The sequence below is a fragment of the Erpetoichthys calabaricus genome, chromosome 13 (genome assembly GCF_900747795.2).
Source record: "Erpetoichthys calabaricus chromosome 13, fErpCal1.3, whole genome shotgun sequence".
NCBI classification, from domain to species: Eukaryota; Metazoa; Chordata; class Cladistia; order Polypteriformes; family Polypteridae; genus Erpetoichthys; species Erpetoichthys calabaricus.
In genome coordinates this window covers 44,226,007-44,328,605 of record NC_041406.2, presented here as the reverse complement: position 1 = coordinate 44,328,605, position 102,599 = coordinate 44,226,007, and the positions used below count along the sequence as shown (strand labels likewise).

At 35.7% G+C, this 102,599-nt stretch overlaps 3 protein-coding genes across 4 annotated transcripts; 1 reads left to right on the top strand and 2 right to left on the bottom strand.

Moving 5' to 3' along the window:
- Positions 1 to 4,128: 4,128 nt before the first annotated feature.
- On the bottom strand, positions 4,129 to 32,167 carry efhb (EF-hand domain family, member B). Its single transcript, XM_028817667.2, has 13 exons — positions 31,912 to 32,167; positions 29,783 to 29,845; positions 28,457 to 28,600; positions 26,950 to 27,130; positions 19,955 to 20,062; positions 17,422 to 17,551; positions 16,748 to 16,831; positions 15,766 to 15,833; positions 14,872 to 15,026; positions 11,052 to 11,259; positions 7,851 to 8,036; positions 5,728 to 5,909; positions 4,129 to 4,449 (listed from the first exon to the last, which is right to left on the bottom strand). Exons 1-13 carry the CDS (start codon positions 32,050 to 32,052, stop codon positions 4,285 to 4,287), a joined length of 1,815 nt encoding a protein of 604 aa, XP_028673500.2. The 5' UTR covers positions 32,053 to 32,167; the 3' UTR covers positions 4,129 to 4,284.
- Positions 32,168 to 40,674: 8,507 nt separating this feature from the next.
- rab5aa (RAB5A, member RAS oncogene family, a) lies at positions 40,675 to 82,095 on the top strand. The gene is made up of 6 exons (XM_028818182.2): positions 40,675 to 40,856; positions 46,318 to 46,544; positions 62,411 to 62,562; positions 71,492 to 71,614; positions 73,652 to 73,745; positions 80,827 to 82,095. The coding sequence occupies exons 2-6, from the start codon at positions 46,379 to 46,381 to the stop codon at positions 80,940 to 80,942; spliced, it is 651 nt and encodes a 216-aa protein (XP_028674015.1). The 5' UTR covers positions 40,675 to 40,856; positions 46,318 to 46,378; the 3' UTR covers positions 80,943 to 82,095.
- Positions 82,096 to 82,576: 481 nt separating this feature from the next.
- LOC114664122 (protein phosphatase 2C-like domain-containing protein 1) lies at positions 82,577 to 90,452 on the bottom strand. Of its 2 annotated transcripts, none has more exons than XM_028818094.2 (2): positions 89,361 to 90,431; positions 82,577 to 83,280 (listed from the first exon to the last, which is right to left on the bottom strand). In XM_028818094.2, the coding sequence occupies exons 1-2, from the start codon at positions 90,196 to 90,198 to the stop codon at positions 82,607 to 82,609; spliced, it is 1,512 nt and encodes a 503-aa protein (XP_028673927.1). In that variant the 5' UTR covers positions 90,199 to 90,431; the 3' UTR covers positions 82,577 to 82,606. The 2 variants fall into 2 exon arrangements, with proteins under 2 accessions (XP_028673927.1, XP_051791998.1); XM_051936038.1 differs by lacking the exon at positions 82,577 to 83,280 and adding an exon at positions 84,264 to 84,460 and having other exon boundaries at positions 89,361 to 90,452.
- Between the last annotated feature and the right edge of the window lie 12,147 nt (positions 90,453 to 102,599).

The window sequence follows — 102,599 nt, the reverse complement described above, 5'->3', positions numbered from 1 at the left end:
GCAGTGATACTTGTCTTAGTATGGTTGTTCTGGTAATTATTTAACTTCTCCATCCAGTGAGGCAGAGTGAAAGACACTTTATACAGTAAGGTCAAGCTAGAGAGAAATCTAGCTTTCAAAATTTTTATTTATGAATCACACTCCTGAAAGGGATGTGAAGCTCAGAATGTCACACAACATTTTGAAGATAGGGAACTCATCAGACTCAACTTCAAACAGTAAAAAGAAGAGTGATGGTTCAAAGGGGACTGACAGATCTAAGAGAAAATGGTAAAAGTAAAATTCTAGAAATGGAACACTGGGTGAAAGAGGCACATCAGTGTTCAGCTGGAGATACAGGATATATTTTTATATATTTCATTTTAAAGGTAACTGCCATACATATTATTAAATTATACATGATTTTGATAAAAAAGAAATCTACGTCTGTGAATCATTTATGATTTTCAGAATTTCCATTTGATACTTGATGAAAAAAAGGACTTTTAAAATAATTTCAGTATATGTTTGGTAGACAGAGAAAATAAAGAAGAAAAAAATGAATCAAGGATATTTCCAGCTAACAAGTGTGTGGTAATGGAGGGCTGATATAAGGCCAGTATATTCCCATCAAACTGGTAGGGGGCTGCATAAGGAACCCAGTTCTTTAGATAGATAGATAGATAGATAGATAGATAGATAGATAGATAGATAGATAGATAGATAGATAGATAGATAGATAGATAGATAGATAGATAGATAGATAGATAGATAGATAGATAGATACTTCATTAATCCATCTATCTATCTATCTATCTATCTATCTATCTATCTATCTATCTATCTATCTATCTATCTATCTATCTATCTATCTATCTATCTATCTATCTATCTATCTATCCGAAGAACTGGGTTCCTTGTGCAGCCCCCTACCAGTTTGATGGGAATGTACTGGCCTTATATCAGCCCTCCATTGCCAAACACGTGTAAGCTGGAAATATCCTTGATTCATTTAAAAGTCATTGAAGGTTCAGAAGTGCATGGGTACCATAAACTGCCAAGAGGAGTTCTAGTCTTCTATTTTTGCAGCCAAAGTTAAGTCCACCCCAGCCCTGGAAGTGATTCAGCAACTCTAGGAGGGGATTTAAAGCCTCCTCATGGCAGAATGCTTAATGGGTCTAGCTTCTGAATAAACGTTTGTGGTAAATATGGGGTTTCACCGTTATTGGCATTAGCTGAGTGTTTCATTTATTTTTATTGATTTTATTGAATTGATTGTTAATTACTAAATGCTGCTGGCACTATCCTGATGCCGCCCATGTTTGATTGCATCACTTTAGTGGTTGTGAAATTTGAACCTTTATAGAGTTTGGTGTTGCTCTATGGTGTTTGCTGTTAATGCTGTGTGTGACATAACAGCAGGTGACTACTTATCGTTGTCATCATGACATTCTTTGCTCTGTGTTTCTGAACATTATTTTTGGTCTTTGTCTCCTGCTTGGCTTTTTTATGCTCTTTGGAGCCACAGTAGGATAATTTTGTAGGACTTTTGTTAGCTTTTCCTTGCTAGTATTATGTAATAGTCTGAATTAATGTATATTTAATGTTTTATTTAAATTTTTGAAGTATTACTTTTAACAGTTTTTTAATAGTTTTAATACACACACACATATGCTTACACATTCAGGGCATACTTAGAGGTACTTGTTAAGATAACAGTAATCTCGCTCAGAGACGGGAAGAAACTAGAGTATTCAGAGTAAAAGAAAGTGAAAACTTCATATAGACAGTGTCTAGGCAGGAGTTAAACTCATAGCTCAGAAACAAACGTCTATGCCACCAGCAGCGACAGAATATGTAAGCATAAAAAAAACAATATATTATATTCTAGCCTAGTTCAGAATCATGGTTGCACCCTGGCAGCATCAAGTGCAAACTAGAAGCTAGTAGTGGTTGAGGTGCCAGTCCATCACAGTGTCCACTTACACACACAAGGTCAGCTTGCAGCGACCCATAAATTCAACATGCATGACTTTAGGGGGAGAACTGGAGTATTCAGGCAAAAGCTCATACAAAGCATGGGATAGGGAGAATGTACAAACTCCTCAGAAATGGTGATTAGACATGGTATGCTAATGCAGGATGCTGGATCTGTAATACATACTGTATGTAGCACTCACTAAACTACTATGCAACCAAAAATAAGCACAATAATAAAAAATATGATTTTGAAAATGTGTTAAATATTAATAAAAAGTTTTCACAACCAGACTTTATTTGTTGTGAACTTTAATATTTTAAGAATGTTTCGAGATTTCAGCTCATTACTCAGAATATGGTGTTCATTGTCACACATGTGCATTATGGGAGTGTGCTTGGGGTTCTGCACAAGTGGTAAAATAGGGGAAGCCTTTAAATGAGACAGTCACTAACCTCTATTTCTTCTTCAACTCCAGAGATGATGATGATCCCACAAATGACCTTACTTTCGACATGCTTCTGATGTTCCTGCTTTCTCAGTCCAAATCAGAATAGAACAGACCCAGTCAGAAGCTGGCGTTCACTTTGGACCCACCTTTGTAGGAGACACTCTAGCCCACTTGAAGCCTTTGTTTTGCAAAAGGAACTTAACACTCTTTGCTCTTTCGCATTGCTGCTAATAAACAGGAGCTCTGAGAAGACCCCAGCGCTTTCACATTGCTCTTTACTATTCTGTTTCAACATCATATATTTAAAAGTATTTCATATTAGCATAGCTCATTATTGATACTAATGCCATTTTGGAAACCACTGGATACGTTGCACATGTGTAGGTCCCTATAAATCTTCTAAAGATACCTTGATTATTCTACTTTTCCAGAAGATTTCAATGACGACATATATGAACTAGACAACAGCCATGTAAACATTCTGCTTAAGAATCAAACTTGTAAAAACTGAATTTCAAAGCATATTATCCTAGTATCTAGGACTCAATTTAATATACTAAAAAGCATTAATATACAAAATAGTTTATATATGGCCTTAGGTCAGGTCATAAAATGATCTGAATATTAGACAATCACGGCCTGGACGGTTTCAGATCCAAACATTTTTAACTTAAATAATGCTGAATATTTGTGCACAAAGTGTTACTAAAACATGGAAACCATGATTCCAATATCCTCAAACTTGATATACACAGATACATGTTTGCATAAAAAAAGATATTTGCTTCCAAAAAAACTTTTAATTTCAGTTAACTCAAATATATTAACCAATAATTAGCTTGGAAAATCAGCTTGATTTTAAAAGAGAAGAAAAAAAAGGTGAAAATATAATACAATTGTAGGTATATTTTTACATTAAATGGATATTATTTATAGCTGTGTTTCAGGTGTATTTGTGCCGCCAGTATTTTAAACATTTCATCTAATCAATATATTGTGAGCAAAATATACAAAGCAAAATATTAAACTGTAAACATGTACTATATACAACATCAGTCAAAAGTTTTAGAACACATCAGTTTTTCCAGTTTTTCTTCAAATTTAATCAGTTGAAATGCAATGAATGACCAAAAATGGTGAAAAGGTAAGCAGTGAACTGCCAGAGGCTTAGATGTAAAGTTTAGGTTAGCAAAAACTGAAAAAGTAAATTTCAAAATATTACAAATGGGCCTTCTTCAGGGAACAACTAATAGGTTACAACCCACAAATGTTCTGAAGCAATTAAAATAAATTAAGCCTTGTAAGCTGAAGCAAACAATTTGCACAGGTGTCCCGATTTCCATTGATTACTTAAAGCCCTCTGTCTCGGTTAAAGCAGAGTTGGAACAGACTGTGTTACTACACCCTCTGTAGTACTACTTGGACAATATTTCAATGATAATGTCAAGAAAATAACAATTAAAAATGAAATTAGTCAGAGCATTATTTCCTCTAGAAGTGTAGGTGTTTCATTTAGAGAAATTGCAAAAAAAGCATTTCAAATGATTAAATTTGAAGAAAAACTGACATGCTCTAAATCTTTTGACCAGTAGTATATTGTTGACTGCATTGACCTTTTTTAAACATTTAAAATTAAAAATATGAATTTATGAAGTAATAATATTTCTTTCAAGAATCATTAACATTGTATTGTATAGTTTCAATTTTTTATTGTTTTTCTTGTTTCATTAAGATTTCATATTATCTTTTTGGTTTTTGATTGACACAAATAATGCATAATATAATACCATCTAGGTTAAAATGACTAAAAGTTAATAATGTAAAATTTAAACATAAATTTTAATACAAAGGGCACCTCTTAAAAGAAATGTGAAGTTCACTGCATATAAAGAATCTTACATTTCTGAATTTCATTCAGAGCATTTTTAAATGTTTCTATACAGACAAGTCCTTTGGGATGTTGCTTAGAAGCTAAATTCCAGACTTGCTGAAAAGTATCTTCAGGAATATCCATGCCAATATTATGAAATACGGTAGCAATCTGTAGAAGAAAATATACATATATGAATTTGAAACACTTTGTAATTCCGCACATTTCATGATGAATCAACCTTAAAAAGCTACTGGTTAGGTTCTTTTAAAGCAGTATTGGCTGCAAGGATTTTTATAACATAACAAAATGCCAAATTCTCTCTTTGCTTACATTTCACACTTTTTGGACTAAACAGTCCATGCCATATAAATACTTGACTAAACTCTATAAAAAAGAAGATATTAAGATATATAAAACCATATTAAGAAAATGGTCTAATGTACATTTTAAAACATTGGGGGACTGGAAAAGAAATGGCTAAACTGGAGTAAATGGTGATCTGGACACACCTCTGATTTGTAGAGCTGGCCCTTGCTAAAAGTACAGCATGTACTGCATGTAGATGAAGTCAGTGACTCATTAAGTTCATGAAGGCCTTGGACATACAGTAACTTATTGCACTGCAGAACTGATATCTATACATTTTTTTCTTGTGCAAAGTCTTCTGGCAACACAGCAAGAACTAATAAAAAGGATGCTGTGAACGCCATATGGTTGCTTTGCATTCTTTTTCAAAAGGCAATCAGATGTCTGCCACAAAGGACATATCCCAGAAGAAAAGCTGGTAGTCCAGATTAGTCAGCCAAGGCCAAACCAAGAAGTTCACCAAGTAGCAAGAAGGTTGCTCTTCCATTTACAACCTCTGGATTGGGAGAGTGTTAAGAGGAGGCGAGCTGAAAAGTATGGAAGTTTGGAAAAAGACTGAATTCTGCTCCAATGGCAGTTTTAGGCATATCAGTGGAAAAGTATATGAAATATGATTTCTAGGAACTGCAGGTATCTCAGATGTACAGTATTTTTACAGTATATGATTTACTCTTTAAATACAAATCAAGGGCACCAGTGCCAGGGTGGCTATGACCACTATGATCCAGTACTTTATGGCAAACTAATATTTTTTAATAATAGACCCTAGGTGGAATAGTAAAATGGATCTATGCAACGCATAGCTACTAAGATACCATATAACTTAAAACTGCAGACAGTGGTATTGACACAAGTAGAAAGGCGACAGATACAACAAAAGAATACAATTGGAAGTAAAAAAGGATCCATACCAGCTCCTGTAACCACAGTATACTACCAAAGATAAATATGAACAGCCATAGACAGGAGTATGGACTAACATAGATGAATAATAATTCACAAGACTCAAGCTTTCACACATTAGGTTTGCAAGGTAACATCATTGGATATATAAGGTAGAAGAAAAAAAAATGAGAATACCTCAGACTTAGATCTTGACATGAAGAGGTGTTTTTCAGTTACTCCTTTTAAGGTGTACAGTGAAGGGTTAACCAAACCTCTGACATCAGATTCATCCCCATAATTGGTGCGGTCACTGACTCTCTTAATGCATGGTGCTGCCAAGTCAGTTCGAACTGAAGGAATTCCACATGTTCGGTAGCCTGGAAGAAAATACAGAACTGGTATCTTTCTTTCTATTTAATTGTGTTTTACTTGGTAATTAGCTATAAAACCTGTAGCAGTAAAAAAATATGTCTTAAAAAGTGCAGCACCATTTAATTTTCATTATCAGTGGCTGGTCTCATTTAATGATGTTCTCCAGTGTATTTATGAGTGCAAACTTTATCATTTTCAGAGTTTATGAGGGGGACCTAACCGTTTTTGCCTCTTTTATTAAGAGAAACCTTTTACAGAGGTTTATTCCTACCACTCAAAAAATTATATTATTTGTTATTTTGCAAAGATATTGCTTTTAGCTATTAGTATCGTTGAGCATACACGTGCTTCGGTCATCTAGTGATGGATAGTTAGGGACAGATTATGCATGTGCATAGCGTGTAATCAAGTGACAAGAACTGAACAAAGCTTTTAGATATACTTTTAGTTTTAATCAGGTTGAAGTTTAGCAAATTTAGCACAGGTGATTCAATATATAGAAAGAATGTTACTGAAGGTACCATGGAATTTGCCTGTTCTACTCATGTATTTTGGATTGATTGGTATCGGTCAGTGTGGTTAACTGCAGATTATTACCCCTTTTAATAATGAACACTGGAAGTATCAGTTTTACTTCTCAGTTACTAAAAATGCTTAGTCCATCATATGATGTGAAGTAAAGAACATCCATTCTCTTTTTCCCTCTCCAACCTGAGGGCCGCAGATTCAAGGTATGAGTACTAGCTGCAGTGCCAGCAGATCACACTGTTTCAAAATATTTATAGCAAAAAAACTGGATTAAAACTGAACTGATATTGTATTTATAGGCTTCTGTTGGTGGATTGCATGCAGCACACTCTTTTCTGCTTGGGTGTGCGATTGAGCCCTGCAAAGGGACTAGGGTACAGTCTATCACAGTTGATTCTTGACTTACACCCAGTGCTGCTGGGATAATAACTTGGCTATCTGTGACCCTAAACTGGGCAGAATAAATGTACCCCTCAGCATATGTAGGATTAAATGTACAGTATATTCCTATAATTTCTGTTCAATTCTTGTCACTTGACTGCACCCTAAAACTGTACTTAATCTCTCCCTCACTAGCTGTTACTAGACAACCACTATGTGCATGGACATGATGAGACTGATAGCATCATGCAGTATCTTTATGAAGTTATGCAATAATAGTTGAAAAATAACACAATCATTATTGTGAAATGACACAATTCTTTTGCTAAATAACACCATTTTTAGAGGGACAAAATCTTCCATAGAAACTCTAACAAGATCAGACAAAATTGATTTTTCGACATAATTAACATTAATACATTTGGTATAATGTGCACAGAGCTTTTCTATGCTACTCAAATTAAACATTTTATCTTGTTTATACAACCTCTCTTCTGTACCTGGCTTATATTTTAATCATAATGCTTTCATGGAGGTAGGCCTCCAGAATGGGAAACAGTTAGCAGTTGTAAGGGGGCAGGTCTGGAGATAATGTCCACCATTTTGCAGAGCAGCTTTTGCAATACATGCAGTGTAAGAGGAAGAACTGTTATGAATAAAAAGACGGTTGTCAAACGCTCAAGTTGGTGCTTTATTTTCATTTACTCCTGCAAACACCAAAGCGAATCTACATAAAATTGACCGACTAGGGGTGCCTTTTGATGCATGAAAGCAGTATGGACTACACCCTCAACATCATGAAAAATCGAGCACATAATTTTACAAAAACTGGTTTGAATGTTGAATTTATTTAGTGTTTGTGAATTAGCATGCTTTCTTTGTATCAAGAGAAGGCTTATTACTCACCTTTCACTTTTCCCCATAAGCTGAATTTTGTTTTGTTTATTCATGAACAGTACACTGTATATGCTATTTGCTAAGATTTTTAAATTTAAATGCATTTTAAAGAGACTGTGATGATCCATGGGTTTGCTTACCTTCAGCTGACGGGCCTCCAACCACTGCATTAATCATTGAAGATGAGGTACAAAAATTGTGTGGAACAGAGTTAGGTTGTGTAAGGGTTTTCAGAGCCTTTCCGACAACATATCCCTCACATTGTAAATCATCAGGTGTAACAAGGCCTTCATTGGTCACACCTTCCTCCACCATTCTCTTCTTTCCTGGAAAAAACAAATAAAAAAATTTAGAATAGCCATTAAAACTTTTGCTGGCTTATCACATTTATGTTGAGCTGAAAAGACGGTTCCAGCTGCTAGCTTTTACAGTGTTTCTATTAGCCTAATTAAGGGTGCAGAACAGTGTTTTGCTTAATAAACAATACATAATGAAATCAGTTTAAATGAATTTGTAGAGGAGAACAACTTCTTTGTTAAACAAAGTGTGCCTATTCAAGCAGTGTTTGCTTAAAAGAATCAAACACTACACTTCAGTTAATCAGCTATGGATGACAGCCCAGGCGTTTCTTATTACAGGATCAGTGACAACTGTTATCTGCAAAAGAAGCATAATATAAGACATTTCATGTAGTAAAAGAACCATGGAATAATTAGCATGCAGAAGTGCCTTCTTTATACAGTTATCAATAGAGTCAGTGTAAGGCAAAAAAACATTACAGGTATTTGCATATAGTAAAGTACTTAATATAAATACAGTGAACATGCAACATTTGATAAAACATGATATCTCTTTTCTTTAATGACAACAATTAGTTTTTTGATGTAATAAGGTCACATACAACAAGCTTCCCAGTTTACCAATTATGAATTAATGTACTAGAGCTGTGTAGAAGCAAATTCAAAATATTAGTCAAAAAAGAATCACAGTTGAATAAACTGAGACACACTTATGAATCTTACACTATATTTCAAACTGGAAAAATGGAAATCTTATGTCCAAGATATAAGGTTTTCTCTGTTCTTATTTTGTAATTACAGTGTATTCAGCAAGGTTTTCATTTCTGCTTGTCATTTTTATGTAAGCCTCCGAAATTTTATATATTGCTCCTTTATTCATGTCACTGGTTTAGAGGAAAAGAACTGATTTATCTATAAAAGACTTCATTATCTATTGAATTACTGCAGGTCTCTCTTTAATGGAATTTCTGAATGAAATGTCAAGAAATTACAAAAGATTCACAATACTGATCCAAGAGCCCTTGCACCAATCAAGCTGAATGAGTACATCACCCTTCAAATGGCTATATTATGAAACAGACATCATCAATATGATATAGTATCACCCTTAAAAATCTGCTGTTAAATTAAAAAGCTATTTAATTCAACATCAATTAATATTTATATTTGCTGCCCATAATAAGAATAAGAAAAATAATCTGGAATAGACATCTGTAGTCTTCTCATGCCAGCCATCTCAATATCAGATAACTCAGCTATGCAAATCCCTACAAACAGTCATTTAGCTTAGAGGCGCCTGGAACTCCCTTAGATCTGTCTGTGAGGCTTTGTTGATTTGTATTTTCAGTTCTAATGTGAAACCCCTCTTGAATTTGCATCTGCTTTGCCTGCATGTAATTACTTTAAAACTGACACTATGTTGATGTCAACTTTTGAAGGCTTATATATTTCATTTAGGCAGTTTCTCAGGTAGTGTTCCATTGTATTTTAGCTAAGATTAATATAAAGCAGGTTCCAAGAAAAATGCTGTCTGTCAAATTTAAAATGGTTTGGAGCAGAATGTTGACTTTCGCAGCCCCGTTTTCTGTGTGTTTCATTCAGAACTTTGGTCAAAATGCTTTGTCTGCCATAATAATGAAAAACATTTTTTAAAGTAAATCTGCTCATTTTAGACAAGTTTCTGAGCCACACTGAGGCATACACTGCCAATACAGATTTTGTCATGGCAGCAATTTCCAGATTCCTCATACTATGGAGAATCTCACCAAATTAATTGAAATGGCACCAGCAAGTTGCATCAGCCTGTGACTGTATCACTGATGAGTCACCAACAGTATGAGTGGGCATTCAAATGAGCAACTTCAGAGCTAGCTGCAAGGAAGTCTATAAAAACAATAAGCCTGACAAAGTTGTATACTATTGCAACTTGCGTTGCAACAGCAAGTCATCTTTCTAAGGACAGGGAGTGACATAAAAGATTAATATAAAGGGCAAGAATCCATTGGATTGGTGTTGATGAGCACCAGTACTGAACAACAATATCTATACGTATATTTTGACTGTGTTATGTGATTCAATTGATTTATGTTTTTTTTGTTTCATAGGATATGATCATCCCTATATCAAATTTTAGCAATTTATTTTCTCTGAAGGTGGTGTGGTGGTAGTGTGGTTAAAGTTAGCATATCACAGTTCCAAGAGACTGTGGTTAAATCACACTCAGTTTTCTCCAGGTATACTGGTTTCCTTCTTACATGCCAAGAATATGCAGTTTAGATCAGTTGACCTGGTGGAGTATGAGTGAGTGTCAATATGTGTATGAGTATGATGTGTGAGGGTCCAGCACCTCATTCAAATGTTGGCTTATGCCTTGAGCCCAGTACTACTAGGATTAGCTTGGGCTCTTCATAGCCTTGAAAAAGTGGATGTGAGTTTAGTAAATAGGGAGATAATAATGAAAATGTTTAACCTTCATCACTCCTCTAATTGGGGAATAAGGTCTCCAAATTTATGTGGCCCAATCCAATTATTACTTTCAATCTACTCATGTGTCCACTTTTTTAATTTTGTTAAATGAATATTGTAGGATTTACTTAGAGTTTCAGTTTTGGTCTGTGATTTAACTTGAATTATACTGAATCTACTTGTGAATAAATGTTGTGTCACAATGTATTCTGTGTTTCCATTTTAATGTTTATTAGTGTTTTTTTACTGATAATTTGCTTTTAATTTTTGTCATTTTTGACAGCTAGTATTTGCAAAAACCAGGGATAAAGCCAAATAATTCTAATGTCACTGGAAAATATACAAACAGCAAATATTCAATTGATAAACAACTTCATTACTCAGTCATTTGTCTATGCATTTTCTCATCAAGTTCTGTTTAAAAATATTTATTTTTAAATACACAACATACAGTATGAAAGTCATGTTAATTGAATATTCATTATATGTTTAATATAGTTGTGTTTTTGTTTTTTACTTAAGTTACAAAAATCAGAAAATGCACAATGATAATAATAAATAAATTATAAAACAAACCCCTTGTGAGTATGTTTTCCTCCAGCTTAGAGAGAGGCATTTTGTCTTTCCAATTCAAAAAGTTAGCAAACTCCAAAAAGTTGATTTGTCCATCTTTATCAACATCACAGCACTCAATTAAAGCATTCAGAAGCTCTGGGTTTAAGTCCAGATTAAACTGTCTGCACACAGCTTTCAGGTCATCTTGGTTAATGGTCCTGTTGCCTTTCTGCATAAAGAAAAATAAATATATTCCAGTGATGTCAAAGTAAAAGAAGAAGACCAGAAACTGGACACTAGGAAATGAAACCAATATGACCCAGAGATGCCATAATTGACCTGAAAATATTTTACTCTTTAATTGAATTTTTGCAATAAATCTTTTCATCTTTCAAGTTTAAACAAGTAAACATTTATTTTTTACAGAACTTTCTAATCGCAAAGAAATTGACTTAGACTTATTATAATAATTCATTACATTTATATAGCGCTCTTCTAAGTACTCAAAGCGCTATCCACACAGGGAGGAACCAGGAAGCGAACCCACAATCTTCCACAGTCTCCTTACTGCAAAGCAGCAGCACTACCACTGCGCCACCTGTATTATAACTTCTATCTTGTATGGTTTACTTCGTTCATCCACACACCCATTCATCTATCCGATTGCTAAAAGCAGCCCATGTTTGCAATTAAACGGTTTCAAGGACAGGAGCATTGGATACTTAGCAGAAGAAAACCCTGCATGAGACACTTGTCCATCAAAGGACGTTCTCATGCACACACACGCACACCAGGCCAATTTAAAGTTCCTAGTTTTTAAGGTTATACTGTATATCCTACTCATGTTTGAACAGGTTTTTTCTCAGTATTTTAGTTTTATAATATTAATTGTTTAGTGTGTTTTATAAGAGCCAAAAAAATTGTCTACAGCATATGAATATAGTTTGTGAGTTATTGCATGGAAATATTGTGCATCTTCCAACTTGAAACTTTTTCTGAACTGAATGTGTAACCAGTGTACTAGTGTCAGGAGTATTAAAAGCGTCTTTAATATATAGAGATTGTTAGTAATAATAATAAATAAAAGCAGAGAAGATCAGATTTAAACAAATTGAACAAAATAGTAAAAAACAGATAAAAGATTGACATAAATGACTGATTTAACTTAAGTGGGTTAGAGAATGTTATGTTATGAAACTGGTACGGAAATACTGGTTAAACAAATGAATAAGATATAAAAATATTTTACCAAAAAATTACAAAAAGCAACAACATTGACTAAATTTAGAACTTAACATAAATAAACATAAATTAATTATTAAATGTTAGAGGGAACCTGAGTATAAATTAAACTAATGGATAATACTAAAAAAAATTGAGTTGTAGTATAAGACTATAATAGATTGACAAAGGAGCACACACCAAACTACTCAATTCTTGATGCCTTTAAAACCAGTCATCTGAAATCATGGCTAACATATTAAAATGCACTAAATGGCACCCACTGTGTTTATTACCAAAGCCTTTTAAACATGACACAAAACAAAGATAAAACAGAGCCACATTATGCCCTGGAATTCTCATCCTCCCAACAACCATGCACAAGATGGGGCTTGCACCTTGTTTCATGCCTCCATGAAGTAACTGTTTATCTGTTCAATTGCCCCATGACAATAATACAGCACTTAAAATAAAAATCAACTGTTTTCCAAACACTTTCATGAGAAGTAAAGAACACAGTGACTGCAATTTTTCAAGTATAATTTCAATCTTATAAAATGAATCCAAGAAGTTTGAGCCGTGAAACATTACAGAAGTGATAAGCAAAAAGAAAAATCTTGTTCGAGAAGTTTATTAGTCACAACGTTTGGGGGTGTTTCTTCAGAACTGTTTTCTATGTTGGCTGAACATTGAATCCAGGACTAGTGCCTGTCCGTTGATATTGCTGCCTGGAATTCTCTAGCTGCTTGCAACCCGGATGTAGACAAACAAGTAACAAAATGACAGGATGTTGATACAATGTTTTCAGCTCTGTACTATAATGAATAAACATTGAAAACTCTAACACAATATAACAATATATGAAACTGGTATAAATTAGAATACAAAGTAAGGGAGGTTCTGGTTTTCCTTTATAACACACTACTATAACCACATTTCTTCTGTTGTCTATTCGCCAGAGCATAAAAACAATTTGGCTAATCTACATTAAAAGCAAAACATCCAGCGCCAGGTACAGGCCTAGACTATGTGGCATGCTTTAGCTAATCATGTTAAAGGTCAACAGCAGAACATATAACTACAATTGTAATTTTAAGTCAAACACAGAGAATTTCTATTTAAAATAGACCAGGTATTCTGAAAGGTCTCCACTTATCAGTAAACTTTCTGATATTACCAAAAAAGTAAAATTTCTTAAAAATGTCTATAGATGCAATCGCAAAAGGCATCTGTGAAGAGTGTGACCATGTAACAAACATATTAGACTCTTGAGTGGATTAGACACTTTTGTTAATATAGCATCTGCTTTCTGCCCTTAAAATTTAATCATTTTCTAGTCAGTCATTTTCTAAACCACTTTGTCCCGAACATGGTCACGGGGGTTGCTGGAGCATATCCCAGCTACCAAAGGGCTCAAGGCAGGAACAAATCTTGGACAGGGCACCAGTCCGTTACAGGGTTAAAGTTTAATACTTTGTTCTGCAAGTAAATTAAAAAGAATTAAATATGTAATTGTATTAAATGTATTGACTGAATAATAATAATAATCATCTTTACTGCAGGCAAGTCTTCACTTTAATCTTCTCATTATACTTAGTGCTCTTGCCGGTCTAATGTTTCATTAAGTGAGAAAGGAAATAATGCATAAAAGGTGCACCATTAATGTGCAAATATTTTCATTACAAATCTTCATAAAAGATTAATATACACCTATATGTGAGCTGTAACATACCCTGAATACCACCTTGTATATTAAAATAAAACTGTTTTCTGCTGTATTTAATAAGAAAGTGTATAATATATCCAAAGTATGTGGTGGATACAGAAAACTAATTCAGTATCCATTTGGAGAAGATATGTATATTATATAGTCTAACTGAATACTATGCCTTGAAAATATCAGTTTCTTTGTATTATGAGTTTAATATCAAGACATTAATATTTGACATAAGACATAAGAAACAGAATGTACCGTTCACTATACCTCCGGCATATAAAGATGTTATTTGAATGAAATTGTCACATTTTACGGGTAGCACCTAATCAGCTATGTATAACACAGGCAAGTCATAAGACAAAGTTAAAGGATATAAAGTGAATATTTTGCAGCTATTTTATCATATAGTTTTGAGTCTTGTTGTTAAAAGGACCTGTATTTATGAAAATTCCCCTATCATGTATACCTTCTATGTTACCTTCTAAAGAGGTAATTAATTTCTTAATAACATTTCCACTCATTTGCTCATCTGTTTTCTGAACCAGTTTTCCTTTTTTTGACTATTGTGATCTGCAGGTTAGCCCAACAGCAACAGGCACATTCATATACAGACCTCATCACATTCATATGCAAGTTTATGGTTTCTTGTTAACCTAAAAAAATACATGTAAGTAAAAAAAGTAAAAAATAAAAGTTTCCAGACAAAACTGAAATAGACACAAGGATAGATTTACTGAGAGTGTCCATGCCAGAAATCAAACACAGGTACCCGGAGCTTTGAGGCAAGACTGCAAAACACTGCACCACGCAGAAGTAATTTTATATAAACAATAAAAGGACTGGGTAAACCTAACAAACAACTACTATTAAAATTGTTCTTTTTCACTAAAAAAGTGACATCACCTTGTCATAGTGTCGGAATGCTTCCAGCAACGTACTGAAATTGTGGAAATTCACTTTTTTTAGATGTTGCCTGATAGCAGCTAAGACTGCACGTTGTCTATCCTTCCCCCGCAGAAATTGGAAGGCAGGTGTATAGTGCAAGAGATCACCAACTCCTGAAATTAAAAACAAACACACGTTTATGTTATGTAATTTAAATCTAAGATGGACAACTAGGAAACACACATGCTTACAGATATTCAACATACAGGCTGTATTAGTTTTAATTCAGAAATAATTATCCACTACTAAAGTAAACTCCTAGAAAATCAACTGAATCTAGGCGTAATAGTGAAACGCCTATTGACATTAGGAGGAACCAACTCATTCTACAGATGGGATTTGTAGTATAGAATTAAACAAAACAAGCTGTACAAGTTGCCTTGACATCTTTAAAAAGGCTGAATAAGGTTTGTTTGTTAGATCATGTAGTACTAGAGTTTTGTACTATTTTAGCCATTATGGATGTAATGAGAAGTCAAGCATAATGACACCTTTTATTGGCTAACTAAAAAAAATTACAATATACAAGCTTTCGAGGCAACTTAGGCCCCTTCTTCAGGCAAGATGTTTTACTAAGCAGAGTTTAACAACTTAGATAGCTTCAGCCACTGTAACATATCACCATTAAGAAAGAACACAATGTGTCCATTACTGTGATGGTAACTTTAACTGAACTGTTTTTTACTGTTTGTGTTTTGTTCTCTTAATAATAAAAATATATATTATATTATATGCTCTATATTAGTAATATATTAAAATATATTATTGATATTGGCCAATAATACACTTTTTGTACAATATTGCATGCTAATTTATTAATTTTTATAACTGTTCAACAATGTAGTGACCCACCATATTCATCAGGACGCAGCAAAATTCCAAATGTGTGGTCAGGAGAGACATTCATGGTATCCGCAATACTTTTAAAAATAAAAGTATAAAACCATTAAATAATTGAACAAATAAAGTGAATGTAACAGCCTATGTCATGTTATTAAGTCTAAATAAACACACAGTATATTGCACTATTAATTTAATTAATGTAGTCATTTAATATGCTGCAATTACACTTGTTGACCTGTTGATATTATATACTGTAAGTTTAACTAATAATAATCATCAGTTTTGGCTACAAATATCTTTCAACTAGAATCAGTAGATTATGTTTCCATGTTAAATTACAGTAGTCATTATAGTTATGTTTCTGACTCTTATCTAATTTAAACCTGTATACTTTCATTTAGAAGCTGCTTTGGCATAATTAGCTATGAGTAATTCATGGGTTATGAACAAACTGGATAAGCTAAAGAAAATCCAAAAACAACCTTGCATTTAAAAACAGAATCACCTTAAATGCAAAACTTTTAGCTTTATCTGTACATTGACAGAAACATTATTGCACAACATTACTCATATGGCTGTAGAAAATAAACTGCTTTCTACATTTTAGAATCTATACTTTTAGAAAAGTAAAAATTAAAATGGCTATTCACATAGCCATTATTCAACTTTTTCAGCTACAGAGAATATCTGACTAACAAACCCAAAAATAACACACATACCCTCACACTTGTCTATACCAGGAAATTTTACAGTCATTAGTCGACCTAATGGCATGTTTTTAGAATGTGGCAGGAAACCCAAATTAACATCGGGAGAACATAAATATTAAACACAGTTAAATGAGCTTTTAAGGTTACCTACTAACAAGCATTTAAAAAAATATTACAATTTTAAAAATATTAAAATCATAAAAATTATTAAAATTATTAAAATGTTGCTACTATGTTGCTGATGTTTGAACTCAAATGCTAAAGTATTATCCTCAGCTTACGGATCTAGTCCTTTCCCAAGTTCATGCTGAGTTCTCTCCCTGAAATCTTCGTTACGTTTCAGGACTATTTTTGCAGCTTTTTTCCTATTCAAAGAAAAAAAAAACATACAGTATACTTACATATCATTAGTGACTTTAAAAGACAGATTTACTATAATAAGGAACATTACATAGCCTCTTGCTAACGTAGTGCATTTATGATATTACTATATACTGTCATTGATTTTATTATAGCTGTTCAATTTTACTAGAGAAAATGGCTGAATAAAATTAAATAAATATTTTCCCTGAGTTTTACATTTTATTACAACATATTTTTAAAACTTGCTAACTCACTTTGTATTAAGAGAAAAAAAATGTAGAGATACAAATATGATAAACTCAAATGCCAGAGTTTTGTATTTCCTGTAAATCTCCTATTTGTGCCCATTTCTCAATCCAATATTATTTCCATTAGTTTCAGCATCATGCCTGCTATTTATTTTTTATCCCTCTTCTTGTTGCACAGTATAACAATCCTATTAGTTCAAAATAAGCCACGCTGACACACTAGCCGATCTAAAACTCTGGCCAACTGCTAAATTGTAATTTCAACTGAAATAAATCCTACTTCTCTTAAAAGATGTATTATTATTAAGTGTAAAGAAAACCATAATATTATCAATGAAACTAACATTTGCAAGTCATTTAACCACTGCAGGGATTTTGCCACATGTCTTCCATCATTATAATGAGGAGTTGCTTTTCCAAATTTGCTGTCCTTGTTGTACTTTGTCCAGTCATAATTTCTATTCATCTGCTCACCTGAAAAATAATATAACATAAGTCAGCCTGTACAACACAAAGAATTAAAACTAATGAACATGCACCTTACTAGTAATTATTTTATTTACTTTATCATTTTTTACATTAACTTCAGCACAGTATGATATTACAATGTTTAGTTCTGCTGTATCACAAGTCATCCAAGCTGGATTTGATTTCTAGTTCTATCATTGTTTATGCAAAGGCTACACATTATACCCATTTCCATGAGTATATGTTATGGGTACGGTGAAATCTTCCCACATACTGAAATGTACCTGTTAGGTTAATTGTTGATTCTATAATGGATTCTTTTTAGTCATTGTTGGTGTTGTTCAGGTGTGGCATACAACAGGCTGGCATTCTTTCCAGAGCTGATCCCAAAGCTAACATGATAGGTAGCAGCTCCTTACAGTCTTGTAATAATAAAATGTGTTCATGAAATTAACAAGTGAATAGGAGTTTACTTTACATTTGAATAAAAGGCTATAAAAATGTTCTTGTGCAATAAATATTGTTGTATTGTTTTTTTCAGATGTTACAGCTTACTATTATACTTATCCCATGAACAGACCACTAACCTCTTAATTTTACAAAGACATCACCAGAATAAAAATATCCCATACTGAGACTGTCAGGCCTGGGGGACCTTCCTATTTTAATTTTACAAAATTGATATAAAAACTGAGGTAATTTGAATTTAGCATTCCCCAAACAAAACCTCTCTACTTATGTTCACTGACATCATAAGAAATCTTAAGTATCTCCTACATACTCAAGGCTGACCAGATGTTCCATTTTTTTCTGGGAAGGTTCTGTTTTTATGTATTGTATCCCCCACCCACTTAATAACTTGTTATAAAGTTGTGCCTTGTTTTTGGAGTATGAAAATCTAGTTAGCCTACTCCTATAAGAAAACATTATATCATCTTGTGTTCTTGTTAGGAGGCAAAATTCCTTCCTTGGGTTAAATGAATGAAGCTACTGTGTTTTACAAACCTAAATGCATGGATAAATATGAGTGACCTGTAAAGAACATACTGTATGTCCTGTCCATGGCTGGTCCTTGACCTGTGCCCATTGTTACTGGTAAAAGCTCCAACTTCATGGAACCATAAATTGTGAAAAAAATGGAAAATGGTTGGCTAGAATGGTTGTGATTTTTTTTTCTCTCTTATGTGTTGTTGTATTAAATTCTAACCAACTGCACTGTTGGAAAGCATACTTATATATACATTCATTAGTTCATGTGTTCATTTATTTTTTAAAATATTTTTTTCCAAAGTAGAATTGCAGGGAGACCAATTCTGTATCAGCAGCATAGGGTCAAATATGAAACTATACAGAGACAGGACACCAATCCATAATAGGGCACAACAGCACACAAACACAAACATAGTCATACTGGGCTAATTTAAAGTTGCAGGTTAACTTAATCTACTTATCTTTGTCTAGTGGGAAGAAACTGAAGTACATGGTGAAAACCTACTTGAGACACTACGATAAGGAATAAACTTCACAAAATCAGAAACCAGAAATGAATATACATTATGTATAATGGATAAATATATAATTTCACACATGTGTGTCTGTGAATCACTTTATTGGCTCTGATAAGGTATGTGATACCACTCCGGGATAAGAGGGGGTGCTGTCGCTAACAATCTTGCCTTTTTACTCTACAACTCTGCCTTCATTTTTAAAACATATCCCACCCCTTCTGGTCCAAACCATATAAAAACAGTCTTTCCCGGAAGGAGCCTTATCAGTGTTGATCCAAGCCTACTACAGGACGAAGCTCCAAGGACTGAACCTAAGCATTGAGCCATCAGAGGCTAAAGTTCTTTTGCTTGCTTTTTCCTTGCTTACACCATTGAGCACCTGTTTATTTTATTACTAAATCTTTTTTTTTTTATTTAAATGGAATTGCTTAGTTGGCACCTCAGTTTTTCTTTGCATTATATCTGTCACTCATACTGAACAATACACACACACTGATCAGCCACAACATTAAACCCATTGACAGTTGAAGTGAATAACATTGACTAACTCATTACTATGGCACTAGTCAAGGAGTAGGATATTATAGGCAGCAAGTGAACAATCACTTAATGAAAATTTTAAAAAATGTTACTGATGGCAATTATTAATTTCATTTTAGACTTTAATTTTGTTATCTGATTGTAGTTTCTAAAATATTTAGCAGACCATTTTAATGCATGAATACAAATAAGGTTCCAAGGTAAGGACATAGATTAGTATAATCTTAACATTATTATCATGAAAGAAGCTCCAATTATTACTCAAACAATGCGAATTTTGTAATTTCATTTTAAATTACTGCTTGAAAAACTCACAATGTAAAAAGCTGATTGAATGAATAATTGATTGAACTTGTCTTACCAACATAGTAAGCACTGTGGGATCTTGTATACAGATGGTGTCCTGCTTCATACTCTTTATCAACCTGTTCTCTATTTTTTGTTGGGTTAATGATATCCCCACCATAGTCTAAAACAGGAAAAATGCATATAATAAATACTTACTGTAGTGAGTCAGAAACAATAAGAACATAAAGGAAAACTCTAAATACTTGTATTATGAAATAAATAAAACAGAATGAAAGTGTATTTCTTTCTGATGTATTTTAATACTTGTAATACAAGCATAACTAAACATGACAGGAAATAAAATGCATCCACGGGACAGACAAATACAATATAGAGATATAAAAGAAAGCTTTTACAAATAATTAAAAAGAAGAACAAATCCAAGGCAATACTTCATGGGTATAGTAATTAGTATCTATTAACCCAGGGCAAGCACCTAGAACTACGAGTTTAAGCATCACTGTTTACTTACAAATACAGTACTCTGCTTTCTTTAGAACTTGTCCAAGTTACAAATCACAGTAAACACAAATGTACCTGTTGTGTTGGTTTTAAACTCTAAGTGTGTGTCCATGAGGCTTAATGAGGCACAAGCTTCAAATTGTTTCTGAAACCTCATTTCTTCTACATTGCATTGTAGATCTAATAATCCAGTATATATTTTTTTATCTTATATTAACTCTTCCTAAAGTACTGGTACCTAATTCACTGCAGTATTTATAGTATTAATTCTTACTCTCAAAATACTTTGATGTGCATTTAGTTATTATTTCATTATGACTTGTCAATGTGTCACTAGCAAGTCAACATCTGAATATTTAGTTCAACATCAAATTTTGATAATTTGTCATTGATAACAAGTAACTTTGAATTTCTATTTGCACTTTCTTAAAGAGATAAGGATAAACAAAACAACCTTATATACATAAAACAGCATAAGTAGTTCAATTATACAATTTACAATGTACTACACAATGTGTAGTATAGTCAACAATATACTACAGTATGCAGTTCAAAATGCAATGTTAATCAGACACATTGATAATAGATAGCATCTGCTATCTTCCAAGGCCTGAAATATTGATTGATTAATTGATGTTAACTTAGAAAAGGTCTCAATAAATTCTATTACATATTACTGAAAATATTGTTTATGATCACAAAACAAAAATAAGCATCAAAAAACAATGTTCTCAATATCCAAGATAACACTAGTTGTCTGCTAATTTGCTATATGATAAACCTAAAAGTATACTGACAAACCAGAACAGACTTTTTAGATTTTTGCAATGTTGTTTTACTGAAATTTATCTTTGAGCGTCATGTTATTTAACTTCTTCTGTAATGTACTTATCTGGAACAAATAACGATTATTTAAAAAAAAAAAAAGAAATGTATACTTATTTACATTAACCCACTCATTTGGGTTCAGTTTTAATGTGATCTATATAAGACTATCACATTAAGTCATTAAGCAGTCTTTAAGAAATTATTCAGCCCTAAACAGGCAGCTTTCTTACAGTCTTATTAAAAGCTCCAGTATCTAAATACTAGGGAAGTTGAAGTAAAACCAAATGTCTATTAATTATCTGCACATATGTTGTTCAATTAAGAGGTCTTGGTAACTGTAAAATATCCCAGAATGTCAGGCAAAACTCACGAAGCAATTATTGATGCATGTCTATATCAGGACACACTCAAACATACACCCACGTTTACTGACAATTTGGGAAGTAGGAGAAAAATCAAAACTCCTGAAGGACACCCCACACAGATACTGGGAAAACATGCAAACTTAACAGAGACAGTGACCAGGCCAATGACTTTAACAAATATGCACCACCTTGCCACCAGAAAAACACTACTCAAAAACTGTTAATCAGTTATTAAAATATTATTTTTTTAATTCATATTCCCAGCAAATCTATACCTTTTGCTGTCATTTAGGTAACTTCATCATATATCTTCCAGTGTTGATTAATGGTTGTGTTTTCAGTTTTCACAGCAGAAAATAGCTACTATACTTGTCATCTCTAAATCTTTTGTCTCTGAAGGTTTCCTTGAAAAAGGTGTAAATTGTTTTTGTGGCTGTAAATATAAACTTAAACTAGTTACCAACACTTAATCATGAACTTGCTCCAAAATAAACAAATATTCAGTACTAGCATTATTGAACAGTGGCATCTGTTTAAAAAAATGAGTGGGAGTGGGCATTACATGGAATTCAATAAGATTCAAATAATAAACTGCAATAATTGTTTGTTGTTCTGTTAGCTTTTCCATAAAAATGTTTCATCACCCAGCTTTGCACCTGAATATGAGAACAGTTTCAGTATATTTTACTTTTTTGTGATCAAAATTTTAAAAGTAATACAATATGTACACATTTCTTTTACTTCTAAAATAGATATTATATAATATACATATACAGGGAAGGGGGTATATACTGAAGAAAAGTGCTCCAGTAATGAAAGCTGATAAAATAGGAGAGCAGCAGAAAAGTGTGAAATGTACTGAGATAAAAAAAGGAATGGAAATGAGGTCATTTTGAGTGAGGAACATGGGAATGACAGTCAGGACAGTATTTCAGGCTGAAGACAAGTGTTATGTTTTTAGTTCTTACAGTGTGCCTACCATCCTGACATTGAGCAGATGATCTGAAAGAGAGGGTGCAATAAGAAACATGCCCCTGCATTAGCAGAAACCTATGTGTTCCTACAACTTATATTAATATTAAGCTAGTCTACATGATTTAGGACTTCACAGAAAACCCTAAACTAAAGTATATTAAGCATCCAAAATTCAATGTGCCAGGAATATATTTCATGTTAGAATGGGATAGTACATGAATCATAATTCTGTCAATGGTCAATCAGTTGCAATTGGCATAAAATATATTTTAGGGACGTTCAATCCCTAAATCACCCCACATGCCTACTGGTGGTTGATCTACCACTTTTTACCTTAAAAGTAATGTAAAAAAATGTAACTGTGTTTTATTTTATTTATTTTTACTTAGTGCTGGGTGGCAAGCTGGTGCAATTTTTAGTGTCACTTCACAAATTCAGTGTCTTGGGTTGAATCCTGCACTCAGTAACTGCCTCTGCAGTATGCACATTATGGGTGTATACATGAATGAATAAGCCCAGTTGTGGACTGGTACCCATTCAGGGTTGGCTCCTGCCTTGCAGCTAATGCTTTTAAAGTTTTGGTCCCCCGTTATCCCAAATTGGAGTAAACAGATTGGAGAATGTTAAACAGAATAGTAAATGGTGACAGTAAGTACTGTGACTAAATAAGGATAATAATTAACTTAATAGAAATGACTAACTGAACACATCTATATATATTAAAATGGTTTTTAAATATAATAACTTGAAAATGCACAATTATTCTCAAAACAAAATACAGGTAAAATTCTGTTACAACAAACTGCCAGGGACCTAAAAAATATTTTGTTGTAATGAAAATTTCATTGTAATGAGAGTCTGTATTTGTCACTATAGTGCTTTCTTTACCTTGCATCCAGGCGTTTGCAATCATTTCAATAGCTTCTTTTCTGCTAATTTTCATCTCCTCTTGTCTACAAGTTATGCTGATGAGAATTTTTCTCAGCATTTCCTTGTCATAATACACTTTCAGGGTGTGAATGATGCCCAAATCCAATGGCTGAAGCACTGCTGTGCAATTGGGTGGGAGGAATTCAATGCGAACATTATCTAAATGTGGAAGCATGTTGTGGGCAGCACAGTTATCAATCAGAAACCGAATCATTCATTTGTTCTTCTTCATATTGTGAGGTTTCTGAACTCTTTTGGGATTCCCCCCACCCAACTACCCAACAGGACAACACGCTGAAGTGCGTCCCAAAGCATGATTGCTGCATCTGTGGAAGAATGTCTGTTGCCGGGGCAGGGCAACAGCAGGCACATAGCACTGCAGCGAAGCGCCACAGAAGCAAATCATAAAAGATCGTGGTCGCGCTATAAGTCCCTGTCTTGCATCCTAAAACATGAGGCTGAGTCTCAGTACTTTAGCAAAATCAGCTTTATTCAGCTTGAAACAGGAACAGCAGGGTTATTTATTGTAGCGTGATCTACCACTCTCCTATACTCTCCTGGACACAGCAGTCAGGCAGGGTCGTGGACAGGTTAGTGGCCAAGTAATACTGCTCCCTGCATTTACAATATTCCGTGCATCACCCATCGATATCTTTTCTGTTTGCTTTGGCAATGAGCCACCTCAGAGCTATGAGCCTGCTCGGTTAGTTGGGATTGGCTCCAGCAGACCCCAGTGACCCTGTAGTTAGGATATAGCGGGTTGGATAATGGATGGATGGATATTTTTATTATCCCAAACAAACTCAAGGAAGATGTAGTTACAGGAAAATCACAAACTACCATATCAAGCAGAAAGTCTACACTAACTGCTCCTAGGATCTAGTCTCCAAGTGCCATGTAAAATGGCTCAATCACTTGACTGTGTTCAAGTATCATACACTCAGTTTCCACTTCTTCTCGATCTTTACACTCTTACCCCCTATTTTAAGGCCAGGCACTCTTGGAGGCACCCAAGCAGTGTACTCTACCTTTGATAACAGGGTTCTACCTAAAGAAGGTTCGAGAGAAGTTATGATGGCACTTCTGTCAGCCCTCATGACTTCTGTCATGTCCTGTGATGATCAGGTACCGTTCATTCAAATAAGGTGTTTATACTACCTTCTATGAGGCACCGTTTACTCACATTGGATGAGCTTTCCAATCAAATGTTCAACTGCCCATTTTTAAATACTCTATGTACCCTATTGTGTCAATCTACCATCATACGCCACTCTTCTGACCATGCAACCCATTGACAGCTCTTCAATTTGTTACAACATGACCGTACAATAGAAGAGCTAAATGTTTGAAAGTAGTGAAATAGAATTTTCAAATTAGATTATTATGTTTCTCTTAAAGTTAATAACAAATATAGGAACTAAACTGTTTGATTTAAAATTCATTGTTTTAATTCACAAAATGAATTACATTTTTATCAAGTAAAATACTAGTCACATATACAGTCATATGAAAAAGTTTGGGAACCTGTCTGCATAATAATTTAGTCTACTTTCAACAAAAAAGATAACAGTGGTATGTCTTTCATTTCCTAGGAACATCTGAGTACTGGGGTGTTTTCCGAACAAAGATTTTTAGTGAAGCAGTATTCAGTTGTATGAAATTTAATCAAATGTGAAAAACTGGATGTGCAAAAATTTGGGTCCCCTTGTAATTTTACTGATTTGGATGCATGTAACTGCTCAATACTGATTACTTGCAACACCAAATTGGTTGGATTAGCTCATTAAGCCTTGAACTTCATAGACAGGTGTGTCCAATCATGAGAAAAGGTATTTAAGGTGGTCAATTGCAAGGTGTGCTTCCCTTTGACTCTCCTCTGAAGAGTGACAGCATGCGATCCTCAAAGCAACTCTCAAAAGATCTGAAAACAAAGATTGTTCAGTATCATGGTTTAGGGGAAGACTACAAAAAGCTATCTTAGAGGTTTAATCTGTCAGTTTCAACTGTAAGGAATGTAATCAGGAAATGGAAGGCCACAGGCACAGTTGCTGTTAAACCCAGGTCTGGCAGGCCAAGAAAAATACAGGAGCGGCATATGCACAGGATTGTGAGAATGGTTACAGACAACCCACAGATCACCTCCAAAGACATGCAAGAACATCTTGCTGCAGATGGTGTATCTGTACATCGTTCTACAATTCAGCGCAATTTGCACAAAGAACATCTGTATGGCAGGGTGATGAGAAAGAAGCCCTTTCTGCACTCACACGCTTGTTGTATGCAAATGCTCATTTAGACAAGCCAGATTCATTTTGGAACAAAGTGCTTTGGACTGATGAGACAAAAATTGAGTTATTTGGTCATAACAAAAAGCACTTTGCATGGCGGAAGAAGAACACCGCATTCCAAGAAAACCACCTGCTACCTACTGTCAAATTTGATGGAGGTTCTATCATGCTGTGGGCTGTGTGGCTAGTTCAGAGACTGGGGGCCCTTGTTAAAGTTGAGGGTCGGATTAATTCAACCCAATATCAACAAATTCTTCAGGATAATGTTCAAGCATCAGTCACAAAGTTAAATCTACGCAGGGGTTGGATATTCCGACAAGACAATGACCCAAAACACAGTTCGAAATCTACAAAGGCATTCATGCAGAGGGAGAAGTACAATGTTCTGAAATAGCCGTCACAGTCCCCTGACTTGAATATCATCAAAAATCTATGGGATGATTTGAAGCAGGCTGTCCATGCTCGGCAGCCATCAAATTTAACTGAACTGGAGAGATTTTGTACGGAAGAATGGTCAAAAATACCTCCATCCAGAATCCAGACACTCATCAAAGGCTATAGGAGGCGTCAACAGGCTGTTATATTTGCAAAAGGAGGCTCAACTAAGTATTGATGTAATATCTCTGTTGGGGTGCCCAAATTTATGTACCTGTCTAATTTTGTTATGATGCATATTGCATATTTTCTGTTAATCCAATAAACTTAATGTCCCTGCTGAAATACTACTGTTTCCATAAGGCATATCATATATTAAAAGGAAGTTGCTACTTTGAAAGCTCAGCCAATGATAAACAAAAATCCAAAGAATTAAGAGGGGTTCCCATACTTTTTCATATGACTGTACATGCATTAACATATAGCAATATTTAAATAATTTAATGTGACATTCTCAAACCCATTTTATCTAATTCAAGATGACTAGGAGTTGGAATGCATCCCAGCAGCACTGAGCAGGAGACAGAAATCAGCCCTGGTCAAGGCGCCAGTGCATCACAGGTTCTACCAATGCACATACTATATCTATGTCATACTCAGAGGGCCAGTTTTTGAATTACTAACATATACATGCATATATTAAATTCATAAACTGACCAAATTAAAAAAACAAAACAAAAAAAAAAACATAGACTGGTAAAAAATATACCACTGCATAATCTCACCTCTTTGTGTTTTAATTCCAAAAGTCATTTTAGATACATCTAATCCATCTGGAATCCCAGGCCTTTGATCATATGATCTTCCAAGAGGAGCTTTTTGGTGGCTGAGGTATTTAGCTTCCCTCTGTTCAAGCCATCTTTGCTGAAATAATGTTCTTGGAGATGGAGTAACTAGCAATTTTGCCTAAACAAACCATAGTTACAAAAAATGCTGTTATTTGGTGCACCAATAACAAACATTTTTTGTAATGACAATCAGAATCAGAATTCACTTTATTGGACAGGTACACTAATGTGTACTAGGAATTTGTCTTGATAGTATTGGTGCACATACAAGGACAAGACAGAATACAAAAGATAAATATAAGAAGATAACATTATAAAATGATACAATATGATGCAACATACAAGGGCAATGCAAAAACAAAATAAAGAGACAGTAGGATTAAAATTTCCAGGCAATCTAGGATGCAGGTATACATTGATACTAAGTAGAAGCTCAGTCCCGATTAGTAAGAATAACTGCACAAGGAAAAAAAATTATTTAGGCAATGGGTTGTTTTAGTATTCAGTGCATGAAGACATTTGCCGGAAAGGAAGTCTTTGGAACAGGTAATGCTCTGGGTAAGTTAAATCAGCAATGATCTTTGTGGCCCTCTTCCTTACCCTGGATTCATATAGAACTTCAGTGTACTTTAAATTATAGCCTATGATCCTTTCAGAAGCTTTGATGATGCGTTGCAGATTGGCCTTAGCCTGAACAGAGGCAGCACCAAACCAGACAGTTATAGATGAGGTCAGAAAGGACTCGATGATGGCTGTGTAGAAATAGATTGATATTGCTTGAGGGATATTGAATTTCCCCAGCTGACACAAAAAGAACATTTTCTGATGGGCTTTCTTAATAATGCATGTGATGTTATTGTCCCACTTAAGTAGTTGTGACAGCACAGTGCCCAGACACTTAAATGAGCCATTTATAGCAAGTGATAGGTGCAAAGGTGACTGTTTCCTGAAATCTATGATCATCTTGCGAGTTTTTTGAATGTTAAGGTCAAATTATAATGGTTGCACCCCAATGTCAGATTTTCCACCTCTTCTCTGTATTATGGACTCATTATTAAAATAGCATTATTAACAGAGGGCTGACTCAAAGTCCAGCTAATACAAATCCAACAGTTAAAATCAAATAGATAATGAGTATATAGGAAGAAGCATACAGTAGTGAACTTGTGAAAGGCTCAGCTAAAACTGAAAAGATATATAAATATACTACTTGCAGTACATATACAAAAAATATATATTTACAAAAAAAATTTTATATAAACATTTCAATGCAAACAGTGTAGACTGTACATGACAGGGTATTCACTTAATTGGGCACCGAAGAGCATAAGTGTCACTTTCACTTCCTAGCATAAAAAGCCACATGAGGAAGCAGTATGTGTCTTACTTTTACTCTTTTGCCAGCTTTCCTAAGTTTGACAAATATTACACATGACATACTTACACTTAGAGATGATCTAGAACTGATACCATGTACAATGTTGTGAGCTTCAGTTGAATCATTAGCTTTTCCATAAAACACTCTAATGACACCGGCATCAGGACGTCTTGTGTTCAAAAATTTTCTTATCACAGGTGGAGTGTGAGGCTCCAAAAAAAGAGTACAGAAATAAAGTTTGGTTGTTTAGAAACAAGAAAGCATTTTATGCAAAAGAAATAATGTAACTTTAAACATATAACCCTATAATCATTTTTCAATTACATATTTTATTCCTGTAGAACTTGAAAAGCTTTTTCAACCTGAACTCAAGCAATTGTTCTAATGGTCAGGTATCCCGAATGTTAATTGCTGTACATCATATTTTAATGATTGTGCTCCATTTACAATTATAAATATATTATCCATATAAATACATAGTCCATATACATCCAAATTCATAATAAACATAAATGCCTAATCCAGTGGTTAAATCGTGTTTTGTTTTTTTCCCTTAAATTCTGTTTTTCTTTTGTTTTCTCTGCATTGGTTTTGTAGTAAATTGTAATGTTCTGTTTTTTGAAAATTAAATAAAAATTAAATTTAAAAATACATAATTCAAAATTAAAGGTTAATTCTTGTAATATTAACTGTTTTGTAGTTTTTACATTCAACTCTCCAACCTCAATCCAAAATACTGTTTTCTTTTTAATTAATCTGGCATTCAGCACCCTTTTACGGACACTCCATATTTCTATTTATTTAAAGAACTTCTGTAAAAAGCCAAATTGCACCCTGGAGACAAAGAAAGATCTATCTATCTATCTATCTATCTATCTATCTATCTATCTATCTATCTATCTATCTATCTATCTATCTACCACATTAGGTTGATTTTAAGGTTGTCAGTCCTGCTTCACTTTTTTCCGTTGGCAGCTGCTTGTCTTCTTTTCAACAGGTTTATCCATCAGAGGCTCCTCGGATTTAGCACTCATGCTAAAGAGGATGTATATTTTACCTTCTTGTGCAAATATCTCTTTCAGTATTTTATATTATATGTTCTCATATAAATATTTTTTCCTGTCACATTTATTATGTATAGGTAAATTAGACCGAGTATATCAAATTGTGTGACCCCAATTCAAAGTTGCTTATCGCTTTCTGGTCGATCATTTAATTTTTTAGGCAGTATAAAGCTTACTTTAATGTAACTGTGGGTGTATGCCTGAGTGGGCCCTGTCCAGGGCTGTTTTACTGCCTTTTGAGCCCTGCTGCCCCTTATAGGCTCTAGCCATCCCAACCCTGAATTTCACTAAGTGTGTCTGAAATTGTTACAGTATTTGTAAAACTTACCCTAGGTATGGGTTCTTTCATGCATATTTCCACACTTTCACTAGTTGGTATTAATTTTCCTGCCTAAGGAGAAATTAAACATTATGAACACAAATACAAACAGAGATCTGTAAATCACATTAGGTTAATAAGTATTAATATTAGGGCGCTTCGCTTCCCGGGTCCTCCCTGCGTGGAGTTTGCATGTTCTCCCTGTGTCTGTGTGGGTTTCCTCTGGGTGCTCCGGTTTCCTCCCACAGTCCAAAGACATGCAGGTTAGGTGCATTGGCGATCCTAAATTGTCCCTTGTGTGATTGGTGTGTGTGTATGTATGTGTGTGCCCTGAGGTGGGCTGGTGCCCTCCCCGGGGTTTGTTCCTGCCTTGTGCCCTGTGCTGGCTGGGATTGGCTCCAGCAGAACCCCGTGACCCTGTGTTAGGTTATAGTGGGCTGGACTAGGACTGACTGACTGACTGACTGATTAATATTAATATTTGCTTTGATGAAATACTTTTAGCATAATATGCAATTTATTTCCTTCAAATCAACAGCTGTAATTGCTCTGTCTGTATCCTTCACATTTGTCTGATGTGTTTACCCAAAATGACTTAATCCTTTTAATTACTTATTTCTGTAACTGGATCACAAGTCACAGAGAAAGTAAGCAGTTGGATTTTAATAAGAACTGTGTAATTTAAAGGTCAGTGCCAAGGCCCTGCCAGGCTCACACATGCATTCACACATACATACACTCAGAGCTAGTGGGCCAATATAGAGTAACCAGATAACAACATACTGGGCAGTAACTAAGCTGACAATGAAACCTAAGCCTCTTAGAGCTGTATATTAGGAACACTAAGTACTGCACCACCTTGCTAACAGTCAAAAACTACATGAATATTTTTTTATTTGCCTTGAACTGGATTAAGTCGGTTCAGTATTGTAGTATTGTAGTATTCCATCCAAGTACTGTACTGCACCTGCTTAATCCAGTATTAGAGTCAAGGGGAGTCAGGGCCCATGCCAGAAGCATTTGGAGTTGCAATTTAAAATTTAAATAAATTAAATTTCAGTAAAAATGATTTGTCTTTTCTTCAGACCATGCCATTGCAGTCCACACTCGCCTACACTTATAAGCATTTCAAGTTTGAGTTGTCAAATAACAACGCAGACATATTTGGGACTGGGTAGGGTATCAACGTAATTAATCAATAACCAATGCGCTGAAGAGTTAAAGGTGAAAAATCCACCCTGAGATAGACAATGAGTAACAAATCGTTTGTCAACTGCCCATCCATCCTGCCATTTTTGTATCAGAGCCATGTCTTAAGTAGGGGTCGAGGGGCCGAAAAAAAGTCACAGAAGCATTGGACACAGGAAAGAGCCTGAGATGAAGCGCAAGACCATCGAGGGCTCTCACATTGTACCAAGTCGTTCAGCTTATTTTGCACGTCATTCAGATGTAGAAGGAAAATCGCAGTGTCAGAGAGAAAAACCAACGCTGACTCAACCATACAAACTTCACCCAGTTATGCGAAATTGTACATAAAATAGGTGAAATAAAACGTAAGTTCAGAAAGAGGTGAAAACTTGATGAAGCTGAGATCTTCTAACTTCTTTGCGTTTACAAATCAACATCCGTACGTTGGCGATCATTGTCGTTATTACGAAGACATCAGTTTCCCGTGGAATGCAGAGAGAAACTGTTATATTCGCAACTATCCCACTAAATAAATTTCCTAAACTACGTTTCCAGTATGGACTTGTAGGGAAGCATAATATATACTATATGCTATGACAGGTGGAACACATTAGTGGCTGAAGAACTGCAATTTAAACTAAAACTAGCGTTCAGTTGTATGTAAACGGTTGCATTTTACCCTAAAATTGTAATAAGTCTTAGAATTGATTATAATGACATCGAAATACACCATAAACAACACTAGGTGTCGCAGTTGCGCTGATTAGCGTCAACACAATAGTTTAAAAAGCATAACAATTCCATACTTAAGCTGAACACTTCAAACCTGGTTAAATGTTTTTTAGCATAACTTGAATACTACCTTTAGTCTCATTGTAGGACAGAAACATGCAGCATAGCATTTCCTACTACCAGCGAATGGAAAAGATTACATCAAATCGTGCACGTACCGTCGGAATACCAGGGTTCCTGTCAATGAACTTTCCAGCGTACAATGGACTAGGATTCAACATATTTTCTCCCCAGCGAATGTCACTAAATGAATTTGACCTGCAAATTTCCTTTTGTGTATAGTAGGCAGAATGTGGCATTTAAACGTAGAACTTTCATTGCAAAGCAGTCATTTCCGAACGAACATGTAAAGTTCCGTAAGTGATGGAATCCCGCTGGTCATCCACGAGTGTTTACTGTGCGTATCCTGGCGACTGCAACTTGGCAACAGTTGTCTTTCGCATAGACTGTGACCGCTATGAACTAAATGAATAGGGGCATGGCGATAGTAGACGTGATTGCTTAAATATTTTCATACGAAAGGGCATTACGGCATGAAAAATGAAGGGTCTGTTAGCAAAGAATCACACTTAACGTTATTACTAAAAAATCAACTTTGAGATCAAAGAAGTTAAAAGTGATTTTATAACTAAAACATGGCTATAGTGTTAAGCCTGTAACATTCTAATAAAAGAATGTTTATGAATGCCTTGCTATCTAAGATAAGAGTAAATTAAGAGTGTTAATTGTTATTTTAGAATTTAGCAAGCATTAATGTTGTCTTCAAGTAAGCATGCTGATTACTTTTATGACTCTTCAGACTACAAGGAAATGTTGTTCATTTGAATTACTTATTACGTTCTTAATCGTTTTGTATAATAAATATTTTAATGTAATATTATAAAGCCTATGAAGAGAAAATACCTATGGGGTGATAATTGTATGAATTATGTCATTCTCTTGTTTAAACTAGGATTTTTATGACCTTTATAATACTAATGACCTTTTTAATTTGTGCACATAAAATTAAAACAAACTAACTTGGACATAATTTAGAATTAAGGCAGTTCAAAAAGGCCGACAAGCCTAATAAGAATACAGGGGTGAATATATAACTTATACAAAATCTATATTTGTCCAAGATATCTGAAGTTAGACTTGGTCATCCAAATCTTAAGCAGTAAAGCATTGATCTGCATTAATGCCAAGACTGGCAAAGAAATACATTTCTTCTCCTAAGGTTTTAAATCTTTTAAAAATATGTATTACAATTAAAAAACATTTAATCAAATAACATTACATGGTTATTTTCCCATAGCCTACTTTATCTGTTTATAGAGGTTTTCAAATTATGTCCTAGATTATCAGTGTGGCTATTGGCTACTGTTCAAAGCAATTTTAATTTAAGTCTATTCTTAATCAGATGACCTATTTTTGAGACATCATTCAGTCTGTTACCATTCTAGGAAATTACTTTTTAGATACCATGGCCAGTCAAGGACTGATTCCAGCCTTATTCTCAGCCCTTCACACAACAGTCATTTTTATAAGATATGAGTTTAGCTGATGGTATCATAAAAAAACTATTTTACATTAAATACAATCAGATCATTAAAAAAATAATTAAACACAAAACGTTTTACAATGAAATTCTCTCAAAATTAACACAACATTGCTTTCAAGAATATGGTCCTACATTACCTGGGAGGTAGACCCACTATGTGATATTATATCATTCAGAGGAACTAGTGTTGACTGTATTGTTCGAGATGTATTCTGCCTGGGAACACTTAAATTCCAAGAAAGGATTTCACAGCCCCACATACCATGTCATTTTCTGTTCACTAAGTATCCCAGGTGCCAGTTTTATCAATTATAAAATTTATCTGCCTGTGCCCTGCATGAACAGGTATTTTTGTGAAAAAAATCTTTCTAGCATTTGATTGGAATTTAACCTTTACCAGCTTCTTTTTGTTCCTAAATGTTCCTGATTAAGAATGTGTTGTAAAGTAACAGCTGGTATCCACTTTACTTAGCCACTTTATACTTTGGAAAACATTTATTATTTCTTAACCTTCACTTCCATAAATTTAACAGATACAACTAATATCTCAAACACTGCAGTGTGCAGGAAAGTCTGGCTCTTTGCAAGACTTTCTATTGAGCCATTATGTTAAATATTTGCTCTCTAAAATATTAAACTACTCACTGTTGGGCTTTGTCCAGCTTATCTGCCACATTTAACTAAATATAACCAAATCTTTACTATATAGGAGTGGTCAGCTCTGATCTTGGAGAGCAGCAGTTGGCTGTAAGTTTTACTTTTTGTCACTTAATCAGTGACCAACATCTTCTATTGATTGAAAATTTTTCCACTCATTTCAATTGCATTGTTTTTTAAGACTCATTCTTCTGATTTCTTTTTTTCCAAGAAAAAATTAGTTGTGAAATGAGACAACAGATGTCCAGCTAAGTCAGGGCCTCAAACTTCAACCAATTTCACTCCTATCAGTTTCTAAATTATAAGATTATTCTTGTTGTTAATTAAACCTGCTATTTAATTCCATGGCTTTTTGGTGTTCTCATTCTGTCACAGAAACTGCTGATTTTCTTTTTCTCCTAAGAGCACCATCAAAATCAGCAAATCAGCTTTATGCAGACCTTCATCTTTTTTATGTTCAGGTATTGTATGATGGCCACAGGTTAGCTGGTGTCACGCATGGGTGCATAGGGGACAGTTCAAGGGCTCTGGTGATCATGATTCTCTGCCGCTCCAGGCGATGGCACTCTATGATAATGCCTTCTCTTTCTCTCTCTCTCTGCAGACTGGAAGAATGACAGGTTTTCCACTGCTCATGTCACTTCTGGTGTCTGTCCACCTGGACCCACCTCTGTCTGCAGGAAACAGTCTTAACCGGAAGAACTGCTATCTTTGGCAGTCATATCCAGACTCCAATCTGAAAAGACATAATGTAATACTTTAACCTGCATTTTGTTTCTCATTTTGAGACAACAGTTATACAGGGTTTGCCTACAGATGCCCCAAAATTTGTCACTGACTTTTTTGCTATTGCACTGGTCATGTGTTGGCTAGTTTTCTGTTTCATTATTGTTTGGCTGCTAATTAAGGAAAAAAGAAATAATTAGGTGCTCTGAGTCTTAAACAGCAAATCAATTAAAATGAAAGGAAAAGAAGCTAGATGAGAGCAAAAATGGATCACTAATTAAAAAAATGTTTAGAATGAAAACCTGCAGCCACTGCAGTTCTCCAGGATTGGAGTTGACCAGCCCAGTTATAAAAGTTTATGTTCCACCACATGTGAATGGTGCAGCTACAGCAGAATCAATTTATGAAATAACATAAAACCTGGAAAGTAAATCACCTGACTTACTCAAACATGTAATGGGTGATTTCAGTTTTTGTGAGCTGTTATCAATGTTGCCACACTTCTATCAATATGCTAATATAGATGTGAGAGCAGGCAACACACTTGGCAAATGTTATAAAATAACATCTGGGCAGCTTTTGGTACATCTAACTGTAAAGTAATTGACTCAATAATAACAAAACAAAGAAAAGGAAAAATAAGGGAATGGCAGATATACTGTACATTAGTGCTTCTCCTGCACTGATGTGCTGACATCCACACCGACATTGGATGATGCTGCATACACTGTGACCAAGTACATAGATTTCTGTGGGTCAGTGATCATTGAAGAGAAAACCAACAAAATGTATCCAAATAGAAAAGTATGGAGTTACCAAAGTAAAGCATGCTTTTGGTAAAACATCACTCTCTTTGGAAAATGAGGCAGAACATTTTGCAGAGGAGGATAAAGAATTTCACTAAACAAAGTAAAATGACTTAAAGAGCAAAATTTAAGGGGTAGTTTAAAGAAAGAAATCCATAGCAGGTGAAGAAGGTCTGTAAGATATCACAAAAGTTAGTGCTAAAATATCATAACCTAACAGACAAGGGCTACGAGTTCTTTGCAAATTAACTAAATGTCTTTCATTTAAAATTAGAAATGAGTGCCTTCAGTAACCAAAATGAACAAATAAAGAAGACACTTTAAGGATAATACCAGACGTTTTCGACTCCACTCCCTAAATAGCTTAAAAGAAATAACATGTAGTAAATGCATAAGAGCTCTCATGCATGTGAGGCATTGAAAGGGCTTGTGTGTTGACGATAATACCACTGTTGGTTGAGAAGAAGCACTGTTGTTTACATTCTTTCTGTTCTTTTCCATCTACAGACCAGACACTCCAAATGTCAAGGATCTGTGAGGTCAGTTCCGGTTCTGCTTCTTAGCCCTGTCTCGCTTGTTTCTCTGAGACCATATAAACTCCATCCCTGCCATAATGGAGTCAGTCAACTTATGGACTCACATCTGCAAAGACATCTTTGTTTTTTTCAATTTTCTAAAAACATGTTGATTTTCCTACAATTATATTTAGATTTCTGGTTTCATGCTCCAAATCCTTTTCTGACTCTTGTTTGCTCTTTTACAGAGCAAAAAGACTGTTTTCATAAGGTGAATATGTCTAGGTAATACTCTTTGTGTTTTATGTGAACTTTTAATATGTTATTGTTATATGCTTTTTGTTCTTCTGTATGTGGGATGCAACTGAGAGACAAATTTAACATTTTCCAGTGTAATCATGACTAAATAAAAACAAGGAAATGAAATGCAGCCTTAAATCAGTCTCTGCCATCATATTACTTAATTCCAGTTAAGGGTTGAGGAGACCTTAGCTTTAACCTAACAGCACTGGGCAGAAAGCCTGAACCCGCCCTGAAACAGACGTCAGTCCATTTTAATACAGAGTAATAGAGGACCAATTCAGAGTTACCAATTACATTTTTGTGGAATATGGGTGAAAACAAGAGCACTCATGTAAAAGTCATTGTGAAAATATGGGGAAAATGCAAACATCATAAACTATGGAAAATGCCACAGTTAGGATTTAAACCCTGATTTCAGAGCTGTGATTCAACAACATTAAACACTGGATCAGTTTGCTAGTTCTTTATTTATTCAGTAGACTAAGTACATACAAGCTGATTTTAAAAGTTTAACTACAGTCATATACCATCTTAGAGGAATGTGACAATGTCTATGACAAGCAGAAGTAAAAGTGCCCTACAATAAATGAGGTCCTTTTAAGACTATTAAAATGCATTTAACATTTTAACTGAATATTTTCAGTTCCATATTTTTATCATCAGATTTCACCATTTCTGCTGTCCTCGTAAGAGATGAATAACCATCATCTTAAGGCCAGCTTCTCTAAGTTCTATATCTGCTTCTCCTTCTGCAGCTTTTGTGCTCAGCATTTTTAAAAAGTTTACCACACATCCTCATCTGCTTTCAGAAACCTTGGCATGACTTTCTCCATTTTGTTCAACAAATAAATTTGTTTACTAACCCAATCCAATTGTTTTTTAACAACATTCATGAAATGTGTATTTTCTTTAACATCTGTGCTGTGCAAATTCTTCTTCATGTTCTTCTTCTATTTAGGGTGCAATGGCAGTACTCCTAGTGAGGATTCCTGTATCCACTATCTGACCTGTCCAGCTCATCCAGAATGATGCTTCCAGATGGACATTTTTTCCCATTGCTAAGTGCACATCATTCCTTTTCTTTACTTTCTTCACTAGATTCATATTGCTGCTGTGATCCCGATCCAAATACTTGCCCCCCGTCTTACAGTTTCTCTACAAGTCTGCTCTGGATTCTTTGAATGTTGCTCCATGATGTCTCTGTTCTAATTCAATCTGTCTATTAACTATGCTTCATCTCTCCAGATATACTAAAAATGTATCCTGTTTTACATTTCTTGCTCCAAAGCCCTAACTAACCCAATTATTCCTAATCCATTGACATTCAAGTATCTCTTGGTCATCTTTGCTTTGTAGCATCCAAAGACTGTTTAAGGTTTATAATTTTTAAATCATACTTAGAATATCTTTAGCTTTCTCTGACTGCATTAGTCATTGATTTACTGTAGCTGTATGGAGCAGGTTGATCAGCACATCAACCCCACATAAAAGTGGGAAAAGAAAAAGAAGCTAGCTAATATGTAATCTATACTGTACCTGGTACTAGACCCATAATTTTGTTTTTGTTTAAAAAATATTAATAATAAAACAATCAAAAAAGTTACACATTTTCAGACAATTAAATGAATTAAGCACGTCTAAGAATGTTATCTTATTTACAGTAAACATTTATGTTGTGCATTAGCACATGGTTATATAGAAAAAATAATTAAATAATATTTAGATAATATTTAGATGGCTAAGATGTTTTGATGCTTAAGCTTAGTGATATCAGAATTAAGATTTCTTTCACTCTTCAATTCACTGGCTGCATGCCAGTGTGGAGTGCACACCCTTGCAACCCTCATGCTGTTTTACGGTTTTATGAGAAAATACTACCTGTTAAAAACAAACATTGTACAAGTTAAACATTGCCAAAGTTAAGCAGTAAAATCTACACTAACTGACCAAATTATTAGGAACACTTTTACACCTGCTTATCTGTGCAATTCTCTAATCTGACAATCATGTAGCAGCAGTGCAGTGCATAAAATTGTACAGACACAGGTCAGGAGCTAAAGTTAATGTTCGCATCAAACAGCAGAAAGGTGAAAAAATGTGATCTCAATGATTTCAACTATTTCATGATTGCTGGTGGCAGAACTACTAGCCTGTGTATTTCTGTAACTGCAGATCTCCTGGGATTTTCATGCACAACAGTCTCTAGAGTTTACTCAAAATTATACAAAAAACAAAATACATCCAGTGAGCAGCAGTTCTGCGAATGGAAATGCCTTGTTAATGAAAGGGGTCAGAGGAGAATGGCCAGGCTGATCTTGGGTGACAGAAAGGCTATGATAACTCAGATAACCATTCTGTGCAACTGTGGTAAACAGAAAAGCTGAATGCATAACACGTCAAACCTTGAGGTGGCTAGACTACAACAGCAGAAGACCACATCAGATTCCAATGCTGTCAGCCATGAACACAAAGCTGAGGCTGCAGTGGGCACAGCCGCACTAAAACTGGACAGTTGAAGACTGGAAAAACATACCTTGATATGATAGAATCTCAATTCCTGCTGAGGCACACAGATGGTAGGGTCAAAATTTGGTGCCAGCAGCATGTTTATGGACTCAATTTGCTTAGTGTAAACAGTCCAGGCTGTTGGAGAGGGTGTACTGGTGTGGGGAATGTTTTCTTGACACATTTTAGGCATATTAATAGCAATCAATCATTGCTTGAATGCAACAATCTATTTGAGTATTGCTGCTGACCACGTGCGTTTCATGGCCACAGTTTGCCCATCTTCTAATAGCTGCTTCAGGCATGATAGTGCACCATGTCACAAAGCAAAGATTAGCTTAAACTAGTTTTATGAACATGGAAATGAGTTCAGTGTTCTTCAGCGGCCTTCCCAATCACAGGATATGAATCCAATTGAACATCTTTGGGATGTGGCAGAATAGGAGATTCACAGCATGAATGTGCACCTGACAACTCTGCAGAAATCGTGTGATGCAATCATGTCAACATGGACCAGAATCACATGGGAATGTTTCCAGCATCTTGTGGAATCCATGCCACGAAGAAATTAAGCTGTTTTAAGAGCAAGAGGAGAACTTGCATTAATATAGTGGTCCTAATAATTTGTTGAGTATCTGTAAAAAGTTGGCATGTCATTGCATTGCTGCTTGCTCCAAGACAGATGTTAATAACTGTATTGTTTGATTTAACACCTTTTGTCTTTTATAACTACCTTCAATATTTCTATTTTCTTTGGTTTGCTGGAGATGATCGTGGAACAGGCAATGTATGCTGAGCAGAGCTACTGTAAATGCAGCTGCTACTACTTTTTTAAATGAGAACCTTGACCCACGTAAGGACTGTTAGCAATGTAAAATAAAAAGGAACTAAAAGAAACAAAAAAAAAAAAAAACAACTAAAAAATGCAGTGCTCCTCTCTGTTTAGTGCTGTAACTAAATTGACTCTCCTTTATTGTTAAAAGTAGCAGTGAGAATGCTTGTAGTGCCTGCATCCAACTCATGGAAGGGTGATAATAAAGCCACATTGTTCACAAATAAATGATAAAGTCCTGTCAAACTTTAATTTTCTGCAAGTACAATGCATCATACATTATGATGGATTGTTAAAATATATTGTTCATTTCTAAATATACAAAATTAAGTAAAGAAGTTATTTTAAAATGGGAGTAGATTATGTAGCTGCATTACTCTGAAGGGGCATAGTCTTTCAAAATGTATTTTCTTTAAATAGTGTGTTTCAGACACAGTGCCCTTATGAGGAAACTGTTTAAAATCCATCCATCCATCCATTTTCCAACCCGCTGAATCCGAACACACGGTCACGGGGGTCTGCTGGAGCCAATCCCAGCCAACACAGGGCACAAAGCAGGAACCAATCCCGGGCAGGGTGCCAACCCACCGCAGCTGTTTAAAATCGATAGCACAAATGCCAATTACTTTATAAAGTAGGCAGATTATTATTATTAAGAATAGTTTTATCTAACAAAATCTATTCTCAGATTATAATTAGATGAACTGCTGATAGTGGTGAAAGTAAGTACTTTTTTTACTGAGATCTTCTCAACTGTGATTTGACGTGACTTGCTTGAACGTAATCATCATAACTTAAGTCTTGCCTTGAAACTTGAACGCCTGGACTTGAAGCTTACTAATTGCATATGTAAGACTTTGTCCGATCTCTGCTAAAATGTTTTGTAAATGTTATCAGGCGTCTGGTTATATTCATATTTTGTCACATTGCCTAGTTAGTACTTTCACCAGCAGCGTCCGACGTTTTTCAATTTTTCGGAAGTTAACGCCCTTACACTTGCGGGGCGGAAGTACTTCTTTGTGACGTCTTCAGAGGGGCGGAAGTTGTTCCGAGTCTGTGTTTTGGTTCTAAAGAGGGAAGTTGCGAGAAGAAAAAGGAGACGACGTGAATGTGTATGGCTATTTTTCTGTAACTGTGCAAAAGTTAGGATCTGCCCTATTTTCGCCAAGTCTCCCAGCAGAAAACAGGCCGGTATAATTCTCTTCTTGAACACAAGGTAAAGTAATAAAGTTGTTGAATCATCCAGCGTATTTGTTGGTAGTGGCGAAACAGGGCCTCGGAAAGGGATGAGCCTTTTTATCAGTTTTGACAAATGTTAAGAATGAGCGATTAGTTTGCTTCGCATAAAACCTACACACTTTGATGAAAATATAAGCATTCGGTCCTTATAATCAAGGAATGAAGATAGTTATTCAGAAGCCAGTGGCTGTGATTTGAAAACAAGTATTTTTATTTTTTTTCCTAAAGTAGTGTTCTCCAAAATGGCGTCTTCCTTTTATTTACGAAATATGACTGAATAGAATGATATAGATCACTGTTAAAGAACGCAAACATATAATTAAACCAAATAACATTACATATATAAATTGAACAAATAAAGCGTTGTTCTGCTGTTCGTGCAACTTAAGTCATGTCCGGCATTTTGGTCTTGTAACATAAACGAAAATCAACGAAACACTTCCCTAAAACTGTTTTGTCAAGGCTTGGAAAAAAAATAATCGTTTTAACTGATTTGGTTCAGAACTGAATTTAAATTGACTCATTGTTTATAAACGAGTCGTATGCAGTGCTGTTAAATCATTTGTGCCAATGAGTTCCACAAATGTAACGTGTGGATTTGCTTAAGATGCAACAATGAGTTGAAGGAGTAGTCCTGAATGAATGTAGGTACTGTAATTTGTTAGTAACCCTTGCACCAGCTCGAAACAGGTTAAGAATGCGTCGTCAAACAAGCTTTTATAGATCACGTCCGTGAAAAATCGATTCAGTGCACTTTGCGTGATTGTATTTGTGCTTGTATAAATACTTGTACAATAATCTGTACTTTGCAGTTTTTTGACACAATGAAACTTTCCCCCGCCAGTTTAGACGTTCATATTACAACTCTTGTAATAAACATTATTTAGAGTTGGCGAAGGTGGATGAGTTTAAATACTTGGGATCAACAGTACAGAGTAATGGGGATTGTGGAAGAGAGGTGAAAAAGAGTGCTGGTAGGGTGGAGAAGAGTGTCAGGAGTAATTTGTGACAGACGGTTATCTGTAAGAGTGAAGGGAAGGTCTACAGGCCGGTAGTGAGACCAGCAATGTTATATGGGCTGGAGATGGTGCTACTGACCAGAAAGCAGGAGACAGAGCTGGAGGTGGCAGAGTTAAAGATGCTAAAATATGCATTCGGTGTGATGAGAATGGACAGGATTAGAAATGAGTACAGTAGAGGGTCTGCTCAAGTTGGATGGTTTGCAGACAAAGTAGATAGGCGAGATTGCGTTGGTTTGGACGTGCAGAGGAGAGATGCTGGGTATATTGGGAAAAGGATGCTAAGGATAGAGCTGCCAGGCAAGATGAAAAGAGGAAGGCCTAACAGAACTCCCGAAAGGAGAAGAAGAATAAGACTATTGTATCTCTGTGTGTTGGGTGTTAGATTGATTTTGCTACATATGTTCAACATGTATATTGGAATTGTGTGTGGATTAAGATTTTCGTTTTTCCTGATAACTGTCTCCACAAAACTGTTGTGCTAGTGAAAGTAGTCCAGTAAATAAAGGTATTTAGTAGTAAGTTTGTGGACTGTTCATTTTTTTTTGTTTCATGTGGCTGGTTACAGTTAGTTGTGATGTTCACTATACATCACAGAATGCTGGAAAATTATTTTGTTCAGTTTATAGTTTTTTTTTCTGTTGACCTTATTAAAGTTTGTAAATGGTTGTCTGTTGCAGTAATGAATTAAAGTTTTGCATAGTCTATACATTCTTATTGGTTTTTGATTTGTGCATCAATGGATTTGTCCCACAACTGGCATCACTAGATTTGCCCATTATGAAGCAGTCTGACCTGTGTTGGACTGATATGTCATCCAGGATTAGTTTACATTATGCACAGTGCTTCCAGGATTGCTTTAGCATTAATGTGGAGAACTGGAATAACGTTAACATTGGAAGTACAGTATTTCTAAATCTTTGAAAAGAAATGTACTGAAATAAAATCTATATAGTCTTTGAAAAATTGGCTACCATGTGATGATGTAGATGGTCTGGTAATATTTTACAATGATGAATACATTTTTTTGTATTTATTGAATTGAAAAGTCAATAATATTTAGTATTTTTGCATTATCCTGTGTTGCAGGATCTTCTGGAATAATGCAGTGTTGAGCATCAGTGCCTTGTGAATTTCCCATTGGGATTAATAAAGTATCTATCTATCTATCTATCTATCTATCTATCTATCTATCTATCTATCTATCTATCTATCTATCTATTAACAGCTTGCAATTTTCGTGACTAGTCCCTTATATTAGGACTAACTCCTTTTTTTGAGTTTGAGTAATGTACCTAAACCTGTTAGTTTGAGGCCAAGTTGAGTTTTTTGGAGAAAGTTATAAGGAAAAAACACAAGTCTTAATCCACACACAATTCCTAATTACAGATTGAGTCCTGTTTTATAAAATCTAAAGCCACGGTTAACATTTAATGAGCAGTATCCTGTCATTATCAGTCACTTAACTTTTAGTTCTCAAGAGAAATTTGTATGATTTTTTTTAAATCTACACAACCTAAAACATTGGTAATCAATAAAACAATAATAAATGCAGAATACTTACAAGCATTGATGCTTTAAACAGTTCCAACACAGAGTTCAAAAGAATGTGATTCTCGGGTGAAGATTAATGTCATGTTGGTCTGTAGTCATGTACTTTGCAAGTCGTAGGAGAAGTTTCATGTGTAAGTACCATTCGCTTCCATTTGATTTACTGCAATGTTGAAAACGGTTTGAAATTCTTGGTTTAAAAATAGTATAGTTTGAAAACAGCAATGTTTTTATTTTAGAAAATATTAATAGTTTTGACGGCAAGAATTTACATTCTCCCTCTTGTTCTACAGTCTTGGCATTTCACTGTTGTTGGACCATACAATAAACCACAAAGTGTGTTTGTGTGTGTTTTTGGTATCTTTATAAATCAATTTAAATTATGAGAAAGAAATTTGATAAGTCACTTAATCTTTTACTGCTAGAGAAATGCAAATGGCCTCATTGCTTCTGTAAAACAAGTATGTACTTATTTTAAATACTAATCTTCTCAATGAGGCAATTGAGTAAGCACACAGGCCTTTCCAAATTAAGCTGTTGTAAATCTGAGGTTTTCAGAATTTAATTAATTTTTCTGTTCTGATACTGGTTCTGGATTTTAGGATGCCCACATCTAAGCCTTCATCTTTACATGGTGCTTCCTTACAGATTGAAGTTTCTGAGCTCCATTGAACATTGTCAATATGTGCTTGCATGTCATAAATGTATCAGTACATTTGTTAGTCCATTTTCTATTAAAGCAAACATTGAAAGGAAAAAAAAATCAATCCAAGGAATGAATGAAATCATTTGAAAATGGTATGCAGAGAAATAAAGCTTGTGCGTATTAAATTGTCATCTGCACAACAACTCGGGTATTAACTGATGAGTCACTCTGGCTTCTTTGAGGTATTGCTCAGGTATGACAAAATCCACTGATTAAACAAAATCCCAATTATGCTGAGAATTTTTTTTAGAACGAAACAAACATACTAATAAAATTAGAACTAGGCCCAACCTGGTTCATGGTTGCTAGTACTGTAAACATTAATAATCAATTGTTTATATTGGAAATGTAATACATTTAATAAGAACACTTTTAATAACTAATAACACTAATAAGAAACACTTTTTACAGCAAAATATCAAATTTCTGTTAATACATTGTTTTACTTACAAATTTGTTGTTTAGGTGGTTTTTCTGTTAAGCATTACTGTTGTTGTGGAGTTATTCCAGTTAACATTATAGTAAGTTTGTTGTTGAGATAGACTAGGAACTGAAATCCTACATTGCTCTGTTTTTAACCTGGATATGCTTTGTTACCATGTAGCCTTCCAGGTAGTCTGAGTAGACATTTCAAACCGTGTAATATACTACTGCAACTGTAGGTATCTTTGTCTGGTTATTTAACAAAATAACAAACAACAAAAAAAAAATTTGAATTTTAGTCCTGAATGATTTGTGATTGCTGTAAGTTGTGCACAATTTGCCCCTATGTTATTGTACACACACTCTTGCTAGAATTAAAACAGTTTAATCCTCAGTTATATCACTTCTGTCATGTGCCAGTTAGCTGGAAAGATAATTTTCTTAATCCATGTATGCACCCTCTGAAACATTGTTTCAAGTGAAAAATAGTCTTCAGACCAAGAACAAGCAGCCAGCCACCTCTAGCTATGAAGGAACATTTAAAAAAATTGTGTTTGTAAATTATAACCACATCTGTCAGTATTACTTTTAACTTGGTTTCATATCTGTAAACCATTAAGATTTTTGAGTATGTGGACTTTTTAAAACTATGTTCAGTAGAATGCGAGGGTCTTGTTTTGTGGAATTCTTGTACATTCCAGCCAGTGTTGACATGATAGTTATGTGTATCATAATACAGGCACTTCAGTGTATACTGTATATGGAATTATCTTTGAGCTTTGGTTTTTAAGGAATTTTGTATCCCTATAGTAGAACAGGAGTAACTGGGTTTAGATGATGAATCCTTGGGTATCGTATTGTTTTCGTGTGTTGGTAGTGATCATCAGTGGCTATCAATGTCTTTTTTTGTTAAAATCAAAATACAAACTTACATATTAACACTTCTCTTGCTAATTTTTTAATCCGTGAAGTAATAAAGTAAGTCAAACCTATTCTAATGCATTCATTTGCATTTTGTGATAAATCTTAATTTTATGTGCAACCTAGAATTTTTATATTCTCAAGTATTCATCTGATAATTCATACATAAAGTTTAAAGAATGATTTCAATATGAGGCTTTGTATCAGAATTAGTCTTTCCTTATTGCTTGTATGTTTTGGTTCAAATTTAAAAGCTGTACAGTTTATGAAAAATAAAAAAGTGGAAATGTGTTTCTCTGATTTGCTAATGATATATTTTAAACTCTATCAAAGGCTATTACCTATTTTGCATGATAGTTAACAAAATATCCTATTTTTTATGGCTTTATTTACTTTCAATGGTGCTACTTTTTTAATCTTTCCAACATTATATGGTCTACAGGAATAAATTGTTAGTATATTGTCTGCAAAGAATGAGGAGCTGTGTTGAACACACTAAAAAAATCAAATTGGTAGACTTGGTCCATCAGAGACCATCTATCTTGATGTATTTGGTTTTGGCATTTAGTTTGCTATTTAGGCTCTTCTCTTGACCGACTGGGCATAAGTTGCACAAAGAGAGTTCCCAACAGGCCAGCAACCCATTTTTTAAGGAGATTTAAAGACTTTATCATCTGTTAAGCAAACATTAATGTACTTGTTACTGGTATGTATTCATTCAGGACTTGGGAATATACTTTACATATTTTAATTTTATTGTATTATTATTATTATTATTATTTTGTCTATCTTAAAATATTTGTTAATTTCCTTTACAGTTTTTAATAGTAGAAGAAACAGTGACTTGGAAGATCAGTATAGAAGACAATTGTATTGGTCATGGCAAGTCGGGGAGGAGCTACAAGACCCAATGGACCAAATGCTGGCAATAAAATTTGTCAGTTTAAACTAGTACTACTTGGGGAATCTGCCGTGGGAAAATCTAGTTTAGTGCTCCGTTTTGTGAAAGGCCAGTTCCATGAGTTTCAAGAAAGTACAATAGGAGGTAAGTAAATATTTTTTTTATTGTAAAATTTCCTTACAGGCTTTGATTTGACAAAACAAGTCAGTTTTTTTTTATTATGAAATCTATCCTTATTTATAGGAATAATTATATTTCTCTAATTCCTTCCATTATAGCCCATTAAAAGTGGTTACAAACTCCTCTTACAGAGGGCTCTGATGTATTTATTCAAAAATCTTAAAGTGACTGTGCTAACAATTTTGCAGTGTCATCAAGTTCTATTAGAATTGTATTCATTTATTTATTACATTTGTATAGATTTATGTTCACTGTCTGGATAGTCAGTACTTGAACAGTAAGTAAGAAATAGATCAAACAGAAACTTACACACAGGTCTTTCTGAGTTCAATAGATTTTATGGTCATGTAATGTATTACAGTACATTATAAATGTTGAAAAAATGGCTGGGGGGATAAAGGGGGGAGAGAAAGAGAACAAGGTATATCTAATCTATTCTTTTAATCCTTATAATTACCAAAGTAACAATAGGGTGCATGGCAATAACTCCTGGGGAAAATTGGAAATTAAGGTCAAAGCTGTCTCACTTTCAGTTTAAGACTACAAAATTACATCAAAAATTCTAAATCAGTGTCTCCATGATGGGACAGTTAACTTTGTGAGCTGGAATGCTAAAGGCCTGAATCAGAAATTAGAAAGTATTCTGTCACCAAACAGGTCTAAATGCTAAAATAGTATTTTTACACTAGACCCACTTATTAAGCAAGGATCAGTTCCGGCTGCAGAAGACTGGATTGGCCAAATGTTTCATTCCAGCTTTACAAAGAAAACTAGAGGTGTGGGAATTCTTGTACATAGAACAGTCTCATTTGTGGTATCAGATGTAGTATCTGATCCTGAAGGGAGATATGTGATTGTCATAGGCAATTTATTTAACTGTAAAGTAATTTTGATAAATGTTTATGCACAAAGTGTGGATAATAGAGAATTCATGCAAAATGTATTTACATCCATTCCCAATGTGAACACTTATAAAAATTATAATGGCTGGGGACTTTGTGTTTTAAATCCAGACATAGATAGACATCATCACCCCTGTGACAGGAGGCCTAACACTGCAAAGACAATTACACTGTTTGTAACTGACCACAACTTGTCAGACCCCTGGAGGTTTCTAAACCTAAACTCAACAACATATTCCTTCTACTCCCCAGTGCATCATTGCTACTCAAGAATTGATTATTTCTTTATAGATAACAATTTCTTGCCTACGATTAAATCTTGCAAGTACGACACTATTGTTATTTCCGACCATGCCCCTCTGATCTTGGAGCTAAAATCATTATGCCCCACATGCACATCTCGCAGATGGCGTCTTAACCCACTTTTATTAGCAGACAAGAACTGTACAGAATTTGTATCAAAACAAATCAGTTTTTTTTCTAGAGAAAAATACATCCTCCGGGGTCTCTGCAGGAATACTCTGGGAAACCCTGAAGGCCTTCTAAAGAGGACAGATTATCTCATATCTTTCCCACAGAAATAAATTAGAAACCAAGAAGGTATCAGAGCTAATCAGCAAAATTACTAGACTAGATCAAGAACATGCCAGGTGTCCAAGTGAGGCTCTTCATAGGAAAAAGGTAGGCTCTGCATTCAGAGCTCAACCTCTTAACAACTAAAGAAACAACAGCTCATTTTTAAATCAAGACATCATTACTGTAAACATGGAGAAAAAGCCAATAAGCTCTTAGCTCAACAAATCCACAAGCAAGAAGTTCGCAATGCAATCCCAGCAATCACCAACACAAACGGAGACAAAATCATTGACCATAAAAATATAATGTACACATTTATTTCTGGATGCATTACAGTTACCATAAATAGATACTCTTAGTGCCAAAGGTTTATCCAATTTCTCTGCACTATCAGAATTACTAGATGCTATAAAGTCACTTAAGAGTGGGAAAGCAGCAGGCCCTGATGGTTACCCTGTCGAAATTTATAAGAAATTTTCCACTCGGCTAGCTCCCCTTTTATTAGCAACATTCACAGAAGCTAGAGGCAATCAAATTCTACCTCAAACTTTTCGCCAAGCATTAATCACCGTCTTTCCTAAACTAAATAAGGACTAATTACAATTTGCATCATACAGACCAATTTCACTTCTAAATAATGATGTTAAGATACTCTCCAACATCCTAGCTAGAAGGATGGAGAAAGTGCTGCCTTCGGTAATATTACAAGATCAAAATGGATTGATTAAAGGCCGACACTTCACTTCCAATCTTCGACGCCTGTTTAATGTAATTTATTCACCCGCAAAGTCAAACACCCCAGAGATATTATTGTTAGATGCAGAAAAAGCATTTTGATATGATTGAATGGAACTACCTTTTCACTACATTAGAGAAATTTGGGTTTAGCCCGAACATTTGTGCATGGATCAAACTACTGTATACCAATCCAGAAGCTTCAGTTTGTATTAACAACATGAATTCAGACTACTTTAAACTAGAACGTGGTACCAGACAAGGATGCCCCTTGTCACCACTACTTTTTGCAATCGCCATTGAGACACTGGCAGTTCACTGTCGAAATGCTTATCAGATAAAGGGGATTATCAGAGAAGGACTTGAACAAAAAATTTCTCTATATACAAGCAATATGGCACTGTATATATCAGACCCACAAAACACTGTGCCTACAGTCCTAACAGCACTTACAGAATTTTCAAAGATTTCTGGTCTCAGAATTAATTGAATAAAAGTGTGCTCTTCCCAGTGAATCCTCAAGCGTACAATATTAGATTGGACACCTTCCCTTTTATCATTTCAGATCAGTTTAAATACCTAGGGGTAAACCTCACATGTAAACATAAAGCTCTATTATCAACAACATTTCGCTGTTTGTATGGAAAAAATTAAGCAAGACTTGCATAGATGATCAACCCTTCATCTTACTCTAGCTGGTAGAATTAACGTTGTTAAGATGAATATCCTTCCTAAGCTTCTCTTTTTATTTCAAAACATTCCAATATATATCAATAAATCATTTTATAAAGCAATTAGATTCAACCATAACTTCATTTATTTGGAATTTAAAACATCCACGTATCCAAAGAACAACCCTATAAAGACCTAAAGCAGAAGGTGGCATGGCTCTACCTAACTTTCAGTTTTATTACTGGGCAGCAAACATACAAGCTATAAAAACCTGGACATGGACACTACTAGATGAACATACACAGGCTTGGTCCGCAAAAGAAATAAAATCCAGCAGTACTTCTTTATATTCTCTGCTTTGTGCCCCTACAAATGCAAGTTATCGCCAATATACTAACAACCCAATTGTGCTTCACTCACTCAGAATATGGAACCAATGTAGGAAGCATTTTAAGATAGAGGAGCTTTTATCTGTGACACCTCTGCATGAGAACCACCTTTTTCAACCCTCGCAAACATATGCAGTTTTTAACATCTGGAAAACAGTTGGGATTAAATCACTTAGAGATCTGTACATAGACGACGTCTTTGCATCCTACGAACAATTACATTCCAAATTTAACTTTCCAGCAACACATTTCTTTCACTATCGTCAAATTAGAAACTTTGTTAAACAGAACCTGCCAGATTTTCCTCATCTCCCACCTTCCTCTATGCTGGAAAAAATAGTGCTCAGTTTCGAGGACTCAGCATTTCTGCAATATATAAAACCATTTTACAGTCCCTCCCTTTCAAAGATCCAAGAGGACAGTGGGAAAAGGATCTCTCACTCAACATATCAGAAAAGGAGTGGAAGGTAGCAATGCAGAGAACACACTCGAGCTCCATATGCGCAGAGCATACAATTATTCAACTCAAAATTATATATCAAGCACATCTGTCTCGTTTAAAATTGTCCAAAATGTTTCCAAGGCAATATCCAACCTGTAAACGCTGCAATCAAGTTCCAGCCTCACTGTGTGACATGTTTTGGGCCTGCACCAAATTAACATAATTCTGGACCAAAATCTTTAAATGCCTTTCAGACAGCCTTGGTGTCACAATCCCTCCTAACCCGTTAACAGCTGTGTTTGGTGTACTTCCAGATGGGCTTAAAGTGGAGAAGGACAAACAAACTGTAGTTGCCTTTACTACACTATTGGCACGTAGACTTATCTTGCTCAACTGGAAGAATCCTAACTCTCCTCTTTTAAGTCAGTGGGTAACTGATGTTTTATACTATTTGAAATTGGAAAAAATCTAATTCTCACTTAGAGGGTCTGTGCAGAACTTTTTCAAAACCTGGCAGGACATAATCAATAACATTTTAGATAAAGCTCTTAAAGCACAGAGGAACCAGATTCTCTTCCATTTCTTTTTCTTCTCCATTTATCTTTATCCGCGTATTAAATTTATCAATTTACTTATTTTTATTAGCTTCAAGTTTTACTCTGTTGGCCATGCATGCTCTCTTTCTCGGGGCTGGGGGTTGATTTGTTTTCAATCCTGTTTTTGTAAAAATTGATCTATTTATATGGAATGATTACAATAAAATTTAAAAAAAGAAAAAATGGCAGTTGAAAAGTAGTATTAAAAAAAGAAAAATGACATTTTAGGAATAAAAAATGTAACATTGGTCTTATGCTTTACAGTTTACTACATATTACTTGATAGTATGGAGACATGCTAGTAAGAACATTTTGTCATAATAAAGTGATACTCTCACAAACACTGCCACATAATGCAGGAGATGTAGAGAGCAGACTCTCTTTTCCAGCATAAACGGTGTCAAAATGTGATGCCAATTCCACTGTTTCTACAGCTCACATATTTAAATCTTACCAATGTAATATTTATTTGGAATGCACCAATATTACTCAAGTTCATGTGTGATGCATGCACCTTCTGATACTGTCCCCTAGGTACCTGGACTCGTTATTGACTTCAACTTGCGGCTTTTTCCGAATACCAATCTCCAAAGCTTGGTGACAGAAAATTTAAAGAGGGACTGAGCCTAAAATACTTCTACCTGATAGTTTTGAATCTTTTCGTTAGTCAGCAAGTAACTGGAATCTTCTTCTCATATTAAAATTGAAAAGGAGTATGTAGCAGTGGAAAAACTTGCGGTAAGATAAGACTGAGGATACCAGCAGAATAAAATAATCCAGATTAAACACATGCAGCTAAAGTACCAGTTATATTCTCTTATGTATTTGATATGTGTTTTTGTAGGGTTATTCCTGCTGCAAAGTTTATTTCTATCTATATATATATATATATATATATATATATATATATATATATATATATATATATATATATATATATATATATATATATATATATATATATCTAAATCTAAATATCTGATATATAATATAAATTTATTTTACACACTACTTTTAATAGCTGAAATAAAATTCAACATCAAATCTCTCCACTGAACTTCGTGCTATTGCAGTAGACATTGTCATTTGTTGAAGAACCTAACTGTACAACAAGATGCATGATGATGTTTAGTCTGAAACCAAATTTTACATTGAGAAGCCACTAATGATGCAGTAACCATTACATACATATATGTAATAATAACATAAATTAACAAAGTTTTGGAGGATTAATTCAGTTAATCACAGCATTCTTCTGTAGCGATTCAAAATTGTTAAGGGACTGATAATCTGTGCATTTCATGCATATAAAAACTGGGAGGTGGCGAGTAACTAGGTTCAGGCAGAAACCTGGTTTCTTCAAAACCAGCATTTACATGTACAAGTCCACCTGTGGAGTTCATACTTGGGAAAACTATGTCAATAAACTGTGCAAAAAACAGTTAAACATCTTCATCTGCTGCTGAGAATTTGAAAACAAGAATGGAACCTGTATCCCTCAAGCAGTGTGGGGAACATTACTTAGTTACATTACGCATTACTTTCAACAAAATAACTAACATATACCAACTATAAAATGTAATGCAGAAACTGTGTGTGGGGGGGTATGTGTGTGTGGCTTTTTTTTTTTTTTTTTTTCCCCAATATTTGAAAAACTGCATATTTTGACTTGCCATCTTTTGTTGCTAAATCATAAGCCTCATATATCAGGGCTGTTCACGTACAAATTCACTTGGGCCAGATTTTCAAACCAAGAATTTTATCTGGGCCAGACAATTTCAGTGGTTGGTAACCAGCAGGCAATGACACATTTTAAACCAACACAAATGAATGTATTGAAAAATGAGTAATGTTTATTCATTGACTCCATTTTAAATTTGGTCACATCTGACACAGGCACATCAAAAACTGCTTAAAAAGGAATAAAAAGCTGTAACTGAACAGAAAATCAGAAGTAGTAGTATTACTTTTTTCCCACTTGTGAAACCCGAAAACCTCATTTTGGTCATATCTAACCTAGGCACATCTCAAAGTGCATAAAAGCAAAATAGCACTCTTTGCTAGTAATAACATTTGCTTCCATTTTGAAATAAAATTCTTGGGTCTCATATGACCCAGGCACACCACAAAGTGTATTTAACAGAATAAAAAATAATGATCAATTATATCAAAGCTGTCCATGCACAAACCCATTCTAAGCGATAACAGTAACTAACACACACAAATATAATGTCTGTTGTACACTGAGGGAATATAGGTTCATTTTAAATCACTACATGTATGAATAGGTATGGCTGTGTTACACAACCCACATTATGTTGATTTTTGTGACATGTCTCGTTACTGCATGGACTGTGAAGAATGGAAGCAAAGTTAGGGGTGTAGTTTTGGGGGGAAGAACTTTGTGAGGGCTCAGAGCACCTCCCTAGAGAGCTGTGTGACAGGATCAGGGTGAGAGGGAAGGGAATGGTAAAAGAGCAGGAAGAGGCAGAAGCATGGAAGGCTACCTTTTTTTGTTTTGAAGGTGTCCTTGTGAACAAGATGAGGACCGGTAGGGAACCATTTACTGTATGTCATGGCACACGAAATAAAAAGCCATTTGGCATTTTGAAGATTCCCCTGGAGAAGTGACTCCTGTGTGTCTTATTCAGCAGGTCATCAGAGTGTTAGACTGCTATCACCACTTCTAGGCACACAGCATTGCGCTTTATTGTGGGTTGAAGATTGTAAGGCTACATGGAGTGTTGCATTCATGGTCTGTACTACTCTAGGACTTTATGTAGAGAATTCTGAAGGCCCACAAATTTTTTTTTTTCCCTCTGCGTTTCTGGTGGGACCACGAACTGGAGCACTCAGAGGTTGGTTCCTTGGGGCATGTGGCCCACGGGCCGCCATTTGAATAGGCCAACCATATATGAACCTTGATGAAACTGACCAGGAAAACTGCCAAATGCGATTGTCTTTTGTTTTAAAAATATAATTTTTACCTTTGTGTTCTTTGAAGTAAATCACATTCATCCCCTTTTTTACATCTTCCACCTGAGCCCCTAAAGATGGGAGATATGAACACTGGCCACAGCGTCACCCAGTCCCACTGTTTCAACATATCTATAGCAAATAGCTGGATGAAAACTAAACTGACAACTATTGAAACTATACTTCTATTACCAGATTACACACAACACACTCTTTTCTGCTTGGCTGTTCAACTGTGTCCTGCAAAGGAGCCGTATTCTGGTATATATACTTGCCTTACACCCAGTTCTGCTTGAATAATAATCATGCTAATATATTTATTTAAAAAGTGTGTTTGGTTTCTCATTACTTTAAAAAAATAAAGTACTTAATGCACATTACTTTTAATGTGTTACTGCAAACAGCTCCTAAAACTGTAATGCTGAACTTCTGAAACACTGAGACAGTTTCAACCTGGAGAATTAATAATGCGGTCACCTGAGCATATTTTAGGAAACTTATCTTTTGGACTTTTTTTTACCTGTGACTGCTGAAAACATATGCAAATCTAAGCAGATGAACAGAGTGCAGTGGACATGCAATGACTATGAAATAGGTTTACAGGAACAAATAAGGTTACTCGTGGAGAAATCTGTCTGTTTAATCTGGTTTCTCCAACAAGAATAAAGATTTATATGGCATTTTAGAAACCAGTTTATTAAAGCTCATGTAAATGCATTAAATGATTGATCTCCTTTTTATTTTACTTCTAAAATATGTATGTACAAATTGGCAACTGCCCTGAGTTTTGCTTGTTATCCCTTGATGCTTCAAACACTTGGTTACATTTTCCTTGCTCCACCATTAATTCTCAGCTGGTTGCATATCACACAATATGTATTATATCTGAAAATCTAAAATGAAAAACAAAATTAGGGCTTGATTAAAAATATCACAAATGTACAGAATTGATCACATCTAACATTAAAACTTGAAATCATAAAATAAATACATAAATCATGAAGTAAACATACACTGAATCACAAAATTAATTTAGAGTCAACACAAGGGAATTTTTAAAAATTTAATGGAATAGTTTAAACTTAAACAATGACCAGAAACCTGACCTTTTAACAAAATTGAACAAGTACATCTTGAATTTGAATGCCTTCCTAAAAGGCAAGTTGAAAAGAAGACGGTAAGAAACCAAGGCCAGTGTATTGATTGTCAGATTGGCATGTAAGAAGAAGACTTGTCAAAGTAATATTATGTAATTGAAACAACCGTAGACTTTGAATGCACTGCTAAAGACTGACTTAATTGAAATAAAAATCTCATAAATGGGCATACATTAAATCTTGTGTTAAAACTCCATCCTCAATTGTTCATAACCATCAACAACTTTATAGTTATACTCTAAACAAGTGTTTTTCAAATGGTTATCAATGAGAGCTACCCAGGTGTGACTTATAGGATAACCTGTGTGAGCAGGCAAAGGGATGAAGCAGCTGGGAAAATGCATCCAAAGTGCCCACTAACTGTGTCTGCGAATGCCAACCTGCAAGCTTTTTTTTTTGCCGGTGTCTTTGAAAGTTTAGCAAGTCTATAGGTTTAATGCTGTTGTGGTTGGTAGAATCGTGGTGTGCCTTGGGATTTTTTTTTGGGGGTTACAAAAAGTGAGCCACCTCTGAAAAGCGGTTGGAAAACGCTGCTGTACCTAAACCTTTGCTCCTGGCACGCTAAAAAAGATCTCTCTAGCAGCTGTCGCACTTAAAACTTGACATTGTACATTACTTGGGTGGTTATGTTGCATTCTTTGCATGAATTAGCAAAGATACTGCAGACTGCAATAATGGGTAGGGATAATCATTACACTTCTGTTCTGTAGAATTTTGTCATTAGATTGGAGCAGTAAGCACTGTAAGCCACCTGGCAAACTGGAAAGTTAAATACAGAAGTACCTAGAGACTTATTTTGGTTTAGTGCCACTGAAAGAAAACATATTTTGCACATATGTGATATGACATTGATTCAGTCTTCTTACAGAAACACGAAATGGAAAAAAGAGGGCATCATTTTTACATTCGCTGCTTTTCTTTAGTATTGCTCCAGGAATACCATAAACCCCTGTTCCTCCCACTCCCCTGCAACTATGTTGGTATGTGTGAATCAAGGAAATGAATACCAGTACCTTGTACTGACATGTGGTGAGGTGTTGTGAAACTTGTAATTTGAAACTATTAACACTGTCCCAGAGTCCATGAAGCCTGCAAAAAAAGTTGTAATGCTGGGCCACCTTAAATTCCTTTACACCTTCTCATCAGTGTCTTTGTTTTGCAAATGTGTCGATCAGCACAAGCAGCAAGCAGACTGCTATCCCATCCATCACTGACGCAGCTTTAGTCAGACTAAAAGTTCTCCTAGCTCAAATCTGTTCTGGGTGTGAGGTGTCTGATTGTATATGGCAAGTAATATATAGTTATTTGGAACACATACATTTCATGTGTATTCTGTGTCTACAATGATCTGTAAATGTAGAATGGCAGGAATGCAAGGCAAGAAACGTTGAACAGATAACTAAAACAGAAACCGGTTCACTGGCAAGATGACACCAAACCCCTTGCTGCATCCAAACGATGTCCACGATACGCCTGGTGCAGCTGTGTTCTTGTGTGAAAGTGGACGTTTCTTGTGTGGAGGGCTTCTGTTCTTTCTCCAATGTAGAATCTTCATCCTCATCTGAGTTCACCTCTGTTACAGCACGTCTTTATTTGAAAACTTGCAGTGTTAGATCGGTTGGAGCGTAAACATGACTCAGAGTACAAACGTAAATAATAAAACAAAACACTAACTTTTACTGTACCATAAATTTACACTGGCTGTTACAGACTCGAATAAATCAAATGTATGTTTTTATTCTATAGTAGTAATAGCCGCTCACTATTCAAAACAGCAGCTCTTACCTCTGCACCAGCCAAGCAGAGGTTTATTTTTGTGTGTGTGTGTTGTACCCAATCCCAATTTCTTTTACTCTGCTTAAATTCTAGAAAAAAAGTACACTTGTTTTGTTACATTGTGTGTCTTTTGTGAAAGTGTTTGATATTTGGACTTCAGTCTTCACACATTATACACTTCACATTAGAATTTGGCCAATTATTAGTAGAACATGAAAAAAGTTTCTGTTCTAGTTATATGTTCAACATTTCTTGCCTCACATTTCTTGTCATCCTACATTTATACAGATCATTGTAGACATGTAACATGCACATGAATTGTATGTGTTCCAAATAACGATATATTTACCCAACACAGACTTGAGCCTGGAGAACTTGGTGTACGAATAAAGGTGAATCAGTGGGGGATGGGATAGCAGGCTGCCGGTGCTGATTGACACATTTGCAAAACAAAAGATGCTGATGAGGAGGTGCGAGGGAATTTAAGTTGGCCTGGGATTATGAGTTTTTTCATAAGCTTCAGTCTAGTGTTAATTTGGTATTTTATGATCCCCACCCAATCATCCTATCAAGTACTGTATATGTATGCGTGATCATTTGCTCACAGCTTGTTAAGCAAATTAGCATAAGGTGAATAACCCAGGTTAAAGTAGCCTAGAATAATATACCTTAAAATGGCTAAACGGAGCTCTCTGTTCAGTTTCTTTAAAAGACCTCAGTGTACTTAATAATAAAGTGTAGAATAAAGATTTATATGGCATTTTAGAAACCAGGTTATTAAAGCTCATGTAAATGCATTAAATGATTATTCTCCTTTTATTTTACTTCTAAAATATGTATTTACAGATTTGCCACTGCCCTGAATTTTGCACGTTATCTCTTAATGCTTCAAACACTTGGTTGCATTTTGCTTGCTCCACCATTAATTCTCGGCTGGTTGCATAAAGTATGCAGCACTCCTTGTAAAACTATGGCATGATACTCGAAGATGTACAAGTACCAAAACTTGTATTTTACAGTGTAAACCGCTTGAGAAAATACTTGCTAAACCATTGTAACTTTCTTTTCCACACAGAGTGAAAAAAGCCTGTAATTCAGAGGTGCTGCTTTAATTAATATTACAGCACTGTTTCTGCTGAGCCACATTTCACTCAAAAATAGAAAGTCGGTTTTACTGTCCCTGGTAAGACATTTTATGTAAAAGATCTCATTAGTTAAAGAGCTAATATTGAGTAACAATTTATTGTGGAAGATCTCGGAGGAACATTGCTCCAGTGAAGTTTTAAGGCAGATGAAAATAAGTTGTGTTTTATAACCGTTTTTTTCCAATTTTTTAGTCAATCTGTGATTCATTATTGCAGAATAAATTCAGTGCACGTGTTTAGCTGTACCCACTGCAAATTTCTTATATTTTAATACATGGATTACACTAGGCGTATAAAGCTAGGTGATCAAGAATGTTGTAGCCCCACAACGAAATCTGTTTGGATTCAAGCAGTAGCGTCTGAAGAATCATGGTTTTTCCTAAACAAGATTTCAGATTAATAAAAGAAATTGTGACAATGAAATTCAGAATTTAGATGCAAACATTACGTAAAGCAAGAATATTATTGTAAATGAAATCTGAATCAGACAAAATCTAACATTTTCATAAACAGATGAAATAATCTAAAAAACTAAGCACAACTATTAAAGCAGCTGAAAGAAGAAAGTGATTTACTGTGTCAAAATAGTGAATTCTTCAGTAATAATAGCATGATATATTCCAGTTCTAGTGTTAGTGAAGCAAACCAAGGTGATGATTTTGCTCAAATTGTAAATTATGATGCAACTTCTGAATGCGTGCGGTATCTCAAGAGTGTTGGGTAACTTTCAAAAGTGCAATTGACTGATTCTCTAAGGTTCAAGACATACGTATCAGATACGGATGATCCCTTACAAAATTTCAGTCAGCTCATGAGTAACAGCATTTGTTGTGATAGAGCTCATTTTAAGTGCACAGGAACTGATGCAACAAACTCGTACTAAAGTCTTGTTCCAGGTTGTACATATTGTCTGATCTCCATTATATTGATCTGCTGTTTTTCTTTGCATTGTTTATATAAAGGTATAATTCAAAAATATGAAATTGAAATGTTCTAGTCATCAAAACATTTCCCTTAAGGACAGAAAATTGATTGAAAATTTTTTTTTTTTTTCTCAGGTGTCTGCATTTCTTAGCCAACAGTTTACGTGTCACTTTGCACGAGAGAAGTCATGTTTAAAAATAAAACTGTTTATTTGACAAACTGATAGATTAATTAGTTCTACATACCCTATAGGTTATTGTTGCCGAGTATTCTGTTATGCCTTAAAAATGGTCGTTTGACAGACCTTGTACAATTACTGAGTTGACAGTATCATAGCTGAATTACAAGTAAATAAAGTTTATTGGTAACTTGAAAAATTTGGTAAAACATTGGTTTGTAGTTGCTCAAAGTAAAACTAATGTAAAACTAAACCTCCTAGTGAGTGTTTTTTAATTGAATTTTTTTTCTTAGTTTTACTTACCTTCTTGGCTAAAAATACTTTTTTGTTGTGGAAAGTAATTCATGATCAGAATAATGTTTTAAAATATTTTTTCTTTTTACTCTCTCAAGATAGATGAAGGATAATGCTCTTTTTTTTTTCTTAGCATTTAACAAATCATATATAAAATCTCTTTTTTATGTATTGTGACGATAGGCTGGCATCCTGTCCAAGGATTGTTCCTGCCTTGTACCCAGTGCTTGTTGAGATAGGCAGCAGCTTCCCTACAACCCTGCTCTGGTTAAGTGGGTCTGGAAAATTAATGGCTAGATATAAATATTGCTCATACTTTCAGTTGCTGTTTTTATAAATGTCGCGCTTTCTCTTGGGTGCTCTTTTTGTCATTTTAAGGCTAATATACAGTACCTCTTAACTGCTCTTGCTTTCTGCTCATGGATTGCTTGCCGCTCTTGTATAGTGGCTGCTGAAACCTTGGCTACTCCTAAGCTTTGACACCTACGTCGTGGCTAAAGGTTCTGAGAATGACACAAATATTGGTTTTCACAAAGTGTGCTCCTTCAGTGTTCTTTTTGTCAGATTTTTCTATGGTATACTGAAGTATAATTACAAGCATTTCATAAGTTGTGAAGGCTTTTATTGACAATTACATTAAGTTCATGCAAAGTGTTAATATTTGCAGTGTTGGCTCTTCTTTTTCAAAACCTCTGCAATTCACCCTGGCTTGCTGTCAATCAACAACTGGGCTAAATCCTAACTGATGGCAACCAATTCTCGCATAATTAGTGCTTGGAGTTTGTCAGAATTTGTTGGTCCACCCCTTCTTGAGGATTGACCACAAGTTCTCAATGGGATTAAGGTCTGGAGAGTTTCCTGGCTATGGACCCAAAATTTCGATGTTTTGTTCCCCAAGCCACATAGTTATCACTTTCGCCTTACGGCACGGTGCTCCATCATGCTGCATTGTTTGTCATCAAACTGTTCTTGGATGGTTGGGAGAAGTTGCTCTTGGAGGATGTTTTGGTACCATTCTTTTGGCCACGACTGTACATACTACATTTTCTGTGTTTCCCTCAGTATAAACTAGGTGGGGCTCAAGTCCTTCACCCCTTAGTTTTTATGATCATATTTTGTTAAACACAGAATCATTACTACTAACGTCAAATTTAACGATCCATCTGCTGTATGAGTAGAAGTTATGGTGGGACTGTAGAAAAGTGAATTGTGGTGTAGATAAAGAACTATTCATCGCCTTCGCACTATTAGCAGTATTAAGCTACTTCAGTCATTTCTTTTGTTTTTTTTTTTAATTTTTATGTATTTATTTTGCATTTATTCCTGGTACATTTGCTTCGACAATTTGCATGCAAAAATGCATTTTGTTTAGCATAAATGATCAAAAATACAAGTATCTCACAAAATAGTTCATATTTATTATCTGATATTGCTCCTTTCTAATAGGGCAGACCTTTGGGTGTTCTCTAACATTAAACAAAAATTATATACAAGCACATTATGTGTACAGTTCTGTCCTGTCCTAATAATAATTTACCATGCCATAATTACTGAAATTAAAAACTGAATCTAGAGTGTGTATGTGCATATATAAATAGGATACAGTATATACAGTGTGTGTATCTGTCTGTATATATATGTTTGACGGTCAGCCTCAGCTATTACCCGGCCGGGACACCAATGGAATGGAAGGACCAGGGAAGAGAGCATCGCTGAGGCAACTCCTCCCCTGGGAGGCTAGAGGGTAGTCGTCCTGGGTGGCTGTGGCACCACAGATTCCCGCAGGGCATGCTGGGAGCTGGAGCTTGGTGCAGTCCTGTTGGGTTCCGTGGAGGTCGCCTTGGGGAGTTGCAGAACCTTTCAGTGGTTTTTCCCCACACCTGGGAGAGATTCCAGGTACTTCTAATGAACCTCATGGAGTGCTCACAGGTGCTGAACAAAAGGAGCCGCCTCACTCCATTCAGGGGGCCTGAATCGGGAGGAAGCGGATGAAGCTCCTGAAGGAAGAGTGGAGGCGGAAGGACTAGCTGGAAAGGGAAGGGTCTGTGTTGTGTACTGTGTACTATGCTGTGGGGAACAGAGAAAAGCGCTCTCCAACTGTATATAAACTGTGTGCTGTGTGAACTAAACCTGTGTCCTCCCTGTCTGTTTTGGGGTTAGGGCAGCTGTGTGACCCGGGCATCACAATATATAAATAAATAATAGAAATGTTTTTGACATTAAACAAATTGAATTTCTAAGTTAGGTTAGAAATCATATAGAAATTAAACTAGTATAAAGTCAGACAGATATATTTATATACTTTTTAACTTTTATTTGAAGAAATACACATTTTCATCAGCAATTCTTCTTACATTAAACAGCATCTTTTTAAATAACCATTTAGTCGGTGTGATAACAAGCGCATTGTTTATTTGTAAAGTGTTTGTATGGTAATTGTGGTACGTATTGGCATGTATTATACAGTAATTACAAACTGCATGCATATGATTTTTCCTTTCATTAAGCAAAAAAAAAAAAAGGCCAATGATATAAAATATGAAACATGTGCTAATACAGTGTGCATCCTTTCCTGTACGATTTCAGACATCTGTGCTGTTCTGACTTGACAAGGTTAAAGATAAAAAGACACAAACACTGCAAAGCAGAAGAGAACAACAGCTTAGTTGCATGACTTATATTAGTGTTATTTCAAGAAACTGGTAATGAAATCAATTTATGGATGCAAGTTATTTAACTTTTCTTTAAATGGTTCAGTAAGAGGATGGATTAATGATGATGTGGTTAACGCTGCATTCTTACAACTCCAGAGTTGTGGGTTCAGGTCTTATCACAGACACCACCTGTATAGGTTTTGCATGGTCTTCTCATATTGTGTCCTGTCCAGGGAAGGCTTTCACCTTGTACCCAGAGCTTCCATAGCCTATAGTTCCTACTGATCCTGGGGTAGACACACAATATGTTAGTAAAGCGATTAAATGATTGTTTAATATGCATCTTTTTTTATCTTAAAATAATTTTGCTTATTTACTTACCTTTCTATTTATTGGTATTTATTTATTTTGCAGCTGCATTCCTTACTCAGACAGTTTGTCTCGATGATACAACTGTGAAGTTTGAGATATGGGACACGGCTGGGCAAGAACGCTATCACAGCTTGGCACCAATGTATTACAGAGGTGCTCAAGCTGCTATAGTTGTATATGACATTACAAATGAAGTAAGTATGTGTCTAAACTCAATATGAACTTTTTTTTTTTTTAAACTTTTGTCGTTTGCAGAAAGAGAGTAGAAAATAGTTTGTGTGATGTAGTTGTATGCCTAACCTGAGAAAGTTGTAGTTGTTTTCTACAAAGCAATGTACTCTGAAAGATTTTACTATACAATTTAGGATAAGATCAGCTCATCATTTTCCTAGGTAGGGTGGGGGTGTACAAAGGCAGTTGTGTAAAAGAATTTTATTTTTAACAATATATTTATATTAGCATATTTGCAGTAAGTTAAATAAAATAATATAAAAATAACTTTTACGTATTTATGCAGGTGTGATGGAGGTGCTGATTGTACAATGTCACTGATTTACAACATTTGTATATGTGTCTAATTTGCCTTTTCTTTGATATTGGTAGGGGGATGCACAGTAGATAAATATATTTGAGGCTAAGCAAGACATATGGATGAATGTTCCTTTAAACAGAACTTCAGAACTTGTGATGAGAGAATAATTTTGGTTAACTTTTCTGTTTTTCACATTACCACTTTATCAGTTTTGTTTGTGGTTGGCAGGCGGCTAGACTTGATTTAATAAGCCATATAGTGTGTGTGTGTGTGTATATATGTATATGTGTGTGTGTGTATATATGTGTATATGTATGTATTAAATAAAGGGGTGGCACTATTGATTATTTTATATATGTTTTTATAACTTTTGGGCACTGTGGCGGGCAGCAGCGTATTACAGATGCTGCGTCTTCTTTTTGTTTTTAGGTGTGTTTGCTTGTAATTTGAGGAGCACCTACTGTGATAGCCATGTCTGTCTGTTTGGCTGTCCACATAAAGCAACCTGGCTACCAACGGACTGATTTTATTGAAATTTAGCACATGTATTATTCAAAGAAATTTGTTGAGACAATTCAGCTTTCTTTCACATATCGCACTGCACAAAGTTTTGAAATTTCAAATTATTAAAAAGCATTGCAGAATCTGCAGATTCAGATGTCTTTGGAGAAACATTCTGTGTGACTTCGACTATGAATTAGTTTAATATTGTAATTTTCTCTTCAGAGCAGTTACATCAAATTGTATATTTTCCTATTTTTCCTCATCCGATAGCCTCTTGGATCCCCAGTGCAAGTAAGTAACGCGTTTTTTAGGTCATGTGCACAAGCAGCTCGTACAGCAGCACCCTTCTCCTGTTGCTTTAGATAAGTTAATGTTAAAAGTACAAGAGGGGGAAAAAAAAGTACATTCTCTGAAAATAGATGGAAGAGGAAAGTAATTATGTAAGCATTTAGACTGACTTGTCCGAACTAATATTCGTACATTGTCCTTGTAAAGAATCAGTGATATCAACCTGCAAATAAACAGTATTTGAGCTAATTAATTACAAAGGAAATGTGCTGCTCCCCTAAGTTATATAAACACAACATGGGTTTACAACGGGAAGTGCAAATTGATCTGCAGGCAAAAAAAACTGAGCAATCAATGAGTAACCATACTATGGTATACAGTTTCTATGATGCAAAAAGAAGGTAGCTGTGCCACAAATAGCAAGGGCAGGGCAATAATACAGTATATGCTTTCTGAATAAGTTACTTAGCAGTATGATGTACAACTGGCTGACTGTGTGTGTGGGTTATAATTGTGCCTGATAAGTTGCCTTTGCTTACGTGTATCTTCAGGCTGGAATTAAAATCTTTTAAGAAAATTGTCATCTTTGGTATTCTTGTTGTACAATCAATTGGTTTCAGTACTGGGTTCTAACTAATATGAAAAGCTACATGGGGAACTTAGTTGATTATCTCCTTTCATAGGATAATATTGATAGTGATTTTATGCTAATATCATCATTTTTGTATTTATAGTTATTTTTCATTTGGTAATTACAGAGTATTGTTCTATTGGGTACACTTTCAGAATTGTTAAAGAAAACTGAACAGCAGCAGTAGTCACAGATCCTTTGCTACTAACACACATCAGTTGAAGCCATTTTTATATCACTTGAATTGGAATCCACTGTGCATGACAGCTGTTGAACCATCACAAGTCTATTTAGTTTACATTTTTAACTAAATGACATTGTAAGTTGCACATACTTGATGCAGTCTACGAAGATAAAGAGTTGCATTCTGTTATCATTATTTTTGAATACGACTGACTGTTAACACAAATAGTACATTTTGTTTCTCAAATGAGTTTTGGATGATATACCCGAAAATCTGAAATGCTCAAACTTTCCTAATACTACTTGTTTTGGTTAATATTGAGAAGATTAGATTTGATCTGATTATTATTTTAAATCAAGTAACAGACAAAAAAAAAATAGAAATACATAACATAATAAATTCACTGTCTTTCTCATAGCCTTAAGATTACAAGCAGTATTAGCCTCCATGCCAAAAGTACTAAGCAATAATAATCTTTGTCTGGTTCGTGTTACCTCAAGGAATCAAGTTGATGCTTTGTCCTGAAGTCTTCTGAGTCTGTTGAGTGACATTCAGTGGCACAGTTAGAGTAAGGAAGGACATGTTCATTATCCATGTGTTTTTCACTCTGTGTAGTTGCACCTTGCAGTTGTACTGTGGTCACTGTCTTTTAGGTGTCTCACTGGTAGCTTCTATTGCTTACAAAGTATCATAGACTCTCGGCAGACTTTTTTACCTTTTTCTGTGCTTACTTAAGAATTTTTCCTTGACTGATGTGAATATTTTGATGGTGGGATTCAATGCAAGATAGTATCATGGATTTAGAGCTTCAGTGGAAATCTCATGCACCATTCTTGTGGGGGAAGAAAAAAAAAGAGTAATGTTCAATTTAATTTATCCTACACTCAAATATAAAATTTAAATTGAATGTTTTTGAGCCAACTCTGGTCTACAGTAATACATTTAGCAATAAACAACTGTTGCCTAAGCTATAGTAGTTTCCGTATGTGTAAGAGGATTGAATATTTGTGTACCCCCAGTTCAACATAGAAATAGAAACAGTCAATGTGAAAAGGTAATTACAGACCAGGGAAATTGTAGACTTTCAATATATATGAGCAGGCAAACAGTAAATTTTCCTTTTTATAACTTGTTGTCCATAATGTGAAAACTACACAGTCCTATCTAAATTTAACAACTGTGCATGAAAGGTGTGCATATTGCCAAGAGAGATTACCATAGATACTCATGGATATGCTCATCTGTGGCTAATCAGTCTTTCAACTTTTTAACCAAAATTCCAAGAAAAATATGCTGTCCGTAGGGTAGCAGAATATGAAAAGGTTAAACGAAATTGGTTAGGGAGAATATGGTGCTGCACTCCATGTAGACATATAAGGAGAGCCAGCACGAGAGAAAAAAGGGGGGGGGGGGGGCACCGAGAGAAAGAATAAAGGATGGAAGTTAAAGTGAGGAGAAGAGAGGCAGGAACAGGAATGAGCCAATGTATAGTCGTGGCCAAAAGTTTTGAGTCGCAAGTAAGAATGGCAAAGTATTGGTTTTCACAAAGTTGGCTGCTTCATTGTTTTTAGATCTTTTTGTCAGATGTTTCTACGGTATACTGAAGTATAATTACAAGCATTACATAAGTTTTAAAGGCTTTTATTGACAATTACATTAAGTTTATGCAAAAAGTCAATATTCACAGTGTTGGCCCTTCTTTTTCAAGACCTCTGCAATTCGCCCTGGCATGCTGTCACAACGTTTGGGCCAAATTCTGACTAATGGCAATCCATTCTTGCATAATCAATGCTTGGGATTTGTCAGAATTTGTGGGGTTTTGTTTGTCCACTCGCCTCTTGAGGATTGACCACAAGTTCTTAATGGGATTAAGGTCTGGGGAGTTTCATGGCTATGAACCCAAAATTTCAGTGTTTTGTTCCCCAAGCCACTTAGCTATCACTTTTGCCTTATGGCACAGTGCTCCATCATGCTGGAAAAGGCATTGTTTGTCACCAAACTGTTCTTGGATGGTTGGGAGAAGTTTGCACCAAGCATTAATTTCCATCTTTCCTTAGAAAAATAAAGTCTTACTACAGTGTGCATAAAACAGACCAGTCTCTCTCCTGAATAATGATGTTAAGATACTCTAAAGTTCTAGCTAGAAGGATTGAGAGAGAGTGCTTCCTTCTATAATATTGTAGGACCAAACCGGAATTGTTAAAGGTAGACACTTGGAATTAATGGGCAAGTATACTATATTAAACAAATGTCAAAGATTAGAAGCTAACACCCCAGTGATCTTGCTATCTTTGGATGCAGAAAAAGCATTTGACATAGTTTGAATGGGACTACCTATTCACCACATTGCACAAATTTGGGTTTGACCTAAATATCTGTGCATGGATCAAAATACTCTAAACTTGTCCAGAAGCCTCAGTTCGTATTAACAATTTTTTTTTTTCCAGATTACTTAAAACTAGAACACAGTACTCAACAAGGATGTCCCTTATCACCAGTGCTCTTTGCATTTGCCATTGACCCATTGGCTGTTACTTTCAAAATGCATTAGAGATACAAAGGGATTTTCAGAGAAGGACTTGAACAGAAAATATCATTATATGCAGATAATATGGTACTGTATATATCTGTGCAAGCAGTCCTAAAAAAACTAGCAAATTTTCAAAAGATATCTGGACTCAAAATTATTTAGAATGAAAGTGCATTTTCCAGTGAATTCTAGTGCACAATTACTAGACTGGACACCTACCCATTTATCTTAGTGGGTCAGTTTAAATATCTAGGGGTAAATATCCCAAGTATATATAAAGCTCTTTTTCAATCAGATTTTGCTGTCTTCATTGAAAAAATGAAACCATTGTGAATAGGTGGTCCAGCCTTCATCTCACATTAGCAGGTAGAATCAACACTGTTAAGATAAACATCCTTCACAAGCTTTTTCTGTTTCAAGCCATGCCCGTATACATTAACAATTTTTAAGAAATTAGACTCAATAATACCCTAATTTGTTTGAAATTCTAAATATCCATGCATCCATTGGGCAACTCCACAACAACCTAAAGCAGAAGGGGGCATGGCACTATCTAAATTTCAATTTTAGTACTGGGCGGCAAATATACAGGTCATAAAGACCTGGACATCAACACAAATCGATGAATATACACAAGTCAGGTCTGCAGTAGAATTAAAATCTTTCAGTACTTCTTTATATTCCCTGCTCTGTGCCCCAGTAAATACAAATTATTGTCAGTACACTAATAATCCAATTGCCCTGCATTCACTCAGAATATGGAATTAATGTAGGCAGCATTTTAAGGCAGGTAAGGTCTTTATCTGTTGTACCTCTACAAGAATGACATCCACTCTTTTCCACCCTCTCAAACATACACAGTATTTAATGCGTGGAAAATGTCTGGGATTAAAACATCGAGAGTACATCGATCATGTTTTTTGCATCCTACGTGTAATTCAATTTTAACTTCTCATCAACACAAGCTTTTCACTACTTTGCTTAACTGAACCTGCCCAATTTTCCTCACCTTCCACCTATTTCTATTCTAGAAGAAATATTGATCAGTCTTGAAGACTCAGATAGCATCTCCACAATTTATAAAAACATCTTGAAGTCCCTTCCTTTCAAGATTCCTGGGGCACAATGGGGAAAGGATCTTTCACTTAGCATTTCAAAAAAGGAGTGGAAGGCAGCCATGCACAGAATACACTCTAGCTCCTTATTTGCAAAGCACCTAATTATTCAACTTAAAGTTGATCACATTTATCTCGAGTAAAACTATCCAGAATGTTTCCCGGGCAAGAGTCAACCTGTGAACATTGTAACCTATCTCCAGCTTACCTGGGCCACATGTTTTGGGCATGCATCAAGATAACATCATTTTAGACAAAATTCTTTGACTGCCTATCAGATTGCCTTGGTATTACAATCACTCTTAACCCATTAACAGCTCTCTTTGGTGTACCCCCAGATGGGCTTAAAGTGGAGAAGCATAAACAAATGGCAATTGCCTTTACGTCACTACTAGCATGTAGACTTATCTTGCTCAACTGGAAGAGTCCCAACCCACCACTTTTAAGTCAGTGGGTAACTGATGTCCTGTACTATCTGAAATTGGAAAAAAATCAAGCTGGCACTCAGGGGATCTGTTGGAAACTGTTTTTAAAATTAATGGCAGGATCTAATCAATAACATACAGCTAATGGGTCACACATCCCATTCACCGTCCCAAAAGTATTATTGTAAGTAAAAGAAATTAAGTGGTATTAAACTCCAGGCTGTAATTGATCATCTTCTATACTGGTAAGTTTGCTGTTTGGGAAGAGTTGAAGGCTGATGTTGTGTGGCTTAGCAAGGAGAATGGTTGTTGTGCTTTAAAATGGTAAAAATAAGCATACTTTATTAACACTTGTTCATATAATTAATCTCATATTATGCTGTCATGCTTGTACTTTGAGCTTTCTTTTTCCAAATCTAAAAGTGACAATAATTAACAGTTGGCACTAATACCTGCAGCATTGTCTAAACCAGCACACTCAACTGGATGCTGTATATGCAAGCGATTATGCAAGTTCGTTGTTTGTGAATCTTTTGCAACAACCTTCCTGCTTAGTTAACAAAAAAAAGTTCACCTAAATCTTTTTTTATAGCTTTACTTTGAAGCCAAAATATTGCCAGATTTCTTCTTGGCCACCAATTTGTTCATCTATGCTCTTCTGTACTAAATGAGGTATTTTTTTGTTTTGTTACAGTACACGACTATTAACGATGAGTACACCCTGTGGCACAATTGAAAATTGCAGGAAGTGAGGAGTAGCACTGTTTTCCTAGCAAAAACCGGTGAAATCCCTTCAACCCTCAAACCAGCCCACATAATAACATCACTTGTTGGGATGTTTATGGGAGTTGTTGATCAACCCGAGAGTTCTGTACATCGCCCAACCCTAGTGGGGAGCCACATTTTCTTTTGACAGCAGTAGATACATGACCATCATAGTATAGCTAGTTGTGTTTTGTTTAATATGTTATTCCCATAGTGCTTTTTCTTTTAATTATTTTTTAGTCTTAATTACCAGCCTTGTTTGCCTGAATCTTCCTGTTTCAGGACCCAAACCTCACTGTCGTTTTCCTGTGGATTGTAATCCTGTAGCATCTTATCAGATATTAAGTTCCCCTCTTTTCTGAAGTTCAGCAGTTGTTAGAATTTATTTGATAAAATGCACACTTTATAAAACATTATTCCTTTCAGCACAAGAAAAATGCCTTGAGACCCAGAGTTTCTGTTCCTCTTCAGTATATTTGGTGCAATTAGGAGACCTGAATTCTTAAATACTAAAGTTATTTTACTTATGCTTTAGGCATTCCAGATATGTTACATGTTCTTTTGCAAAAATTAGATTTATATAATTATTTAGTTATTTGTTAATATATCAGAATTTTACTTTCATTTTGAGATTTGCACAATTTACAATAGGTTAGATAAACATTATTAATTCCAAGGGTGAAAATCAGAATTACTTTATCGAATCGGGGAAAATCCCACTGGTTTTTCAAGACAGACAAAACAACAAATTCCTCATCTTTCCTTTTTACAAGTCAGTCAGTGTGCTACATCGATCTACACAAGCTATGCTACTATAGTGTTTAGTAGATTTTTTAGCTGTATTGTTTGCATGCAGATAATTGTGTGGTGTGGACCTGTCATCTTAGCTATGTTCATTTTAAAATTGCCACCTCTCCTACTAGAAATTAATGATTCTGTAATCAGTATTGTGGAATCCTTTAAATTCTTGTGCACAGCTATCACTCTCAGCTGGGATATTAACACCACTTACATCACTAAAAAGGCACAGCAACAATCATATTTTTTTGCCAACTAAAGAAATTAAATGTTCGCCAGCTTATCCCAGTTCAGTATTATAAGGTCATATTTGAAAGTATAAACCTATTCTCCTTTATTGTCTGGTTTGGTTCAGCAATGGTACACTCCAAATCAAAATTACAGCATGTTATGAGGTCAGCTGAGAAAATAATTTGCTGTAACATCTCATGTCACCATGGACTCATCTCACCCAGCTCATCACTCATTCCAAAAATCCCCTCTGGTAAATGCTTCAGGTCAGTTAAAACTAAAACACCACAGTAGACATTAATATGGACCCCTGACAGTCAATTATTCAGGACAACATAGGCTTATCCACTTGCAGATCTCCCCTTAACAGAGATGGCTTGATGGTGTTGATGGTGCTGGAGAAATCCTAAAACATAAATCATTAAACATGATCCTCACAGTACTACTGGCTTTGTCTAGGTGAGAATAAAACTGGTGGAGCTAATAGATATTTGCATCCTCCACTCCAATCTTTGTCCGATAGGCAAACTGCATTGGGTTCAGGTGGTCTACCACAAGAGGACTCGTATAGTCCAAGACCAGTCTCTCAAAGGTCTTCATGTTGTGGAACGTAAGTGCCACTGGTTTGTAGTCATTGGGTAAAGAGGCACCTGCCTTCTTTGGTACAGGAACAATGCAGGATGTTTTCTACAGCAGTGGCACTTCGTGGAATAAGCAGTAACATGTTTGGCAATAGTGTCCGTTTTTTGTGACCTACAATGAAATTTTGTGTTGTATTCAAGTCTTTAAAAAGCATTTTTTTGCATATTACCGTTAACTAACATGTATTTTAAATATTACTTCTTTACTTGTCATGAGTATTAAGTTGTAGTAAACATGTAATGGATCACATAATGACACATTTTACTTTAAAAATAATTATATGGAGCTTCCCAAATGCACATCTCATTTTTTTTTTCTCAACAGTTTTTTTGAGTGTACTTGTGTTATACATGCAGTGTTGCTTTGTCATCTATGTAGACTGTTTCACTATACATGAAGGTTGATTTAAGGAGAATTTCCTGATCTAATATGCATATTAAGATAGTTAAACTTACGTATTAATGCATTTATTTTGCAGGAGTCTTTCGCAAGAGCAAAAAACTGGGTGAAAGAACTTCAGAGGCAAGCAAGTCCAAATATTGTTATCGCTTTGGCTGGCAACAAGGCAGATCTTGCTAACAAGAGAGCAGTTGATTTTCAGGTATGTATTTTTTCCAGTGAGTGATAATGTAGGAGATTATAGGTGGTATTAAGGGAAATGTAAGAGAGGTGGAGGTTTTATTTTTCTGGAAACAACAACAGAGTGGAATGAAATTCTTTTACAATGAAAGGATAGTGGCTTACAAATGTATGCTCATTTTTACACTGCACCATTAGTACCTTATCCATTTTGAAGGAGAACAAGTATATTTGCTTGGACTCATCAGTGATGATTTTATGCACTCGGCAAACTTGCTATCTAGATTGAATGAAATTCTTTCAGATGTTTATGACTGCACATCCATAGTACAGTCTCACTTTCCACTTTATCCCAAAGGTGATTGGTTTGATTGAGATCTTGGAACTGTTGTGTCCATTGGAGTAAACTAATGTAACTGTCAAGTTCATGAGATCAGCCTGAGATGACAATGCACATTATTTTGCTGGAAGTATCTATTTGAAAAGCAGAGGCAGCCACTATGAATGGATGTGCATGGTTAGCAGCAGTGTGGTATTCAGATAATGCTCACTTGGTACTAATAGGCATAATATGCCACAAAAACATTCCCATACCATTATACTAAGACTACTAGGCTGCAGCTTTTACACAAGGCAGGATTGGCAAATTAATTAATGCTGTTTATGCTAAATTCTGCATCTTCTCATCAGCATGTCAAGATTCGTTGGGTATTTTTTCATTGTTTGGTTATCCAGTTTTGATGATTTCCTGCCCACTGTAGCCTCATCTTCTTATACTTAGCTAAACGCTGTAGAACCTGACATGGTTGTATTCTGCTGTAGCACACCTGCCTTCAGAGTTTAAAGCAGTGTGAATTAATAATATAGGTTTCCTTTTTGTAGACTTGGAACAAGTCAACCTATTCTTTCCTGACCTCTGTCTTTAACAAAGTTTTGCCAGTAGAACCGCTGGTTTCTAGGTGTTTTGTTCCACCATGCTTAGTAGAGATTTGAAGTGCTTGAAGCGTAACAGGAGGGCAACAGTTTCCGAGATGCTGAGACTGTCATAGATTTCCTTAGATTACACTCCTTGCCTATTATAAAATTTGGTCAAACAATAAGTAAATCTGTTGACCAGGTGCACAGTCACATGTATTAATAGGTCCCCCATGATTGTATATTTAAAGAATTCGGCTGTTTGTTTTGCCAAATAGGTATAAATATTAAAGTGGTCGCCTTGTTTATGCACCTTAAGAGACTTGCTGTCACACAAAAAGATGTAATAAATAGTGAAAGAATCCCAAAAAGTAAAAGCATTAGGAAACTTTTAATGGGAATAGACATTTCAGCCTGACAGCTGTTTCAGTCCTCCTTTACCCCTGACCCAAATTATCTGAGTTAAGATCAGCCTCACTTGAGCATATTGTAAATAGAATGAGCTAACTTCCAGTGCATACGGTTCTTTGATAGATATACTAGATAGACAGATTGATAGATAGATAGATAGATAGAGAGGTGTCGGATTTCTACGCACTTCACACATTAGTCCTTGTAGCTGATAATTTCAAGTCACATCTGGTACATAGTAGCATCATGTACAGGTACATAGTAACATACTCTGTATTAATTGCCATCTAGTGCCACATACCCCTTGTGTCTATAGCTTTAGGCTCAATAATATCTTCTTCCAGTGTCATTGCCTGTGACCATCAATAACTCAGTTACTACTTATAAAACAATAGAAGTAATTTTAAACTATATGTGCTGTCAGTTTAGGGGCCTTTTCTTATTTTAGCATGATTTCTTTTGAACTTAGATCACATGTGCTGATTAAAGAATGTCTCAAGAGGGGTTTCAAGCAGTGATGAAATTTGCTCAGGGTCATGCATGGCACAAAAGCTGCTGTTTTCATTAGTGAGTTATATTTGGCTAAATGAAATCTAGATATATTATATAAAGGGTATGTTGATTACTGTTTAGTATACAAGAATAAAGGCCATTTAGAATGTAGACAACAAATTCAGATAGCAATAATTTTACGATTTAATGATAATAGCTTTTTTTAATGCCTCTTTTGCAGGAAGCAGAGTCTTATGCAGATGACAATAGTTTGCTGTTCATGGAAACATCTGCCAAAACTTCGATGAATGTGAATGAAATATTTATGGCAATAGGTACAGTATCATATTAATGCTGGAATATAATATTTTTATTACCAACTAGCTGTTTCTTGTCCCCACAGCCATTCATGAAAGAAAACAAAGTACAATTTTTGTTGTTGTCACAAAGATGAAGAAATTACACTGAATTTGTAATGTTTATCTAGATTACATGAAGAATCATATATTGTTATGTCTTCTGTGTACCTCCGGCTTAATTTCCTTATTCTGCATCATTTTTTGCTGTAGTAAATGCTTTATCACCTCATATAACTGTCAGCTTATCCCAGCGATGAACATGCCAAGACACTGAAAGTGCCTTGTGTTAATGAGAAGTGCTATATGAAATAAGGTTTGATTCTTTTGGATGACAGTTACAGTAGTGGAGACTACCATTGTAAAGAAAATTTAAGAATTCCTAAGAAATGCATAACAGTTGTCTTTAAACTTAAAATCATATTAAATCTGTTACTATACATGTTAAAGTTACACTGTGTTTATATTAACTATTGTAATGGTGAGATTAATCTGCCCTCTTATTGACTTGTTAAAATACAAAAAACACTTCAGTGATTAAGGTTTTTAGTGCCCAGTTACAAGTAGTTTTATACAGTATGTGCCAGCATTACTTCAGACTATATACTCTTCTCTAGTGGTGTCCATTCTTGTAAATCTGTTGTTTTATATCTGCAGCAAATGCAGTGTATATTCTAATCATACTTAACTAGGAGTTTAAAAACAACCAAAGCACTGTCGTTTTCATCTTTGGTTTTGGTCAGAATTGCAGTTTTATTTTTGGATTGTTTTTGATTTAGGGGTTAAACATTGCATGTATTTTTGCAGGTTTTTTTTTTTTTTTTTTTTTTTGTATTTTGGTATTTGATACACTTTATTAATCCCTGAGAGAAAATTGTCTTTTTATGTGACCTTTGTAAATCAGAGTGTAGGGTCAGCCATTGTTCAGCCGCCATGGAGCAATTTTAAGGTTAAGGGTTTTGTTCAAGGTTCCCAAAGAAGCAGGATCCCTTCTAGCAGTAATGAGATTTGAACCAACAACCTTCCAGTAACCTGTGAAAATAAAAAAAATGGGTCTTTCCCTCTCTACATAGGTGATGAATTGGGTTTAGGCTTGATAACTGATTTGACTATGGTAGATCTTATGTTCTAGAACAGTTGGCATTTTATGATATGTTATCTTGGTAAGTAGTACCTGATGGTATTTGAGGCCAAATAACGAGATTACTGATTAGTTTTAGTTTAAGCTGTGGTCTTCATGAATTTGTTCTTAGATATTAGAGAAGCAAGGTAATAAACAGTCACACCCTTGGGCATAATGCCAACACCACTAGCCTGCAATATTGACATAACTAGTATGATGAGTCATTTACTTCCTGTTACTGTTGTCATAACTCAGTCCTGCTGTTATGATAGAGAACTGCATTTCTGCAGTTGCCCCAAAGGACTCGACGAAATTTTTTCCAGCATGATATAACGTTAGTATTTAGCTTTACTACACATGTATTTTAAATAAATTTAGTATTTAGCTTTATTATAGATACCCTTCCCATTTTATGATGACTTGCTTTAACTTGAACATTGGTTGCCTTAACCTATTTATAAAAATAGTAAAATTACACAACATCAGCTGTTTCATGGTGTAATGGCAACAGTGTCCCAGCTTGACTGATTTTGTTCCTCGGTTGATGTTTCATCTCAACCTCAGCTTCTCAGGCTTACTACTCAAACCAAAATATTCTTTCAGTCCTGTTTTTATCAATTCTCATGACCACCATCTTGGAAATCTAGACATAGTAGAATAGTTAAACATCTCTTGGTTTGGATTGGTTTCACCAAGTACAGGTGAATTTCCTCAAACAAGTTAGTATTACATTGTGACATGCGAGTACCTGTCTTGCACCCCAAAACCCTCAGTACTTTAGCAAAACCAGCTTTATTCAGCTTGGAACAGGAACAGCATGGTTATTTATAGTAGCGGGATCTACCACTCTCCTATACACAGACACAGCAACCAGGTAGGGTCATAGCCAAGTAATATTTTTCCCTGCATTTATAATGTTCCTTGCATCACCCATCGACGACAGGCACTTATAGCGCAAACACCGTCGGCTCGGATTTGCTTTTGCAGTGAGCCACTGCAGCGATGGGAGCCTGCAGTTGCCGAAGCAATGGAGAAGCTGTCTTCCACAGATGCGGTGATTGCGCTTCAGGCTGTTCTTCTGCATTTTAAAAACACTGCTCGGCGGCGAGACGGAAAGCCTGGAGTGGGTTTCAGCTTTCTTTGTCCTCTGGTTAAAAGCAACACCTCGCTAAACATCAAAGTTGAACTTTTTAATGTTCAGTCCCTGACAAATAAAGCCTGTCTAATTTATAATCACATTGTAGACAAGGGGGATTAACATCATTTGTTTGACTGAGACCTGGCAAAAATCCGAGGTATACTCAGTTTTCAACGAGTCATGCCCTCCTGGGTACACCTAACTCGAAAAGGCCCGCAGCTCTGGACTTGGCGGTGGTCTGGCTGTAATCCATCGGGTAGGTTTGCAATTATCACTTCTCCCTCTTCCTGAATTCTTAACTTTTGAATGCCTGGCAATTAATTGCAAGCATCCACTTTTTATAACAATACTTATTTATCAACCACCAAAACAACACCCTGATTTCATTACGGAAATGAATGAGCTGCTGTCATCTTTCTGTACAACATCATCAAATGTACTGATTCTTGGAGATCTCAACATTCATGTGGACACACCCTCTAATTACTTAGCTGCCTAGCTCTTAGAGCTCCTGGACTGCCTAAATCTGAGGCAACTTGTCGAGGTCTCCACTCACAACAGTCCTCATCTCTGACCTCCCAAGTACTTGATCTGGGTGTTTCCGATCACAAAATTGTCTCCGTGGATTTACCTACAAATTCACTATACTCTAAACCACAGTGCTGTATCCGCTTTAGGAACCTGAAAAAAATAAATTTGACTGATTTAAATGCTGACATTATGAACATCTTCATTGCTCCCCACCTTTCTTCTGTCAGTGAATTAGTCGATTATTACAACAATGGGCTCCATAACATCCTTGAGACCCATGCCCCATTTAAATCACAAGTGGTCTCTTTTGTAAAATCTGCCCCATGGTTTACAAGTGAGTTTCGACAGATGAAAGCAGCTGAGTGAGCCCTCGAGCGGCGTTTTGTTGCAACCAGTTTAACGGTCCACAAATTAGCTTATCAGGATCACCAAAAAAGCTACTCCAGGGCACTGACCACTTCCAAATCTCAGTACTATTCAAATTTAATCAACAACAGTCTTGGAAATTCCAAACAACTTTTTTCCGTGATAAATCATTTAGTCAATCCTCACACCTATGCCTGCAATAATTTTATTGAATATTTCACCTCTAAAGTGGACATCATCTGCTCCTCATTGTCTGCCTCCAGCCCTCCATCACTGGATGTTTCTACATCGAAGCCAATGGGCTGCCTTTCCCAGTTCCTGTGTACCATAGTTAAAGAAGTTGAGGGCATCATACAGAGGATGAGGCCTTCAACGTGTTCATTGGACCCTTTTTCTACTCCTCTGAAAAAGCTAATGTATCCGATATAAGCCCTGTTATTGCTGATATCATTAATCTCTCTCTCTCCAGAGCAGCTTAGTCCCACTGGCCTTGAAAACTACAAAAATTAGACCTCATTTAAAAAAAATCATCTTTGGATCCTGAAGTGATAGCAAACTATCGTCCGATCTCCAACCTTCCATTTTTGTCTAAGGTTTTGGAAAAGGTTGTTTTGGTTCAGCTTCAGGAACACCTCAAAAAATTCAATCTGGTTTCCAAACTTCTCACAGAGACAGCCCCGGTTAGAGTCACCAATGACCTCCTGATGGCTGCTGACCAGGGACAGCTGCATTTGATACGGTAGATCATAATATTCTCCATCATCTTCACTATACAATTGGACTTTCTGGCATTGCTTTGGAGTGGTTCAAGTCCTATCTTACAGATAGGGCTGAGCATGTGGCCTTGGGGGATGCTAAATCTCATACCCACACTGTCACCTGTGGGGTCCCACAAGGATCAGTCCTTGGGCCGACCCTCTTTAATATCTATATGCTACCCCTGGGTCACGTCATCCGCAAGCATGAAGTTTCATTCCATTGCTATGCCGATGATACGCAGCTCTATGTGAGACTGGATATGAGTTCTGTTACACATCCATCAACTCTTTCCTCTTGCTTGGATGAGATTGAGGCCTGGATGTCCAAAAACTTCCTCAAGCTGAACAGCACCAAAACTGAAGCTCTTTTAATTGGCACCCCCCATCAACTTCTTTCCTCTGTAAATTGTATTTCCTTTTCTGACGTACCATTACCCTCTCCCCTTCTGTTACAAATCTGGGTGTCAAGTTAGACTCCCATCTGTCACTTGATACACATGTCCATCACCTTTGTAAAATTGCATTCCTTCATCTCTGAAACACAGCCAAACTCCGTCCCTACCTCTCCCTCTGTGATGCTGAAAAGCTGGTTCATGCCTTTGTCTCATCCAGACTGGACTATTGTAATGCACTCCTCTTTGGGATACCCAACAAGAGCCTTCAAAAGCTACAACAAATTCAAATACTGCTGCAAGAATCCTGATGAGGGTGCAGAAATATAAACACATTTCACAAATCCTTCGGTCACTTCATTGGCTCCTTATCCATCTCCGTATCGAATACAAACTCTTGTTTGTTTACTCACCAGTGTGTCCATGGAAATGCTCCACAATATCTTGAGGAACTCCTTATACTACAATACACTGCAAGAAACCTCCATTTTGCAAATACCTACTGCCTTTGCCCCCCTGTGACCAAACTTCACACAATGGGTGACCGAGCCTTTGCAGCTGCTGCTCCACGGCTCTGGAATACCCAACCAGAGAGCCTAAGAACACGGCAGATTGTGGGCTGTTTTAAAAAACAGCTAAAGACTTTTCTGTTTAGGAAAGCTTATTAACAAGAATGCTATAATTATTGTTTTATCCCTGTTTTTATCTTGCTTTGCCTTTGTTTAAACTTTTTATGTAGCACTTTGAGATTTACTGCTAATGTAAAGTGCCTTATAAATAAAATGCATTATTATTATTATTATTTATTTCATCCCATTGGCGGGAGTTCTAAAAGAGCTTAGAAACCTTTACAACATATGTACAAGTAATTTTTGTAGGATAATGACATTAGGAAATAAAACCTGTAGTTGTTTTTCTATTTTGCTTTGCCCCCTCTCCCACTATAATCTATCATTTATGGGGGAGGAGTAAAAGCTTTACATTCGACAAAAATTTCAATCCCTGTTTTTTGACGGATCTCGATGTTTTAGTATCCCGATACCGAAAGCATCCATATCTCAATGATGGGTGTGTGTCTGTGTATCACAGTTTCTTGAGGATGGAAAAATACCAAACTTGAAATGTAAGCCTGTTATGAGATGAAGATATGCTGATTAGATTTTGAGCCAAATCATACAAGAGAAAGAGGCATCTAGAGAAACCCTCAAATACTGTAATTCTGCAATTAATTATGAATTCTTCTTGTCCATTGCTATCGTAATGACCTATTTAATGATCAGAAAGATCGGCATCAGAGGGGTAAATAATTACTGAAATGTTATAGAATAGTTGGGGTTGGCCATAAACCCTACTGATGTTCACATCCAAATTTTTAGTGTTAAAATAACAGATTAGGATCTGTGCAGTTGTATTTGGTTCAGCAAGTTTATGGATGTAATTAATTCCTGAGCTATATAATTCTTGTATGTATTAGTTCATCCCTTATTTTTCCAACCCCACTTAAATCCATAAAAGTCCACAGCAAAGCAGTGTTCAGCATGAAATCTTAAAACTACCGTATATACTCGCGGATAAGTCTGGATTTGATTTTACCATATAATTTCTGGTATTTTATTATGTCGGTCATATAAGTCGAATGCTGAAAACTCATCCTATTGGTCCAAGAAATTATGATAAGCTAACGCCCACCAGAGAGAGTAACCACAGAGCACACTTTTCTTTTTCTATGTATTGTGCCTACGTGACCACATGGTAATACCCAAACTATTCTGAATTAACGTTTGCACTGATTTGTGTTTTTTGTATCTCACACCCTCATACACCTTTATTGTAAGAGCATCCCTTATCTACTATGGAGTGTTCGATCAGAAGAAAATATGAAGCTGGTTTTAAATTAAACGTCTTTGAAATAGTGAAAGAAATTGGTAACTGCGCTGCTGCAACAAAATTCGATGCATCTGAGAAGCTGATACGAGATTGGAGGAGGCAAGAAGATGTAAAAAAAAAAATAATAATTTTAAGTGTCGCATTTTTGAACGGGTGTATAAGCCGGGGTCTGATTTTATGATCGATTTTTCATGTTTCAAGACTTGACTTATAACGTGAGTATATACAGCAATTCCAAATACAACTTCACGCCATTTAAATTTACTGATCCACATGCCTACAGAGTAATAAAGTAATCATTGTAGTTGTTTAATCCAGCTTACATGTCAGCAGAGCCTGGAGTACCCTAAGAAAAGCTGGAGTGTGTTTTTTTTTCCCCCCTCTTATTCTAAGGTGGATTTGTCATTAAATGTACTTTTGTTTTGAGCTGCTCATGCTGCACTTCAGAAGAGAATATGCTAATTTTGCAACCTTTTCCTATCACACTATATGATACAGGTTCCTTCATGTACAAGATTGACTGTTGATTTTGGATTTTGTTTTGAACAAAATATATTGCTAATATCAATTAGTAAGGTTTCAAAGAAATATACAAGCTGGAGATAAATAATTTAATTCTCTAATCTTATATATTGTACTGTGGTTTCTTAACAAATAATCTGATAAATTTTATCATTTATTTAAAATGTAGTTTATTATAACCTGTTTGTTTTGGCCTGTAGATTACTTAGCATATTCTAGGTGTTCTGCAATTTTTGGACTCTTCTCCACAAAGTATGTTCTTAGGTTTATGAAAAAAAATGTTTATTATTTAAAAGTCAATCTGAGTATTTGCTCTGATTAAGATGCATATATTCTTTTTCAGCAAAGAGATTGCCTAAAAATGAACCACAAAATACAGGAGCAAACAGTGGAAGAAACAGAGGAGTAGACCTTACTGAGACTACCCAACAGAACAAGAGCCAGTGCTGTAGTAACTAACAGGAAGATAACTAAATGCATCTCAAAGAAGTCTCTTCCTTAACTGAATAACAAAGGAATTGAGGGGTGTTTAACCCAGAATAGCTAAAAAAAGACTGTGTATAGTTGCATTTCTAATACAAAGTTTATTTTATGTCTTTTGAACTTTTTATTTTTTAAAGATGTACTTCAAAATTCTGATGCATGTATCACTACAAGGCCTAAATATAATTTTTTAACATTACTTGGCAGCAGAAACATCAACTTTATAGCTGAAAAGGACAGACCTGTCTGATACAATGGTTTTAGCTTAGATTACCCACTCTTGTTATAGGGAAGTGTTATTAGCAATCACCAAAAAGTTATTGTATCCAGTTGTGCTTTTTTTTTTTTTTTTGCTTTTTTTGTGTCCTTTAACTTCCCACCAGATAGACTTGTAGCATTAGAACCCAGGCAAATCCCCAGTACCTCCCTGTACCTTGGGGGAGGGAGTAGGGGAAATAAATTGTCAGGCTCTTCGGTCATGACCTTCTAGTTTTTTTAGTGGCATTGTGCAATTGTTTACAGTATTTCTGCAAGAACAGTTTTCCGTAAAAATACATTCCTGTTCATAGTGATTTCTATATGAAAATTGACCTGCAGTAAGTCGGATATTCGTTTTTTGGAGTGGGAAAGTAAATCCTATCTATTATTATGGTAGCCAGTTAAAAGTATTTTTTTTATTTGATCATGTTCGTGACCTAGCAGGTTATCAGCTAAACCAGACTTTGGTAATGGGTGACATCCGTTTCTTTAATTTAAAATAGTGTTTGTGCTAACTACTTTTTTCCCCGCAGAGTTGATAATGACCACGTGTAATAAATAATTCAGCAGGTCTAGTGAAAATGTAAATCATGCCTTGCACTAACAGCTCATTAATATTATTTGTCCATTATTACAATTGGTGTTTGTTAAATAATTTACTGTAAATAAGGGTGTTGCAATGTATCTTACTTTTTAACATACCACTAGTTGGACTAAAGTTTGCTAGAGAGCTCAAATAATCACAAAATATGTACAGTAAAGAAGCAGTTCCATATAGAAAGGGTTTAGAAATTTTCACAAATGGTTAAATTATAATCCGTGGTGGTCTTTATAAATGTATGTAGTGTTATTAACAAAGAATTTGAAATTACTTTAGTGGTTTGTCTTGTATTTTCTCAAAACTTAAATTAAGTATGATTTTTATATTTTTAACATTTGTTTTACTTTGCACTCATAAGACATTGATTTCTTGTACATACTTCATAGAGTATTCAGTCTTCAGATGTTTAGACAGACAGACAGCTGGTTCAAACTATTCAGAGTACTGCCTAGCAACACAGAGATGACGGTGTAACACAGGGATAAAAAACTGATCAGTAAAGATGCCCAGGTGCTAGTTTATGTAATAAGACAAGTAATTAAAAAGGGAAAATTGTTTGCTGTGCACATTTAAACCAGTTTAATGTCAAGTGCAAACAATTCTGTTATTAAATAAATATAAAAAAGCAAGCTGATTGATTTGAGCATGTTGTTAGAAAAAAATGCACTTTTAAAATGAACAAATTATATTTACAAGTCAGTTATTTGCCAAATACATTACACTTAAGTATGTTTACTCAAAGCTGTTTCCCCCATTGTTTTGTTAACTTCATATATACTATTTAACGTTTTTCAGCAATAAAGTCACAGCCAGGTAGAATAACAACTGTAACTGAAATATTTTCCTTGGATCCTGCCATCATTGCAGATTTCACAATGTTTTTGCAAATCAAACCTGCAAGATTTTTGAAATATTCATTTTCAGGACTGTCTTCAATAACAGATGACTGTGTTTTAAGAGAGCTTTGTGACATTCCTTCTTTAATTTCATTATGAATATGTTTTGTCCTGTTGTTACTTTGAGAAGCACAGAGGAAATCTTTTGAATCTTGATTGCAAACAGGACTTTGTCTTAATGTTTTAAAATTTCTGTGACTGCTGTCTTTTGACTTGAAGTAGGTTTTTATACTTTCTAGTCCAATCTTTGCAACATCAGTTTCATTTAATACCTCCCAGAGACCACTGGAAGCTAAAATTAAAAACTGGAAGGAACAGTCAATTGGTATAGAAGCAGAGCATGGCACAGGTATAACAGACCTCTTGAGTAGGGGATCTCCATGATGACCCAGACCACGTGTTGCCTTTGTTAGCCCTTCTACTAATCCATGTTTTTCATTAAGGCTAATGGATCCTCCACATTGAAGAATTCGTTTTCTTTCCTTTGGATTTGCAGTGCTGTGGTCTTTTGTCAGACGGTAGCCTTTTCCATTTCTGCATAAAACTGCATGTGTATTACCTGGTAAATAATACAGAACAGTTTAATGGGGTTTTTGGTGGCCACATTAATAGCAATGTATATTCAGATAACACTTAATGATTTCAATCCTTTTGTTTCTATATATTGATTTATGTACAGAAGTATAAATGATGTTGCATAAAGTTTTCTGTATCCAAATCAGAAAAATATATCAAAACTACTAAGAATGTTCCTTGCAGAGCATTGATTTTTTTTTTCTTTAATTCTGTCAGAAGGATGTCTGCATTTAGAATCAATAACACATGAATAATAATAATAATAATTCATTACAAATGGGTAAATAATAGTAAAGTGAAAGACTCCTTTTTATCAAGCTGCAGTGCCTTCTGGTTTTCATTACCAGATTGCATTATAGACTGTATTTTGATTGTACTTAACTTGCAACAATTTAAAACTTTTCTTGCGGTCTGAAATAATGAATGGCAAGTGAGCCAGCAGAAGGCTAACATGCAAAACTACAATTCATATGAGTTATTGTTCTTGGAGAACTTGTGTATAATCAGTCAGCTGTATGAACAAATTATTAATATCTTAAGATAAACTTCAAATGTATTTATTTGATGTGAGAAAGCAGCTTTCTTATTAGGAAAATGTCTCTTTCCACATGCAGTTCATGTTCAGATAGGTATTTTTGTCTTGAGCTGCTTAACGTGCACTTTCAGCTCTACCTGAACAAAAATGCAGTCAGTCAACTTCTGTTTATTTAAATGCAGAGGTTTCTTTCAACCTTTAACAGATAAATGGCTATAATAACCTAAGAAGAATACTGATAATATGCATCAGACTACCATAATTGTTTGTTAAAAGATAAAATTAATTAAAAAGCAGCTGTTTCCCTGGTGAACAGTTAATCAGTTTTGATTTTTTTTTGGATACCTTAGTATGATAAAAGGAACATGATGTTTTGAATGTCTTAATTAAAAAAAATAATAATAAGCAGTAGCAGGTATGCTGAAAGAGGTCTCATGAAAACATTTATGTATCCACAAGAATGTATCCTCCTATTGCAACAAACTGGAGCCATCTACCATATCTTTCAAGTTGTCATCATCCATCATAATGGAAAAATTCGAAAGGAACTACAGCTTTCATCAGTGGTGCCCTGTATGCCAGCTAATACTGTTCTTGAATCGGTCCTGGGACAGCTGGTCCATGTAATCTGTAAAAGCAAGACATTACTTACCAAAAAAATAAAAAATCATCTGAAGTGAGAGTCTGCATTCATACAGGTAAGAAAGAAATATGGGGATAATTAAACATTTAATTACATACTCCTAGTACTTAGATTTGCATCATTTAATAAGAAAAATTTGCACAATAATACTAATGATAATGGGTAGGGTTTCAAGGGTGTTCATTTAGTAAATCTGTTGCTGCTTGTGTAAGGATATAAGCTGCTTGTTATAGTTTTCTCTGTAAATGTTGTTAATAATTGATACTCTTTTCTAGTCCTTTTTAAGTTGTGGACAGACAATTGCAGCAACCTTTTAGTTTTGTGAGTTTACCAGTGGCGACCAACCTTGGCACCTTTCTTTATTAATCGTGAACTTTCTTACCACCCTAGATGGAGTTGTGACCATTTTGAAGAGCAGGTAATAATAATATCTAGACTGTTCATGAAGCCCAGTCACTGCAAGTTCATGCTGACATTATTTGACTATGTTTCATTTGTAACATAGTTTCACAAAAGCAATTTAACTTTTCATTTTGTTTTTAATCCCAAAGAAAAACCTACATTTAAAAGGGTTTCTGAGGTGGGCTAAAAAAACGAACAAAAAAAAAAAAAAACTACCTGAAAATTAAACCCGAGACTTTTTTTTTTTTTTTTTGTAATGAAAATTCTGTATCGATTAAGTTTTACAAGCTTTCTTGGTTATATCCATCTGCATATAAAAGTAACTGATTCTGACAGGTGCTTTATTTTCATTTGGAAAGAAACCAGTGCCAAAATGTGCTTCATGATTTTATATTCTCTCTGCATGTTTCTGGCTGTGTAAAGACCAGGGGCCTGTTGTATCAAACCTTTGCTTAGATTCCATAGGAAGATTTTATTTACATTAGAAAGGCAAAAAAGTGTACACACCAGAAAAACAATCTATAAAACCTTGCGTACACCATGTGTCATGCCAAGTTTTCAGACTTTCAGTCTACTTAAAAGTACATACTTGTTTGTGCATACAATTTTAGCTAACACACATGACCTCCCATTCCCATAAAATATATATACTGTATATAATTTTTTTTTTTTTTTAAAGGATCTAATCACCATATAAATTTCTCCATGTCCTTGAGTAATGTCTTTACATAGTAATGCACCACAGAGTGTAACAAATTGGGAAAACATAGAAGAAACTTCAATAAAAGTGAATTTGAGGTATTACTGACAGAAGTAAAGAACTACAGAAGCATTCTTTTTAATGGTCTCTCAGTGGGAATCATAGATAACATTAAAATCCAAGAGTAGAGAAAAGAATCGAAATGTGCTTTCAGGCAATAGCCTGAATGCTCAGAACCGTCTGTACATTCTACACATGCAATCATTCCATCACAATGCAGCATAAAGCAATGGGGCTGAAGAGCAGTGTGCCCCCCAATGAGTCCAAACACACACACACACACACACATATATATATATATATGTATTATAATATTAGGCCGATTTGTAGTTTGCATATCTTGCCCTTTGGAGAGTTCCTCTTTAGTGTTGGGCAATGATTCAGCTTAACCCATTTGCAACATTGAATTTCACTACACTCCAGCAGATGGTGCTATAGAGATCCCTGTAATGACTTTTTAACTCTTAAATGCTTACTATGAACAGTACCGGATTCATACACATTTGGTGCACCCTGTATAAAAACATAACCTGAAGGTTTGTTTACCTTAACAGTTAGTTGTACTTACAAAATTCTAAACTGCATAAGCAGCACAAAATAGAAAAGGAGGGGAGAGCAGAACGTGAAGATTTCTTCTTGCAAAGTATACCAGTAGATAAGAACTTTGCTGGTGTCTTACAGTTGCTCTGTGAGTGCAACAAAATTGGCCTTTGATATTTTGTTTGGCAGTTATATTTCATTTAAGTGAACTGTGTTAATGATTAAACATTTCCAATAATCAACACAAAGCCATTGATACTTCTCCTAAGGCTCCATGTACATTAAATATAACAATGGAGAACTTCACAGTAAATGCTGCTTTCAACTGTTTGGCCATGTACGCAGTTTTATGACTGAAACGATACAAAGGAGGAAATGAAGCACTAGCAGCAGGGTTCTATAAAGTAGTACCTTAAGCTTTGAGAGGCATGGAGTTTCCGTCCTGTTTATGTAAACATTTCTCAATTTTCTCAACCAGCTTTGTGCCATGGGGCCATGACCAATCCTAGCAAAATAAACTGAAAAGAAATATAAAAAAAATTTAAAAAATCCTGAATGGAGCATTGGCCCATTATCGGTCACACTTAGGCACCTAGGCAATCTGGAGTCTTCGGTCACATGCACGTTTTTGAGATGTAGGCATAAAACCACAGAAGCACCGTGAGAACATGCAGACTCCATGGAGGCAGTGGCAGTCCCATGTGAGAGTAGTGCTAATCAGTGTGCTGCATGTAAGTAAACACATTAATGATATCTTTTTCTCATGTAACCTGTTTTAACAGATTAATGTTTTCTATGCAGTAATGTGTCATACCCCACCACTTTTGTTTCCATTTTCCTAGCTATTGATGCTTTTGGTCTTGTAGGCTGTAGTGCTGCCTCATGCCACTTGTATCGCTAATTGATTCCAACAAGACAGTACCTTTTGTGTCAATTTTCTTTATTCTTCCCTTCAGTTATGTATGGGTTTCCGTTCATAGTTCAGACATGCCTTTTGGTTGAATGCCAGTATTTAATTGGCCTGCATGGGAGTGTGCTCTACTAGGGCCTGGTGTGGTATTCTGTGCAGGGTTCATTTTTGCCTTAAGACTAGCTGCTAATACAACAAATTCCAGCTTTATGCGGAATTAATAAAAAAAAAGTTCTTGAAATGGATGAATGGCTTAATCTCGATTGTATTTTTTCATAAATTGCTGCAATCAGTGCAAAAATGACACATGGAAAATGTTTGACAATGTATACATATAGAATATGTTTTATATACAGTATATAATAGGAGTGATCAGAAGGTTTTGAGTGACCTGGTAAGTAATGCACCAGTAAAACCATCCAGGGTTTAGCGGAAGGGTCCTAGTACATGTTGACTAGGCAAGAAAGAATCTGTAGGCATATTTTTCTCCAGTTTTAGAAATGTAATGATAGTTTGATATTTGATTTTGCTCTTTATCCTTAGACAAGAAACCTACACTCTAGGCCACAAATGCCAGAAATTGGTAAATCAACATGAGCTCATTTTTGGATGTTTGTAGAATCCACTTAGACCTTTTTGATCATCTTGTTAAATCAAATGTATACAAAATACATTAAATGTTTCCTGACTCTTAAGGTTTACAGAATCAAATGCCTGTTTTGGTAGTAAACTTCCCTACTAACCTTTTGAAATATACTTCTAATTCTTCAATAGATATAATTTAGTGCAGCAATGGTTCAGAGTGGCTCGCTGCTTCAGAGTGCTAGGTTTAAATTGCTCCCCTGTCACCAACTGTGTACAGTTTGCATGTTTTCCCCATGTCCACATGAGTCTTCTGATGATGCTGTCTGGGTCCCCTGGTGTTAAAGTGGCCGAATGTGAGTGAGTGTGCCGTACAAAGAACTGTCACTTCATCTATTTTTCCTTGTGTTAAATGCTGTAGTAGATAGGTGATGGTCACCCTGCTTAATCCATTGCTGGTTTGCCAAAGCTGATTGTATTGCAGCGTCTGGCACAAGGTGGGTATCAACCTGATGGTCACATTTACACATGTACTTAATCTACATGGGTCCAGACACCAATTAAAGCTAAATTATTAAGTAACTGTTAAATTGTATTTCTCTACTATATAATAAAAATAAAATGTGTGTGTGTGTGTGTGTGTCCGGTCTCTCCAAGCAATTTGATTGGTCAGTTTATCAGTTTAGCGTTGGTGGATCAGTAGTAGGGATTATAACGAAATAAGTCAAGGGTATGAAGTTGAATTCCTAATTCACTTTTAACAAAAAAAGTACTTAAAATGGGGCATTTCAACACTAACAAAACAAATTATGTGCTGAATGATGCAGGTAATGGGGGCCCATTGTTGGCAGTCAAAAATCGAGCAGGGTGCCTCGAAATGTCAGATAAGCAGGCCTTATGGGAATGCGATCAAGAGACGATGCATCAGGCAGGAGATGTTGAGAGGCAGGAAAATACCGAGCAAAGGTGTAGGAGGGATGCTGAAGGTACACAGAACAGCAGTTACCAAATAGTTTTAGTCATCGACAGATATCGTTTCCTGGTTGTGTCTGAGTCCTTGTGTGCCTTTCACTGAGATCCCTTTCATGGTGTGGCACGGCATGAACACGTATATCTTGTACCACAAACTTTGGGACATTCTTATCAATATGGCATGATGCATATGTTGTGTACATGTACGGTATATTAGTTTGTATGTGCTTTATTTACATAACATTCTCAAGCCCGCCTGAATCCACACCATTCATTCATTCACAATGACACAACGCCAATTTGGAATTGCTACTCTACCTTCAAACCGAGGAAGGCAGCAACACCATCCTCCGCCACTTTGCTATCTTTTTGTGATAGTGTTCAGAAAATAAAATAAAGAAACCATAGTAACTTCAGGTTGTTTGTTGCTTATAATTTGATAATGTTGTACTGTATGAAATGAGTATACAGCATGCCGGGTTTACAAGTAGAAGTATGTTTTATAAATGTAAACAACTGTAAAATAGAATTAATAATTGTGTATGGTTACTACCCACTGAATTTATGACATCTTACCATTATTGATTCTGAATTGAAGTAAGGGGGATAAAAAAAGAAGGTTAACGTTATCTCTCTTATTACAAAAGGGTGCGTCTGTGTCAACCCCTGGAAAAAAATGGCAAATCAAATTAAAACTTGACTGAGTGACTGACCCTTACCGGCATTGGCAATGTGTATCATTCCAGGGATGTGACCCCGCTGTCCCGCCTGTACCTTCACATCTTCTCCCACTGCCTTTATTTCTTGTCCTGAGCTCTCGATTAGGCAAATCAAAGGGGTGCAGCCACTCCACCTAATCCTGGAGGTTTCGTTGCGACCCAGAGACAACACTCGGTCCATTCTCCAAAACGCCTCTTCGAAAGCTCTGTGAATGTGTATTGTGTCGCTGGGATTATCGTTTGAGATGCTGGGCTCATCTGAATTACGAAACAAAGGACGAAAACTGGAGAGCTTTTGCATATCCTCCGTTGTTGTTGAATACTTTAAAGATGGGCGTTTTGAGAGTTGTTCCAGGAAAAGAAGTGGGAGCTCTTCTGATGATATTTTGGCGGCGCAGCCTCCGTGGAATCCGCCAAACACGCCAATGAGACACGCTTCCGATTTCTGGCCGTATCCATTCACTAGAACTGACGCGTCTTCCATTTGAGGATTCCATTCATTGTTCTGCTGCTCACAAGAGGCGATTGCTTTGATCAGCGGACTGTTAACTTCTGACACTTTTACGCAAAAGTCAAAAAAGCGGTTCTCGTTTTTGCCCTCCGAACTGATCACACGAAATGTCCCATTTGCACTATAGCAGATACTGGCACGCGAGTCCACTTGGGCACATTGTGAGGTGAGAGCCGTCCGGACGTAAGTGCGGCTCAGGAGAGACGCTTTATCCGAGAAGACGCTCTCAGTGTCTGGTGCTGGCACGTTCTCCTTTTCGGTTTCTCCTGAACTTTCCAAATCCAATGAAACTGAAGATGTTACAGCTGATAGCGTCGAAGAACTCATTTTGCTACAATGTAAAAAGAAAGAAGATACTGTATATATACTATCTTTTGCTAATTATGTTTTGTGACGTCTTGTTTAGCATTTCGGTTAACAATACGTCAAAAATGCTGCTCATTTTTTCAGTAATATGTATGTCTGTAAAATGCCGTACATATATAAATATTCTGCGTCAACCAGTTGTTTTACAGTCTTAATATATACAGAGCAAAAGGTTTTAAAGTACGGGACACTTTCTGGCAGCCCTCTTCTGTTGACATTCGTTTCTATGGAAACGCCAATCGGGTACGCCTGCAACGCTAAAGGGACTCAAATGACATTCCATACATGTCAGAAGAGGCAGATCTTTATATTGTTACTAAGTTAACGTAAATGGCATCTACACACACACAACTTTTGTTGATAATCCCACATTAAAAACTTCAACGCCATAATTTAAGATCTATGATTACATTCAGTACAAGTCAGTACATTGATCCTTAGAGCGAAAATTTTCAGCCAGGGTGTAAAGAATATTGTACTATAGCTTTATATGGTACTACAAAAATTATCTTGAAGAACTGAGTGTTATCGCATTTCTATACACGCAGCCAGACTATTTCAAGACAAAGTTGTTGTTTCAAATTGTTATAATAATCAACATCTGCGTATCCCGTCGGTTCGGTATCATATATTCATGATACACCAATTCCTCCATCCGAAAAATAAATTACAAACACCGATCAGCCACAACTTTAAAACCACTGACTGGTGAAGTGAATAACATTGTTTTTTTCCCGTTACAATGGCACCTGTCAGGGGATGAGCTACAGTATAGGAGGCTGAAAGTGAACATGTAATTCTTGAAGGTGATATGTTGGAAATAGAAAAAATAGCAGCAAGAGTTAAAACACGGAGTGTGTTGTACTGTTAGTTTTACGGGCAGGACAGTGTCACTCACACACTGCACCGTGGCCCGTTCCCATCTGCCTGTGGCTTGTGTTGGGGCGACGTGCCTTCACACGGAACATCGGGCTAAGGCGCACTATGGTCACCAAGGCGTAATGATCTGAGCGAGTTTGACAAGTGCCGAATTGCAATAGCTAGGCGACTGACTCAGAGCATTTCCAAAAGTAGTCCAAGAAATCTCAAGCGGTGAGCAGGTGACAGGATCATGGGCGTCCAAAACTAACTGATGCGCATTGGCAGCAAAACCAATCCCACAGAAAACCTACTGTAGCTACAAATTACTGAAAAACCTAATGCTGGCAATGAGAGAAAGGTGTCAGAACACACAGTGCGTCGCAGCTTGATGCTTATGGGGCTGCGTAGCCGTAGACCGGCCAGAGTGCCCCGCTAACACCTGTTCACAAGCGCCAACAATGGGCACTTGGGTGTCACACCTGGACCATGGAGCGATGGAAGCAGATGGCCTGATCTGATGAATCGAGATTTCTTTTAAGATAATGTGCACAACCAGGTCCTTGTGTGTCCTTTACCTGGGGAAGAGATCACAGCAAGATGCAATGCGGGAAAGGGCAAGCCGGCAGAGGCAGTGTGATGCTCTGTGCAATATTCTGCTGGAAAACCTAAGTTCCAGACATTTATGTGGATGTTACTTTGACGTGTACTACTTACCTAAAGATTGTTGCAGACTACTACGTACGCCCCTTAATGGCAGCGGAATCCTCTGATGGCAGTTGCCTCTTTCAACAAGATAATGCGCCCTTCCACAATGCAAAAATTGTTCATGAACGGTTTGAAGAACATGACAAAGAATTCAATGTGTTGACTTGGCCTCCAAAATACCCAGATCTCAGGCCAATCCATCATCTGCGGAATGTGCTGGATCAACAAATCCGATACATGGAGGTCCCACCTCGTAACTGACAAGACTTAATGGATCTGCAGCTAAAGTCTTGGTGCCACATACCACAGAACACCTTCAGAGGTCCCATAGAGCCCATGCCTCGACGGGTCAGAGCTGTTTTGGCGGAAAGAGGGGTGCATATATAATATTAGGCACGTGGTTTAAATATTATGGCTGATCGGTATATATAAACATGTCTTTAAAAGTTTAAACGTTTAAAATAGTGGCGTAGAACTGAATTAATGTTAACGAACAGCTAGGATTCCAGTGTAATAAAAATCAAGCGGCAATTCGACATAGTTGGTTCTTTTTTTTCTTTACTACGTCTGTCCTGAATTGAACTTTAATTCTAATTCGTGCCGATTTGAGTTATTTTACAACACTCAGCACTCAATAATTTTTAAATCATGGATATTAAACATTTTGGAAGGCATAGTAAAATTAGTATTTGACATTGATAAGGGGACAAAGCCAAGTTAATGCGAAATAAATGTTCATAGATTGTAAAGGAGACGAAGTGTCACATTAATATAAACCATAACACATCTGTTCCATTTTTAAAGCCAACAAATTTTGACAAACATTGCAAAATTAAAGTAGTGCATGTAGGGCTTTCTTACCGCATCGATCCAAAGCAACTATAAATGACACAGATAACGAGCTTTCAACATATGGTGGAATTACTTCTTTATCGCGGACTGGTAATTGTTAGCGGAATAGATGGGAAATAGGAGAGATGGATTAGAAATTTCACTAAAATATTGAAGTGCATTCAACTAAATACTGTTACGCTTAGAATAGATGCCAGTCACCATTCTTAAACGTGTCCCATCCTTTGTTTATAGCCATCTAAAAGCAAAAAGATCGAATGAGTTAACTTCAAAATTGACTCTCGCTTGTTTGTTGTGCCAATGCTGTTAGTCTGTTTTTAGTTAGATGGCCTCCGCGGCAGACAGTAAATGAGGGGCAGCATGCATCAATCGACGATTAAATCAGTCCGATATGAATTTGTATTATCCTTTCTGGCATGTAAAATAATTACATTTAAACAGTTTTCCAGTTCATTTTTACTTTAAAGGATAAGTTCAAAGTATGATCCTACAATTATTTATCATTCCAGTCTTTAGCTGTCAAGGAGTCTAGATCATTTCGTTCTTTCTCGGTTCTGGAAATGGGTACAACACCAGCCCAACACCTGGTCGGAATACCGACTCATTCACGCCGAGTCTTAACATCCAATGAAACGGTGAGCACGATAACAGCTGAAAGAAACAACCTTCAGTCACGTGAAAAAGCAAGTGTCGGTTTCTTTAATCCAACGGAAGATACCAAATCATAATCTTAGCAAGAGGGAAAACATTCGAAACGCTTCCGATTACAAGTATTTTAATAATTACCCCATCGCTTATATCGCATCCTTAGTCGGATCTTTTCACACCTATCATCTTCAGTCCTTAACAATGCCAGGTTCGCCGTGTCTTAGCACCTCATTTAATATGTCGGTATTGAGAAATGGAAGTATGTAGTAAAATCCGCTTATTTGTACCGTATAATTTATACTGAAAACCCAGGAGTATCGATTGCGCCTTATCTAGAACGAGTCCATTGTGGCAATGTTAAGGAAACTGTGAAATGTGTTAAAGTAAACGAGGGCTCGGCAAACATATTGACATGGAGTTAGTGTAGGCCCAGTATGGGTATCCTTATTGGCCCTTTGTGGGAAGCCAACAATGGCCTAATTGGGATTTAAACATTGTGGCAACATTCGCCCCAAAACACTGACCCAGTGTGTGCAGACAGACATGGAGCCCTAATTTGATCATGATCCTGAAAAAAATCATACTTTATAGCTGATCCATCCATTTTCGCTTATCCAGGGTAGGTTTGCCAGGCACCTAAGATCCTATCCTGGCAAGTAATGGGAGCAAGTAGGAACAACTCCAGAACAGGACACTAACCCATCAGCGGGTCAACACACTCACACACACACAGCTTAAGACCAATTCAGTATCACCAGTCCATCTAACCTGCATTATTTTAGACCGTGAGAGGAAACCAGAAGAAAACGAACATGGACATAGAGAGAACAAGCAAGTTAAAGACAGGGAGGAAAGCAGCCATTCCCTTAAAACTATTTTTTTAGTGTTTAGTGTTTTTTATCAATTAAATTATGTATAATTATGAAGATTTACAATGTATTTATTAATTAATAAGAAAAGAAATAAAAAAAACAATACTAATGTGACTTTAAACTATTTATTCTTATAAAACACAAAATGCATTTGCATTTTTTTGGTACTAGTCCGGATAATATATAAAACGTGTCTGATTAGAGCCAATATAAACACAATATTTTTCTGTATTACTTACAATGAAAATCTAAAATCCATTGATAATCCTAATTCACTAAACTACTTACTCTGTGACAACATTAAAATGTCAGAAACTATGGGTGGGGTACAAACCATCACTGGCACAACTTTGCTAAGGGGCCCTTTTGTAGCAGCCCCCACATTGGGCCAGTGCAGTATTTAATTGTGTTTTCCCAAGTCCACACTGCCCATGGTATGTTTGTAGGAAGCCAATGTGTGCATGATTGCTGAGGAAGGAGGATTTGAACTAATTTTGAGTGGATTATAATGGTACAATGGTCATTTAAACATCTGACAACTATACTGGAATGATTATTGGGCCAAAAATGTGACCTAAGGTGTGAGACAGCAGTGCTAACCACTGTGCCTCCTTGTCTCAAACACCCAGAGATGGAGATAGAATGATAACCACAATGAAAATGCAACAAATGACCACAAACTACCAATAAGTAAATAAATACATATCTTCGAGGCGATGATATATGACTGAGTCATTCCATTGTTTGTAGTCATGGGTCTAAGCACGTGTCACGTCTTGGTTGTTTCCAATCTATCTGTGCAGGTGCTTCACACTTTTTTCCATCAACAAGATAGATAACACCTTGTAAATATAATTTGTGAATTTCCCCTTGGGATTAATAAAGTATCTATCTATCTATCTATCTATCTATCTATCTATCTATCTATCTATCTATCTATCTATCTATCTATCTATCTATCTATCTATCTGTATAAATAAATCTTTCATTATTGTTATAATTATTTCCAAGGGTCTCAATTATTTTTATGACTGAGAGAAAAATGGGTTGGTCTCCTTTAAGGTTTGTTTTATTTAACTCATTGAGCTACATGGCTAACTGCACATGCATTCAACCGGCATATGAAGTTACCCACACGGTGTGGCTACAAATGAGTAAGCATAATGGGATCAGTGTTATATGTTCGGTGGCAGTACACATAATATTCTAATTATGGACAGCTAATGTACCCCTTAAATGATTTTTTTTAACACATTCAGGTTGCAAATCCAGCTGGAGCACAGATTGAGTATTGACATCTTGCATGTGATGTCATGCTGGCCTCACAAAGTATCATGAGCCACCTAGGTAAAAAATGTTTTTCTAAGCCAGCCACAAGGCAAATCTCCAGGAAAATATTCGATGAAAATTGTTGCCAAAAAACATAACATATGTGCTGCAAAAAAACACTTTGGCAAATTTCCCCAATCAACACTACTCGAGAGTATGCTGGCTGTCTGAAGGGAGCAGAGCTGGCAGGAGTAGTCAAGTATAAATATGGCTTGGGAGGAATGGAGCGAAAGCATGCACTTAATTGGAAACACATCTCTTCCACTACTGATGGCCACTGGTGTGGATTCATAGTTGCCAGCAGACCTCAAGACAGTTCCTGGCTTGAGTTTGCCATTTACCAGAGGTGAGCAGTGTGAGGTGATGCTGGTGGTGTGAATGTGCAGGCAGAGGATGAGGCAGAAAGGAGCCCATTTAGCCACAGCAACATTGATGAGCAGCCAAGAAAGACACCTTCTCAGCAATGGAATAAGTAATGGTCTTTAATTGCTACCTACCACTTTTCCATTTCTCTGACTTTTGCCTTCCACTTGGTCTTTACATGGTTTTTGCAAAAATTTGTATGCATATGAATATTGCAAGATATTTTTTGGGGGGTAGAGCTTCCAGTCACCAGTTTTACTGCAGCACCTCCTCTTTTCTCAAAAAATCAACCTTGGACAAATAGTCCTGCCTAAAGTGTGCCTCTTATAAGTGGATAAAAAGTAGTCCTGTGTCTGTTTTTATGTTTTCATTTTCTTACACCATTGTTTTTTTTAATTCTTGAATTCTTGATAGGAGAGGATCTAAAACCTTTGGGCACAACTATTAGCAATCATCATCCTTTTTTCCACATATACAAACAAGACACTGATTTATTTACTACCCTCTTAATATGGCCACCTCCTTCTGCCAGTTAATATGTCATAAACATTTAGACCACTCCTCCTAAACAATAACTTCATACATCTAGAAGATACCTCTATTTTGCCTCTATTTTTCCACTTACTGTAAACACTTGCAGGTAAAAAACGTTTCCTCTTACTGGCTGTGAAGGTGGGACTTCCCACTTATACCCTTACTCTCACTGGTTTAAACAAAGCTCACAGAGTCATGACATATTTAAAACACTGCTGTCATAAATAAATTGAAACTGGACTCATCTGTTCAACAAAAACACATATTTTATAATAGAACATGAGAAGATACAGTAAATAATTTGACAAATGAGTGGAGACCACTCAGTACATCAGGCTTGTTTGTTTAGGTGATTGCTACGCTGTCCCAATATCTCATCCAGACACTTCTTAGAGATTGTCAATTCAGTGAATTTCAGCAGGTTTCACTCCCTCTGCCTAAAAAAATCTCACTAAGGTGTGTGGTTCAACAATGGTGCAATCCCACAGCGGGATACCCAGGTGTATATTAACTTATACACCTCTTATACACCTAGATAAAAGTCTCATTCTGCTACCTTCTCAATATCTCTTAAATTCAGCTCTTACCCTTCTATGGAAGTCTTGTGTACATGACAACTAACAAGTCTTATAGTTACCACTTTCTTTCATCATCACCTAGAACATTCTATCTCCTTGTTGCTCACACACCCTTTATCTAGTTTCATAATATGCTTGCTTAACTCTTCATGCTACTTCTAAGATAAATGCTATATTTTAATATGGAAAGCACACCAAAAACACTTCACACACAATAACTACATTAACCCTAAATAGCTATGTGACCCTGATCACCTTTATTTTCTTTCACATAGTTTAGAGGTTTCCAACTCGGACAACAAGAAAATGTGCCCTTTCATCCACCCTAACGGGTAATTATCTTTGAAAGCAAATACAGCTCGAAATGCTCTTGACATAGTCATTCCTGAAGTGAACAAATAATTATAGCTTATGAGTTCGCAAGCTTAAGCATGTTAGCACATTTAATGGCCAGTTGTAATTTAAATGCTCAGGCAATCGAGGGCTGTTCAACATGAAGACAATGCAGTTTGCCTGAAGAACCCGTGTCATTTACAAAGGTCTTAAAAATGTGGTTTGTACATTAAATGGATGCTATATTTATTTTTTGCCAAAAGCTTTAAAGAATGAGTACCTCAATCAGTACTGTCTCAGTACTTTGGAAATCTTTCCTACTGTTTAGTTTACTTTTAAGTTCCATTTACCACGATTCATTCAATGTTTAAACATTGTTCAGAAGTCAAAATTCTTGGTCTATAACAGTCTTTAACTTTGAAAAACACGAGGCATTTGACTTTATTTAGAAAATTCTACTATACTGTATGTATTTGTTTCCAAATATTTTTTCCTGGTCTTTGTATGGAGTTGATGGCTGGTTTGCTTATGAGTGCACTAGTTTTGAATGTGCATTAAACTCTTCCCATCATTAACTAAACTTTAATTTCTATATTTTCTGTTTTACTTAAGATTACACATTAAATGGCTCATTAAATTGATTCCTCTCTTTTTCACTAGCATTATCTGTAATACATGCATGCAGATGATTTTTGATTAAAGTTAATATTACGATTGCAGACAGTATATTCATTAGCCTAGTCTATGAGATGCACCAAGGTGTCGGAGTTGCTGCACATATTGAGAAGGACCATGCAATGGTGTCTATAGTTGAACATCAGGCTAAAATGCTTACTAAACAGGGCCATTGGGGCATCCCTTCAGTTCTTGTGAGCACTTGGTAGCAATTTACCCTGTGTATTGCAGTAGCTCTCTCCTGTATTGTCACTTTTATAATACTCAGTAGTTGTTAAATTCTTGGGATAGAATATTCACTCATTCATTCTTTCTGATTCTAAAGTTTTAGGTTCACCATATGGCCCCTAAATTACTTTGCATTATCACTTTCAGACATCCCTTATTTAGGTTTTTGTTTGCCGTATCTAAGGAGAGGCTGTGAGTATATGTCTCATATACATATTTAAAATACTGTTTTATAAAGGATGGAGTGAATAATTGTGGTTCTTTACGTATTTTGATACTCTACAGAGTATGTAATGAAGAATATATTTAAACATATTCTTAACATTGATGAAAGCAATGCAAATTTTAGTCATTAAGTGCAAATCAGTCTTTTGTAAAAGGTAAGAGTAAAGTTCTGTAAATAATAAAAAGTAAAGAAGTTTAAAGAAGTCTTGCATATATGAAGGCGCCTTTTGTAAGTAGTCCCCCATGGTGTGCACCCAAGTCAACCTGATGGTAGATCCGGCCATGAATGTAATAGCCTTGGACTTTATCAGTGTACTGGTACGTAATTATCACTAACTGACTTGCTTATGGTAAAAAATGCATTTTAAAATCAAGACTTTAAATGTTATTTGGGGTTTATTTTCTAATATTTCTGTTGAATATCAACCAGATATACTGTCTCTATGAACATTCCTTAATTTTGTGGCTCACTGAGAATTTTGTATGAGCTACACTTTATGTATTGAATACTTTGAAACAACATACACACTATTTCTCTATGTAGTCTCCTGCCACTGCAATACACGTGTTCCAGTGCTCAGGAAGCTTCTTAATCCCAGAAGAGTAAAAGTCTTTTGACTGCATGTTGACCCATTCTTGCAGAACATCAATAACCTCCTCATTCGACTTGAATTTCTTCCCTCCTAAAAATTCCTTAAGTGGACCAAAGAGATGATAGACCCTCTCTGAATGACTTGCACCAATCACACACTCTAGACTGAGACACTCATCCTCAAACTAATTTTTAAGTTTCAAATAAACCTAAGATGGAATAACTCCATTTGTCAAAAATTTAATAATAATTTGCTGTGCAACACTACTGTGTACCTCCAGGTCCGACATGTTGATTACTACTGACAGGAAGGGGAGAAAGAGCAGCTAGCACTAGTAACAACAAGTTCAATCATGCATGTGTTTGTCCAATGAGTCATGTCTACCTTGCACTCTTTATGAGAACAGAGCATAACAATTCCTGTTCATAACTGAACGTCCCTTGTTTATCCATTTGTTTTTACTCCAAAAAATTAATATCCACTGAGCAAAATTATGATGTGGGAAATAGAGATTCATTATTATTTAAACTTATTTTAAAGGAGTGGTGTCTCTAACCTGATGGAACTGAATGATCATTTACCATTTATTCCAACCATAGGAATGTAATTTATTTAAAGACTGCTAAAAGGTTTTCGTAAAGGACAGTGGTCACATTTTTTAGACACTTTAAGTTTTTAATTATGTAAGGTGCAGGAGAAAGGATTTAAGGAGCTAATACACTGGTCCCCATCTTAAACTATTCTACGCCTTGAGAGATTCTTAGGGGTGGTAGTAATTGATCATCCAGACGATATTACAGAGTTTTTAAAGCAGATTCATTGAGGAATTATTTGTCCCAATAATGTGCCTAATGGTTTGTGAGTGAGAAAGCCAGACAAAAGTTCTTGTTTTGAAGTCATGATTCAGATATTGCAGGACATCCTTGAATTAGCAAAACTACTCAATTAATTAAATTATATTTTTAGTGGCTAAGAATGAATGAAGTAAGGACCTGCAAAGTGTGTGGTAGGGTTCAGAGTAGACACAAATGGTCATTTTGAACTAATAAAATCCATTCATCCATCCATTTGGTCATGGGAGGAAGTATCCACAGATTTCTTTACCAATATACCAATGGTCATATAGTAACCTTAAAAATATATTAATCATTTTTTAAGGAATAGATTTTACTACCTTAAAGAAATTACCTTTGGCCCAAGAACAAACACATATTTTCATTCAAGAATATTTCTATTACATGGTTTCCCACAATCCATTATTTGTGATCAAATGCCTCAATTTGTCCCTAAGTTCTGGTGTTATTTCTGTGTCAAGGTAAGGATTAGCCTCCTTAGCGTTAGACCCAAGCATTACTAGGGCTGCGAAACTGGGCTAAAAGTGTTTGGGCAACTGTACAGATGCGTCTTGTGTAAAGATTTGAACCGAGAATGACTCAGGCTGTAAAAGTGCTGTCAGTGCAGCCATTCTTTGGAGAAATTATGTCTGAGTGTAGGTTTTCACTAATTATGACATATCTGCACTTTATCAACAATGAAGACTTTGATGAGAATACCCATCAGCACCCAAAATGATGAAAATTTTGGAAATATGCCAGGTGATTGTACTAAAATTTCAGAGCGTTTACATTCCGGACTGCAATGTCAGCATTGATGAAAGTCTCATGGCTTATAAGGGCAGACTGTCATGGATACAGTACATCGCCTCACAAAGCAAGATTAAGCATAAAGCTTTACGATCTTTGTGAATCTAAAATGGGATACATTTGGAATTTGGTTCTGTACACAGGGGACAATGTCTGATCCGAAATACAATCAGTACGGTGTTGCTATATCATCAGTGCTGACTTTGATAGATGTTCTGTTGGATTATGATTACTGTGTAACCATGGACAATTTTTATACTTTGCCAGAGCTATTTGACATTTTGCTGCAAGGAAAGACTGACACATATGGAACAGTGCGTTGTAACCATCGTGGCATGCCTGAAGACTTTGACAGAGCTAAATTACAGTGAGGTTCGCTAGCAGCTTGGCAAAAGGGTAAAGTGCTTGAGCTGAAATGGAAGGACAAGAAAGATGTTTGTCTTCTTTGTACGGTACATAATGCAGATAAAGTTACTGTAGAAGAAAAAGGCAACAAGCAAGTTATGAAGCCTTGTGCTCTGGTCGACTACAATAGCATGATGGGCGGTGTAGATCATGCGGATTAAGAATTGACTATCCTATTATGCGGAGGCGACAAAAGAAATCCTACAAAAAGATATTTCGTCATCTGGTGGAACAGTGCATTTGGAATGCATTTGTGTTATACAAACAAAAAGCTGGCAAAACTACATCTCATGCAAACTTAAATGCTAACTTGCAGAACAAATCATTGCTGCACATCTACCATTCATACTACCACTAAAGAGACGTGGTTGACCCAGCACATTGTGGATCAATTCAGAGCGTCTTATTGGTAGAAATTTGATTGATTATATACCTCCAACTGAAAAAAAAGAATCCAACTCATACCTGTGCAGTGAGCTGTTCAAAAACTGATAAATCTGGAAAGAAAACCCCAAAAGAAACACGCTGTTATTGTCACAACTGTGATTGTGTCTTTCACCGCGCTTTATGATTTACCAAACAAAGGACTCATTTTGAAAGTATATACTGCTTTGGCATCATTAGTAAAATTATTATTACTGTTATTATTATTTTTGTTATTATTGTTCATTTCATATTATTATTTTTATTCATCATTACTATTATTATTTATACCATTAGTATACTTTTGAGATTTAATAAAAATTTAATTTTTCATACCAAAAAAATGCAAAGCTTTTTCATGTTTTTTTGGAATACAATGCAACACTAAGGAGGTTAAGGTAAAATTAACTTCTGCTTATCACCTTCAAGTTAATGAACAGTCTAAACAAAATGAAAGTCAAACAAAATCAGATATCTGAGTATTAGATCCTTCCTAAAACAAACTTGGTGGTAGTATTAAACCATTGTTTGTTATTGACTTTGTTCTTGTTGTTTCTGGTAAATCCATTTAGTTTTGTTACTTCTAGTTTTAAACGTCTGGTCTTTTTTGTCACCATGAATGTGCCTTTTTCTTAACAGTGCTCTTCTATCACCTGGTTTTTCTCCAAGCTAAAAAAAAATTCTTAATTTAACAACATGTTATGCATATATCTGTATAGTATATAAACTTTTGTCATTTGTAGCAAAAACGTTTTGTTTTTTTTTAATACTGGGCATGGAATATTGTTAACCTGCTGTACTTTAGTTTTTCAATTGTTCCTGATTGCAAAGGTTTAACACTTGTCAACATAATATTAACAGATATGTTAGCAATATCCACAAATCTCTCTTACAATCTAACTTCCCATCCTATAAGTCAAACAGTTTTTATATCAGTCAGTCTGGGAAATTGGCCAAAACGTGGCAAAATGAATACAAAAATCAGGGCATGTAATTTGTAGTTTTGAAATATTTTTCTGGCTACTAAATTCACAAGGTATTATAGATATGCCAAATATTATTTTATTTAAGACAAGTTCTTCTTAAGACAAAAAA

Coding starts and splice junctions, on each gene's coding strand:
- efhb (XM_028817667.2), bottom strand. CDS start 32,052: ATGCCACATTCTGCCTACTATACACAAAAGGAAATTTGCAGGTCAAAT. Junction 5,910..7,850: donor TGGAGGCCCGTCAGCTGAAG/GTAAGCAAACCC, acceptor ATTTTCTTCCAG/GCTACCGAACATGTGGAATT. Junction 4,450..5,727: donor TGTCAAGATCTAAGTCTGAG/GTATTCTCATTT, acceptor TTTCTTCTACAG/ATTGCTACCGTATTTCATAA.
- rab5aa (XM_028818182.2), top strand. CDS start 46,379: ATGGCAAGTCGGGGAGGAGCTACAAGACCCAATGGACCAAATGCTGGC. Junction 46,545..62,410: donor TCAAGAAAGTACAATAGGAG/GTAAGTAAATAT, acceptor TTTATTTTGCAG/CTGCATTCCTTACTCAGACA. Junction 73,746..80,826: donor TGAAATATTTATGGCAATAG/GTACAGTATCAT, acceptor ATTCTTTTTCAG/CAAAGAGATTGCCTAAAAAT.
- LOC114664122 (XM_028818094.2), bottom strand. CDS start 90,198: ATGAGTTCTTCGACGCTATCAGCTGTAACATCTTCAGTTTCATTGGAT. Junction 83,281..89,360: donor GATACACATTGCCAATGCCG/GTAAGGGTCAGT, acceptor ATTATTTACCAG/GTAATACACATGCAGTTTTA.